The sequence below is a fragment of the Dipodomys merriami genome, unplaced genomic scaffold (genome assembly GCF_024711535.1).
Source record: "Dipodomys merriami isolate MVZ:Mamm:240054 unplaced genomic scaffold, mDipMer1.0.p SCAF_699, whole genome shotgun sequence".
Taxonomy (NCBI): Eukaryota; Metazoa; Chordata; class Mammalia; order Rodentia; family Heteromyidae; genus Dipodomys; species Dipodomys merriami.
In genome coordinates, this window is record NW_027206289.1 from 340,645 (window position 1) to 480,099 (window position 139,455).

Consider the following 139,455-nt stretch of genomic DNA (forward strand, 5'->3'; position numbering starts at 1 on the left):
TAAGAGATACCAAACTTGGAAACAAATCCCTCTGTACAGGGGGAAAGGCCACAGCAGTTTTCTGTTTCTCTCATATGAGGAATCACCAGTGCCCAGCTGTATGTCTCAATGTAGTAGTGCAAAGACCATCTTTCCCCAAAGCACTGGCTTTAGGACTGGGAGATAGAGTTTTTGCTTCTGTATAACCTTTCCACATACTTGTTTTTTTTTTGTTTTTGTTTTTTTTGTCGGTCGTGGGCCTTGAACTCTGGGCCTGAGCACTGTCCCTCAGCTCTTCAGCTCAAGGCTAGCACTCTACCGCTTGAGCTACAGAGCCACTTCCTGACTCTTTTTTTTCCCCCACATACTTGTTTAGAGCAACTCTAAAATGTTTTTGTTTTTTGCCAGTCCTGGGGCTTGAACTCAGGGCCTAGGCACTGTTCCTGAGCCTCTTCGTGCTCATGTCTAGTGCTCTACCACTTGAGCCACAGTGCTACTTCTGGCTTTTTGAGTAGTTTGCTTATTATTATTATTATTATTTTTAGATCTGGTCATGGGCCTGAACTCTGGGCCTGGGCGCTGTCCCTCAGCTCTTCAGCTCAAGGCTAGTGCTCTATACCACTTGAGCATAGCGCCACTTCCAGCTTTTTTTTTCTTTTTGCTTATGTGGTGCTGAGGAATGGAACCCAGGGCCTCATGCATGCAAGGCAAGCACTCTACCACTGAGCCACCTTCCCAGCCCCAGTTTGCTTATTTTTTAAAAAAATTTTTTGCTGGTCATGTGTCTTGAACTCTTTGCCTGGGCTCTGTTCCTCAGCTCTTCAGCTCAAGGCTAGCGCTCTACCACTTGAGCCACAGCGCCACTTCCATCTTTTTCTGTTTATATGGTGCTGAGGAATCGAATCCAGGGCCTCATGCATGTGAGGCAAGCACTCATCACTGAGCCACCTTCCCAGCCCTTGAGTAGTTTATTGTGGCTCAAGTGGTAGAACGCTAGCCTGGAGCTGAAGAACTAAGGGACAGCTCCCAGGCCCAGAGTTCAGGTCCCACGTGCAGCAAAAAAAAAAAAAAAAAAAAAAGAATCTCATGGACTTTTCTGCCCAGACTGGCTTTGAACAACCATCCTCAAATCTCAGCCTCACCGGGCACCAGTGGCTCAAGCCTGTAATCCTAGCTACTCAGGAGGCTGAGATCTGAGGATCACGGTTCAAAGCCAGCCCCAGCAGAGAAGTCCATGAGACTCTTATCTCCAATTAACCACTAGAAAACAGGAAGTGGTGCTGTGGCTTAAGTGGTAGAGCACTAGCCTTGAGCTGAAGAGCAGAACAGCACTCAGGCCCAGAATTCAGGCCCCCATGGCCCCATGGCCAATGGCTTACACCTGTAATCCTAGCTACACAAGAGGCTGAGGATCACAGTTCAAAGCCAGCGAGGGCAGGAAAGGCCTTGAGACTCTTATCTCCTATTAACCCCTAGAAAACAGGAAGTGAACTGTGGCTCAAAGTAGTAAAGTGCTAGCCTTGAGCAAAAGAGCTCAGGAACAGCATCCAGTCCCTGAATTCCAGTCTTATGACTGACACACACATACACATACAACAAAAGGATATTCATTCATGTTGGTCCAACAGAGAATTTTCTTCCCTAAACATACTGGAGAAATACTAACAATCTGGGGGCAAAGCTGGGTGTGGATACTTTGAGATTACTGCTTTCTCTTCAGTAAAAGGAGATCCAACTGGATTGATTGCGGTTCAGCCCTATCCAAGTTAATTGATTTCGCTTATCTCCCCTTCAGCCATGTTATTATAATTGATTGGGTTAAAATTTGATTGTGTTAGTGCTCTAGCCTTTTTACTTTAAGTGATTGTTTCTAGAGCTTTAGATATGCTGATAGAATTACGTTTTCCTGAAACTATATTAGATGATTTGCCACTTCTACAAATGGCTGATCTAAGCTATCTCATTTTGACTAGTTCCAATTTTTCCTGTGGTGCACAGTCTTTTAGGGGCATCTGCTAACGTACTGCTTTTGTTGTTGTTTTGTTTTGGGTCATGGGGCTTGAACTTGGAGCCTGCGCCCTGTGTTTGAGCTTTTCTGCTCAAGGCTAGTGCTCTACCACTTTGAGCCAAAGCATCACTTCCAGTTTTTCTGGTGGTAAATTGGAGATAAGAGTCTCATGGACGGGCTGGGAAGGTGGCTCAGTGGTAGAGCGCTTGCCTTGCATGCTCAAGGCCCTGGGTTCGATTCCTCAGCACCACATAAGCAAAAAAAGAAAAAAGCCGGAAGTGGCGCTCTGGCTCAAGTGGTAGAGCGCTAGCCTTGAGCTGAAGAGCTGAGGGACAGCGCCCAAGCCCAGAGTTCAGGCCCCACGACTGGACCAAAAAAAAAAAAAAAAAAAAAGAGTCTCATGGACTTTCCTGCCTGGGCTGGCTGTGAGCTGTGATCCTCAGAGATCAGCCTCCTGAATAGCTAGGTTTATAGGCATGAGCCACCAGCACCAGGCTGTTTTTGTTTTTTTGGTTTGTTTGTTTTTGTGCAAGAACTGAGGTTCAAACTCAGGGCCTCTTTTTTTCCCTCCCTCCTTCCTTCCTTCCTTCCTTCCTTCCTTCCTTCCTTCCTTCCTTTCTTTCCTCTTTTTTTTGTTGTTGGTCGTGGGGCTTGAACTCTGGGCCTGGGTGCTATCCCTGAGCTTTTCAGCTCAAGACAAACATTCGACCACTTGAGCCACAGCATCACTTCCACTTTTCTGGTGGTTTATTGGAGATAAGAGTCTCACAGACTTTCCTGCCCAGGCTGGCTTTGAATCTCAATCTTCAGATCTCAGTGTCCTGAGTAGCTAGGATTACAGTCATAAACCACCAACATCTGGCTTCAGGGCCTCTTCTTTCTGCCCTTTGTGTCCTTCTTCCCCGCCCCTCCCCCACCATCCCCTCACTCACTTGGCTCTTTTTGCTCAAGGCAGACTTGCTCACTTGAGCCACAGTTACACTTCTGGGTTGTTGGTGGTTTATTGGAGATGAGAGTTTCCCAGACTTTCCTGCTCAGACTGGCTTCAAACCTCCATCCTTTGATTTTAGACTCCTGAGTAGCTGGGATTACAAGGTATGAGCCTGTATCCAACCAAATGTGGAGAATGTTTTGTGTTCACTGTAAGCTAGAAGTGCAACAGTTTCCTAGCTAGTCTTTTTGTCATCTATATCTCTTTCAATCTTTTCTGCATAAACAGTTGTCAAATTAATCATCTTGCAGTGCAGGTGGCTCACGCCTGTAATCCTAGTTACTCAGTAAGCTGAGATCTGAAGATTGAGGTTCAAAGCCAACTCAGGCAGGAACATCCATAAGGTTCTTATCTCCAATTAACCACTAGAAAACTGGAAGTGGCGCTGTGGCTCAAGTGGTAGAACACATGCCTGAGCTGAAGAGTTCAAGAACAGCGCCCAGGCTCAGAGCTCAAGCCCCACAACCAACAAATAAATAAAATAAAATTAATCATCTTAAAATTGCTTCTATGTTGCTGGGCACTAGTAGCTCATGCCTGTAATCCTAACTACTCAGGAAGCTGACATCTAGTCTGAGGCCAGCCTAGGAGAAAAGTCCACTAGACTCCATCTCCAAAATAACCAGTAAAAAGTAGGGCTAGAGGGGTCTGGGAAGGTGGCTCAGTGGTAGAACACTTGCCTTGCATGCATGAGGCCCTGGGTTCGATTCCACAGCACCACATAAGCAGAAAAAAAAAGCCGGAAAGTGGCGCTGTGGCTCAAGTGGTAGAGTGCTAGCCTTGAGCTGAAGAGCTGAGGGACAGCGCCCAGGCCCAGAGTTCAGGCCCCACGACCAGACCCAAAAAGGAAAAATTTTAAAAAGTAGGCCTAGAGGTGTGACTCAAGTAGTAGAGCACTAGTCTAGCAAGTACAAGGCCCTGAGTTCAAACCCCAATACCAGGAGGAAAGAATAGTCCTAGCCAATTGAGAGAATGAAGCAGGCAAATTGAAAATTCAAGTCCAACCTGTTGAATTGAAACCCCTTTGTACAACTAGTTAAAGATAATAAACTTAAAAAAAAGATTAAAAGAATTAAAAGTTCAAGGTTAGAACCATATATCTAGAGGTATATGGTTATATATACACATGAAATAATGGAAATAACATTTTTAATTAAGATGAAATGCACATCACATATATCTTTTTTCTTTCTTTCTTTTCTTTTTTTTCAGTTGTGTGGCTTGAACTCGGCCTAGGTGCTGTCCCTGAGCTCTTCTGCTCAAGGCTAGCAGTCTACCACTGGAGCCACAGTGCCACTTCTGGTTTTCTGGTGGTTTATTAGAGATAAGAGTCAAGAGTCTCATGGACTTTTCTGCCCGGCTGACTTTGAACCACAATCCTCAGATCTCAGCCTCCTGAGTAGCTAGGATTATAGGCATGAGCCACCAGCACCCAGTAACACATAATATATATCTGTGTCAAATTGCTTCCATTTAACCTATAGGAGAAAATATTTACAATTTATGTATCTGATGGTCCAGCATTCACTGTACATAGTGTTTTACAACTGAACAACAAAACGACAAAACAACCTAAAAATGGATCAAGAACTTGAATAGACATTTCTTTCCCAAGAAAGTATGCAGATAGACAACAAGCACATGAAAAGACACTAAAATCATTAGTCATATGGGAAATGCAAATCAAAACCACAATGAGATGTCACTTCGTATCCATTAGGATAGTTGTAAAAAATACAAAAACAAAAACAAAAAACTCAGAAAATAGCAAATGTTGGTGAGCATGTAAAGAAGTCCAGAACCCTCATATATTGCTGTTAGGAACACAAAATGGTACAACTATTATGCAAAATGGCCAGGTCTTCTTTGGGAGTGCTGTAAATGTTCTGGAACTAGGCAGAGCTTGTGTTTGTACATTGTAAGTATACTGAGTATGTTGTACATTTCATCTCAATTAAAAATTTTTATTTCCATCATTTGGTATTCAATTTACAATAAATAATAGTAGAATATTTGACACTTTACACACATATTATCTCATTTAATTTCTTACTTTATCCCAAAAGACCCTCTTCTTTTAGCTTCTTTTTGTCTCCAAAGATTTTTTTTTCTGTCATGGTGCCTGAACTCTCCTGGGAGCTGTCCCTCAGCTCTTCAGCTCAAGGTTAGCACTCTATGAGCCACAGAACCACTTCTGGCTTTTTTCTGCTTATGTGGGGTCTGAGGAATCGAACCCAGGGCTTCATACATGCAAGGCAAGCACTCTGCCACTGAGCCACCTTTCCAGCCCCATTCCCTAAAGATTTCTTTATTGAGATTAAGTAACTACATATATTTCACAGTACAGTGGCATAGTTATACTTAGCTAAAGCCACCAACACATTTTAACCTTCACAATGATAATTATCATCATTCTAATCTACAAAGCTTATGAACTCTGTACACATTAGCAATAAAACTATTTCTTACAGAGTGGGTGATATGAATATTTCTTTCCTTTTGCTTAGTATCAGCTGTTCCCTCTTTCTCATTCCCTCCCTCCCATCACTGCCTTGAATAGTGTCCTTTTTATGTGTGTGTTGGGGGGGGGGTCATGGGGCTTGAACTCTGGGGCTGGGTGCTGTCCCTCAGCTCTTCAGCTCAAGGCTATTGCTCTACTACTTAAGCCACAGCACCACTTCCAGGTTTTTCCATTTATGTGATGTTGAGGAATCAAACCCAGGGCCTCATGCATGCTAGGCAAGCACTCTACTGCTGAGCTACCTTCCCAGCCCCCTGTCCCAGCTTCTTAAGTAGGTAAGTCTACAGAAGTTTAAGGCCATCCTGAGCTTTGTACTAAGATCTCATCTGCTAAAATACAAAATTACATCAAACAAACAAAAATTCTCAAAATATACTAAATATCTATTCAGTGGTTTTGATTTGTGCATGACACAGAATAAATGGAAATAAATGTTATTATTATCATTTAAGCTGCCAAGTCAAGGACAATCTCACTGCTTGATGCCAGACCCCCAGGGTTAAGTGTTTGGATAACTCTGCACTGAGAAAAATGGCCAAAGGGGCTGGGAAAGTGTCTCAGTGGTAGAGTGCTTGCCTTGCATGCATGAGGCCCTGGGTTCGATTCCTCAGCACCACATAAGCAAAAAGAAAAAAAGCTGGAAGTGGCGCTGTGGCTCAAGTGGTAGAGCGCTAGCCTTGAGCTGAAGAGCTAAGGGACAGCGCCCAGGCCTAGAGTTCAGGCCCCTTGACCGGACCCCCCCAAAAAACAAAAAAACAAAACGAAAAATGGCCAAGTCTTCATCTCTTCTGGATCTGAGGTTGTCACTTGGGACTTCACCAGAAAAATCATTACATCCCTTTTTAGCATATATTCTTACACGTATGATAATGTTTCATATTGTTTTATACTTTGATTCTTTTGTCTTTTTTTTTTCTCCATGTGCCAGTACCAGGGTTTGAACTCAGATCTCATGCTCTGCCTTAGTATTTTTTTATTTTTTTTTATTTTTGTCGGTCATGGGGCCTGAACTCAAGGCCTAGGCACTGGTCCTTAAGCTCTTTTGCTCAAGTCTACCTCTCTACCACGTTGAGCCACAGCACCACTTCTGGTTTCTCATGGTTGACTGGAAACAATTTCAAAGACTTTTCTTCCCTGGGCTGGATTTGAACTGCGGATCCTCAGATCTCAGCCTTCTGAGTAGCTAGCATTATAGGTGTGAGAGCCACCGGTGCCCGACTAGTTCGAACTTTCTCTGAGAGTTCCTAAAAATATCATTAGACATAGGGGGGAGATCCCATTGGAATTGGAAGGCATTAGGGTGTCCCTGATCTACAAGGTACCAGAGACCAGGGAACTGAGGTTATGCGGGGGGACAAACCCAAACTTCATTAAAACCCTTCCTCTCTCACTTTTTTTTTTTTTCATTTTGCAATGGCTTGTCCCTACTGGAAAACCGTAGACCCTACTCCCAGTACACTCAGAATATATCCATTCTGATCCTAACCATGGTCCCTCCTGTTCTGGCCTCTCTCCAAAACTCTGACATCCTATTTCACATTGAGCCCAAGAAAATCTGATTCCTAGATACGTTTTGATGTGTATCCATCCCTGGGCCCAGCAAGGCCTGGGTCTGCTCCTTGGGGAGGTTGTTTTTGAGACGGTTGTTTACTGATCCTGGAATTTTTTCTAGTTAAGTAACACTGCTGGGCCTGTGATTGGGGCCGACTTGCTCTCTAAGTTTGCCAACCTGTAGATATGAAGGAGAACCTAATGGGGGCGCAGGGCACGGGGACTGGGGTAGGACTCTGCGAGGAAAGGCCGGTGTGAAGAGCTAAGTCCCACAACGCCCCCTACAGGGAGTGAGGATTAAAGCCACTGAAGCCGGCCGACGACATCATGTGTCTTCAGCCCAACCAACTGAAAATTAACAATCGCTTCCTCCACTCCCCATGGAAACAACCCCGTCCCCTTGACCCTCCCGCCCCTTCAGGGGTGAGATTCTGCGCTTTTTATTGAATGTTCAAGCTGACAATCAAATATCTCCTCCTTCTGGCTGGATCGCTTGCTTCCGCTAAGCAAGTGAATACGCTGATTGGTTAACAGAACTTGTTCTTATCCAATGATCCTTACCCTGGGCTGGGCTTAATGAGAACTCAGAGCCAATCAGTGGTGGCGCTGCTTTTGCGACTCCACGTCGGCACCAGCTGCGGGACAAGATGGAGGCGCTGATTTTGGTAGGAGGCGGAGGGGCGGCGGAGCTGTTACAGTGCTCCGTGGGGTCAGAAGTTAGGGTGTAGACAACCGGGAGAGGGGAGGAAGGGGAGTTTGGGGTAATCTTAGGGAACTAAAGTTCCAATGGCCTATGGAATGAATGGTGTGGCCTAGTGCAGGACCTAAAGCCTCGGCTTAGGGAGAGTAGGAGCCCTGCTGGGGAGATGGAATAGTTCGTAGGAGAAAGTTGGGGAACGCGTGGCATCCTTAGTACCCATGCAGTTACAAGTGTGCTTGATGGAGGGGCCGTCCTTCAGATTCTCCCTGATTTTTAGCATTGCACATGTGGGTGATAATTTGACTTGAACTTCCCCAAATGTCCATACTGGCCTCAAATTGTGAAAAATAGAATTCTAGGTGTTTTGTCATTATTACAACACTTCCTGGTGGTTTCTGAGTGTCTCTATTGAGAAGCTCCAGCTACTTTCCGTCAAAAACTTCAGTTTCCTGTTCATCCCGATTATGTAGTTCTGTCATGATAAAGAATTAGCATTCCACCAAAGTTCTGGAATACCTGATAGAATGGCTTGTGGCATTTTTTTTCCAGACTCCCTATCTGTCCTGATTTTTCCCTCTCCTCATTTAGAGGTTAGGAGTTTTAGAGTGCTTATTTTTCCCTCCTGGCAGCTAAAGAAGTGTTTTAAATGGTCTGTATGATCCTTTTTGCTTATTAAAATGAAACACATATTACTCCTTCTTTGAACTGGACTAGAACTTTTTTTTTTCCTCTCAAAAGTGCATTGTTTAGCGTTTGGAGTGGTGTGTGTGTGTGTGTGTGTGTGTGTGTGTGTGTGTGTGTGTGTGTGTGTGTGTGTGTGTGTGTGTGTGTGTGTGTGTGTGTGTGTGTGTGTGTGTCTGCCAGCTGGCTTCCTTGAATGGAACTCTAAGCCTATTTTCTATTATATGCGTTCATCAAATCTAGATACTGATAAGCTTAAACTCTGAGTAGTTTTAAATACTTTCTGTTAACAAGTTTTCTTAACCAGGAAACAGGTTATAATAGGTTATAGGGAAATGGTTTCTAGATTGTTCATTCATTTATTTTAAGGGATTGAGTTTGAATTTGAAAGTTTGCCTCAAGCTTGCAAGCCAATATTGGTGTCACTTGAACCAGGTTCTTTATGTTTTAGTTGTTTTTAAGATAGGATCTTGCGGGGCTGGGAAGGTGGCTCAGTGGTAGAGCACTTGCCTTGCATGCATGAGGCCCTGGGTTTGATTCCTCAGCACCACATAAGCAAAAAGAAAAAAGCCGGAAGTGGCACTGTGGCTCAAGTGGTAGAGCGCTATCTTTGAGCTGAAGAGCTGAGGGACAGCGCCCAGGCCCAGAGTTCAGTCCCCACGACCGGACCCCCCCCCCAAAAAAAAAAAAAAAAAAAGATAGGAGCTTGCAATTTTTCCTTTGAGCCTGCCTAGACTGAGATTCTTCAGTCTATTCTCCCAGGGTAGCTACAATTACAGGCATACCACATCCAGCCTCCTTACATGTATTTTAAAGAGACCTTGCTTGAAAGAGCAAAGAAGATAATACTTGGGTACACCACCCCTCTCCTTTTTATTTGAGTCAAGATCTCACTATATAGCCTAGATTGGCCCCCGGCTCTTGATCCTCCTGAGTACTGGGATATAGGCCTTTGCCATGGCCAGCAAGCAACCCTTTTATCAATGGGTCTCTTGGACTGAGTCTGTTGCTCAGTAATAGAGCCCATGCCTTGCATGCTAAAGACCTTGAGTTGATCTCTGGCACTACAAAAATTAAGGAATGATGAGTCTGTGTGTAGAGGTAAGCTGTGGGAGTCGTGTGTCTCTCTATCACAGGCTTTTCCCTTAGTTCTCTAGCCCTGCTTCCTCAGTATAGTCTTAGTTCTGCTTTCTTCTTTGTTATTATTCCACTTTAATTTCTACCTAAGATACTGCACTAACAACCTTGCTAACTAGGTCAAGTACTCCCTTACTCTTTTTTTTTTTTTTTTTGGTTGGTTGTGGGGCTTGAACTCTGAACCTGGGTACTGTCCCTCAGCTTTTCAGCTCAAGGCTAGTGCTCTACCACTTGAACCACAGTGCCACTTTTGGTTTTCTTGTGGTTATTTGGAGATAAGTCTTACTGACTTTGCTGCCTGGGCTGGCTTTGAACTGCAATTCTCAGATCTCAGCCTCCTGAGTAGATAGGATTACAGGTGTGACCCACGGACACCTGGCAGTATTCCCTTACTATTATGTAAAAAAATCTGTTAGACCTGATCCCCGTGGCTCATGCCTGTAATCCTGGATATCCAGGAGACTGAGATCTGAGGATCAGGATTTAAAGCCATCTGGATAGGAAAGTTTATGAGACTCATATTCAATTAACCACTAAAAATCCAAATGTAGATCTATGGCTCAAGTGGTAGAGTGCTAGGCTTGAGCAAAAAAGTTCAGAGAGGGCTGGGAAGGTGGTTCAGTGGTAGAGTGCTTGCCTTGCATGCATGAGGCCCTGGGTTTGATTCCTCAGCACCACATAAGCAGAAAAAGCTGGAAGTGGTGATGTGGCTTAAGTGGTAGAGCTCAAACCTTGAGCTGAAGAGCTAAGGGACAGCGCCCAGACCCAGAGTTCAGGCCCCATGACCAAACAAAACAAAATAAAAAACTCAGTGACAGTGCCTAAGCTCTGAGTTCAAACCCTGGTACTGGCACCAAAATAAATCCATATTAGGACCAGGCATCAGTGGCTCAGGCCTATAATTGTAGTTACTCCAGAGGCTAAGATCTAAAGATTGAGATTCAAAGCTCACCCAGGCAGGCAGGTCCATGAGAATCATCTCTAATTAATACCAAAAAGCTGGAAATGGTAGTATGGCTCAAGTGGAACATCTGTAGAACGTCAGACTTGAGTAGAAAAAGCTAGGGGACAGCACCCAGTCTTTGAATTTAAGGCCTGTTTACGGCACAACTACACACATTAGTTGTTTCATTTTGTTCCATTGTGTTTTGGCTGTACTAGGGTTTGAACTCAAGAGTCTTACACGTGCTAGGCAGGAACTCATCACTTGAGCCATGCCTCCAGCTTCCTTTCATTCACACACACACACATTAGGGGAAACCAAGGTATAGCAGAAAAAAAAGTCTTGTTGAAAGTACAGTGGGGGCTGGGGAGGTGGCTCAGTGGTAGAGCGCTTGCCTTGCATGCCTGAGGCCCTGGGTTCGATTCCTTGGCACTGTTAGGTTTTTAAAAAGAGGTAGCCGAGTAAGAACTGCACCACGCACGTGGTATTCAGGTAAGGGGTAGGTTTATTCAGTAGGCCTGCTGGGACCAGGCAAGGTTGGCACTCTACGTGGCTGGCAAAAGAAAAGGGCGGTCTGGTCGAGGTTTAGGCCTTAAATAGGGTAGGGGGTGGGGAAGGGTGTGTCCAGGTAAAGGGAAGTGGGATCAGGTGGGAGAAAGGTGTGGCCACATCAGGTTAAGATGTGACCTCAACGGATGCGGATGTGACTTCTTCCAGGTGTCCCAGTTGCCTAGGTAACGCAGGTACTGGGCGAGGTCTGTTCGCCGTCCAGGAATGGACCTTACAAGCACCACATAAACAGAAAAAAAAAAAAGCCTGAAGTGGCACTGTGGCTCAAGTGGTAGAGTGCTAGCCTTGAGCTGAAGAGCTGAGGGACAACGCCCAGGCCCAGAGTTCAGGCCCCATCGGACTCCCCCCCAAAAAAAGAAAGAAAGAAAGGAGTACAGTGTCAAAACTAGGATTCAGCTGGGCACAGGTAGCTCACACTTGTAATCCTAACTACTCAGGAGGCTGAGATCTGGGATCATATTTCAAACACAGTCTGCCCAGGAAAGTCTATGAGACTCTTACCTCCAATTAACTACCAGAAAACTGCAAATGGAGCTGTGGCTCAAAGTGGTAGAGTGCTATCCTTGAGCAAAACAACTCAGTGACAGCACCTAGATCCTGAGTTCAAACTCCTGACCAACATAAAAAACAACAACAAAAAACTAGGCTTTGATTTTGAATTCTTTATTTTTGTAGACCAAGTGTCTATCTGTCTCTGTCTCTTTCTTTTTCTCTCTCTTTTCCTCTATCCTCCCTCCCTCTTCTACTTCTTTCCCCTTTCTTATTCCATAGAATCTCGCTGTTCAGGCTGGTCTTGAACTAGTTATGTAGCTCAGGCTGTCCTCATAGATTCTCACCCCCACCCACACCCCCTATGCACACACATACACTTCACCAAATTACTGTAGGTTCTCTCAGTACTTATGTGTTACATACCTTGAAGCAAAGTATCAAGAGGTATCTGTGCTTATAATGAGATCTCCAGAGTTTTTCTCTTATTAAACTAAACTAGTAGCTTCCTCTGCATCAGCTCTTGCCAACATTTTTTTCTCTTCACAGTTTTAATGAATTTTGGGCCCCCAATTAAAAATGATGTACCTTTTTCACCATTTCAGCCTTTGGTAGCTGAAGTTCTGTGACAGAATTAGTTCCCACTGCTCTAAAGTATTCTCATGGTATGTTACCAATCAGTTTCTGTGTATCCACTTTGGCATTAGTTTTGGACTATTCTTGTGAGAAGTGAGAAAATGGTTATTGAAATATTCTTCAATATTCAGTGGTTTAAATAGGAACGTTAGGTGAGAATTAAGAGATACTGTCGAAATCTCTACTTCTTAGTACTTTTAGCCTAGCCCACAAATTTCAGCTCTGTAGGATTCAGAATCTCCTTTCCTTACCATGCCTTTGTCTCTTATCCTTTCAACTGTCTGTTTAGTAGCATTTCCTGTTTCTTAGGTCTTCATCTTCATTATGAGAAGTAAAAGAATCCCTAGATGTCACTTTACATCTCTTCTAAGCTAAAGAGTCACCTGTACCCAGATAATATTTAGCAAGCTGCTCCTCAGTAGACTCCAAAAGTTCCCTTGAGCCTCCTCCTTTCATGTTTCTATGTGCTGGTTTGGCTGGGCCTCTAGGTAAACCTGATCAAAGCATATTCTTCCATCTTTACCTCTAGAAGGGCAACAGCTATATATGCTGAGGAGGGGAAGGGTATGATAGAGGGGGCCTAGAAGAAACATGGATCAAAATTTGCTCTGATAATGAGAATTTCTAAATAACAGTAGATTCCCTTCACTAAGGTATTTTACAGTGGGTCACATTTCTGTCTTGAATTAAGTAATCCAGCCTTAGCTTTCACGCAGATTTGTCTAATCTTCCTGAGGTCTCCTTGTATTCTCTAAGAAGAGACCCTTTCATCTCCTTCAGTTCCTCACTTACCTGCATCTTTGGACTCAGCTTTTCCTCTCCTGCTATTTCTGCTGTGTTTATTTTAGCTGTGGATGGAGAGGAATCTCTACAGATCACCCTTCTCCATTAATCTGTAGGATCTTAAAGATAATGATTTACCCTTGCCTGCCTTCTTTATTTTTTTTTTCCTCTTCAAAGCTGTTCTGTTCAGATTCTTAAAATCTTTGTACTTAGAATTCAGTTTTTCCTTGTCATGTTTAGATTCACCTTCAGAGTCCTTTTCTAGAGCTTTACAGACTAAACTTGTTAATCTATCCTTCCTTCTCTACCTTTCATAATACTCTATCCTAAAACAATGTCAAAACCCCAATGTCCATGCCTCATGCAAAAATCAGGCCATCCAAAGTGCACGAGGATGTGCAGATATATGGAGGAGGAAGCTACGCAGAATACATCAATGACTCTTAAAGGTTGCTATTGCTCCATGGCCTTTGCTCCCTGAATCATCTTAATGGGGCTTTTGTTAAATTCCTTTGGCACTAACAGTAGAGGTACTTGGCCTAAATGCCCCCTCCCCCTGCTTTGGGCAAAAGTATCAATTACATTAAGCCCCCAAAGCACTCCCATCTCGTTCCTGGCAGTCCCCTGTGCCCCTCTCCCAGCTGCGTCCTTGCTGGTGCCTGGCCCCTCCATTTCGTTAGAAGAAGCAATCTCCTCATCCTGCACAGTGGAGATATATTTCTCAGCTAGGGCGCAAACAGTGCCAGCACTGCCCCCGGTGAGGTCCCTGGCAGCCATAAAAATTTTTATTGTGATTATGTTGGTGTCGGGGTGTCCATCTGGGTTATTGCACACCTAGTTTAATTGATTGAAGTTTAATTTATTGACACTTCAAATTAAATGATCAGAATAAACTGTGCTGTTACTCTGGCCGGCTTGTTTTAATGGTTGATTGCTGGAAGCAGACCTTGGCTTGAACTAAAACCCCCAAAGAGCAATTGACGCTGCTTCTAACTCTCCCCATGTCTTGCCCTCCAAGAAGACCTCGTTATAGATTTCCGACGTATTTATATATATTTTTTCCCTCTCCTTCACAGTGGTGGGAAAGAGTCGGTCCCTGGCAAGGTATAAATTATATCAAAGGTCTAAGGGAGCTGTCACATGGTCAAAAAAGGAGGAGGAGGAGGAGGCCCCCATGTGAAGAAAAGCAACTCTGGAGAAACCAGGTCCTCCCTGGTAGGCAGAAGATGAATACAATTATCCAGATACTGGAGGGAGCCAACTGACATATTTAAGATCTTTCTCATCTTGGTCCTTGCTACTGTTTCTTTCTTTTTTTTTGTGAAAGCCCTGGGGCTTGAACACAGCCCTTGGTGCTCTCTCTCAAGGCTAACACTCCACCATTTGAGCCACAGCTCCATTTCTGGCCTCTTAATAGTTAATTGGAAATAAGAGGCTGGCTTTAAACTTCTATCCTCATATCTCAGTTTCCTGAGTAGCTAGTATTACAGGTGTGAACCACTGCCTCCTGTTTCTTACTTTACTGCAGTTTACGCCATGACTTGGTTAGGAGTCAGAATATGGACAGGAAAGCTAGAGGGAAGGGGAATTGGAGGAGGCAAATAAAATATGGAACATGAATCTAAACAACCAGTTCCTTCCCATCCAACTTTACCTAGAACAGGGAAGGAGAATACCTATAAGGCAGGGAAGGTTGAGGCTGAGTCTGTGCATATTTAGGAGATGGCCTGTACTCAAGAGCCTTCTCACAATTTGTCTCGCCTGTTCCTGGGCAGAATGGTTTTCTCCCACATCAGAGCTCTCCTGTCCTTAGATTCCCCAGCCTATGTCACCTCTGCTGAAGTTTGGGTACCTCAATGCCTTCAGGAAATCCTTCCTGTTGTATAACCTAATACTTGCTGTTGTATAACCTGTTATGCTGCAAACAAAATCCTGTCTCCTTATTTGCCCTTCTACCCTTTACAAAAAAAGTACATCGTCCTATCTATAGCCAACTGGTCTTTCTTTTTTTTTGGGGGGGGTCCGGTCGTGGGGCCTGAACTCTGGGCCTGAGCGCTGTCCCTCAGCTCTTCAGCTCAAGGCTAGCACTCTACCACTTGAGCCACAGTGCCACTTCCAGCTTTTTTCTTTTTGCTTATGTGGTGCTGAGGAATTGAACCCAGGGCCTCAGGCATGCAAGGCAAGCGCTCTACCACTGAACCAACTTCCCAGCCCCCAACTGGTCTTAATAGCTCTATTGAGCAATTTTTCTCCAATTCCCCTTTTCCCCTGTTTTTCTTTCTTTTTTTTGTGCTAGTACTGGGCCTTGAACTAAGGGCTTTAAACTCTTGCTTGGCCTTTTCTGTTCAAGCCTGGCACTCTACCCCTTGAGCCACACCTCCCTTTCTGGCTTTTTAGTGGTTAATGGGAGGTAAGAGTCACAGATTGTTCTGCCCAGGCTGGCTTTGAACAGCAGTCCTCACACCTCAGCCTCCTCAACTTGATAGAATTACGTGCTCTGTACTTTTAATGGGAAACTGAAAACAGGAGATCAACTCCACTACAAGCTCACTTGAAGGTGTAAATAGACTGGAAGACGAACACATAGGCTGTCTGTCAAGTGTTCTGGAGACTTCAGGAGCAGATGGGAAGGGAGTAGAGGGATAAATCATGATATAAATTATGACCAAAGATGCATTAGAAATAGGTCTAAACTGTCTGTGGTGCTTTTTTTTCCCCCTAATGAAACTGAGGTTTGAACTTAGGACCTTGAGTTTAGTAGGCTGGCATTCTACTACTTAAGCTGTGCTTCCAGTCCTGTTTTTCACTGATTTTTTTTTTTTTTGTCAGTCATGGGGCTTGAACTCAGGGCCTGGGGCCATATCCCTGAGCACTTTTGCTTAAGGCTAGGGCTCTACTAACTTTGAGCCACTTCCAGTTTTCTGGTGGTTAATTGGAGATAAGAGTCTCACAGACTTTCCTGCCCAGGCTGGCTTTGAACTCTGATCTTCAGATCCCTGCCTCCTTAATAGCTAGGATTACACGTGTGAGCCATCAGCTTCTGGTTTCACTGATGATTTTTGAGATTGGGATTTACTTCCTACATAGGCACGTGCTAAGCTTCAGTCACCTACTTTGGACTTACCATTGTCACTGGGATCACAGACTGGTGCCTGTGTCCACCTTCCATTGCGTAGTCATGGAGCCATGCAGACTTTTCTTTCCTGGCTGGCCTGGTACTGTGATCCTCCTAGTCTCAGATTCCCCAGTGGCTTGAGATGACAAGCATGTGTCACTGGTCCCTGGCCTGGGAGAGATTGAGGTAGGAGGATTGCTTGAATTTAAGAGTTTGAGGGCTCGGAAGGTGAATCAGTGGTAGAGCGCTTGCCTTGCATGCATGCGGCCCTGGATTTGATTCCTCAGCACCACATAAGCAGACAAAGCAGAAGTGGTGCTGTGGCTCAAGTGGTAGAGCGCTAGCCTTGAGCTGAAGATCTGAGGGACAGTGCCCAAGCCCAGAGTTCAAGCCCCATGACTGACCCCCCAAAAAAGAGTTTGAGACCAAATAGACAACATAAAGAGATCCTGTCCCAAAAAGAAAGTTTTAAGAAGTTTTAAGTTTATAGATGTGGTGGCTTATGCCTGTAATCCTAGCTACTGGAGATGGAGTGGATAGCAGTTTGAAAGCCAGCCCAGGCCAAAAAAGAAAAAGAAAAAAGTCCTTGAGATTCCATCTCCAACATAACCAGCAACAAGCTAGATTAGAGGTGAGGCTCAAGTGCCAACTGTGAGCAAGCAGAGCAAGCATGAGGCCCTGAGTTCGAACCTTGGTGCTGGCACACACACAACAAATTGTAAACTTTAGAGTCTTAATTTTAGATGTTCAGCAGGGTATAGCAGTGGATACCTGTAATCCTAGTACTCTGGTTGGAGCTGAGGCTGGGGGATCTAAAGCTGGAGGCTAGCCTAGGCTATACAATAAGATCCTGTCTCAGCAAAACACGCAAAAGAAAGGAATCTAGCCTCATTTGAGGTTTTCCTTTGCTAAGTTTTTGAAACTGGTGTGACAGGAGGTTCTAGTGCTGCTGAGGGGTGGGTAGGGGCTTGGGTATGGAATTCAATTTCTTTTCCCTGCAGTGTTGAATTGTTTCATCTCTGGAAATCTTTCACTTCAGTGAAAGTTGAAGAGGTTGAGACAGTGTGACTCCTGGACAAAAAAAAAAGTTCTCCCTCAGGCCGGGGGCCGGTGTCTTTCACCTGTAATCCTAGCTAATCAGGCTGTAATCAGGCTGAGCTCTGAGGATCACGGTTCAAAGGCAGCCAGAGCAGGAAAGTCCATTAACCACCAGAAGTCTAATTAACCACCAGAAAACCAGAAGTGGTGCTGTGGTTCAAGTGATAGAGCACTCTCCTTGAGCTGAAGAGCTCAGGGACATGGCCCAGGCCCTGAGTTCAAGCCTCACGACTGACCGCCCTCCCCCCCCCCCCCCCCCCCGCAAAAAAAAAAATCTCCCTCAGACAGGCTTTTTGCGAGCCTGGGTCATTCTTACCTTCCTGTTTTCCATTTTCCATTACCAAATTCAGCCATTGAAAGCTGGAGGGGTGTGGTATTGACCTTGACTCCCCCTGCTGGCTGTGTTGGTTTTCTGAGCTTTATCCATTAATTTATGGAGGCCACAAATACTTATTGAAGTCATTAACTGGGTGTGAATGGGGAAAAGAAAGGGTAATTTATAAAAGTATTCATCATTTCCTCATTCCCCCCCCCCATCCTCCACTTTATCTTATCATCCAATTCTAAATCTGAGTCTCTTAAGCTGGAAATCATAACAGTTTGTAAACATGTGTTAGCTAGGAACAAGGCCCATAGATTTTGTCTGCTGAGCAGAGAAATCTGCTATAACCTTAAGCAGTCTAGGTCAAGCTTCCCATTTCTCCCATGAGGAAGCTGTGTCTCATAGAAAGGGACAACTTGACTTAATGGCTGATCCAGAATATAATACAAGGGTTGTAGGAGTCCAGAGACATTTTCTCCCATGATGTCAGAACTGCTTTCCATATTTTGTATCTTCTTGGCGAGGAAGATTCTAGCTAGGTATCTTCTGCCATCAGTTCTTTGAAAATATGTATCCAGTAACTCTTTTTGGTTGTTGTTGCTAGTGCTCGTGCTTGAACTCAGGGCCTGGGCACTGTACCTGAACCTCTCTGTGCTCAAGGCTACCACTCTGTCACTTGAGCCACAGTGCCCTATCTGGCCTTTTCTGTATATGTGGTACTGAGGAATCAAACCCAGGGCTTGATGCATGCTAGGCAAGCATCTACCACTAAGCCACATTCCCAGCCCTCCAGTAACTTTATGATCACATTTGGTCTCATACAGCATGTGTTCAGTAATCATGACTAGATCTGATCTCATGTTAGCTAAGGTAATGTTTTGTGGTGCTGGAGATCTAACCCAGCACATTGTGCATGTTAATTAAGCACATAGTCTAGTACTGAAATACACCCCCTCCCCGAGTTCCTGAGCTATGCTTCTGGAATCTGCTTTATCCTTGTCAAAGGCAGGTAATTCATGTAAGCCTGTAGGTTTCTGGCTAGTTTGAAGCCATCAATGCCAGAGGAGTTAGTGTGTGTATGCGCCTGTCCTTGGGACTTGAACTCAGGGCCTGGGTGCTGTCCCTGACCTTTTTTGCCCAAGGCTAGTGGTGTATCACTTGCACCACAGCTCTATTTAATGTTTTTGTTTTGTTTGGGGGGGGGGATAGTTAATTGGAAATAAGAATCTCACAGACTTTCCTGCCCAGGCTGGCTTTGAACTATGATACTCAGATCTCAGCTTTCTGAGTAGCTAGAATTACAGGCGTGAGCCACTAGTACCCAGCTCCAGAACAGCTTTTAATTTAAAAAATAGCACAGAGTCAGGAAGCCAAATACTTGCTTAGCCACATGGAACTGAGAGAAGTATCTAGTAATTTCTCCTTCTAGGATTTGTTTTGAATAGGGTTTCACTTTGTAGCTCAAGTTGTCCTGGAACTTACTCCATAGCCAGGCTGGACAATCCTCAGTTCAGCCTTTCCATTGCTAGGTTTATAGGCATGTACCACACTACACAAGGCTGTCCTCCTAGTTTTTACTATCTTGGTTTTATAAGTAGTATTAAGAAAACATCTTATTACAGTTTTTAATTGGTCTAAACCTATTGCCAAGCCAAATTACCCCTTTTTGATGTGACCCTATGGATTTCTTTCTTTTTGTGTGTATGCCAGTCATAGGTACAACATTTTGGGCCTTGAACTCAGGGCCTGAGTACTGTCTTTTAGCTGACACTCTAACACTTGAGCCACAGCTCTGCTTCTGGTTTTTTTTTTTTTTTTTTGGGGGGGGGTTGTTATTGGAAATAAAAGTCTCACAGACTTTCCTACCCAGACTAACTTTGAACATTGATTCTCAGATCTTAGCCTCCTGAATAGCTAGGATCACCGGCACAAGCCACCAGCGCCCAGCTTTAGGATTTCTTTTTAAGTAGGGAATGAAAAAGTTTCTAAGAGTCTTAACTAGATTCTTACTTTTGCTCTTCATCTGCAGATAAAATCTTAACATTATAAAGTTTTTTTTTGTCCCCCTAAATGAATCACATAATTAGTCATAGTTCTAAAATATCCTGTCTACCTGATCTAAATACAGTTTCTCCAATCTTTTTTTTTTTTTTTTTTTTTTTGGTCAGTCGTGGGGCTTGAACTCTAGGCCTGGGCACTGTCCCTCAGCTCTTCAGCTCAAGGCTATGGCTCTACCACTTGAGCCACAGTGCCACTTCCAGGTTCTCTGAGTGGCTTTTTTTTTAAATTGGAGATAAGAGTCTCACAGCCTTTCCTGCCTGGGCTGGCTTTGACCCGTGATCTTCAAATTTCAGCCTCCTGTGTAGCTAGGATTACAGGTGTGAGCCACCATGCCTGGCTAGTTTCTCCAATCTTTTGGTGGCATATCAAGATCTTACTCCAAAGTATCATCATACTATATATGTAAATAGACTTAATTCTGTGGTGTTTTTCAACTTTCTACTGTTACTTGAAAAACACAAGGCAAGGGCTGGGAAGGTGGCTCAGTGGTAGAGTGCTTGCCTTGCATGCATGAGGCCTTGTGTTCGATTCCTCAGCACCACATAAGCAAAAAGAAAAAAGCCGGAAGTGGCGCTGTGGCTCAAGTGGTAGAGCATTAGCCTTGAGCTGAAGAGCTGAGGGACAGCACCCTGGCCCAGAGTTCAGGCCCCACAACCGGACCCCAAAAAAAAAAAAAAAAAAGAAAAACACAAGGCACATGATAATCTTTTTTTTTTTAAATTTTTCAGTGCTGGGAATGGAACCAAAGTCTTATATACGCTAGGCAACCACTCTATCATTGAGCCATATCCTCATCCCAAATAGCTGGGACCCAAAATACAGAACTGCTTTTTTCATATTTTTATGACTATAATACTGAGGAGCCTGCAAGTCATCTAGATGGCCCACAGGGGGCAGCACTAGGCACAACTCTCCCCTTCTAGCCCTGTATGTGCAAAGGGAGGGGGTTTTGGAGATGATGTTTTCAACAGGCTTCAGAAGCACCTGATTGAGATCAAATACCCATTTACAGCAGCCTAGTTGCTTGTTTGATGGTGTTTCAGCTATCTGAGCACAGCATTCTAGTTTTCTCCATAATAAAATGACAAGAAATCTATCCAAGCCACTCCTCCTCCCACAAACCAATCTGCCTCTCTCTATATATCATTTCCAGGCACCATTAGCATTTGAGGTGAAGTTCTGTTATACACTCAGGCTGTGGCTCTGTGAAAGTCAGTGCATTACAGAACTTTGTCTCAAAAGCTTTCTAGCAGCTACCCATTCTGGGAGTGGGAGGGGAGAATAGATCTTTAAAATCCTTTGAATATGGTCCTACACTTGTAGGGCGTTGTTTTTTTTTTAACAGCATTTAATATGTTACAAAGTCAAAGCCTAGTCTATTGTCCAGGAAGTTCATTTCTCAGTAGCTTGGAGTTATTTATAAAGTTGCCCTTTGCAAAACCTCGAAATTACATGATCAATAAGGGCTTCTGGGGCCTTTAAGCTGACTGGTTTTATGGTATGAGGGGAACGGCTGGTCCTCCCCACTCCTGGGAGGTAAAGGCCCCAGCTGAAGTGGAACCAGCTGCAGTCAGGAGGTGGCAGGAGATGGAAAGGAGAAGCTGCCGGCTCTTGCTGAGGCAGAATGGAGCAAGCAAGCCGCTTTTATACTCTTGCCTCAATTCTCAGCTTTTTAAAGTGTGGTTCTTCTTTTCTAAGTTTAAAATAGCCAGGCTTTTTTTTTTTTTTTTTTTTACAAAGCCTTCCTTTGTCTTCCAGCGTTCTAAATCCTCAAATCTGGTCTTTCTCCTTCCTGCCTTTGCCAGTCTTTTATCTTGCACAGGAAGACCCAGTGTTTCTGTTTTGGGAGTTTCTTTGATCATGTCTTCTAGGAAGGCAGTGCAAAGAGCCAGCAGCAGAACCCAGAGAGATGTTTCTTTTTCTGCCAGCCCGCTGTTTATGTACTCACCCCATGATTGGCCACAAGAACATTGTCTTGCTCTCTTAGTTGGCTGGTGGCCAGTAGGGCTTTTCTTGTTTGGGAGTGTGTGGGGATGCCTTTCATGCCTTCCGGGATGCCAGACTCTATGACTGCAAGAAGCAATCACCTATGCCAGACTAAGGTCCAGTTCCAGCTAGTGGGTAGCTCTCTTAAAATTGCTGTGACTGTGATAGACAAAGCCATGGATTTCCACAGGAAAAGTTGATGGAAACATGATTTCTTAAGTGAAGGACTGGTAGCACATGCCTATAATTCTAGCTACTCAGGAGGCTGTGATCTAAAGATAACAGTTTGAAGCCAGCTCTGGCAGGAAAGTCCATGAATTTTTTTTTTTTTTTTTTGGCCAGTCGTGGGGCTTGAACTCTGGGCCTGGGTGCTATCCCTAAGCTTCTGTTGCTCAAGACTAGTGCTCAACCACTTGAGCCACGACACTACTTCTGGCTTTTTCTAAGTAGTTTATTAGAGATAAGAGTCTCACAGGCACTTTTCTGCCGGGCTGGCTTTGAACTGTGATCCTCAGGTCTCAACTTCCTGAGTAACTTATATGTGTGAGCCACTGGTGCCTAGCTTAAGTCTGTGAGACTTTTTTTTTTCTTTTTTTTGGGTCAGTTGTGGGGATTGAACTCAGTGCCTGGGAGCTGTCCCTGAGCTGTGTCTGTGTGTGTGTGTTGGTCAGTCGGTCGGTCGTGGTATTTGAGCTCAGAGCCTGGACACTGTCCCTGAGGCTCTTTGTGCTCAAGACTAGCACTCAACAACTTGAGCCACAGCACCACTTCTGGTTTCAGTAGTTAATTGGAGATAACAGCCTCACAAAGATTTTTCTGCCTGGACTGGCTTTGAACGTCAATCCTCAGATCTTAGCTTCCTAAGTAGCTAGGATTGCAGGTTTGAGCCACCTGCACCCAGCTTGCACCGGGCCATCATCTATCTATTTTAGACTTGCCATCATAACTAGAATAATAGGTATACAGCCCCCATACCCAGCTTTGGCTGAGAGGAGTCTTAGGGACCTTTGTGCCAGGACTGGCCTTGAACTACCATCTTTCCAATCAGCCTCCCATTTCCTTCCTTCCTTCCTTCCTTCCTTCCTTCCTTCCTTCCTTCCTTCCTTCCTTCCTTCCTTCCTTCCTCCTTTCCTGCCTTCCTACCTCCCTGCTTACCTGCCTGCCTGCCTGCCTTTATTCTTTCCTTCCTTCCTTTCCAATACTGGGGTTTGATCTCAGGGCTTTGAACTTGCTTGGGTTGCTTGCTCAACTGAGGTTCTATCACTTGAGTCACACCTCCAGCTAGTTTTTTTGCTGGAGTGGAGATGGAATCTTGAGGACTTTCTGCCTGACCCAGCTTCAAATCAATGTCCTCCATATCTTAGCCTCCTGAGTAGCTAGGGATTATAGGTGTGAGCCAGTGGCACCTGGCTTGCTCCTATTCTTAATTTCCATTGCCTTTCTGCATGGAACCATGTATATCCTGAAGCCTGATGATCCAATTTATCTTTACAGAGGCTGCAGTTTCTTTTTTTTTTTTCTTTTTTTCTTTTTTTGGGGTCCGGTCGTGGGGCCTGAACTCTGGGCCTGGGCGCTGTCCATCAGCTCTTTTAGCTCAAGGCTAGCGCTCTACCACTTGAGCCACAGCACCACTTCCGGCTTTTTGCTTTTTGCTTATGTGGTGCTGGGAAATCGAACCCAGGGCCTCAGGCATGCAAGGCAAGCGCTCTACCACTGAGCCACCTTCCCAGCCCCAGAGGCTGCAGTTTCTGTGTCCTCAGCAATGATTCTTTCTTCCTTCCCTCTTGGGTCTTTGTTATACCCATTTGGTGAATGTTTGGCCCCTTTGAGGACTGGATTTTCTAAGCTAGACCAAAAAAGAGGAAACAAAGCAACTGCCTTGTCTCATAGCACAGGAGGTAGTATGGAAAGCACTGTTGATTGGGAAGTCAAGGAATGAGCAACAGCCAGCCCTTCTATACTTACACCACCGTCTGCCCTCCTTTTCTCTCCTATCCTAGTTAGCTGATACCCTAGTTGCAGGGTAGAGGAGAGAGAGCATCAGGCCACTGTAGCTTTTGTAGTCATATGTTTGCAGTTGAAGAAGAGAACTAAGGTGGAGGCTGTGCTTCCTTTATAAGAGCTAGTATCTTCAGTTCAGTTCTGTGTGTGTGTGTGTGTGTGTGTGTGTGTGTGTGTGCGCGTGTACGTGCGCGTGCGCGCGCATATGTGTGTACTTGCACGCACGTTAAGGATAAAACCACAGTCTTCTGCATGCTGAGCACGTGCTTTATCACTGAGCTACAAACCCAGCCCCTCAGTTTGATTCTTGGTAATAAAAGATAACTCCCTTTTTGCTTGCTGCCTCCAGGCCCCAGGATGTTTCTCAGTTTGGTTGTTTTTTGTTTGTTTGTTTGTTTTGGGGGGATTGTTTTTTCACTGCTTACTACACTCAAAATTCAGGTTGATTTTTGTTTTCTCAAGTTAAGTGGTATTGGCTAGGATATAGTAGAGAAATTGGATTTCACAGGAGAGTTTTTGAATGATATCTCTTTGGACTACCCTAAAAAATGAAGGTGTGTGTGTGTGTGTGTGTGTGTGTGTGTGTGTGTGTGTGTGTGTGTGTGTGTGTGTGTGTGTGTGTGTGTGTGTGTGTGTGTGTGTGTGTGTGTGTGTCCAGCCATGGGCACATCTGTAAATACTCCTGGTTAGTGGGTGGGTGGCTTAGGAAAGGCTTGCTTTATGCCTCTGCATTGCTGCTGCAATGGGACTGCAGAAACTTCCAAGTATACCAAGGCATTAAGCTCTATTTTCAAATGGCCTCGTGCGGTGCTTATTAATTACTGTGGTTACAGTAATACATACACCAGAGCGTGCGAGAATTGTGAGGGAGGGCAACGTGGAAAATGATTTTACTGTGATATTTGGGAATAACATCATGAACTACCTTGCTTAAGTGAGACACACTTTCTCTGGTGATACTTCAGAGTCCTTCAGTGGAATCTTCCTTCCTCAGTCCAGTTCACCCACTACTTGGTCACCTCAGTAGGAAATGTTAAAAATCTAGATGTATGGGGATATGGGACATAGAGAAGCACTTCTGTAATCCCTTGCAGACCCAGTGGGCCTAGGAAAAGGTATTTAGCTTGCCAGTGGTAGAGGTACCCTTCCAGACTGAAGTATGTCCATATCTCTTCAGGAACCTTCCCTGTACACCGTCAAAGCCATCCTGATTCTGGACAATGATGGAGATCGACTTTTTGCCAAGGTGAGATTCCATTTCAAGTTAGTTTAGAAGCAAGACAAAGATATTCTTGAATTTGAATCTTGGGATTGGCCCTGTTAACCTATATTGTATGTTTTTGTTTGTTTGTTTGTTTGTTATCCCCAGTCATGGGGCTTGAATTCTGGGCCTGGGCGCTGTCCCTCAGTTCTTCAGCTCAAGGCTAGCGTTCTACCACTTGAGCTACAGCACCACTTCTGGTTTTCTGGTGGTTTATTGGAGACAAGAGTCTCATGGACTTTCCTGCCTGGGCTGGCTTTGAACCATGATCCTCAGATTTCAGCCTCCTGAGTAGCTAGGATTACAGGTGTGAGCCACTGGCGCCGGGCTATATGTTTTGTTTTGTTTTGTTTTAATTTATTTTTGTTGTTGTTATTTGTTTGTGTGCTGGTGCTAAGGCTTGAACTCAGGGCCTGGGCACTGTCCTAGAGCTTTTGTGCTCAAGGCTACCACTTGTTCTACCACAGCTGCACTTCCAGGTTTTGTTTTGTTTTTTTCCTGCCAGCCCTGGGGCTTAAACTCTGGGCCTGGGTGCTGCCCCTGAGCTCCTTTTGCTCAAGGCTAGCACTTGAGCCATAGCATACTTCCTTCCAGCTCTTTCTGTGATTAATTGTAGTTAAGAGTCTCATGGACTTTCCTGTCTAGGCTGGCTTTGAACCACGATCCTCAGATCTCAGCCTCCTGAGTAGCTAAGATTATAGGTGTGAGCCACTGGTGTCCAGCTCACTTCCACTTTTTTGGTGGTTAATTGGAGATAAGTCGAATGGATTTTTCCTGCCAGGCTGGCTATAAACCAGGATTCTCAGATCTCAGCCTCCTTGGTAGCTAGAATTAATTACAGGTATGAGTCACTAGTGCCTGGCTTAATCTGTATTATTTGACAGTATAATTTTGAGAAGTCTTCTGTCTTGTTTCAGCTACTCCAGTAAAACCTAAACTTTCTTCTGTCCCTTAGTTGTGCTATTTCCCTACTTGCTGTCCTCAGACTTTGATCTTTGTTACTTTCTTCAAAGCAGGGCAAAGCTTGAGAACCTTGGCTCCTGAACAAAGCAGTATGTAGATGCTAGAAGTCTGCTGAGTCCTTCACTCTGTCCCTTTCTCTTGTCACTCTGCCTGAGTTTCTCCAGAGAATTCTCAAGCAGTGCTAGGGGCCCAGTCTGAGGTTTACAGACATTACCAGGCTTCTTACCCCCTCACTTCCCCAGTGTGGCATAGAAATACCACACTAAATCTATTGAAAGGGAGTAGAAAGGACACCCCTCTCCTCCCTCTATAGTTCCTTGGTCCCCCCCGCACCCCCCAGTAGAAATTTCTTCTGTCCCTGGTGTATTAACTCCGGGCAAGTATAGCATAAATCAGTCAGCAGGTAGAGATTAGTTTAGAATTCACCAGCTGTTCCTCCCTGTAATTGGATGTAACTATGCAGGACACCTTTTGAAACAGTTATCCAGTTACTAAATGCCAGACCTGTCATAGGTCTTCAGCTGACTGCGACGGATTAGCCCCTAAAGAGCAGAACGATTTAGCAGCCTACATCTCCATCCCCTTGCAAGGGAGCGCTTGGGAAGTGGGCTCAGCAGCGTGAGAGACTGCCCCCTGCTTCTTTCAGTTTGCAAAAAGGAAAGCTCAGGTCATAGAGACTCCGGGGCAGAATTTGCCTTGCTTTTGAAGAGACTGAGTGAATGAGGAACGGGTCTTCCCGCAGTGAGGGAAGGTCTGAGGAAGTGCTCTGTACTGCAAGTGTTTCTTGTTTTCCCTGGCACTGCCCTCACAAGGGGACATTCTTGGAGGAGACAGTCTGAGAGGAGCTTACCCAGAATGTAGACAGGAGCAGAGCCTCCTCCGATGGCTGAGGTCTCTGTGCTCAGATAGCCATAGAAATGAGAGGGTGGGAGCCAGGAACCAGTGGCTCACCTTTGGAATCCTTGTTATTCAGGAGGCTGAGAGCTAAGAATCACAGTTCAAAGTCAGCTTGGGCAGAAAACTCTGTGACACTTATCTCCAATTAACTACCAAAAAGCTGAAAGTGGAGCTGTGTCTCAAGTGGTAGAGTGCTAACCTTGAGTGAGAAAGCTGAGGGACATTCAAGCATTCAAGCCCTAGTACTAGCAGGAAGAAGGAGGTGGGATGGGGGAGGGAGAGAGAGAGAGAGAGAGAGGAAGGAAGGAAGGAAGGAAGGAAGGAAAAAAAGTAGAGTTGCTTATGATCCTTTAATTTTTTTTTTTTTAAATATTCAATGAGTCACTGCTCATTCCAGCCTCCTCAGCCCTTCCTTCTCCAGGTCAATATTTCTCCCTTGTCCCATGCCTTGAAAGAGAAATCCAAGATCAGGGCACAACAAAGCAACTAATCATTCTGGACTCCCAGCTCTAATGACACGACCCTGTCTCCTTTCTCTCTGACCAGTACTATGACGACACCTACCCTAGTGTCAAGGAGCAAAAGGCCTTTGAGAAGAACATCTTCAACAAGACCCATCGGACTGACAGTAGGTCATTTTACTTTCACTCCCACCCCACCCGCCTGTGCTGGGGGAAACCATAGAGGAAAGGGGGTGACTACAGAAAAAGACAAAATGACTCTGCCTCCTTCTTTTTTTCCTCCTCCCCTCATATAATAAACTCTTCAGAAATGTAATGGGGAGGTGAGTGTACCTCACGCGGGAATACCGTGCTGGAAGGTTGGCTGTTAGCTACCTGTCTAGTCCCTGGATTTATGAGCCTCACTTGACAAATTTAACTGCAGCTCTGCTTATTGTACCGCATCCATTAGGGCAGGTAAATGGAAGTCTGTAAAGGTGACCGCTCTGCATTTTTACCTCCCAAGGATCGACTAGTATCCTGTCTCAGTACAAGGAGGGAAATGTGTACCCGGTAGGAGTGGGGGGGAGGGAAAGGTAGAGGAAAAGATACATTGAAGATACCCCCCAACATACACCAACTTTGTACTTTGCTTTTCTGCTAAGACCCAAAATGACTAGGTCCTCGTTAGTCTTTGTAGGTTATCATAGCCTGGTAACTCCTTGTCTTTACGTCCTCTTTTTAGGCTACTCTCACCATTTCTACCTTCCCCCCAGGTGAAATCGCCCTCTTGGAAGGCCTGACAGTAGTCTATAAAAGCAGCATTGATCTCTATTTCTATGTGATTGGCAGCTCCTATGAAAATGAGGTGAGACTCCCCCCCACCCCCCCACTTTGCTCTCTCCGATCCTACTTCCTAAACCACAGGCAGGACATAGAGACTGGTTTTGGGTTTCAGAGATCCACAGCTACTGCCTTAAGAGAGGGTTTATAAAGTGGTGGGAGATCCCCACCAGCCTCACAAATGTGGCGCAGCAAATGAATTAGCCTAGAAAGGAGCTTTTTCTCAGGTCTATTTCTTATCTCTATAGAGGAGGCGTATATATTTTTAACACTTTTCCCTGCATAGTGGGGTTTTCTTTGTGTTAGTGGTGAGGCTTGAACTCAGGGCCTGGGCACTGTCCCTTCATTCTTTCCCTCAGGGCTGGTGCTCTACTACTTGAGCTACAGCTCCACTTCCAGCTTTTTGGTGGTTAATTGGAGATAAGAGTTTCAAAATCCAGGGGCTGGGAAGGTGGCTCAGTGGTAGAGCACTTGCCTTACATGCATGAGGCCCTGGGTTCGATTCCTCAGCACCACATAAGCAGAAAAGGCCAGAAGTGGCACTGTGGCTCAAGTGGTAGAGTGCTAGCCTTGAGCTGAAGAGCTCAGGGACAGTGCCCAGGCCCAGAGTTCTGACCCCATGACTGGCAAAAAAAAAAAAAAAAAAAAAGAGTTTCAAAATCCAGGCTGGTTTTGAACTATGATCCTCAGATTTCAGCCTTCTGAGTAGCTAGGATTTCAGACATAAGCCACTAGCACCTGCACAGTGTTTTTTTTCCCCTTCTTCTTGGTGCTTAAACTCTTATCATTTGAGCCATAGTGCCACTTCTGGCTTTTTCTGATAGTTTATTGGAGATAAGAGTCTCATGGACTTTTCTGCCTGGGCTGGCTTCAAACTACAATCCTCAGATCTCAGCCTCTTGAGTAGGTAGGATTACAGGTATGAGCCATCAGAGCCTGGCTGCAGTTTTTTTTTAATTTTATTTATTATTATTAATATTTTTTATGCCAGTCATGGGGCCTGAACTCTGGGCCTAGGTACTGTCCCTCAGCTCTTCAGCTCAAGGCTAGGGCTCTACCACTTGCACCACTTCTGGCTTTTTCTGCTTATGTGGTGCTGAGGAATCGAACCCAGGGCCTCATGTATGCAAGGTAAGCACTCTACCACTGAGCCACCTTCCCAACCTTTAAATTTTATTGTAAAGGTAATGCACAGAGAGTTATAGTTACATAAGTAAGGTAAGGAATACATTTTTGTTTTGTTTTGTTTTGCCAATCCTGGGGCTTGAACACAGGGCCTGGGCACTGTCCTGAGCCACTGTGCCACTTCCATCTTTTTCTGTTTATGTGGTACTGAGGAATCCAACCCAAGGCTTCATGAATGCTAGGCAAGTACTCTACCATTAAGCCATATTCCAAGCTTTTCTTTTCCCATTTTTTGAACTCTGGGGCTTGGGCACTGTCCCTCAGCTCTTCAGCTCAAGGCGAGTACTCTACCACTTAAGACACTTCTGGTTTTCTGGTGGTTAATTGGAGATGAGTCTCACGGATGTTCCTGCCTGCACTGGCTTTGAACCTTGATCCTCAGATCTCAGCCTCCTGAGTAGCTAGGATTACAGGCATGAGCCACCAGTGCCTGACCTGAAATACATTATTTGTTGTTGTTTGGTCTGTCGTGGAGCTTGAACTCTGGGCTTGGGTGCTGTCCCTCAGCTCTTCAGCTCAAGGCCAGTGCTCTACTGCTTGAGCCACAGTGCCACTTCCAGTTTTCTAGTGGTTTATTGGAGATAAGAGTCTCATGGACTTTCCTGCCTGGACTGGCTTTGAACCATGATCCTCAGATTTCAGCCTCCTGAGTAGCTAGGATTACAGGCATGAGCCACTGGCGCCCGGCTTCTAGTTTCCATTTCTTGTAGTTCATTTCTATAAGCATCATTTTATATGGTCATATGCACATAGTTCCTGATCCTCTCCCAAGAATATCCTCCTTTGTTCTCACTGTGCAGTGCTTAGAGTGCTGTTTAATAACTCAGGTCCAAGTGTAATTATTTGTCTTTTACTATCCATTGAATTAACTTGTAGGTTTATAGACATATTCTAGTAATTACTGATGAGGGAAACCATGCAGTCTATGTTTCTTTGATTCTTGCTTACTTTGCTTAATACAGTTTTTTCCAGGTCTTTCCATTTCCTAACAAATGGGGCAATATCATTCTTTCTGATGGGAGCATAGAATTCCATCATTTTTTCATTCCATTTTCTTGATCCATTGGTGCACTGAGGGACATCTAGGTTGATTCCATATGTTGGCTATGGTAAACAGTGCTGCAGTGAACATGGTTGTTCTGGTGGCTTTAGTGTTTCCTTGTTTGTGGTCAATGGATAGATGTCCAGGAATGGGATTGCTGGGTCTAGGGAAGCTCTATATTTAGTTTTTTGAGGGACCTCCATATTGCTTTCCAGAGTGGTTGAACAAGTTTACATTCCCACCAACAGTGTAGTAGTGTTCCCTTTTGGTCACATCACCACCATCTCTGTTACTGTTAATTTCTTGATAATGGCCATTCCAACTGGAGTGAGGTGGAATCTCAGAATTGTTTTGATTTGTATTTCTTTTATGGCCAGAGTTTATTGGCCATTCTTATTTCTTCTTCAGACAAGTCTCTCTTTAAGTCTTTAGCCCACTTATTGATGGAGTTGTTGTTTCTTTGAGGATTTGTCTTTTTGGGAGGGGTTAATTTTTTGAGCTCTAAGTATATTTTAGATATGAGGTCCTTGTCTGATGTATAGCTAGTGAAGATCATCTCCCAATCTGCGGGGTTTCTATGTATCTTGCTAGCTATGTCCTTTGCCATGCAGAAACTCTAGTTTATTGCATTCCCAGTTATCCAGCCTTTCTTTGGTTTGTTGTGTTTCTGGATCTTAGGAAGTTTCAAACTGTGCCAAGGAGCCCTAGTGTTTCCCCTGTCCCTTTTTATAATATTTTCTGGATATCTGCTCTTACCTTGAGGTCTTTGATCCATTTGGAATTGATTCTGGTGCAAGGTGACATAAGGATCTAACTTCAGTTTTCTACATGTGGATAGCTGGTTCTGCCAGCACCATTTGTTGACGAGGATGTCTTTCTTCCCACCTGTGTTTTTGGCTCCCTATTAAATATTAGCTGGCTATAGGTCTGTGGGTTCATTTCTGGGTCTTCATTTCTATTGCATTGGTCCTCAGGCCTGTTCTTCTGCCACTACCAAGCTGGTTTTGGTGTTTTGTTTTGTTTTGTTATGGTTTGTTTTTATAACTACAGCTTTGGAATAGAGTTTGAAGTTTGGTATTGATATTCTTCCAGCACTTTTCTTCCTGCTAAGGATTTTTTTTTATTTGGGATCTTCTATTATTCCATATGAATTTTTGGACTGCCTCTTCTATATTATTGAAGAATGGTGTTGGGATTTTGATGGATATCTCATTGAATTTGTAGATAGCTTTGGGCAGTATTGCCATTTTCATAATGTTAATCCTCCCAATCCAGGAGCATGAGAGGTTTTTCCACTTCCTTAAATGTGCTTTAATTTCTTTTTTTCATTTTTTTAAAAAAGTTTTCATCATAGAGGTCCTTTATATCTTTGGTTAATTCCTAAGTTTTTTGTTTTTTTTCTGAGGATATTACAAAGGAGTTGCTTTTCTGATTTCAGCCTCGCTCTTCTCATTGTTGGCGTATAGAAAAACTATATGAGAAGCCGGGCGCTGGTGGCTCACGCCTGTAATCCTAGCTACTCAGGAGGCTGAGATCTGAGGATCGCGGTTCAAAGCCAGCCCGGGCAGGAGAGACCGTGAGACTCCTATCTCCAATAAACCACCAGAAAACCGGAAGTGGCGCTGTAGCTCAAGTGGTAGAGCGCTCGCCTTGAGCTGAAGAGCTGAGGGACAGCGCTCAGGCCCAGAGTTCAAGCCCCACGACCGACAAAAAAAAAAAAGAAAAAAAAAGAAAAACTATATGAGGGCTGGGAAGGTGGCTCAGTGGTAGAGCGCTTGCCTTGCGTGCATGAGGCCCTGTGTTCGATTCCTCAGCACCACATAAGCAAAAAGAAAAAAGCTGGAAGTGGCGCTGTGGCTCAAGTGGTAGAGCGCTAGCCTTGAACTGAAGAGCTGAGGGACAGCGCCCAGGCCTAGAGTTAAGGCCCCACAACTGGACCCAAAAAAAAAGAAAAAGAAAAACTATATGATTTTTGTGGGTTAATTTTATACCCTGCTACTTTGCCAGAGTTTCAGATCAGCTCAAGTAACTTGGGAGAGGAGTCTATAGGGTTCATTAAATACACGATCATATCATCTGCAAAGAGGGAGAGTTTTACTCCTTTCCCTGTTTGGATCCCCTTTATGTTTGTCTCTTGTCTTACTGCTCTAGCTAGAAATTCCAGTACTGTATTGAGGGAGGAGTGGAGAGAGCGGACATCCTTGTCTCATTCCTCATTTTAGAGGAAATCTTTTTAACTTTTCACTATTAGGTATAATGCTGGTTGTAGGTTTGTTACATACAGCCTTTATTATACTGAGGAATGTTCCATGGATTCCTCATTTCTCCAGAGCTTTTATCATAAAGGGGTACTGGATCTTGTCAAATGCTTTTTCAACTGCAGTATTTTTTGTTTTTCTTTTTTCTTTTTTTTTTTTCTTTTTTGGGTCCGGTCGTGGAGCCTGAACTCTGGGCCTGGGCGCTGTCCCTCAGCTCTTCAGCTCAAGGCTAGCGCTCTACCACTTGAGCCACAGCGCCACTTCTGGCTTTTTGCTTTTTGCTTATGTGGTGCTGAGGAATCGAACCCAGGGCCTCATGCATGCAAGGCAAGTGCTCTACCACTGAGCCACCTTCCCAGCCCTCAACTGCAGTATTTTTTAAGGTGAATTTCTGAGGTGTGGTCAAGGTTGTGGGGAGATATTGGCTTCACTGATGAATTCAAGGCAATTAATGGGTCTTTTGGGTCATGTTGAAGCTGGAAGCTTTACCTCATCAAGTCAACAGCATGAATGGGACTACAAGTGTAGTCAAATGTACTTCCTGTATGCAGAAATAACAATTTGCCTTAGGTGAAAGCAACATCTCTGAGTGAGAATGGATTGGTAAAAATGAGTCCTTTGATAATATTCTGCCAAAGTAAAAGTTTGCCAGTCCTACCTCCTGCTGAGCACTCATTATTGCTTTGAGTACTTAGTAAAGTACATTATTGTGTGGACCTAGCAGCACTTCTGTGAGCTGTAGGCAGTAGTGCCTTTGTGTTACCAATAAGGAAACCAAACAGAAAGAACCATATGAAATTGCTTGTACTTGACCTTTGTCAAACTACAAAAGTGGCAGTTTCATGGGGTTCAGCCTAATAACTCCAAGTCACACATGGAAAAAATGGCTCAGCTGAGATTGAAGTCCAGATCCATCTGACTCAAAGTCCATGCCCAGCTTGGGTATAGCTTGGGTGGAGCCTGTACTTAGCATGCTTACGGTCCTAGGTTTCAATCCTCAGTACCACACGAAAGAAAAACCAAACAAAAGCCCATACCCTTTCCAGTAGTTCTGCTGCCTCTCAGACCTTATGTTGCTTGGTTAATGATTTCTCTTTCTACCTGATATTTGATAACAGATTTGGTAAAGACATGTAGAGGATCATGACAGCAAATGCTTTTTGACCTTCTGGCTAAAAGAGACCTCAAATTGGGGGCTCGTTCACTTTTTTTTTTTTCATGACTAGAGATTAGATCTTCACATGATCTCTTCTCTATAGGCAAACGCTATACCACTCGAACCACACTCTTAACTATTTTGTATCATAGTTTGTTTCTGAAATAGGGTCTCACTAAGTTTTTGCCTGGGCTGGCCTCAAACTCAAAATCTTCCTACCTCTACCTCCTAAGTAGCTGGGATTACGGATAAGCCGCACCATGTCTAGCCAGAATTCACCTCCATGAGAAACAACAGGAAGAGATGCTCTCTTCTGCCTTGTATTTTTGGTCCTTTGTAAAAACCTGTGTGTTTTGATGCTTACTGAATTGTATGCGTTTGTTTTTGTGTAGTTTTTTTCAAGGACTTGACCCTTCTCTTTTTGTCTTTTCTCTCTCCCAACAGCTGATGCTTATGGCTGTTCTGAATTGCCTATTTGACTCCCTGAGCCAGATGCTGAGGTGAGCAGCCATTCTCCATGTTTGTTTGGTCCAGGGATTTATAAGGGACTGGCAGAGGTTCCAGGGCATTGATTTAGTTAAGAAGTTGGACCCATGGGCTGGGAAGGTGGCTCAGTGGTAGAGCACTTGCCTTGCATGCATGAGGCCCTGGGTTCGATTCCTCAGCACCACATAAGCAAAAAGAAAAAAGCCGGAAGTGGCACTGTGGCTCAAGCGGTAGAGCACTAACCTTGAGCTGAAGAGCTGAGGGACAGTGCCCAAGCCCAGAATTCAGGCCCCACGACTGGACCAAAAAAAAAAAAACAAAAAAAGAAGTTGGACCCAGGTGCTGGTGGCTCACACTTATAATCCTAGCTATTCAGGAGTCTGAGATCTGAGAATCACAGTTTGAAACCAGCCCAGGCAGGAAAGTCCATGAGGTTCACCTCCCCATCACCCCCCCCACCAACCTGAGGCTTGAACTCTGAGTCTGGCTGCTGTCCCTTAGCTTCTTTTGCTCAAGGTGAGTGAGTGCTCTACCACTTGAGCCTCAGTGCCACTTTGGCTTTTTTAAGTGGTTTATTGGAGATTAGAGTTTCACAGGGCCTGGGAAGGTGGCTCCGTGGTAGAGCTTGCCTTTCATGCATGAGGCCCTGGGTTCGATTCCTCAGCACCACACAAACAGAAAAAGCCGGAAGTGGCACTGTGGCTCAAGTGATAGAGCCCTACCCTTGAGCTGAAGACCTGAGGAGCAGCACCCAAGCCTAGAGTTCAGGACCCAAGACTGACAGGAAAAAAAAAACAACAAAAAAAAGTTTCACGGGCTTTCCTGCCTGGGCTGGCTCCAAACCATGATCCTCATATCTTAGCCTTCTGTAGCTAGCATTATAGTCATGAACCATTAGCTCCCAGCTACCAAGAGACTCTTACCTCCAATTAAACATTAAAAAAAAAAAAAAGCTATAAATGGAGCTGTGGCTCAAATGGTAGGGCACTAGCCTTGAACACAAAAGCTCAGGAACAGGGCCCAGACCCTGAATTCAAACCCCAAGACTAGCAAAGAAAAAAAATTGGGCTTACTATTTCAGAGGACTTCACACTGAGAGGGAGGACTAGAAGGAGAACATGTCCCTCAAATTGAAAAACTCTACTCAGGAAGGAGATTTCCTAGGAGGAACAGTAGTCCACTGTGCCTCCTGTTGCCATCCCCAGCAACTTGTTAGAGTTTTAAGCACCCTCTCTCTAGGTGATTTCTAGCTTCATTCTTTGCATTAGAAGAAGGGAAAGGACAAACACAAGGACGTGGCCCAGATGAAATGTGTACCTTGAAGTTGGGCACTGGTGACTCACGCTTGTAGTCCTACCTACTCAGGAGTCTGAGATCTGAGAATCAGGGTTCAAAGCCAGCCCAGGCAGGAAAAGTCCGTGAGACTCTTATCTCCAATAAACCACCAGAAAAACAGAAGTGGCGGTGTGGTTCAAATGGCAGAGCTCTAGCCTTGAGCTGAAGAACTGAGGGACAGTGCCCAGGCCACAACCGCCAAAAAAAAGAAAAGAAATGAAATGAAATGTGACCTTGGTGTTGGAGGCACCACCTCTAATGTTCCTTTTCTGGCTGTTAAGCTTCCCTTCTATGGAAAAGGAAGATGTGCCATTTGCTTTTCTCCACTTTTTTCACTCCTCCCCAGCCCTCTATTCCCATGTATATAGGGCAAGAAAAGAGATATAAGATACTTTTCCTGAAAACACCCAGGGCTTTGAACTTCATCCCCCCACAGCAGCTTCCAAGTGAACCTAGTTCAGACAACTATCCGGAGCAGAGGAGCAGAACAGCAGGCACGCTCAGCCCCACAAAACCAGCAGGGTAAAGGCTCAGGTTTCTTCAGGAAGGGGGATGATTTATTTCTTAGCCAGGTGAATGAGTAGGCTTAATTTCAGGTAATCTAATGAAAGAGTCAAACTAATGAATGTGACAGGCCACATGCACCTACCACCTGTGGCTGGAAGATGGGGACCCTGACTGTTTCTAGCCCCCTTGTTGGGCTTCTTTTCCGGGCCCGAGCAAAACTGGTGGGGAAAGAGGAGGGGGAGAAGGGGTAGCAGGGACTTAGGATGGTCAGCATCTGAGTGCAGACAGAGTTTACATGTAACCCTTTCCTACATCCTACAACCATCAGATGGAATTTTAGTTCTGTTTATTCCACCCACAAATGTCTGAGTTTGTGAACAATGTCATGAAGCATCAGAGGTAGGAAAGAAACAATAGCTCTGGATAATCAAATCTGTGAATAGTCAGAAATTGACTGTGTTTGAATCTCTTAACTGACCTTCCTTTCTTTTTTTGTATTGGGGATCGAACTTGGGCATGCTAGGCAAGCACTTTAACCACTGACCTCTTTTCCTGGCATTTCTAATCCTTACTCAGCAAACAAGAATGGGAAAAGGTTTAGAGTAGATTAGCTAAAAACTTCTCCACATTAGTCATGGTGGAGACATTTATTGCCTAATTTAGAGTCCCCTATCTAGACAATGTCCTAGGATTCTTTTCACACAGAGGCTGATTTTTCTCATCTTTTTGGGGCTCAGGAAAAATGTAGAAAAGCGAGCTCTGCTGGAGAACATGGAGGGGCTCTTCTTGGCTGTGGATGAAATCGTAGATGGAGGGTGAGTTCGCCACCCTGGATCTGGAGTGGGGAGGTAGAGTTGCTGCCTGTGACCTAAGCAAAGTGGGCATGAGTGGTCAGAGAGCCTGTCCCCACAGTAAGTTGATCTCCAAGACAGAGTGAACAGTGATCTCTTCATTGTCTTTGTAGGGTAATCCTAGAGAATGATCCTCAGCAAGTGGTACACAGAGTGGCTCTAAGGGTAAGTGCAAATGCACCTTCCTGCATCCCCTGTCTAAATCCTCAAGTGTCCTCCAGAGCTAGACCTGCTGATATGTCTTGGCTTTTTTACTCAAGGCTGGTACTGTACTACTTGATTCACTTCCATCTTTTTCCCAGACTTTGCTGTCTGGGCTGGCTTCAAACCACAACCCTTGGATCAAAGACAACTAAGTAGCTAGAATTACAGGTGTGAGCCACCAGTGCCTGGCTTTTCTATCTTTTAAAATGTTATGTAATCCATCAGGAAATACTTACTTGCCAGTACCTCAATATTCCTGTGCTAGTGATAACCAGAAAGGAGCCTTTGAATTAATTCCAGAAGGCTCAGAGTCTGCTAGAAGATCATGGTGAATGCAGAAAGAGGGCCACCTGCAAATTGTGGGGTGCAGAGATGTCTGAGCAAAGCAGATCTCCCCATTTACAGAATGTCCTGGCTCTGACCTCCACAGAGTAAAGGCTTACAGTGCCTAGTAATGGGAAATCTTCTCCCTTAACTGCCGTGGGCTGCATTTGCATAGTTTAATCTTCTCCTCTAACATATGTCTCTATGTGGCAAGAGAGAGGATCCCCCCCCACTGCTAGCTTCCCCCCCCACTTGTCCCCTTCTCAGGCTGCTGTTGCAGCAGTTTATTTCTTCAAATTAACATTCTGTCATTACCCATCAGGCCTTGCAGGATCCATTAAACTACCCCTGGCTCCCCCTCATCCTTTCCCCAGTGATATTGATATTCAGGGAAGGTCTTCTCTGACTAGGGAATCATGTCCCCCACCCCCAAATTGAGGGAGTTGAGGATCAGATAATCTGCTGCTTACTGGGAATGGAATAAATCTTTTAAGAAGTCCTCCTGTCTTAAAATGGAGGATGAATGAAATGACCCTTTTGTGTGTTCTCAGTCCCTCTGGCTGAGTAAAACTGTGGCTGAGTCCCTTTTAGGGACTGAGAAGTTTGCTTCAGTTTAAAGGGCCAACCCTTTCTTCCCTACTTCTAGGCTGCAGTTTAAGTGCTTGCAATCTGTTCTACAGGGTGAAGATGTCCCTCTTACGGAGCAGACTGTGTCTCAGGTATGACTTTCTCCCTTCTTCCTCTCCAGAAGGGCAGGGTCACTACGGAGACTACCCGAACCCACCAATTCTGAAAGAGGCCACAGATGGAATTGTCCTCCTTGGTTCCCTCTTAGTGCAGGGAAGTGAAACTCAAATAGCCTGGTGCCTTAGCTCCCTACTCCTCTCTCAGCTTCCTGTGAGCCATGGCTGTCAGCTTTCCTCTATACCCTTCAAACCCTCCCTGCCTGATGTCTCTCCTTCCATGATTTATTCCCCAGCAGAGGCTTGCCTTAAGCAGATGGTCTGTGTGCATGTGAGCACTCTCTCTCTCTCTTTCTCTTATTATTCAAATGAGGACTAAGCTGGAAGTGCATATTCTAGCATATGCAGGTTTTGCAGATCCATCCTGCTGCCTTGACTGCAGATAGACTGTCTACCTGATGTGGAGAGCCAAGGAGGGGTTCTGGTTTTAAATGGCTTAGAATCCTCACCAAGAAGAGCATCTGGATGTATAATTCCTTCTCTTGAACATATATCCAGTAACCCCCAGTTTTTTTGTTTTTGTTTTTTTCTTTCCTCTCAGGCATACCTCTTCTCTCTTCATTCCCCCAGTGGATTTGAATTTGGGGGGAATTTTCCAAACTGACAATCCTCTAGGGCTTTAGAGAGCTTCTTCCTATTCTACTACCTATGGGGATTTTCTATTCCCTGTTCTTCTAAGGAGAGGGAAGGCAAGTGAAGGGAAGGAGAGCCCCCTCTCCCACTCCTCCCCTTAGTTCCCACCTTACTCCTTGAAAGCCTCCCTTAGTGCTGCCCTTGTTTCTGCAGGTGCTACAGTCAGCAAAAGAACAGATCAAGTGGTCCCTCCTTCGGTGAAGACACCACATGCCTGGCTTATCACCCCTACCAGAAATCTGCATGTCTGCTGTGACTTCTCATCCAGTCCCCAACTGCTGCTCTCAGGATCATCTCAGGGGGGCACAAGGGATCCTTAAACCTTCATCCTGTCTGGGGTTGCCCTTCCTAACACCTTCCCATTCCTCCTCCTCCTTTCCTCTGGAAGTGAAATTCCTAGCCCATTTGGATGCAGGGCAAAGGAAGCACCCTTTTCCTGCTCAGACAGCGATTCTGCTCCATGCTCTCCTACCCCCACATTCTCCCTTCAGCTTCTCTGCCCTTTGCTATGGCTGCACTGCAGATCAAAGCAGGGAAAGAATGTGCTGAGTGTTTCCTCCCTTTAGTCCATATGTCCAACCAGGGCTGGAGGATTCTTTGGGGGGGGGGAGGGGCAGGGGCGGTGCGGGCAGGGGTGCATCCAGTCTCAGCCTTGGCTCACTTCCTGGCCTCTGTGTCTTCTCCCATTTCTTCTAGCTGCCCTGTCTTCTGCTGTGGAAAAGAGTCTGGGAACAGCTTATAGGCAGAGGACAAAATGGTGGAAACTAAGACATTATTGGATAGGGCTTACAAACTGCAGTGACCTGGGAGAGGTCATTTTAGATGTGCCCAGGACTTAGTACCTTTCCTTGGCCTCTACTACTGGCAGCTCCTGGCCTGACTTGTCCTCTCTGTGCCCTGGAGCAATGACAGCTCCTGGAACTAAAATACATTCTAGTTTGGGGAAGAGTTTCTGCTCAGAACCAGGGACGGAAGGGAAGGGAAGGAAAGGCCAGGTCTAGGTGACTTGGGCCTTGTAGCTCTCGTCCCCTCACCTCTCCCATTGCCACATTTGCTCCTCTGCCTTGGTCCATCATCTGCCACTTAGCCCTGTGCTCTTTCCCCCCACCCCACGGAAAAGCTGAGAGTTTGAGCTCTTTCCCTCAGGTGGCTTAGGCAGTACCTTTGCTTGGGGACCCCCATTTCCCCAGGAAGGTGGAAGTACAACCACTCCCCTTGACCCTGAACTCCTTCCCTACTAAAATGTCCTAGAAAAGCCTTCCTGAGACTTCTGCCCCACCCACTAACTGCCCGTTCTCCAACTCTGAAGTGGAGCAGACAACTGAGCATATCAAGGGGGCATCTGGTGCAGGAGACTTACCCCTTCCTATACTGCTCCATGCAAAGAAGAATAAAACGGACTTTTCTTTTCCAAACTGCCTTTGTGTAATTTTTTTTTCTGTTCCCCTTCCTCTTTTTGGCAGCTATTCCTATTCCTCCACCCACCCACCCCCTCTTATAATATGTCTTCCCCCTCCTACCTCAGAGACTCGCCAGCAACCCCCTCCCCCATCCCTAATTTACGGAACTGTTTGCCTCCTTGGCATCTCTCCGTCCCCTCGCCTGGAAATTGGCGCCAGGGGTGGGGTGGGGATGGTATTTTCTCAGTGGGAGTCTCAGGGAACTGAGTTCTCCTCACCACCACCCCCAAAGCCAGCTGCCTGCTCCCGCCTCAGCCATTAGTAACCCAGAGACGCGCACCTGCGTGGGGGCTCTCCTCCAGCCCCTGCTCCCTTCCTGAACCTCCCACTCCTGCTCTGAAACGGCGCTGAGCGGGTTATTTATCGGAGCCAGCTCTGCTCCAGAAGGTCAGGACGGTGGTGTAAATAACCTCTTCTCGCCATTTCCCCGTCCCTCCAGAGCCGGCTCCCTTCCCCCTCCTCCACCTTTATTCGCACAAATGAATGTAGCTGGCTGGCGCAGAGCCTGGCCCTGCATCTTAATGGGGCGGTGAGCTCACAAGATGGATTTAGCTAGGGGTTTTTATGGTTGCTGCGGCGACAGGAGAATGCTTTGGTTTTCTTTCCCCCTTCCTCTGCAGGATTTTAGGGGGGGTGGGGTGGGGAGTCCTCCTCTCCAAGGCGATTTGAAGGGTCTCTGCAGTCACCTCTACTGCTCATGAAATGGGTCTGTAATTCCAGGACTATGCATGTGAGATGGAATTAGTACATACAAAAAGATGAAGGGAAGAAAGTACAGAAATGGGTGAGCCCTCTCCAACAGCAGGGTGTGAAGGCTAGAGGTGGCTAGCCAGTCTTGTGTGATCCTCTGTGGAAACCTAAAAAATTAGGCCCAGAAATTGTCTAGGCCCTGGATCCTTTACAGCAGATAGAAGAGATAGAGCTTGCCTTGCCTAAAGCCTCAAGTTGAAAGCTGTAGTACAGGGGTGGATCAAGGCCTAGGATGCCTTGTTTTTGCCTGAACTGCAGCAATACAACACCAGCCTCAGCATCTCAACCAGCATCTCATCACCTAGCATCTGGCGTCGCATTCATCACCTGTCATGGCACTGGGGATGGCGGGCTGTTGTTGGTGTGGGTGGGGGAGCGGTGTTGGGGGCTGGTGTGGAGAGTGGGCTTCTAGTTCTCAAATGTGGAATTCTCTGAGCTTCAGTTTCTTTCTACATTGTTTCCCACTAGGACTGGGACATAGGTGTTCTAGGCCTACCCAGTCCCCTCTCCCTCCCTGGTCACTTTCTGTCTGCTTGTGGGCCTCTGTCTTTCTGTTTGTGAGCATTTCCCTCTCCCCCAAGGGACCCTAAGGGGTCGCTCCTCCCCCTCTCTCCCTTCCTCTTTGGCTGGGAAAGTGACTGCAGCCTGAACAGTGCCAGACACCTGCCTGCCAGATGTGGCAGTTCTCTACATGGCCCCCCCTCCATAAAAAAAGTCTCTCTTTCCCTATCCTACTGAGCTGAGGCAGAGGTACCCCCCCCGCCCCCGTGTGATTTACTACCTCAGCCTCTCCTCCTCAAGAGCCCCCCTCAGGGTCCTTGCTCTCCCTCCCTGTGGTGCCCATACCCATCTATTCCCACTCTGTCCCCCAGCCACCTTCCTAGCAAAATGTTGCCCTACTCCCGCAACAGGGTGCTGAGCTAGGCAAGCGGAGCTAGCCTCTGCTTCTTCCCAGACTAGAGGAGGAACATGGTGATTGGCCTTGACTGCACCCTTGGGAGAGCTCAGCAGCAAGGCTGAGGACGGTGACATGGAGAGCTGATGTCATTCTCAACACGGGGGAGAGGGAGGCAGTGGCCGTGAGGAGGCTGAGGGGGTGACAACTAGCACTCACACCAGGACTGCCGGCAGTGGAGAGAGAGCCCTCTGAGAAGTTTCTGGGTAGAACAAACAGTGCAGGATTGTAGCAGTGTGGTGAACATGACCCTCCAGGTTCTCTAGAGCTTGTCTCTGAGACTGTCTCATGTAGATGCCCCTCTGTTCCTTCCACACACTCACTTCCAGGGAACCCTAGCCCTTGGATGCGCTCTATCTATCTATCTATCTATCTATCTATCTATCTATCTATCTATCTCTTGTGTGTGTGCCAATCCTGGGACTTGAACTTAGGGCCTGGGCACTATCCCTGAGCTGTTTTTTGCTCAAGGCTAGTGCTCTACCAATTTGAACCACAGCCCCGCTTCTGGTTCTTGGGTAGTTCGAGATAAAGAGTCTCATGGATTTTCCTGTTCAGACTGGCTTCAAACTGTGATCCTCAAATCTCAGCCTCCTGAGTAGCTAGGATTACACAGCACCAGATCTGGCTTTGTTCATTTTAATGTTTGCCTTTCTGTGTCTCTTCTCTCTACCTCTCTCCTCCTTTGTTTCCTCTCTGTCTTAGTTGAACTTTTCTCCGGCCACGCCTTCCTCCATCAAAGCAAAGACCACTGTGATGTTCAAACTACGCATCCAAACTAGGGTCCACCCGATGTGTCTTTTTCTCTTTCCCCTCTGCTTGCTATCTGACACCCTGTCCCTTAGGCCAGAACAGGGTTCACGGTGGAACTCAAATGGTGGTGGAGGGGAAGGAAAATTGCTGGATTAGAGTAGCAGAGACAGGACAGATGGCCAAACTAAGGAAGTAGGAAAGGGGAAAGAGGACATCAGAAGAAGGAAAGAGAAACAAGAGAGAAAAAAATGACTAAGAGGCTGAGAGAGTTAGCAGAAAGAATAACACACTGGGAAGGTGAGAAAAACAAAGAAGGGGAAGGCTGGGAGCAGAGAGAAAGAAATGGAGAGGTGCAGACAGGGAAGTCACATCAAGAGAAAACTGCTCAGGAGGGAGGGGCCAGGCCAGGGGCAGGCTGGCTCTCCTGGGCTCCTTCATGCTGACAGGTCATAAATCTGTGTGTGTGTGTGTGTGTGTGTGTGTGTGTGTGTGTGTGTGTGTGCGTGCGCGCACGCGTGCGTGCGTGTGCACACACATGGCATATGGTAGTGATCTGATGTGGGGAAAGGAATTTCTATGCAGTTACTCTTATTTTCTTGTAGCAGCCTCTTGCCTTGAGGCACCTCATTCTATCCTCCCCTCCCCCCCTGCAAACACATCCCAGAATTCCTGGTACTCCAGAGACCCATTCTGAAGGTCCTTCCCACATCTCAGAGATCCTGGCTTTCTCACTTGGAATGCAAGCCTGCTGGAATGTCCAGGATCCATAGAATAATCAAGAGGCCCCCTACCCCTCCCCGCCCACCCCCATGCCTGCCCACCAGCTGGTCCTGTTCATCTTCTTTTCCCACTCTCCTTGTAAGTCCCCCTCCTCTACTCTGATTCCTCCCCCCAGCCTCTGACCCCCAGGCTGCCAGGGGCCTGGGTCAGCAGAGAGACAAAGACAGGATTTATCACCAGTATAGAGAAACAGCCAGAGACCAGGGCTTAGGGCAATGGCTGACCTCCCAGTGGTGGGAGGGAGCACTGGGCCAGAGGCTGGAAGGCTGACTCCTCATAACCCCCAACTTCTTCTCCATTCCTGCTCTCTCCTTTATATCTACACAGCACAGGACAGAGAAGACAACCCTCAGTAGGAAAATCTGAGCGAAGGGGAGAGATGAAATTGGCTTATGAATACCTAGGAGTGGTTAGAAGACAGAGGCAACTAGGCACCAATTATTTCCAAGAATAGGAAGGAATTCAGGTAGAACACAGCAGCAGCAGCAGCAGCAGCAGATGAGAAACAGAAGTCTGTCCTACATGGAGAGGGATTTACAAGGCAGACTCTGATCCTCAATAGAGTGAGAATCCTAGCTCCTGAGGAGGCTGGGATCTGAGGATCAAAGTTCAAAGCCAGCCTGGAGAGAAAAGTCCAGGAGGCCCTTATCTCCAATTAGCCAGCAAAAAGCCAGAAGTGGAGCGTAGCTCAAGTGGCAGAATGCCAGCCTTCAGCAGAAAAAGCCATGCAAGAGCACAAGGAGTTCCTGAGTTCAAGGCTTAGTGCTGGGGGGTGGGGAGTTGGGAGGGGTGGAGGAGGGAGGGGGTACCTTCTCATCTGAAAGTGAAGAAAAATCCTTTGCAAGGTGCCAGTGGCCCATACCTGGAATCTTAGCCACTCAGAAGGCTGAGAGCTGAGGATCAAAGCCAATCCCTGGCAGAAAAGTTGGGGAGACTCATCTCAATTAACCCCTAAAAGGTGAAGGAGTGGCTCAAGTGGTAGATCACTAGTTTTGAGAAAACGACAACAACCAGGGACAGTACCCAGGCCCTGAGTTCAAGCCTCAGGACTGACACCAAAAAAAAAGAGAGAAATCCTTGGCCAAGGGTTATTAGCTCTAGCCCCTTTCAGAAAGCCTTTATCTTGGAGATCCTCAGCTCCCTTCTGAAAGGGAGCAGCCAGACCCTGTCTTACAGTAGTACATTATTGGACTAAAATCTCTAGGCAGCAGACTGTGTGTGTGTGTGTGTGTGTGTGTGTGTGTGTGTGTGTGTGTGTGTGTGTGTGTGTGTGTGTGTGTGTGTGTGTGTGTGTGTGTACATGGGCGCAAAGGAAGGGAATGATACAATTTAGGAGTTTCTGAGAAGACAGTATATATCTTTAGTGGATGAACCCTGCAGCTCCTTAGCTGACATAGCTAGAGGTTCTGTAGAATCTAAGACATCTAACTCTGAGGGTCTCAATTTTCCCAGTTCCTAGCATCCAACATTCTGCTTCTTACAATCCCACCAACCCATTCCTGCTCAGGGTCTAGTAAGGGAAAACTTGTGAACTCCTCTCAAATTCTAGGCAAAGTCAGATGCCTCTGATTCATACCTGTAATCCTAGCTACTCAGGAAGCTCAAATCTTAGGATCACAGTTCAAAGCTCCTATTTCCAATTAACAACAAAAACAAAATGAAATGAGAGCTGGAAATGCAGCTGTTTCAAGTAGTAGAGCTACTAGCCTTTGAGCAAAAAGTTCAGGGATAGAACCCAAGCCCAGATGGGGTTGGGAAGGTGGCTTGGTAGTAGAGTGCTTTGCTTAGTATGCATAAGCCCTGGGTTTGATTCCTCAGTACCATTTACACAGAAAAAGCCAGAAGTGGCACTGTGGCTCAAATTGTAGAGTGCTAACTTGAGCAAAAGAAGATCAGGGACAGTGCCCAGGCCCTGAGTTCAAGTCCCAGGACTGGCAAAAAGAAAGAAAGAAAGAGAGAAAGAGAGAAAGAGAGAAAGAAAGAAAGAAAGAAAGAAAGAAAGAAAGAAAGAAAGAAAGAAAGAAAGAAAGAAAGAAAGGAAAGAAAGAAAGAAAGAAAGAAAGAAAGAAAGAAAGAAAGAAAGAAAGAAAGAAAGAAAGGGAGAGAAAAGAACCCAGGCCCAGAGTTCAAGCCCAGGCCCTGAGTGTAAGCCCCAGGACCAGCACACAAACAACAGAAAAGACTTCTGTGCAAGCTGGAATCACAAAGTTGGAAGCTTTACTGGGAAAGGATCCTGGAAGGTTGAGAGAAAACAAAAGAATTGCAGCTAGAGAAGGAGGGAACTGGGTTCAGAAGAAACAGGAAAAGGGAGAAGGGAGTCTCTCTTTTTTCCTTACTCCCCCTTCCCCCAATTGAGGAGGCAGATTTACAGCCTTGCTTTGGGGAGGGGGGGGGACTGTGCATAAGGAAGACAGATCTGCAGTTCTGCCCTCTGAGTGTCTGGGTACTTAGCTTTAACTTCCCCATTAGCATCAATCCCCATCTTTCTGCCCATCCGTCTTCTGACATCAGCTCCTTCCCCTCTCTGTAGCCCAGGCTTTCTGACCCTAAGTGGCTCTTAAAGGGCCAGTCTAGACCCTTTCTCCCTCCCTCCTCCCAGTCCAGGCAGCAGGCTGTGTGTTCACATGAGCACTGTAGTCATCCTCACTAAGGCCAAAGCATATGAAGGCATGGTGGGAACAAGGTGACTCTCTGTTCTCTTTAGACTTTGTTTATTCCCCTTTCCCCTCCTCTTTTTTTTTCTTTTCTTTTTGTCGGTGGTGGGGCCTGAACTCTGGGCCCCAGCATTGTCCCTGAGCTCTTCAGCTCAAGGCTAGTGCCACAGTACCACTTCCAGCTTTTTTCTGCTTATATGGTGCTGAGAAGTCGAACCCAGGGCCTCATACATGCAATGCAAGCACTCTGCCACTGAGCCACCTTCCCAGCCCCTCCCCTCCTTTTCTTCTCTTCTCTTTTTTGTTGTTTGTGGCAGGTCTCCCAAGCCTCAGCCTTCCTGCCTTAGCTTCCAAGCCCTGAGATTACAATGTGTGCCACCATGCCTGCCCTGACCACCCCCATCTTTGTGTCTACCCAAGTTGTAAGCAAGCTCACTACTTGGGCCAGGGGATCACAGACTCATGGCTTTGGGAGCTACAGCTTGGTGAAGTCATAGATTCTATAGGCAGATATTTCTTCCCTCCTTCCTATCCTTGGAGCCTCAGGGCGAAGAGGTGTCAAGAAGTAAAGTATCAAATATACTGGGGAGAGTGTGTTTTTCCTTACTTATTCTTTGTGCCAGTACTGGTGCTTGAACTCTGGGCCCAGGCACTGACCCTGAGCTTCTTTATTGTTGAAGGCTAGTGCTCTACCACTTTGAACCCCAGTGCCACTTCTGGTTTTCTGGGGGTTAATTGGAAATGAGAGTTACAGGCTTTCCTACCTGGGCTGGCTTTGAACCATGATCCTCAGATCTTAGCCTCCTGAGTAACTAGGATCACAGGTGTAAACCACTGGTGCCCAGCTGTTCCTTAGCTTTTTTTGTTCAAGGTTGGTGCTCTACCACTTGAGTCACAACTCCAATTCCAGCTCTTTGGTAGTTTACTGGAGTTAAGAGTCAATGGAGGGGCTGGGAAGGTGGCTCAGTGGTAGAGCGCTTGCCTTGTATGCATGAGGCCCTGGGTTTTATTCATCAGCATCACATAAGCAGAAAAAGCTGGAAGTGGTACTGTGGTAGAGCGCTATCCTTGAGCTGAAGAGCTGAGGGACAGCTCCCAGGCCCAGGGTTCAGGCCCCATGGCCAACCAAAAAAAAAAAAAAAAGTGTCAATGGACTTTCCCCCCTGGTTTTGAACCAAAAGCAATAATCAGATCTCAACCTCTCGAGTAGCTATATATTTTCAAACCCTTTCTCTGCCTACTCTGCTGTTCTACCCCTCAAGGCTCCAACTTTTTGGTCATGGGGCCTGGGCGCTGTCCCCAGCTCTTTAGCTCAAGGCTAGCACTCTACCACTTGAGCCACAGCGCCACTTCTGGCTTTTTCTGCTTATGTGGTGCTGAGGAATCAAACCCAGGGCCTCATGTTTGCAAGGCAAGCACTGTACCACTGAGCCACCTTCCCAGCCCTGCTTTTAATTCTCTACCAGCACAGGGTTGGACAGGTTTGGGCCTGCAGCTCCTAGGAGATGCCCCCAGGCCCACATTCAACTGAGCTGAGGCACGTACTACGGAAGCAGGCTTCTCCCCATTTTCTGCAGAAAAGCTGTAACTGCACCCAAGTGGTTCTAAAGAATGCTGGAATGCTTGGAAAGTTCCTTCCCTATCTGCCTCCAATCCTTTCTGCTGCAAAGCTCTGTGTGTCTCAGAGGGGCTCTCTACCACCGTCAAAGTCCCTTCTTGATATCTGAAACCCATTCCCCATGTCCCCCAGTGCTCCTTCTCTGGCTCAGGATGAGAAGGAATGGGGGGAGGGGGGGTTGAGAAAGTGGCCATGTTAAAAATAGGAGCCCCCAGTGGCACCCCTAGTGGCCCCTTATTTATCACCTCTGAACCTCACTCTCAAAGAAGCATAAATATTCTTAATTCCTGAAGGCTTAGTCCTGAACTCATAAATCTAACTGGGGAGGTGAGCCAGGGGGAGGAGGAGGCCTGTGAAGTGGGGAGACCACATCCCCTAGGGGGAGGTATGCCCCACTTGGGCCCAGCAGGAGCTGACGTGTCTTGTATCTTTTCATATTTCCTCTGGGGATTTTTCTCATCGCGGGGGGGGGGGGGGGGGGGAGGAAGACACCAACACAGAGCAAAAGGAAATGGAAAAACCAAAGTGGACCTGACTGTGGTCTTTCTTATTGGCTCTCCATCTTTCTCCCTCCCCCATGTCTTTGCTTGCACCTTCCAGTTGTCCTTCCCTGCTTCTCCCTCCCTCTCTCCTTCCTTCCCTCCCTCCCTCTTCTTTAGTCATTCCTTCCATAGCCACTGTTGGGAAAGGACCTTTCTGTCCCATTCATTTGGAAAGAAAACTCCCTCTGAGGGCTCAGATGCCCCCTGCGTTTGTTTGACTATTCGCCCTTCCACACAAGTACTTTCTGTCAGTGTGTCCTTCCTGGCTCCTCAGACTAATTTCTTTCCTCTGAGTTTTCCCCCTCCACCATCTCGCCTCACCTTCCTTCCTTTCTGAAACCTCTGTCCCCTCAGTGTCCCTTTTGCTCCCCAGTTCCCATTCTCTCCCTCTGGGGTCTCCTCTCCACGTCTCCCCCCCCCCCATCTGCCCCCCTCACATCCAACCCTGGGCCACAGTTCCCACCCCACCCCCACCCCCAGGCCTACAGCCCGCTCCCAGCGGACAGCGGAGGAGGGAGGAGGGGGCCCGCGGAACAGGTAGCGGGAGCGCGGCTGGAATGGTGGGGAACGCGGGGTGGGGAGGGAAGGGGCGGACGGCGGCGAGGGGAGGGGCAGCCTCGCTCCCATCTGAGTCCCCCCCCCCCCTCAACGCAGCCACTAAGCCATAAATCAGGGCCGAGGCGGATCGGCCAATGGGAGAGTGACTCGTAAATCGGCCTGTCAAGCTCAGCCAATGAGAACGGGCGTTAAATCAAGTCCTGTCAGCGCTTGGCCAATGAAAGGCCCTGGGCTGACCATAAATCTGCCTGTGAGAGACAGCGAAAGAGAGAGAGAGTGTGAGCGAGCAAGAGCCCGCGTGGGCGGGGGAGTGGAGGGAGGAGGCGCCGCGGGGGCCGGAGTGGGCAGGGAGGGAGGGGGAGAGGCACGGGAGGGGGGGGGGAGAGCGAGAGGCCTGAGAGAAAAACCCGCGATAACTGAGATGCGGGGGACGGAGATGTCCTACGGGAGAGACGGACAGATGGAGAGAGACAAAGGCCGGCGGGAGAGATAGTGTCAGAGAGCGCGCGGCCGAGCGCGGGCTCGCGCGGGACACGGACGGGCTCGCGGGCACGCGCACCCGAGCGGCCTGGCGCACGGACACGCGCGGTGCGCGCGCACCGCGAGCGATTGAAGGCCGGGGGGCGGGGGAGGGAAGCTCACTGTCTTCTCACTCCCAGCCCTTTATTGTAATGAAGGCGAGGTGCTGGGTGGGTGGGTGGGTGGGTGGGGAGAAGGTGAGGAAGGGCCGCCTCAATACTGGCTTCCTTGGTGTTCCCTGAGTCCTTTTCTTCCTAAAATCGTCCCTTGAGACATTTTCCCACCAGTGAGTAATAACTGGGAAGTCCTTCCTGAGCGGTCTAACTTCAGTCCTCATTTGAGGAAGCCTTCAAGGAACATGAAAAGTGAGCCCTTTTACAAGCTTCAGAGCCTTAGAAGGGGGGACCTTAGGGATCAACCAGTCACTTGATCCTAGTTGGAGCTAGGCAGGCCTGCCCAAAGTGGGTAGTCAGCCTGGTGTGCTGGCGATCACATCAGTTAGACTTTGCCTTCTGAGAATCAGGGTCCCACCCATTTACTAGCCCTTCGACCTGGGACGCATGAACTGGTGTATCAGTTTTCTCACTTGTGAAGAGATGATAGCAGACCCTTCGTGGGAATTTTGTGAGCGTTACCTGGAATAATCTAGTTGCAGACTTTGGAACCTGACTAGGCTTGTGGGAAGAGTGAGCCCTACCCTCTTCCCCTTGGCTTTGTACCTGTCACGAAACCTGAGCCCAAGAGTGGTCTTCAAAGAGCTGTTCCTTATTTATTGATTGATTTTGGTCTGTCATGGGGCTTGAATTCCGGGCCTAGGTGCTGTCCCTCAGCTCTTCAGCTCAGGGCAAGTGCGCTACCACTTGAGCCACAGTGTCACTTCCAATTTTCTGGTGGTTTATTGGACATAAGAGTCTCATAGACATTCCTGCCCTATCTGGCTTTGAACCATGACTCTCAGAACTCAGCCTCCTGAACAGCTAGGATTACAGGGGGTGAGCCACTGGTGCTTGGTGAGCTGCTCCTTTATCTGGAGTGAATTTTCAGAGTCTTGTGCCAGTACCGGGTCTTGAACTCAGAATCTCGAGCTCTTGTGTAGCTTTTTTTTTTTTTCTCAAGGCTCTACCCCTTGAGTTACACTTCCACTTCCAGTTTTTTTGCTGACTGATTGGAGACAAAGATCCTCGGATCTCAGTCTCCTGAGCAGCTAGGATTATGGGCACTGGGCCATCTGAGCCCAGTTCAGGTTATGGTTTCTGTCATAGGAGTCCACCTGGTTTAAGAGGCAGGATTCTTGGGGCCCAGAAACATGCTATATATGAGGGTATCCATCTATCCATTCTCTGTGCATATTTGATTCTCTCCAGACTCTTCTCCATTCACAGTCCAGATGTTGGGGGGTTAGGAAGGGCAAGCAGCCTCAAAGCTTTCACATTCCACCCCAACCCCACTCACCAGACAATCACTACTTCATGAAAATAGAGATCTGTGCTTCACTTTTTCCCCCTAAGCTTTGGGGATGAGGGACAGTGTAGATCCCTCAGTTTCCACCCAGCTGGTCAGGACCTCTGGTCCTGCAGGCCCTTCCTGTCCATCTGGGAAGTCAGAAAGGAAACACAGGGAACTAGCGCCACCTGGTGGCCACAAGTGATTTCGGGCTGTGGGAGTACATGCCAGATTTTATAGTCATGCTGGAGGGAAAGAACTGTGGTTTCCCCCTAGCCAGGCCCCTGATCTTTCTCAATGAGTGTCTCTGTTCTGCTTTCAGAAGCCAGGGTAACAAGAGCTTCTGGGAGAGGCGGGCAGCAAGGGGCCTGGGGAACGGGGGACATAGCCCCAAAGAGCAGACCCTGCCAGGGCAGTCGAGATCCCTGTGTGCCTTGGCCTCAACTACACCAGAGCAGAGTCGTCCTTAACTAGACCTTTTGTGCAGGGCATAGGAGTGGGGAAGGGGCTGGGTTCACAGGAAGGCTGTCAAGATGAATCACCAGGCAGATGCTGGTGGCTCACACCTATAATCCTAGCTGCTCAGGAGGCTGAGGTCTGAGGATTGTGGTTCACAGCCAGTCTGGACAGGAAAGTCTGTGAAACTTATTCCCACTAAACTACCAAAGAAACCAGAAGTGAAACAGTGGCTTGTGTTAAAGCACTAAGCCCTGAGCAAAAGAAGCTCAGGGATAGCACCCAGGCCCTGAGCTCAAACCCCAGAACTAGTACAAAATAAATAAATAAAAATTGTTGGGGTGGGGGGAAGCGGGGATAGCGCCCAGTTCTGGGAAGTGAAACATAAAGGCAGGTAAATCTTTTGAAACAGTCTCACATTTCTCTTATTTCTCTCTATTAAAAAAATTTTTTTTGGTGGTACTGGGGTTTGAGCCCAGAGCTTTGCACTTGCTAGGAAAGTGCTCTACTATGAGAGTCACACTCCTTTTTTGCTTTTGTTATTTTTCAGATAGGATCTCTCAGTTTTTTCCCAGACTATGCTAGACTGCAATGCTCAGTATGTAGACTTATGCTCCAAACGTAGCTCGGATGACAGGTACCCACTATCATGCCCAGTTTATTGGTTAAGATGTTTAATGTTTCCTCCCAATCTCAGCCTCCTGTGTCTCTGGGATTACAGTACTAATCATCCGGGCCTGGGTACCTCATGTCTTATAACATGGAAACCTCAAGTAAAGGCTATGTCCTTGTTCAGCTGTTGTCTACCTCTGCTCTCTCCCTTCAGATGAGCAGCTATTAGGCTCTATCTCCAACCTTGATCTTTTTTCTTCTTCCATAGACACCATGTGTAAATATTAAAACCATTTATTTATTTATTTGTTACCTCATCCTAGGATTTGAACTCTGGCCCTGGTGTTGTCCCTGAGCTTCTTTTTGCTCAAGGCTAGCACTCTACCACTTGAGCCAGTATGCCACTTCCAGCTTTTTCTGAGTAATTTATTGGAGATAAGAGTCTTGTGGACTTTTCTGCCTGGGCTGGCTTCAACTGTGCCTGGTTTTATTTTATTTATGTATTTATTTATGTATTTATTTTTGGGTCGGTCGTGGGGCTTAAACTCTGGGCCTGGGCACTATCCCTCAGCTCTTCAGCTCAAGGTGAACACTCTACCGCTTGAGCCACAGTGCCACTTCCCATTTTCTAGTAGTTTATTGGAGATAAGAGTCTCACGGACTTTCCTGCGGCTGGCTTTGAATCATGATCCTCAGATCTCAGCCTCCTGAGTAGGATTACAGATGTGAGCCACTGGTGCCCAGCCTGGCTTTATTTTATTTTAAATAAGATGGTCTCACTGTATAGCCCATGCTGATTTAAAAATCAAAACCCTCCTGTCTTGAATACTAGGATAACAAGTATGCACTACCACACCAAGCTGTACTTTATTTATTAATGATTAATAAGACTTTTGTGGGGGCTGGGAAAGTGGTTCAGTGGTAGAGTGCTTGCCTTGCATGCATGAGGTGCTGGGTTCAATTCCTCAGCACCACATAAGCAGAAAAAGCTGGAAGTGGTGCTATGGCTCAAGTGGTAGAGCGCTAGCCTTGAGCTGAAGAGCTGAAGGACAGCGCCCAGGCCCAGAGTTCAGGCCTCATAATGGACAAAAAAAAAAAAGACTTATTGGATGCTGGTGGCTTGTGTCTGTAATCTTAGCTACTCAGGATCTCAGTTGAAAGTCAGCCCAAGCAAAAAATTGTGAGAGACCCTTATTTCCACTTGACCAGAAAAAATCTGGAAGTGGAGATATGGGTCATATGGTAGAGCACCAGCCTTGAGTAAAAAAAGCTAGAGGAGAGTGCTGAGTTCAAGCTTCAGTACTGGCACACACACACACACACACACACACACACACACACACACACACACACACACACACACACACACACACACATTAGTAGGGCTCCTTGGGCATTCTGGGGCTGAAACACTGGTGGAGGAAAGGGGTAGTTTGGTGGGCATTCCACAGGTCTTACTTTCATCTGTTTGTCTAACAGCTGCCCGCTTCAGTTTTGGAAGAGATGGTGATCTTTGGTTCTGGTAAATGGGCTTGGAGTTCTAACGGAGCCTACGGAAGCTCTGGGGCCCTCGTTTTAATATGGAGCCGTATGCTCGGCGGAACTGGTAGTTCATGGCTGCATAAAGAACTGGATTGATACAACTGTTGAGCCAGGTGAGGTTGGCAGCAAGCATGTGGACCACCCGGGGGGCCCGGATCATGGCATCCAGGAGGTTGAGCAGCAGGAAGGGGATGTAGCTCAGGACAAAGCAGAGGAACACCGCGAAACACATCTGAGTCACTCTCCCAAACTCTGCTGAAGAGTCCTGAGCTCTTCGGGCTCCTTTAGTTGGCTGGGCCCTGGCAGATGCTTCTTGGGGGCTTTTCTCTGTCATCTGCTTGGCTACTTCGCTGTGGCCCTGGTGCCCTGGCTCTGACGAGTCCCCTTCCAGGGTCTGGGTGGTAGCAGCACTGACTGGTTCAGATGAAATTCCTTCCCCAGGTCCCCTAGATGCCAGCCCGCTGTCCAGCTCCTGGAAACGCCCAGGGATAGCCTCATCCGTCCCAGCCACGTGGTTGGAGCGGATGCTGGCACGCTGCAGCTTGTACTTGTCCAGAGCCCGGGCTGCTCGTCTTACCTGACGATGAATGAGGCCATAAAAGATGCCCACGCTGCTGAGCCCAAGCACAAAGTAGACACCCAGGAGAATAGTGGTATATGGCCGGCCTTGAGTGCGGTGAAAGCTGCAGGTGCAGACGGAGGGTACCAAGATATAAACAGACCAGAGCGGGGCAAAGCTGGTCACCCCCACCACCCAGGTGCTCACCAAGGCCAGCACTACCCGCCTTGCACTGAACACTCGAGGAAAGAGCTTAGGGTGGGCAATGAGGAGGTAGCGTCCCAGGGCAATGAGGCAGAGAGTGAGGATGGAGACAGAGTTGGAAACGAAAAGGAGGAGTCCGAACACCCTGCAGAAGGTGGCACCCGTGCGCCAGTGCAGGTGGAGGTAGGTGTCCACGGAGAAGGGCTGGAGCAAGGTGCAGTACAGCAGGTCGGCCAGGGTGAGGTTGGCGATGAGCAGGTTGAAGCGGGTGCGCAGCTTGGGCTGGATGGCTAAGGCCAGCAAGGTGAGCACATTTCCCACCGTGCCCGTCACAGTCACCACTACCCCCCAGCTAACAGCCACGTAACGATAGCCCAGCACAGACTCGTGGTAGCAGGAGAAGTTGGCATCCGGGGTTGTCAACATGATGGAGGCTGAAGACACAGGGAATAGAAGAAGAAAAGGGAATCAAAACCTGGCCTTCCACATTGGGGCTGCTAGTCATGCACCCGTGGCTCACGCCTGCCATCGTGGTTCCTCAAGAGGCTGAGATCTGAGGATCGTGGTTTGAAGACAACCCAGTCAGGAAAGGCTGTGAAACTCTTTTTTTTTTTTTTTTTTGGTCGGTCGTGGGGCTTGAACTCTGGGCCTGGGCGCTGTCCCTCAGCTCTCTAGCTCAAGGCGAGCGCTCTACCACTTGAGCTACCGCGCCACTTCCGGTTTTCTGGTGGTTTATTGGAGATAGGAGTCTCACGGTCTCTCCTGCCGGGGCTGGCTTTGAACCGCGATCCTCAGATCTCAGCCTCTTGAGTAGCTAGGATTACAGGCATGAGCCACCAGCGCCCGGCGGCTGTGAAACTCTTAACCACCAGAAAACTAGAAATGGAGCTGTGGCTCAAAGTGGTAGGGCACTAACCTTGAGCAAAAGAATTCAGGGACATTGCCCAGGCTCTGAGTTCAAGCCCCACAAAAGCAAAAAAAAACAACAACAACAACAAACCAGTCTTTCATTGTTATTGTTGTTGTCGGTCATGAGGCTTGAACTCAGGGTCTGGGCACTGTCCCTAAGCTCTTTTGATCAAGGCTAGCACCTCTACCTCTCTGAGCCACAGCACTACTTCTGGTGTTTAATGGGAGATAAGAATCTGGGTTTCCTGCCTGGGTTGTCTTCAAACCATGATCCTCAGATCTCAGCCTCTTGAGTAACCAAGATTACAGGTGTGAACCACCACTTCTGGCTTATATGAGACTCTTATCTCCACTAACTTACCAAAAAAAAAAGCCAGAAGTGGAGCTGTGGCTTAAATAGTAGAGTGCTAACCTTGAGTACAGAATCTCAGGCTCAGTGCCTGATTATATCACCAAGTCCATTGCTGAAGTTCAACTAAGTGAGGCTCTAGAGCAGGTCAGGAATGGTACCCTGCTTTTGTAGGGAGAGCTTATTGGGAGAGGTCTTAGGACAGGAAGCAATGTCTTCATGGAGACAGCCCAACCACTCCAGTGGCTTTCAAAATCCCCCTAGACCAGCAGTAGCATCTTAGGAACTTGCTAGATAGATACATCCTTAGGCTCACTCACTCAAAACTGGGTGGGACCCATATATACATTTTCAAATAAGCCCCCTTCACTCACCCCAGAAGTACTCACCTGAGCCTTCCAAGTCTTCTGTTTTCTCTCTAATGGAGGAAGCCCAACTTGCCTAAAGAGACCTTCCTAGTTAGTGGACATACAGGGGTCAAACAGGAAGTAGAATGTCTCCTTTTCTGCTAGACTAAAAGAACAAGAAACTCCCCAGTTACTTAATCTCAGCCACTTCCTTCCTTACCTTCTGTTGGAACTACTCATTTTGCTTTTGCTACTAAAATCTGGGCTTCTGGGAGGGGGGAGAGGGAGGGGTCAGTGTGAGATAAAGAGGGATGGGGTAATAATGATTAAATACAAATGTACTTATTATTGCCTTACCTATGTAACTATAACTCCCCAGCTCATCACCTTGTCAATAAAAAACAAAATAGCATAAAAATTTACATGATAACTAAACAAAGTTTGAAAATATAATAAACTTTAAAATCAAAAAATTTAAAAATCTGGGCTGGGAAGGTGGCTCAGTGGTAGAGCGCTTGCCTTGCATGCATGAGGCCCTGGGTTCGATTCCTCAGCACTACATAAGCAAAAAGAAAAAAGCCAGAAGTGGCACTGTGGCTCAAGTGGTAGAGCGCTAGCCTTGAGCTGAAGAGCCGAGAGACAGCGCCCAGGCCCAGAGTTTGGGCCCCACGACTGGACCCCCCCCCCCAAAAAAATTAAAATCTGAGCTTCTATGTTGATTTTGTTGTTGTTGTTGGTCATGGGACTTGAGCCCAAGGTCTGAGCACTGTCCCTGAGCTCTTTTGCTCTTCTGGTGGTTAATTAATGATAGGAGTCTTATGGACTTTCCTGCCCAGGCTGGCTTTGAACCACGATCCTCAGATCTCAGCCTCCTGAGTAGCGATGATTACAGGTGTGAACCACTGGCACCCGGCTTGCATTTACTTTGTTGAAGTTTCTCTGCAATTTACTTCAGAATTGTCTTACTCTTCCCCTCTCCTTCTAGAAACTCAGACTCTTCTTTGCTTGGCCAGGCACCGCTGAAAGTAGTTTGGATATATATATATATATATATATAAACTCTAGGTACCTTAAGGGCTTTGTGTGTATTTTGTGGGGAGTATTGCCTTTCTTCTCTTCAGGGTTTGGAGATGGTTTGATTTAGAGAGTACACCCTGGCATATCTGGGAAATGGAGTTGCATTAAAAAAAAAAAAGGTATGAAATGAGTCATTCAGGATTCCAGCTTCAATCCCCTTAGAGGAACAGGCTCCCTGATCATTCATTCATTCATACAATTCATTCATTCTTCCATTCACTCCACAAATCTGTACTGGGTGCCAGCTAGCACCAGCATCTGAGCTAGACACTGGAACACTGGAAGGTTTGACACAAAGCCTTATGCATAGTATGGCCGGGGACACAAATAGATAAACATACAAAAGCTTAATGGTGCCTTAAACAGGGGTTATAAAAATTCAGCCTATAGGCTAAATCTGACTGGTAGTGTATGCGTGTGTGTGTGCTGGCATTAATATTGGAACTTGATCTCAGGGCCTGGCATTCTCCTCTAGCTTTTTTAGCTCAAGGCTGGCATACTATCACTTGAACAATACCCTTACTTCCCACTTTTTATTGGTTAATTGGCAGAGTCTCATGGATTTTCCTCCCCAGGCTGGCTTCGAACCACAATCAGATCTCAGCTTCCTGAGTAGCTTGGATTAAAGTCATGAATCACTGGCTCCCTGCTTTTTCTCCCCCTAGAAACAGGATCTCGCTATGTAAAGGTTGGTCTTGAACCTGCACCTCAATTTTCTCAGTGCAGGGTTTCAGGCATATACTACCATGTTTAAATTGAATTCAGCTAAAACAAGCAAGTTTGAGGTGCCTGGGATATGTCTTTGTTTCTCAGTTCCAATCCCTTTCATTCTTTCTACATATAATCCAGAGCTTTACCAATGGGACCAACCACTCTTGCCCCTTATCCTTTGGAGTCATGGGGCTTGAACTCTGGGCTCTACCACTGGAGCCACAGTACCACTTCTGGTTCTTATTGGCGGTAAGAATCTCATGGACTATCTTGTTTGGGCTAGCTTTGAAGCTCGACCAGGGTCCAGGCCCCGAGATCTCAGTCACCTGAGTAGGATTACAGGCCTGAGCCACCAGCTTTAGTCTCTGCTTTTTTTTTTTTTTTTTTTTAAAGCTAGATTACCTCTACCCCTAAAAGAAAAAAACCAAAAAACTCTTTGTTGGGTTCCAGTTCTGAACTCACAGTCAACCCCTACCCCCAACTTCCCAGTTGACAAATCAAGGGGCCCCTATTCCCATCTCCTTCCTCTTTTGAAGTCAGTGTCTCACCTTTCCTGTTCCTGTCTTTCGCTAGACTGGAAAGTGGGCAAGGACAAGTGAGAAGACACATCACATAGCGGGTGGAGTTTTGCTTTGACTTTCCTCCCACCCAGCAGGGCTAGACCCAGGGGTGGGGGGTGGGAGTCATGGGTTCCTGGCTAGACTTGTGACTATATAGTTGAACTAGTTTCTGGGATTACGGAGGCTTTCACCAGATGACAGGCAGCTAAGTGCTCTTGTTTCAGACCAATTGGAGAGACCAAATAGTGCCACATTTCTGCAAGTGGCACATTCCCAGGGCTTTAGTCTTGCATGTATGGAGATCTCAACAAACCTAAAGACCCAGGCTTGACTGAATACTGGTGGCTCACACCTGTAATCCTTTTTTCTTTTTGTGCCAGTCCTAGGACTTGAACTCAGGGTCTAGACACTATCCCTGAGCTTCTTTTACTCAAGGCTAGTGCTTTACCACTTGAGCCACAGCTCCATTTCTGGCAAGAATGTGTGCGTGTGTATCTCCTGAGTCTCCTGAGCTGGGTGCTAGTGGCTATTGCCTGTAATTCTAGCTACTCAGGAGGCTGAGATCTGAGGGTCACAGTTAGAAGCCAGCCCAGGCAGAAAAGTCTGTGAAACCCTTATCTCCAATAAACTACTCAGAAAAAGCTGGAAGTGGTGCTGTGAGCACAGAGAGGCTCAGGGACAGGGTCCAGGCCCCGAGTTCAAGCCCCAGGACCAGCAAAAAGAAAAGAAAAAAAATCTGGACGTTCCTTCCCAGACTGGCTGTAATCCTTCCTAGTCAGAAGGCTGTGGTCTGAGGATCACAGTTTAAAGCCAGCTGGGGGAGAAAAGTCTGTAAGACTCTTACGTCCAATTAACCAGCAAAAAGCTAGAAGTAGAGCAGTGGCTTAAGTGGTTGAATGCTAGCCTTGAGTAAAAAGCTAAGCGACAGTGCCCCAGCCCTGAGTTCAAGCCTCAGGACTGGTACAAAGTGACAACAAAGCAACAAACTTCACCTTTTTGTAGATGAAAAACAAGTTCAGAGGGCAGGGACTGACCCAAAGTCACTATCCCAGGGCAAGCATAGTCCAGAGTTCAGATTCTCAGATCCTGTCAGTCTTCATGTCTGTCTGTCTGTTTTGGGTTCCTACCAGAGGCACAAAAGCCCAGATGCTTTCTTTTGTCTGGGTTTACATCCATCTCTCCAGAACTGCAAAAAACACATCGAAGTGGCTTGGCCTAGGGGAGACGCCTTTTCTGTGTCGATGGCGCCTCCTGGTGGACTTGTGGTGAGTTCTCAACAACTGCAGCAGGAACCCCAGACCTGGCCCAGCCAAGCTTACCAGAGCTAGGCGCGATTGAGGGAGGGATGGGGAACCCTCCCACCCCCCCCCCAACCCAGATACATCTCTCCAGATTAAATTGATTTGCTTCCCCTAAAACAGCGAGCAAAGACAGAGACTGAGTCTGTGCGGGAGCGGAGGGCAGAACGAATCCAGACTTTATTGTCAGAGGAGGCAGACGGGGAGGGCTGGAGTGGGGGTCCGAGGTTGCTACATTGTCAAGCAGAAAGAGTTGATGCGGAGGGGGAGGCCAGTGGGGCCCGCCCCCTCCCGGGGGTGGACGGGTGGTCGGCTAGAAGGGCTGACAGTACGGAAATCACAGGAGGGGTGGGGGTGTCAGGCCCCCGCCCGAGTTGTGCAGTGGGGGTGTCACGGGGAGGGACGGGGGGGGGGGAGGCTCCTGCAGGAAGGGGCGGGGACGAGGCTATTGCTTTTTGCTCACAGTTTTGCGGAAGGCGAGGCGGGCACGGGCTTGGACTGGACACCCCTTGCCCTCCTCGGTACCCCTTGGGCGATGGGTGCTGGTGAGAAGAATGGAACCCAGGCTGGGGAGGAAGGAGGCGGGGGAAGGGTCTCCGGGGCATCTCCTTGGTCCCACCCAAGTGCTGTGCCCCGCAATTGGCCCCGGCCAGGCCGGGGGAGGGGGCTGGGGCGCGGGGCGGGCACAGTGAGGTCACAGGCGGTAACACCAAAGTGCTAATGAGGGACCCGGGACCCCGCCTGCCACCCTCCCCCTGCGGAGGGTGGGTGGGTGGGGGGCTCACGGAAGCGCTTCAGTTTGGGGTATGGGGGGGGGGCCGGAGTCCCAGAGTCCACTTATTGCCAAGAAAATCAATTTCCTCCTCCACACCCCATCCTGGGGACCTCCCCCTCCCCCCGACCATGGCTTGTGAACCCCGTTTTGTGCTAGGTTTGGGGGGAGGGGTGAGGGCTAGATGGACATGGCTTTTGGGAGGGGGGGTGTCTCCAAAGGGGGCTCGGGGGTGAGACGGCCCCTCCATTTCTAGGGGAGAGGGAAGGGCAGGGGGCGGGGTTCCCTGAGATCTGGGGTGTTCCCCCCTTTCTGAAGCCCCCCTCCCCCGCTACCCCTCCCCTTTCCTGGAACCCCCGTACCTTCGGGGTGGGGGGGGGAAAGGAGAGATCGTTCAGGGAGCGCCGGGAAGAGGGGCGGGCTGGGGCCCCCCTGGAGGTCTGGGGTCCCGGCTTGGAGGTGTGTGTGTGTGGGGGGACCGAACGGGAGGGGGTTCCGGGTTGAGGTCAGTATGGGGAAAAGAGGATGGGTCCGTGCGCAGTTCGGATGGGCCCCGGGGCCGGGTGGAGCAGGGGGTGGGTGATGGGCGGTCCCTGCAGAAGAGGTGCGGCCGGAGCGGGGCGCAGAGACAGCGGGGAGCCGGCCGCGGCTGCCATCACCGCAGCCACCGCCAGGGGGCTGGGCAGCAGGCCCCCGGCCAGGGACTTGGGCAGCTCCTTGGAGAACGTCAGCGTGCCCTGCACGAGGAGAGGAGGGGGGCGAGGTCAGACAGGCAGGCCCCCCACGAGGAAGGGCAGGCCACCCCCGCCCATCCCGGACAGCCCCACACCCACCCACCCGCCCTGGCCCTCCCTTGGCCCCCGCTGCCCACAGCCCAGGCCTCACCGCCAGCTCCCCGGCGCCCCTCGGCTTCTTGTGCCGGCTCAGTAGTGGGTTGGGTTTCCCGGCCACGCCATCTCGGTGTCGCCGGCTGGAGATGTGCTGCAGGGCGCGAGTGGGGGGAATGGGAATAGAGCGACCACAAGGAAGGGGCAAAGCCACAGCTCAGATGACAGCAAGGCGCTCCAGGCCTTGGCCACCACCCCTTCTTTGGCACAGGGTCAGAGCTGGCAGAAGAGACCTCCGCCCAAGCTCCCGGGGTTCCTGGGAAGGGCTGCAGACCCACCTGTTTCAGTTGGACCTCCGAGTTGACCTTGACGTTGCAGATCTCACAGTGGAAGGTTCGGTCTTGGGCAGGAGCTTCGGGCTCCCCGGGGGTGGGAGGCCCGAGGCGAGGATATGCTTTAATGGGCCCCAGGCCACTGCGGGCCTCCAGAATTGTCTTGTGCTTAGTACCTGAAGGCCACAGAGGACAGGTGGTAAGGGACAAAGGGAAAATTTCTCCAGGCTGACCGAAGCCTCAAATGCCCACATTCTCAATTACAATACCAGAGAGGGTGGAGGCAGGCACAGGATTTTCTCCAAGCCTCTTGAGTCCCTCTCAAACACAAGGTGAGTCAGGGGAGAGCCACCATGCCTGGAAATCCTAGCTTCTCAGGAGGCTGAGATCTGAAGATCATAGTTCAAAGCGGGCCCAGGCAGACTCCTCTCCAGTTAACCAACAAAAAGTTGGAAGTTAGCCAGGCGCCGGTAGCTCACGCCTGTAATCCTAGCTACTGAGGAGGCTGAGATCTGAGGATCGCAGTTCAAAGCCAGCCCGGGCAAGGAAAGTCCGTGAGACTCTTATCTCCAAAAAACCACCAGAAAACCAGAAGTGGCACTGTGGCTCAAGCGGTAGAGTGCTCGCCTTGAGCTGAAGAGCTGAGGGACAGCACCCAAGCCCAGAGTTCAGGCCCCACGACCGGACCCCAAAAAAAAAAAAAAAGTTGGAAGTGGAGGAGTGGCTCAAGTAACTAGTACAATGTCAGCCCAGAACAAAACAAAACAAAATCTCAAGTGAGAGTGCAAGGCCCTGAGTTCAAACCCCGGTACATGCAAAAATAAGTAAGGTAAAGGGGAAAAGCTAAGAGAGTAATCTTAACTACTCAGGAGGCTGAGATCTGAGGATCATGGTTCAAAGCAAACACAGGCTGTTTTTTGGTCAGTTGTGGGGCTTGAACTCTGGACCTTGGCACTGTCCCTCAGCTCTTCAGCTCAAGGCTAGCTCTCTACCAGTTGAGCCACAGCACCACTTCCAGTTTTCTGGTGGTTAATTGGAGATAAGAGACTCATGGACTTTCCTGCCTAGGCTAGCTTTGAACTGTGATCCTCAGATCTCAGCCATCTGCATAGCTAGGATTACAGGCATGAGCCACTGGCACCTGGCAGCTCAGGCATTCTTATTCCACAAATTACCAAAAAGCCAGAAGTAGAGCTGTGGCTCAAGGAAGCAGAGCACCAGCCTTGAGTGAAAAAGTACGACAGTGCCCAGGTCCAGTTCAAGCCCCAGTACTGGCATATACATACGTACATATATACATACATACATGCATACATACATTCATACAAACATACATATATAAGGTGAGGAGGTCGCTGGGAAAGGAGATAGACTGGGAAGTTTTAGAGGGCTCAGGGGAGCTAGGATGTAGACTTCAGAGTGGGCTGAGGACAGGAAATGTGGATGGGGCAGGGGAGGCCATACCTTTGTTATGCGCCTCAAGCTGGGACAGGGAGTTCACAGCCACCTTGCACAGTGCACAGTAGAGCAGTCGCTTGGCTTTCTCCTCCTCCTCCTTGCTACCTCCAGGCAGGGCAGCGGGGGCTGGAGTCCCCCCTTCTCCTTTGGTTATACCCCGGCCACTCTCTGGAACACTGGGAGGCGATGGGGACCCAGGCTGTTTCTCTGGGGATCCTGGGACAGGACCCAATCCATTCTCCATGGAAACTGTTATGGGGAGAAACATGGGGTGGGTGGGTGGGATCATACTAATGGCTCTTGGAGAAGCTTCTTCATGTGGAGACCCACCCCCACTTCCTGGAGGGCAAAGGCCCAGAAATCCCCACCCTGTGACAACATTCATGCTTTCATGCCCTGGGTCAGGGCCAGATGTGGTCTAGCTGCCACAGGCTGAGAGCATGAGGCTCCAGTGTCTGGCTCATTCTCCATAAGCTGAGAATGGTCAAGTGGTCTGGCCCCATCAGTGGACTTGGAGGGTAAAACTGGCCACCTACTGAGTCGGCCTACTGAGTCAGGGGTAGAACATGGAACAAGGATTCAAACACCCTCCTCCCCGCGCCCCTGCCTATGTATCACCAATGGCCTGCCAGCCAGCTGGGGCTTCTTGTCAGTACCAGACCCTTCCCAGAGTCCTCAAGCTCCAGGAAAGCTTACCAAGGAGCTGTAGAAAGGGGTAGAACCAGGATGAGGGAAGGTTAGGAGAGACAGATGCAGGCAGAGCAAAGGGAAACAGAAACAGCAGAATCGGAGAGGGAAGAAATAGGGATGCAGGCTATTCTATAATTCATGGGCACAATTAAAGATGCACAGTCCCCAGGCCTCTGCAACTGGGTTCTGGCCTCTGTACAGGGGAAACTCTAGCGCTCCCATTCTCGCTCCAGCAACTGATCCAGTTTCCGGGTCATGGGGTGGGGAGGGGCCTGTGATGGGCTGTGGGGATGGGGAGCTGGTAGAAGGGGGCATTCCTAATCCTTGTAGGTATCCATTTGTTTGTCCAGCCTATGATTCTTCTCTTTCATTCTCTTACTCAGTTCTGACATTCTCCATCAATCTATATAGCACATCTCTGGACAGGACTTCACAGTTTATGAAAGCAGGGTTATGGATACAGTTATCCCACCCTGTATCTTCAGAGACAGAGTAGGAAGTAAATGAGGTAATATAATAAGGAACCTAAAACCTAGAACAGAGCTTAAGAAATGTTAAGCGGGCTGGGATGTAGCTCAGTGGCAAAGCACTTGCCTAGCAAGTGCAACATCCTGGGTTTGATCCCCAGTACTAAAAAAGACAAAAACAAAACAAGCAAAAAAACCTACCATTTAGCCGGGCGTCGGTGGCTCATGCCTGTAACCCTAGCTACTCAGGAGGCTGAGATCTGAGGATCCCAATTCAAAGCCAGCCTGGGCAGGAAACTCTGTGAGACTCTTACCTCCAATAAACCACTCAGAAAACCGGAAGTGGCACTGTGGCTTACCTTGAACTGAATTGCTGAGGGACAGTGCCCAGGCCCAGAGTTCAAGTCCCATGACCGACCCCCCCCAAAAAAAAATGTTAAGCAAGCACTGCTACTGCCACTACCATTGCCAACCTATATCAATTTCTTTCCTTCCTTTCTTTTCTTTTTTTGGTGCTGGTTCTGGGGCTTGACCTCAGGGCCTGGGCCTTGTCCCTGAGCTTCTTTTGATCAAAGCTAGTGGTCTACCACTTTGAACGACATCTCCACTTCTGACTTTCTGGTGGTTAATTGGTGATAAAGAGTCTCATGAAGTTACCTACCCGAGCTGGCTTTGAACTTCAGTCCTCAGATCTCAGCTTCCTGAGGAGGTAGGATTATAGGCGTGAGCCACTTGTGTCCGGCTTATTCATTTAAGATGATCAGGGTAGGAAACAGCCAGAACATAATTAAAACTCAGGCCTGCAGCCACTATCTGCAATTCTGAGGGTGGCTCCCTGTGTGTGTGGGAGGGTTTGGGAGGTGTCCATGGGAGCTTGAGATTCCAAGCAGGCAGGCTTCCTTTCTCTCTCTCTCTCCTCTCTCTTTCTCTCTGTTTTTTTGGTGCTGATATTTGGGCTTGAACTCAGGGCCCTGTGCTCCTATTTGGCTGTTTTTGTACAAGGCTGGCATTCTATCACTTGAACCATGCCTCCAATTCTGGCATTTTGCTGGTTTGAGGTAAGAGTCTCACAGACTTGCTTGCCTGAGTTGGCTCTGAACCTTGATCCTCAGGCCTTAGCCTCTTGTGTAGCTAGGATGCTAAGTCACTAGTACTCAGCTTTTCATTGCCCGGCCAGGATCCGATGAAATAGGGATGAGGAGGATGTCAGATCTTTCTCTCTCTCTCTGGAATTGGCCAGGATTGACATCGATGTGGCAATCTCGGGATGGGGGTGGCTTGTATCTTCTTGTCCCCATATTCCCTCTTCCCAATTTCTTGGAAGTACGGTTAAGGATGGTGGCCATCAGCCATGAGGGTAAAAGAATTTCAGAGCTGTTTTTCTTTCTTTCTTTCTTTCTTTCTTTTTTTAAAGCTGGAAAAAGACCGTGAAGATCTTAAAGTCTCATTCTCTTGTTTGCCAGAAAAGTAAACTCTGGCCCAGAGAGGCCCAAAGTTCTACTGAAGACATCCAGGGAGTTGCCTGGTTTTTTTTTGTTTTTTTTTTGTTTTTTTTTCTTTTTACCCAGACTTCCCTGGGGAGCCCTAGCTGGGCTCACATATCCTGATTCTCTCTCCCTAAGACGAAAGGGGCTCTTCCTGGACTGGATGGTTCCCTTTTTCTTGGGGAGTTTTGCCAGGTGGCCTCACCCTAGCCCCTCTGAGTCACTGGGCGTTGGGGAGAACACAGTGGGGATTCTGTTGAGAGAAGCTGAGGCAGGGCTGGGTGGGGGTGACAGGATGGAAATTTCTCCTCACTGTGTCTGTCCTGCTCCAGCATTCACCTTAGATGAGGAAGAAGGGGGGGGGGATGGGGACTGAGGGAGGAGGAGAGAAGCAGGGGAGAGAACATGAAGACAGTAGAATTTGTGTGTGTGTGTGGGGGGGAGAAGGATTTAGACACACCTGGACGGGGGGTTACCCCATCTCCACTTGGAGGGGTATTCCCTGGTGGAGCTGGGTCTCCAGGTTCCCGGACACCAGGCTCCCTGCCTCGGGTCTTGGCGGCCTCGATGCCTTTGACTCTTCGGGCATGGCGATTACCCTTGTAGTGCGCCTCAGCCTGGCTCTTGAGGGATGGAGGAAGAAAAGGGAATCTGAGATTGCCTTTTATCCGCCTGGCCTCCCCCACAGAGCTCCTTTAGGTCCCAGGGTAGTCTCAGCAGACTACAGAGAGAATCTTTGCCTACACCCTGGGAATATAAAGCCCCCTGCTGATAAATCTGGTTACTCCTGGAGCTTCCAGCTTCATTCAGTCTTTGGGAATCTAGATTTTCCACCTGGCTCAGACTGCATCCTAACCAGGGTCTGACTTTGGGCTCAGGACTCTTACCTAGTCCCAAGGTGGAGGGCATGTGGACCCTAACCCTATGAGAGAATGCTAAACTGACAGAGGCCTTAACAATGAAGCCTGCTGGTCCCTTTAGACCCTGAGGCCCATGTGCCAGAATCCCTCAATCCTCAAGATCTTACCTTGGTTGTTTTCACTATCAGTCCTAGGAGCTCTGATGCCTGGGCTCTGTCCTGACTACTCTCCACCCCTCCAGGGTCTAATTTTCCCTGAAGTCTCTGCAGACACCCTGGAGGACCCTGGCCTCAAGCCCAGCTCTAGAGACAGGAGACAGCAGCAGAGACAGCTGTCAAAACAGAGCCACTTCATGGGGAGGGAGAGGAAGAGCCTATCAAGGGGAAGGCTAGCTGCTATTGGATCCCCACCCCTCCAATCTTATTCCTTCCACCAATGAGTGGAGACAGGGTTGATAGAATGCCTGGGGTCTAAGCTAAGCAAGAGGCCTCATGCTGGGCTTGATTCTGACTCCACCTACCTACTGCCAGCCCCTGTCCTCCACTCCCATTTGCACCCTTGCTAAGAAGGGACAATGCTGGAGGTACAAGGTCACCTAAACAGGGGTGGAAATGGAAGGTATGGATAGACAGCAAAGGAAGATGGACAGCCTAGGAGGGATAGAACAGTAGTGTGCAGTGTGTGTGTGTGTGTGTGTGTGTGTGTGTGTGTGTGTGTGTGTGAGTGTGTGCTGGGTAGTCAAACAAAATATGCTTTTCCCCTACTCAGCATAGTGAAGATCTGCTGTTTTTCTCCAAAAGCTCTCGAGAGCCTACACCCCATAAATTCTCCTTGAATCTAAACAAAAGACCCAGTGGAGCCTGAAAGGGAGGAGATCTGAGTGGCAGGATACATACCTGGGTTTGGATGGCTTTGGGGCATGGGGAAAGCATGAAGGGGCCTGGGGGCTGGTCTTTGTATGTGACTTGGAGGTAGGAGGGTAGAAATGAAGTAGAGTGACAAATGAAGCCAGGAAATGGGAGGGAATCAGATGGGTCTGGGCTTCAGCAGAGGCCAAAGAAGACACAGGATCTGTGGGGGAGCCAATGACCTGCACCTAAGGAGAGCAGAGGCCACCTTCTCACCTCCCCAGACATCTGTGCTCCCAGTGTCCCTGAGCCAGTGGTGCCTCAGTTTCCAAAAGGAGAGATCAGCCTTGGAGGATTAATCTATTTCATGTCAAAAATACACCACAACAGTGTGTCCCTCTTAAGTGCCGCCCATCAGCCCTTGCCCTTGCCCTTCCTGTAGTATCCTGGTTCCCCACTTTCCCCTTAACCCCCTCTTAGTTCCTGCCCTTCACCCACAGCTCTCAGTCTCTGCCCCTCCTCAAGGCCCCTGTCTCCCCAACCCTGTGGCTGAGTGGCTGGGCTTCTTACCTGAGAATTGAAGCGGATTTGACAGACATTACAGGAGATGACTGGCCGCTTGGTCTTGAGCAAGGGCCCCCCGAAAGTGTGGGAAAGCACAGCCTTCTGCACAGGGTCCATCTGTGGAGGTAAGCTGGGGTGAGCCAGGAACCCCAGCACAAGCTCAGGTCTGTCACCTGGCCCCTCCCCGACCCTTCATCAGCTAGGTGAAACCAAGAGCCCAGAGCCTCACTGGCCAGATGCTCTCCAGCCCAGTCCCCTTCAACAGCCCTGGAAGGAACCAGCTGGAGCCACTGATCCAACATGCTCCCATTTCACAGAAAGTAGAATTCCCAGTGGTTTGTCCGAGGTTCACAGGATGAATTAGCAGCAGAGCCCGAAATCAAACCTAGACTCCTGGCTTGGTCCATCCTGCCATGATGGTCCAACTCTGATCCCCCTTAACCTATTTGCCAAGAGTCCCACTGACAGAAGTCCTAAAGTATTGTAGTTCCTAGGGCCTTCATCTAAAGCCTGTAAACCTTACTGGCCCCACTCTGGGGTAGGCCTGTCTGCCAAGCCTTGCCTCTGCTTCCAGGAGACAGATATTCCTAGCTCCCTAGCCCTGAGCCCCACTTGACCTAGTCTGCTTCTCTCTGGACCTCTTGAAGGTAGCAGCTTCTAGAGGGAATCAAGTAACTTAAGAGAGTAAGTGGCTCTAGGGAATAATGGAGAAGGAGAAGGGGCAATCTGGACAGCTAGGGTGGCTTCAGACAGCCCAGAGATCTTCTGAACTCTCCCTCTGATCAACGGGACTTTGAGGGTAGGGCTGAGAGGCTGGGCTGGATTAGGAGACATCTCTGCCTCCACCCTGGGTCAGCAGATGTCTTGGCTGTCTCCTGCCAAGAGTTCACAAGAGGAGGGGAGAGGACAGCCTTTCTTTGAGGCCTTCAGCAATCAGGGAATAAACCAGGGGCCCAGAGGCATGAAAACAGCCTCCCTGAACAGTCTTCCCCCCTTTGGGCCCCTATAGGTGGTGGCCCAGAAGGGGCATGACTGGAATGCAGCTGAGGCCCTGAAGGACTGGATGGTGGCTGGAACCTTCAGAAGAATTAGGGCGGAAACCTTATCTTCCAGCTGGAGGAAATTAAGGAAGACATAGTTGCTGGGGACTTGGGGGTCCTTAGCTCCCCAGCTGAGCCCACCTTACACCAGGTTCCAGGGTTCCCAGGAGACATGGCAAGAGACAGAACATGGAGCAGAGTCTGGAAAAACCCACCTGTCTTGACTGTCCTTCCCTCACCCAGGAGTCTTACCACCTGGTCTGGGGTTTATATCAGGAAAGAGGCATCAGCAACCCCTGTGAACTGGGCACTGGCCTCACCTGCTTTGCCATGATCAGGTTCATTCAGGTAACTGGTCTGACAAGTGTCTCCCTCCTGGCCTATGCCTGGCTAGAATCAGCCCCTCTCACGGGAAACCCCTCCCACCCTCCCTCCCCTTGTCACATCCAAGGAAAAGCCCAACAGGAGAGGAATGGGTGTGCCTATGTGTGTCAGGCAGGCTGTGATCAATCTGTGCATGGGTGGAGTGTGAATGAGTGTCATGTACTGTGTGTACAATCATTTATGTATCAACATTTCTGTGTCGGGGGCTTTGCTGACACTAGGAATGGTCAGGTTGTGTAATCTTCAGCTGTGTGTTTGTCTGTGTGGATCTGATGTGTTTGGCAGAAAGAAAGACAGACCAGGTTGGAGACAGGCTTTAATCAGAGGGGGGAGACAGATTGCTTTTCTCAAGCTCCCCAAACCCAAGGCTTCAGTCTTTCCTATTCAGAGACCCTCCCCCAAATCTACCCTAGGGTTCTCCTAGCCCCTGCACTTCCTCATATGCTGGGTGGGGAATGGGAATTCAGCCCAGACAGAAACCCAATCTGGGCCAGGAAACCTAAGTCGCATGAAAACAGTAGGGAGAGAGGAGTAGGATGGAGAGGAGAGAGAGAGAAGCCTCCCGGTCTGTCCAGGCTCACCCCAGCTCCCCAGGCTGCTCCCCAGAAGGGCTGAGGAACCAGGACCTTGAAGATGAGCTACAGACGGACCATTCTAACCTCCACCCCTGGGAATGGTCCAGAATGAGAACTTTAACTTGCACAGCCTTCTTTCCAGGTTAAAGTCCTGAAACACCAAGTAGTGGTGAGGTGTGGGGAGGGGGAGAGGGCAGCCACAGAACCAGGTGGACCCTCCCCACGTTCTCTAGGAACTGAGGAGACCAGGGGCTGAAGGTGAGGGTTCCTGGGCCCAATCCTGGTGCAGGTGGAATGTGAGCCACTGGAGTGCTGCTCCAGGCCAAGGTCAGGAGGCCCTGGTGACCTAGATGAGGCCTCCCTGGGGAGGGGGGTGGAGGCCAGCATCTCTTAGAGCCCATCTTATTCCAAAGCCCCTTTTGTGGGATGGTGGCCCAGACATTGTCTGTCCAAGGCCCCTCCTGCCTGCCCTCCAACAGGAGACTCGAAGGGGAATGACTCCCTGAAGCTGGGACAAAATGAATCAGGAAGGGCAAGGGGGTGGCAGATCAGGAACAGGGGTGGGTGTGGGTGGGCGTGTGGGGTATGACTGTATTTCCTTCCACTGCCTCCTATCTGATGGAACCCCCTGCCCCATGTGGGGCCACCCCACTTACCCACCCTCAATATCAGGCAATGAGGGAAGGGAAAAAAAAAAAAAAAGAGTGGAATCGTGGGGCTGGGAAAAGACCTGAGAACAGGCAGCACTGACACAGGAAGGAGCAGGTGGAAGGAGTGGGGGTGGGGTCAGGCCTGGAGAGGAGGAATCTGGACAGTGTGGTCATGTTGAGGGTGGGAGGGTGGGTGGAGAAGACCTGGGAGCGCCCCCCCTCCGCCCTCGTCCCCCAAGGACCTGGGACGTAGAGGTTGGGGTCTCCAGGAAGGCGGCAGAAGTGGGGTGGGGGAGGGGGAAGAGAGGGGATCTCGAGGTTGGAGGGCCGCGCCGTGGAGGGGGGATGGGCCCCGCAGGGGCAGGGCGGGCGGGGACGGAGGGGGGGGGGCGCTGCGGCAGAGCCGGGGGGAGGGAGGGGGAAGGCGGGGGAGGGACCGGGTGGCTTACCCTGCGGGACCCTGGGGGCCGCGGCTCCATACACCCGGGCGTGCAGGGTTGGGGAGCTGAGCCGGGCCGGGGCCGGGGCCGGGGCCGGGGCCGGGGCCGGGCCGGGGACGCGGAGCTCGTTGCCCGGGCGGCTCGGGGCTGTGAGGCCGGGCCGGCCCCGGAGAAGGGGAGGCGGTGCCGGCTGAGCTCGGAGCCCCGCCCCGGAGGCGGGGCCGAGGCTGGGGGGGCGGGGACAGGGAGCTGGAGCGGACGAGGGGGCGAGGGCGAAGAAGAGACCTAAGGATGGATGTCGGTGTCCAGACACTGCTTTCCCTGTCTTGGGAAGTTGTGTGTGTGTGTGTGTGGGGGCACTGGCCTGATGACCCACGCTCCCCAAACTGGGGTTCCATCTTGGGTTCATTGTCCCCACCAACTCCCACCATTTGTCCTTCCTCCTGCCCTGCTGACCCAACCCCAGAAGAGGGTCCCCCCACCTACCCACCCAACACCCCCCAGCCTTCCCAGCCCCTGTGCTGCGCTACCTACTGCCTTTTGCAAAACCCTTTCCCTCCTAAGGAATTTGAGAAACTGAGTCCGGGTGTCCTGGAATCTCAGCGATTCGTCTGGATGGCGGGGATGGGGAGGGGGTGGGGGATCACTGAACAGAAGCGATCTCAGATTTGGGGGGCATCATCTCTAACCTCTTCCGACACCTCCCCCCTCCCCTGCCCTCTCACCCGCCACCTGCCAGAGCATCCACTTTTCCCAGGCTAAGCTTTCGTGCACTTGCTGCCCCCTGGCGGTGGAGTTAGGAGAAGCTGGGGGTGGGGGGGGATGAAGAGGGCACAGCACCCCCTCCCCTTCCCTTCCCCCCCATCACATTTTCTCTGGACAGGTCCTGGGCTTCCTCTCTCATCTCTAGGTCTCATCCCCTCTCATCCGAGGGCAGTCAGAGAGATGAATGAGTCAGGCTGGCTTTGAGGGACAGTGAGAGACTTCCAAGGGCAAAAGGAAGCAGTAGAGTGAGAGGGAGGTGAAATGAGGGAAGACAGTAATGAGACAAGGATCCAAAATGGAGGGGTGGGCAGAAACTGTCCCCGCATAAGAGAGGCAGTGACTCTGCCGTTCCTAACGCCACCACCACCAACCATCACCTAAGGTTGATAGAGCCCTCGGATTGCGCCAGCCCTGTGCCGAGCATATTATGGTATGGATTATCGAATTTAACCATCATAGCCACTATTTGAAGAAAGTACAATTATTATCTGCATGTTACAGATGAAGGAACTGAGGTTGAGAGAGGTTAAATAATTTGCCCAAGGTCATAAGCTAGTAAGTGGCTGAACTGGGATTTGAATTTAAACCCAGGCAGCTTGACTCCAAAGCCATGTACTTAACTGCTGCACAGGACTTCCAAAGGCCTGTCTGCAGCTTTTCTGCAGAACTCACTCCCTGCAGAATTTGACACTATTGATGCAGCCCGCCACACTCTCTCCCTTGGCTTCTCCAACTCTACAGGAACCTATTTTCCTCCCCACCCCCTCCAGTGGCTCCTCCATTTCCTTTGCTGGAGTCTCCTCCTGTTCCCACTGCCCAATTCTGCTTATTTCCCAAGGCTCAGGCCTTGACTATCCTACTTTGTTTTTTTTTTTCTGCTTAAATAAAAATAATAGCAGAAATGCAGCCATGATTGCAGTTCACACTGATTGAGCACTTTGTACTGGGCATTACGATTATGTAAGAAGATTCACACAACCTTGTGAGTTGGTTCTATTACTATCTCCCCAATTAGTGTTTTTTTTTAATTTTCTTTTTTGTTTTTTGACAAGGTTTTTCCACATAGACCAGGCCGCCTGAAACTCACAATACTTTTGTCCCAGATTTGCTAGGATTATAGGTATTATGCTACCATGCCTGGCTATCTCCTTTTACAGCCGGTAAATTGAAGGTTTTGGATGGTTAAAAGACTTGCCTAAATGCACACAACCAGTATTTTGTTGTTGTTGTTGTTGTTGTTGTTGTTGTTGTTAGTGGTAGTGGTGGTGGTGGTGGTGGTGGTGTGTATGTATGTGCCTGTACTGGGGCTTGAACTCAGGGCCTGGGCACTGTCCCTTAGTTGTTTTTTTTGTTGTTGTTGGTGGTGGTGGTCGTGGGCCTGAACTCTGGGCCTGAACACTGTCCCTCAGCTCTTCAGCTCAAGGCTAGTGCCCTACTATTTGAGCCACACTATCACTTCTGGTTTTTTTCTGCGTATGTGGTGCTGAGAAATTGAACCCAGGGCCTCATGCATGCAAGGCAAGCACTCTACCACTGAGCCACCTTCCTAGCCCTGTCCCTTAGCTTTTAAGCTCAAGGCTGGTGCTCTACCACTTGAGCCACAGCTCCACTTTAAGCTTTATGGCTGCTATTTGTAGATAAGAATCTTGGGCTGGCTTTGAATCTCAATCTGCTGATGTCAGCTTCTAGAGTAGCTAAAATTTATAGTATGAGCCATGGGCACCTAGCTTCAAATGTTCTTTTCTAGGTTTTATGTAGGTGATGTTCTTCAGCCTGGGGCATCTTCTAAGGCTTTTTTTGGTCAGCTGTAGGGCCTGAACTCTGGGCCTGGGTGCTGTCCTTCAGCTCTTCAGCTCAAGGCTAACACTTTACCACTTGAGCCACAGCACCACTTCTGGCCTTTTCTGTTTATGTGGTGTTAAGGAATCAAACCCAGGGCCTCATGCATGCAAGGCAAGCACTCTATCACTAAGCCACCTTCCCAGCCCCTCTAAGGCCACTTTTTAAACCTTCTAAGAAGCCTGTCGCCAGTGTCTCATGCCTATAATCCTAGCTACTCAAGGGCTGGAATCTGAGGATCATGGTTCAAATCTAGCCTGGACAGGAAAGTCCATGGGACTCTTACCTCCAATTAAACACCAAAAAAGTCTCAAGTGGGAAAGTGTTAGTCTTGAGCAAAAAAGCTCAGGGACAGTGTCCAGGCCCTGAGTTCAAGTCCAACATGGGGATGGGGGGGGGGACTAATAATAATTGCAAGTACATATCTGCAATCCCAGCACTTTGGAGGCGGAATTGGGAGATTCTTGAGTTTGAGGCCAACCTGGGCTGCATATCAAGACCCTGACTAGCCAGGCACTGGTAGCTCACGTCTGTAATCCTAGCTACTAAGGAGGCTGAGATCTGAGGATCATGGTTCAAAGCCAGTCCAGGCAGGAAAGTCCATGAGAGTCTTACCTCCAATAATCCACCAGAAATGGTGCTATGGCTCAAGTGGTAGAGAGCTAGCCTTGAGCTGAAGAGCTCAGGGATAGCTCCCAGGCATGGTGTTTCATACCTGTAATTCTAACTATTTAGGAGAATGAGATTAGTTTGAGGTCAGTTTGGAAAAAAAAAATCCTGTGAGCCTGACATCTCAACCAATAAAAAGCTGAGTATAGTAGAGTGCATCTGTCATTCCAGATATACAAGAGCAGGGAATAGGAGGATTGCAGACTGGATCTGCCTGGGCATAAATCTGAGATCCTACTCAAAATATAACTAAAAGTAAAAAGAGCTGAGGGCACGGTACAAGTAGTAGAGTGCTTGCTTATCAAGCTCAAGGCCTTGAGTTCAAACACTAGTACCACCAAGAAAAAAAAAACGCCCCCCCAAACATAAATACTAGAGGCTGCATCTCCAATTGACCGAAAAGTCATGAAGGCATGATTCAAGTGGTAGAGTGCCAGCCATGAATAAGCAAGCCTAGTGAATATAAAAACCTTGAGTTCAAGTCCTGGTATCAGCAAAAAAACAAACAAGCATAGTTAGGTGCTAGTGGCTCATGCTGGTAATACTAGCTACTCAGGAGACTGAGATCTGAGGATTCAGATACAAAGCTAGCCTGAGCAGAAAAGCCTATGAGACTCTTATTTATAATTAACCAGCAAGAGAGAGAGAGAGAGAGAGAGAGAGAGAGAGAGAGAGAGAGAGAGAGAGAGAGAGAGAGAGAGAGAGAGAGAGAGAAAAGGAGGGAGAGAGAGAGGGAAGGAGGGAGAGAAAAGGAAAGAAGGAAGGAAGGAAGGAAGAGAGGGAAGAAGGAAGGAAGGGAGGAAGGAAGGAAGGAAAGAAGGAAGGAAGGAAGGAAAGAAGGAAAGAAGGAAGGAAGGAAGGAAGGAAGGAAGGAAGGAAGGAAGGAAAAAAAAAGGGAAATGGAGATGCAGTTCAGGTGGTAGAAAACTAGCCTTGAGCAAAAAAGCTCAATGAGAGCACGGGGCTGTGGGCTTAAGCCTCAGTACCACCAATAAATAAATAAGCAAATAACCCAAACCCATCCACCCCTCCCCCGCCAAAAAAAACCCCAAACAAACTAAAATCAGCTAGACACTGTGTCTATAATCTTAGCTACTGAGGAGGTTGAGATCAGGAGGACTGAGGTCTGAGGCCAGCCAAAGCACAAAGTTCTTGAGACTCAATCAATAAAGCACAGGGTGCAGTAGTATGTATCTGTCTCCCCCCATAAATAGTACTGTAGTATAGGCTGGCCTGGGCAAGAGCAACACCCTATCTGAAAAATAATAAAAGCAAAAAATGGCTGGCATTACAGCTCAAGTGTTAGTATACCTACCTAGCCGGTAGGAAGGCCATGTTTTCAAACCCCAGTGTCGCAAAATCCCACTAATAGATGGGCACAGTAGATCAAACCTGTCATTCTAGCTAGCTGGAAGGCAGATTAGGTGATCACATGTTGAGCCCAGCCCAGGCATAAAAGTTTGTGAGACCCCCATCTCAACCAATGGCTGGACACCGTGCTATGTACCCTGTCATCTCAGTAACAAAGGGAAGTACAAATAGGAGGACTGAAGCTTAGGCTGGCTTAGGCATAAAGCGAGACCTTATCCATAAAATTAACCAATGCAGGGGCTGGGAAGGTGGCTCAGTGGTAGAGTGCTTGCCTTGCATGCATGAGGCCCTGGGTTTGATTCCTCAGCACCATATAAGCAAAAAGAAAAAAACCAGAAGTGGAGCTGTGGCTCAAGTGGTAGAGCGTTAGCCTTGAGCTGAAGAGCTGAGGGTCAGCGTCCAGGCCCAGAGTTCAGGCCCCACAACCGGACCCCCCCCCCCAAAAAAAATTAACCAATGCAGAAAGAGGCTGATGGAGGGGGCTCAAGTGGTAGTGTTGCCTACTTGGCAAGTGTGAGCGGGACCCTGAGCTCAAACCCTAATACTGCCAAATAACTAAATAAATAAAAACATCGGGATTGGAGGTGTAGCTCTGTTGTAGAGTGCCTAACAAGTGAGAGGTCTTAAGTTTAAATCCCAGTATCATCAAAAATAAAATGTTACAGCCTAGTGCCAGGGGCTCAGACCTGTAATTCTAGCTACTCAGGAGGCTAAGACCTGCTGAGAAAGAGTTCAAAACCAGTCCTGGCAGGAAAGTCTGTGAGACTCTTATCGCCAATAAACCACTAGAAAACCGGAAGTGGTGCTGTGGCTCAAGCAGTAGAGTGCTAGCCTTGAGCTGAAGAGCGCAGGGACAGCACCCAGGCCCAGAGTTCAAGCCCCATGACTGACAAAAAGAAAAAAAAAAAAAAAGAAAGAAAAAAGAAAGAAGGAAAGAGAGAAAAAAAAGAAATGCTACTAATAATTTTTCAAAATTCAAGTGATTTGTCACCTTTACTCTCTCCATCTAGGTTGGTTAATTCTTTTTTTTTTTCCTGCTTAACTCTGCAGTCCCTGGGGCTTCCCCACACCCTGCAAGTCTTCTTTGCAGGGGATACCCCCTTGGGTTCCCATGCAAGTTATCAACTTCTAACACGGCATTTCTTCACTAGAACTGTGAAATGGCTAGTATTCCTACCATACTGTGAGCTCCTTAAGGGCAAAACCTGTGTTCCATGTCCCTAATGTCAGCCACAGTGCCTAGCAATCGGTAGGGTCTCCAAAAAACCTTTTGGTTGTGAAACTGAATCTTCGTTAGTGTTTCTGTGACAATGTTTATAACCTTCCTTCTGTTTTGCTGTCTATCTTTCTCCTCGGAATAAAAGTCCTTTAAAGAGCTGGGCACAAGCGGCTCACGCCTGTAATCCTAGCTACTCAGGAGGCTGAGATCTGAGGATTGCAGTTCAAAGCCAGCCTGGACAGAAGAGTCCCCAGATTCTTATTTCCAATAAGCCACTCAAAAAAGCCAGAAGTGAAGCTGGGAAGGTGGCTCAGTGGTAGAGTGCTCACCTAGTATGCATGAAGCCCTAGGTTCGATTCCCCAGTACCACACACACAGAAAAAGCTGGAAGTGGCACTGTGGCTCAGTGGTAGAGTGCTAAGCCTTGAGCAAAAAAGCTTCAGGGACAGTGCCCAGGACTGGTACACACCCACAAAAAAGCTGGAAGTTTGGGCTGGGAAGGTGGCTCAGTGGTAGAGTGCTTGCCTTGCATGCCTGAGGCCCTGGGTTCGATTCCTCAGCACCACATAAGCAAAAAGAAAAAAGCCGGAAGTGGCGCTGTGGCTCAAGTGGTAGAGCGCTAGCCTTGAGCTGAAGACCTGAGGGACAGTGCCCAGACCCAGAGTTCAGGCCCCACGACTGGACCCCCCCCCAAAAAAAAAGCTGGAAGTGGTGCTATGGCTCAAGTGGTAGAGCGCTAGCCTTAAGCACAAAGATGCTCATGGAAAGCACCCAAGCCCTGAGGTCAAGCCCCAGGAACAGTAAAAAAAAAAAAAAAAAAAAAAAAGGTCCTTTCAGACAGGTCTGTCTCATCTTGACTCTCCTGTCCTGACTCCATGTGTCTGAAGCTGAAGCAGTGCTTTTCTTGTTGTCAGCACCCAGTGTTTTCATTTGTAAATTGAAAGTGATACTAGGCACGGAATGGCCCATACATAAGGTCAAGACATGAACCAGGCACTGGTGGCCAGGCTTGTAATCCTAGCTACTCAGGAGGCTGAGATCTAAGGATCACAGTTTGAAGTCAGCTGAGGCAGATTAGTCTAACTAAACACTAAGAAAATCAGAAGTGGAGCTGTGGCTCAAAGGCTAGTGTACTAGCCTTGAGCACCAAAGCTCATTGAAAGCACCTAGGCAAAGAGTTCAAGCCCCAGGACAGGTGGGCGCGCACGCACGCACACACACACACACACACACACACACCCCAAGGTCAAGACATGACCTTGGTGAACTTTTAAGTGCAATTTTAGTTTGGGGTCTTTGGGAGGAATTTGGGGGGGGGAGCAGATATGCTATAAAGAGAACTGTAGGAAAAAAGGGAGAGAGAGAACTATAAATCAGACACTGGTAGCTTACGCCTGGTGTCTCCTACTCAAGAGGCTGGATCTGAGGATTTCAGTTTGAAGTCAGCCCAGCAGGAAAAGTCCATGAGACTCTTATCTCTAATGAACCACAAAAAAGCCGGAAGTGGAGCTGTGGCTCAAGTGGCAGAGCTCCAGCCAATGAGTTCCAATCATGTGTTAGGCACGTAACTGTGTCAGTCTGATGAAGTACCCTGTTGAGTCTGGGTTTTTGTCATCCCATTTGTCAAACAGACATTATAGTGTCCACTGGCTGGGCTCTTGAGAAGCTGCATGAGTGGCCTGGGGCCTGCTTCACTCTACGTGTGTGTGGCCAAATATAGTTTGATGCTGGATTCTGTGAAATGAATAAAAGTGATTTCCCCCAAACCTTTCGTCTGCACGCTTTACCTTGGCCTCAGAATCCAAGGACATGTATCCCACTGTACGCCTCTCCGCTGGTCCTAAAGTGACCCCAGTGTCCTCAGCTCCAACAGCTTCCTCCTCCAACCCCTGCCTCCCATCAGCGGCAACTTCCTCCCAGTCACAGAGGCCTGAACTGAGAGTCATCCCTGGCTCGCCCCTGCTCTCTCCCACCCCTGACAGCAGTCACCATGGACTATCAATATTTCCCTGGAAATACCTCACTCCTCCTCCTGTCCCTTCCTTCACGTGGCTACTGTCCCTGACACAGTCTGCCTTCCCTCAGGCCTGTTGCGGGGACCGTCTCCTCTAGCCTTTGCTCCCTTCAACATTCTTACTAAGTCACTTCTTGCTCAAAAGAACAGGCAATGGAACCAAGACCTGGTGGCTCATGCCTGAAATCCTTAAGACTCAGGAGGCTGAGATCTGAGGATCTCAGTTTGAAGTCAGCTAGGCAGGAAAGCCTGTGAGGCTCTTATCTCCAATGAACCACCAAAAAAAGCCAGAAGTAGAGCTGTGGCTCAAGTAGTAGAGTGCTTGTCTTAAACAAAAAAAGGTAAGGGACAGTGCTCAGGCCCTGAGTTGAAGCCCTAGGACCGGCACAAAACAAACAAAAAAACAACCTCATCCACCCCCCCAAAACAACAACCAAACAACAAAAATAAAAACAGCCATGCTTGCCTTTCTGCTAATCCCTGCAGCCACTACCACCGATTTAGATCTCAGTGCTTCTGTGGATGGAGGACTGAATGTGACCATTTGCACCAAATGCTGAACACAATGTCTGGCCCATAGCAAGCTCCTAGTCAATCTTCACTATTATTACTGTTGCTAATGGTAGACAAAGAGCCCACAATCCTTGCCTTTGACTCCAAGTGGGGAGGATGAGGTTATAAGGAGAGAGTTAAGCACAGGAGGACGAGAAGGGGCCCACCCAGCAGGGTGGGGTATGGGGTACTCACGGTGCTGTAGTTTCCAAAGAGGCCCAGGGTCGGGGCTGGCTCCAGTGGGAAGGGCAGGATCTGTTTGAGGTCCAGTGGAGGCTGCATGATGGGGGGCTGCCGTAGCAGAGGGAGGGGCCCTGCCCGGCTCAGGCTGCCTGGAAGGGAGAAAAAAACATTGTGGGACAGTCGGAAGATGGACGTTTGGATGCACTGCCCCTATCTGGCAGTCCCATGTCCTTGCTGGGGCACCCTTCACCCAAAAGTGTGATCCCCCGCTGGGAGGTGGGGGCTATATACATGTATGAGTGACACACATTTCCCCTGCTGGGTCAGGTCTGCTGGGGACCTGGGGGAGGGCACAACCCAACCCAGTGTTCCCTTGGGGTGGCTTTCATTTCCCCTTCTCCAGCACCCTTCCCCCAAGACCTTTAGGCCCTTACTTGATAGACTCAGGAAAAGCCTCTGCCTTCAGGCTCAGGGGGCACTCGGAGCCCCAAGGCCCGTCTGTCCACCCCCTTCTACTCTGATCTTGCTTTTCCCCCAGGGATCTAAAGGTTTAGTGTCTGTCCCAGGAAAGACAGGACCAAGTGGACAATTCATCCCACTGCCCAGAGATGGACATTGAGGCCTAGATTTGGAAGGGGGCCTCCTAGCCCCTTCAGATTCCCTCCAATTAAGGTTTGGATCCCATCATAATTCTTTCATTAAGGGTCGCGTTGGTTCCAGGCTCTTCTCCAGACCTCTAGGGTCTTCTCCTGGCCCCTTCTGTCTCACTCGAATGCTGGCCTCCAGCTCTGCAGGAGGAGGAAGCTGCCCAGGCCTCTGGGAGAGGAACGCCTAGGTTTGACCCCAAGGGGAAATGAAAGTCCAGGCCTCCCCTGAAATGTCTCCTCCCACTAGAGTGGTGAGAGGGACCCCAACAGGTTCCAAAGGGGCAGCTTCGGGGCTTCAGGAAGCAAGCTTCCTTCTGCAACCCACTATCTACCAGCTGTGGAGTTCTGTCTGCCCTCTGCTCCTCCAGAAACAGAGGCTCCCAGGAACAAAAGCAAACCCAGGAGGCTACAGGCCTTGTTCTGTCCTCTCTTGACCTTCTAAGAGCAAGGGGTCCCCAGGATCCTTTCCTGTTCCCTCCATAGGGACTGCCCTTTGCATACCTTCAGTTTCTGGTGCCTGCTGCCCCCAGGCAGTGGCCTGGCCCTGGCCCCCCAGGGGCCTGGGCCTGACAGCCGTCCCCTTCCCTCAGTTCTGCCCTCTGCCCCCTCCTTTGCCATCCCCCTCCCCCAGCCCAGTCAGTAGGATCAGCCAATCAGAGACCTGGAAAAGTGGGGCAGAGGGGAGGGCGGGGGAGCAGGGATTAGGGGAATCTGAGGCGAGAGGGAGGGGGTGGGGAGGGCTCAGGCACAGCTGGGGGCAGGGAGCTGGTCCAGAAAGGTCTGGAGGGGGTCTGTCTCTTCCATCCCATGCCAGGACTAGACGGCCAGAAAGCTTGAGGCAGAGGGAGTCAGGCTGCTGGGAGCTTGGACTTCCAGATTCTAAGGACTACTTGAAAAGGGTTAGGATGCTCGGCTTTGGCCTTGAGCTGCTGGGGGTCTGTGTACCTTATGTTTTATTTCTTCCTCCGATACCTTCAGTGTTGGGGTGGGGTAGAGAGAGCAAACAGACCGACAGAAGTGAGCAGAAACAGATGGGAAAGAGAGATAGACACAGGAGTAAAGTGGCTGGGAGAAGGGTCAAAGATACGAGAGAGAAAAGAATAGAGGACAACAGAGAGATGGAAAGGTGAACTGAGGTATAAAAACAGGGAAACATTGCTGAACACAGAGCTGGACCAGAGCATAGCGAGAAGGCAGAACACAGGGAGGGGGTGGGGGGAGAGAGACAGAGAGATATGAACAGAGTGACAGACCATTTAACCATCTCCCCTCCCTGGCCTGTGCGGCCCCCGCCCCCCCAGCTTCTTCCCAGTGCACCACCCCTCCTTACTTGCCGGCACACTCGGCCAGGGCAGCCCTAACGAGCCTCAGGAATGGTGCGAGAAACCTGAGTGTGCCCAGTGTCCCCAGCTTCCTGCACCCACCCCCAGCAGCTGGTTTGGGGCTGGCACTTGCCCTGTGCAGAGCCCTGGGTACTGCAGCTTGGCTTTCCTTGACTAGTTCCGTGGCTCCCAATCTGAAACCTATCTTAGAGGAAATGAGATTTTTTTGTTTTTATTTTTTTTCCAGAAAAAGAAAAAAAAAAGCATTAAAAAAAATTAAAAAGCCACTATACTGAAGTGTCAGGTAATAAATTGGGAGTCTTCTCACATTTAATCTCTGAGGTGCTGAGTTTTTATAACGCAGTTGACATGATTTCTGTCATTTGGCATATAAAAAAAATTGGGACTCAGAGAAGTTAGAAAAACCCAGCTGATGTCACAGAGCCTGTAAGTATCAGGGCTGAGCTTCTTGTGTGTGTGTGTGTCCCAGTACTTGGGCATTAGGTATGGTCCTTGAGTTTTATCTGCTCAAAGCTGAAACTCTACCACTTGGGACACAGTTTCACTTCCAGCTTTTTGGTGGTCAACTGGAGATGAAGAGTTTCTCAAATTCTTCTGCTTGGGCTAGCTTTGAACCTGGATCCTCCGATTGCAGCCTCCTGAGTAGCTAGGGCTAGGGCTGGGATTTCAATCAAGATCTTTGTAGCAAATTCTTCCTTCACTACATCCCTCCCAAAGGGCTCTGAGTTAACTCTAAAGCAGAGTTCTGAGCAAAGGCTTCCATCTTGTTTACGGAACGGACCGGGAGATGAACGCTGTAGGGTGGAACCAGGTAGCAGCCATTTAGGTCCCTGAGGCTATCCGGGAGTTCAGCTTTCCACTGATAAGAGTCTTGGGGTACAGGAGAAAGGAAATGAGAGGCCTGAGGTGAGAGGAAGCAGGGAAGGCACCCAGTAGTTCCTTATCTCCTTTCCAAATTCTTGTTAGCTCCACTCTGCAATCTGAAGTAGAAGAGGCAGATGGCAGCTTAAGGGTTGGTTGGACAAAAAAATGGGGCTCTTGAGGGCTAGGGGTGTAGCTCAATGGTAGAACGCTCACTGAACATTTGTGAGGCCCTAGGTTTAGTCATTGGTACTGCAAATAAACCAAAGCACCAAACAAAAAACCCAAGATGTCTTTGTTTCATATAACCAAGCCCTAGGCTCCTTTCTTCCCTTTTTCTGAGAATAACAGTAGTTACCACTTTTTGAGGTTTTAGGCTACTCCAGAAACTTCATTTTTTTACTTATTATTTTTTATTTGTTTGTAAAGGGGAGGGGTATCTTATTCTGTAGCCCAGGCTGTCCTTGAACTCATGATCCTCTCTCAAAGTGCTGGGATTATAGACATGTGCCACTGTGCTCAGCTTTGCCAGGCACTTTATAATTTCCTGGTGGAGGGCTGCATGGAGCACGAGCAGGGTGAGTAGCTGGTTTCACTGGCTCTCCTGGTCTCATTTCTCATCTGTCAAATGAGAACAGCAGTACCTGCCTCGCAGAGTTGATGCGAGGATTGAACGGATCCATGTAAAGTGCTGGCATATCACAATGAGAGCTCAATAAATGTTTGTTGAATAAATGAATTCTTATCTGATAGATGATGACAGTTGGCTCATAGAGCAAGAGTTATAGGATCAAGGTCAAACAGCGAGTGGAGGATTTGAACATGGCTGGTTCCAGAAACAGGTTTTTATTTTTCTTTTCTTTTTTCTTTCTTGTGTGGCCAGCATGAGAGTTTGAACCCAGGGCCTCAGCTTGCTTGCTTGGATAGTACACTATCACTTGAGCCATGCTTCTAGCATGGCTTTTTTTTTTCTGGTTAATTGGAGATGGGCTTTTCTCTTTAGGATAGCCTTGAACTATAATCCTCCAGATCTCAGCCTTCTGAGGAGCTAGGATTAAGGTGTGAGCCCGTGGGCACCTGTCTCAGAAGTGGGGCTTTTAAGTACTATACTTGTCTGCATAGACTGGAGTGGGGTGGGGAAAGGAAAATAGGGTGGAGAAACAGGTAAGAAATCTAGAGCTTTCATCATTCTGGTGTGGTGAGGCCTGAAGATAGGTTTGGAGGAAGAGGAGGAGAACAAATTGGAGTATGTGTGTGCAAGTGTGCTTGTATGTGCGTGTGTGGCACCCATGTTAGTCAGGGCAGGGAGGAGTTGAGGCCTGGCTGGGGCAGGCTCTTCCAGAGAAAGCCCAATTAGAGTAATTACCTTCAGCAGATAGAACCCCACCCAGCTCCATGGGGAACTGCCACATGCTTTATTGAAGACAGTATCCAATGCATTTTAGAGGGTGAGCTCACAGGCCCTTGGTTGGATGCCTCTCTGCCCATTCCCATCCCTTCTAAGCACTGTGATTCTTCCCAGGTTTCCCTGAGCCACACGGGGCTCCCTTCCTCCCACAGAAGGCCAGTCTTTCCCTTCCCTTCCCTGGAAGATCTGGTCAGGTCCAGAGTAGCCCCTTGGCTCTTAGGTGGAAATAAGACTCTGTCAGTAAAACATGGGAAAGAATGGGAGTGTGTGCTCTGAGTTGGCCAGGGGAGTGTCAGCGTCTGGGTAGGTACAGGAACCAGACAAGGTGCAGGGTAGGGAGGTGAGTTGGTGTTGGACTGAAGACTGAGCCAGGGTGAGATTAAGATCAGAGACAGGAATGGGAGTTAAAGTTGCCAGTGCTTAGGGCCTAATGTGGTAAGAGGCACAGGACGATCAAGCCCCAGGTTAAAATAGTAAAACTCTGGTGGTTTATTGGAGATAGGAGTCTCACAGTCTTTCCTGCCCGGGCTGGCTTTGAACCGTGATCCTCAGATCTCAGCCTCCTGAGTAGCTAGGATTACAGGCGTGAGCCACCGGAAGTGGCGCTGTAGCTCAAGTGGTAGAGTGCTCACCTTGAGCTGAAGAGCTGAAGGACAACGCCCAGGCCCAGAGTTCAAAGCCCCATGACCGACAAAAAAAAAAAAGTAAAACTCTGAGGCCAAGGGAGAAACAGATCTCATCTTGAATCATCATTTAAAAAAAAAAAAAATCCTTCAAGCATGTTGTTTGCTCCCACTCCAGATATGTCAAAAGGTGAAGAAAGCCTTGAACCCTTGGGTCTTAGCCTCCTGACCACGTCCAGTGTGTCTGTCCCCTTTTGCCTCAATTCCCCCATCTGGGCAGGAGGCAGACTGAGGGCTGGAAAAGCTTTGAAGTCAAAGATGAAAGAGACAAGGGATGATTATGAACCACCACTGAAAGCACCCTTCCCTAATAACCCCAGGGTAGATGTGGGTGGGGGCAGGGCCTAGGGGGAGAAGGTGGCTGGGAAGCAGGAAGCAAGCTTCCCAGATGTCTTGCCCACCTGACTAGACAGGGGTCCCCCCATCCCCCACTTCCCACTACATCAGGGACTCAGTTGGAAAAAAAAAATGGTACGAAAGGCTGAGCACAGCCTGGGGCCCTGACTCTAGAATCTTGAACAGGCTGGGCAGGGAGAGTTATAGAGCTTAATAGATAAATGGAAAATTGCTAGCACTGATAGCTCACACTTACAACTCCAGCTACTCAGGAGGCTGAGATGTTATGATCAAGGTTCAAAGTCAGCCCAGGAAGAAAAGTGTAAGATTCTGATCACCAGTTAGTCACCAGAAAGTAGGAAATAGGGCTATGGCTCAAATGGTAGAGCACTAGCCTTGAGTGGAAAAAACTAAGGAACAAAGAGCCCAAATCCTGAATTCAAGTCCCAGAACGGGCACAAAAAATATAATGTAAATTAAACGAGGGGAAAAATGTGAAGGTATGTGAGGTTGGCACAAGGAGGGAATGCATCACTGTGGCCTCCGGGGATGGGCTGTGGGAAACGATTGGTCCCCAATTTCAGAGAATTTGGACCCAGGCGTTCTTCCTGTGGCTGGGATCTTGGTGGGGTTCAAGCTAGTCTCCAACATTCTCCTCTTTGGGGGTCTCCTGACCAGGGCAAGTCCTGCTCACTGTAGCCTGCTGTGGGTAAGTGTGTAGGAATGACCTAGGCTTGAGGAGAAAGAACCTGTGTGCTGGAGGCCTAAGTCCAGTCTGTGTTGGGGCATTGTGTGTGTATGGAGTGGGGAAGGAAGCCCTCTAACGTAAGGGTGGTATTCACAGAAGGGCACAGAGTATCTTCCTCTGCTAGAGACACTCCTGGAAAGGAGGCAGGCAACCAACCAGTCATTCATGCCTTAGTTCTCTCATTCATTTAATAGCTACAATGTCGTGCCAGGTGGAGGGGACCCAGACATAAAGTGGCAAGGGACGGAGGCCACACAGGAGAAGATGGAGGTGGAGGAAGGAGGGCAGTAAGGGAGAAAGATGCTGTGGAGGTCAACCAGGTAGACAATCAGTTGAAAGGAGAAAGGAAAGGCAGACAGCTGGCAAAGGGCCTCAGGACAAGAGAAGGTAGGAGTCAGTTGAGCCCTCTGGCACCAGCATGGGCCCAAGCTGTCCCCAGTGAGGAGTAGGGGGCAAGGAGACCACAGGTGTCTAGGCCTGGTAGTAGGGGGGGATTCTCCGCCCCCCCCCAAACAGAGCCTAGGAACTGACCTCAGCCAGGGCAGAGGGTAGCGGTCAGAGCGGGCTCGTGTACTTTGGTGGAGGCAGGGAGGAGGGTAAGGGCCTAGAGGAGAGTCCAGAGCCCAGCTAGGCCCTCTCCTCCCCCATCCCTGGGGCTCCCTTCCCGATGTAGGTCATGAGGATGGGGTGGCTGTGGCAGACAGGCTGTCACAGCCCAGCGGGACTTCCCCTCCCCCATGCTCGCCCCTCCCTCTCCTGAAGCCCCCACCCCCGCCCGACCCAAGGCCAGGGTGGAGGGGAAGAAGGAAAGGCCCAGGCAGCCAGGGCCGGGAGAAAAAGAGAGGGGCAGGTCCCGGCGTGTTGGGGCAGGATGGCTGCGGATCCAGGCTCTCCGCCGCAGGAGCCGAGGATGGACAGTTTTCCCCTCCTCGCTTCTCCTCCTCCCCCCACCCCCAGCCCCCCCCCAAGTTCCCCCCTCCCCTTCCCTCGAAGCTGCCCCCACCACCCTCGTCCCCACCCCCGCCCCCCACTTCCTCCTTTCCCCCCTTATCCTGGGCCCAGGAGGATGTCGGAGTGTCAAGGCAGAGAAGGGGGAGGGGGGGAGTCGCTGGAGCAGGGGTGGGGGTGGTAGTGGGGTACAGGTCAGAACCTTCCCCCAAGTCCTCCCGGCCGGGGCAGCCCCTTCCCCCAGTTTCTCGTAGCCTGTCATATAATATTCATGAGCCTCATGAATACGCAATGTCCTCATGATGGGGCGGGGGTCGCACCCCGCCTCCCCCCCCCCCGCAGCTCCGCCACCCCCCGGATTCCCGGGGGGAGGGGCGGAGGAAGGGGCCGAGGGGACCCCAGGTGTGGGGACGATGGAGGGGGAGGGGAGCCGGTGGCTGACCGGCGGCTGCAGTCGCCGCGGTGCCGGGAGGGATTTTTTTTTTGGGGGGGAGGAGGTGTGGAGGGTGGGGGGGACCAGGAAGGTGACCCACAGAGCAGGGCCCGGGCTCTTGGGGGGCACAGATCGCAGAGGCCACTCACCGAGGATCATGCTGGGGACCCAGGCGCCCGGGATTCCGCGTCGCTCTGTCCCGGGGGCCGCTCTGGCCGGGCTGGGGGTGCGGGGGGGTGGAGCCGGGGGCGGAGCGGCGGGCGCCGGGGCGGGCCGGGGGCGGGGCCCGGAGCAGGTGAAGGCCCGAGCCCGAGGAGTGGGGGATTCGGGCCCTCCGGGGTCCTGGCCGCTCCCACCCTCGGGATTGTTACCCCCCCCTCCCCGGACCTCTGCAGTCCGGGCTGGGGAGACGGGAGGGAAGGACACGGCATCCAGAAAACGGCGCGGGGTGATGGAGAAGGCTGGAAAACCGAGATGCCAGGGACTCCCGGGAGGGGCCGAGTCTGAGGGCTGCAAGTCGCCTATGCTTATGCACTCTGGGGAGAGATGAAGCCTGGGGGTAGGACAGGGTGGGACAAGTGGGGAGGGTCCCTTTCTGAGAGGCTGGCTGGGATGGGGGGGGCTGAGGGCAGAGGAGGTGCAGAAGAGAATGTCTGGGCTCCTAGTTTGTTTTTCTGGCTTTGGAGCAGGACTCCTGGGGAGGGAGGGGGGCTGTCTCCTGTCTCAGAGGTGAAATGGAGGGTAGAAGATGGGACTCCAGATTGACCTCTGGCCCTTAGGGCAGCTCTGAGTGAAGAGACTAGAAATCAATGGTTCTGAAGAGGTGGAAATAAAAGCTTGTAACAGATCATTAGGGCATTTGAAAGATGACAGACCCAGGAGGCAGGAGGCACAGAGAAGCTCTGGATTTGGGTTGAGGTGTGTGTGTGTGCATCTTACCCAGGGACTACATTCTGAGCTTTCCCCACCAAGGAGAGGTTGGATTGAACAGCACTGGTGAGGTGGAGGAAAGGCTAGGAAGCAAAGCTGGGAAGAAGGGCAGGGAGGGTACTCAGGACACCTGGATGTGTTCTAAGGTCTAACAAAGACCAACAGGGTGTCTGGGCTGGAGGTTGGCCACGGAGGCCTCAGCACGAGGCTGAAGTCTGCAAGTCTGAGAGGCGTCTGGGGAAGAAGCTGCTACAGCTTGGGCCTGTCAGTACCTGCCTCAAGAGGGGAGGGTGGCAGGCAGATTTCCCAGAATGCCAAGCCACCAGCTTGAGGCCAACCCCAGCCAGAGGGAAAAAGGGGTGTGACCCAGCAATTGGAACTGTTTGGGGCTTGGGGAAGGTGGAGTCAGGGAGGAAGAAGTCTGGGAAGGGTAGTGTGACTGACTAGAATTCTGGAACAGTTTTCAAGGAGGAAAGAAGACTGGTATCTGTGGGTTCTGGAGGGAAGTTGGGGTGACGTGGCCAAGTTAAGTTGCAGGAAGTTCGGGTTCCTATTTCTGGGCCGGAGTAATCTCAATCTTCAACCTCTATTGAGCTGGTTTGAAGAAAAGTTCTGTTCTTGCACCTGCCAAGATATATCTCTCTAGTTCAAGGGCAAGAGAATGCTGTGTTGCCAATGCCTTGATTTTGTTATGACCCAGAGATCTTCAGGGACTTTGACCTTGCTGCTCATATTTGGCCTTGAGGGAGGATGTAGGGCCTCTTAGCCCATCAGATGAGGAGGTTGTCTTGTTCTAAATCTGACCTGCCACCATCCAAATGGACTCATGACAGGAAGCCTCCTTCTCCTTAGCCCTTCTCTACTCCTGTTCTCTTTCCTGTGGACTCTCAGACAAGACTGTGGGCCAGCATGGCTGACTTCTCTTTGCCCTAAGAGCCTGTCCACTCTCCCACACTGGCCCCAGGGGCTCCGAGTTAGGGAGGCCTCAGAAGAGGGGTTGCTTAGTATACTGTGGGGAGGCAGCTGGTTGGAGGGCGGGGTGACCTTGCAGGGAGCTGGGGGGGGGCAGTGTGTGGGGTGAATTCATTATTGATGAGCCCTGCACCCCGGGCTACTAATGAGCCTAGGCCGGCTGTTCTAATTGATGTCAAGAAACTTGAGACCCCCAGATCATCTTCCTGCCTGCCAGCTGCCTCTTCTAGCCCCTTCCCTCCTCCCCCTCCAGCTGCTCTGTTTCCTTCTTTTCCTCTTCTTTTCCATCCCCACCAACAGACAAGGACAGGGCTCAGGCTTCCTACCTCCCCACCCCATCCCTACCCCAGGTTTCTCTGGATCATTCTAGTCTCAAGATGGGAGGCACTGGGTACCAGTGGCTCACGCCTGTAATCCTGGCTACTCAGGAGGCTGAGATCTGAGGATCATGGTTCAAAGCCAGCCCTGGCAGGAAAGTTCATGAGACTCTTATCTCTAATTAACCACCAAAAAACTGGAAGTGGCGCTTTGGCTTAAGTGGTAGAGTACTCACCTTGAGCTGAAGAGCGCTGGCAGGGACAGCGCCCAGGCCCAGAGTTCAAGCCCCACAACTGACAGAAAAGATGGGAGGCATACTTGTTCTGCAAGGTTGGAAGATTTGGGAAAGGAAACTCAGCCAGGGCTCAGAATTACAGCTGAGGGACAGAAGCTGGTACTAGATTACATATATGAAAATCTCTGAGTCCAAGGAATTCCTTCCTTGTGTTGTGTTCAAGGGGGGAGATCCTGTCACTGTCTCAAAAGCACAAGAAGCTGCACATCAATACATCCAGCCCAACACTCCTGGCTCATTTTCCTCCCTACAACATTGGAGCAAATTCCTGATCTGACCCTAGAAGTTTGGTTGTTATACCTTCATTCCTCCTAAGAGGGGAGACTTCAAAATAGCCAAACAAAACAAAAAACATGCCAGGCACTGGTAGCTCACGCCTGTAATCATAGCTATTCAGGGGGCTGAGATCTAAGGACCACAGTTCAAAGCCAGCCAGAGTAGGAAAGTATATGAAATTCTGATTTCCAATTAGCCATCAGAAAATTGGAAGTGGGGCTGTGGCTCAAAGTGATGGAGCACTAGCCCTGAGCACAAAAGTTTAGAGATAGCACCCAGGCCCTGAGTTCAAGACCCACAAATGATGAAAAAAAAATACGCTCCCCCCCCCAAAAAAAAAAACACTAAGTCAAATAAAAACAAGAGACTTCCTTCCTTGAGGATTTTGGGTGCCAGACCATGACTACCATCCATGGAATTGGTTTCATTAAGACTGTTCCTCTGCTTAGTCCCTCTTCCTTTATGGCTTCTAGAAAGTCATTCTGGAGGTATAGAATCCTAAATTCCAGACTGGAGTGTGGTCCAAATGGTCTAGCTGGAGGAATAGTTTGACATGATGTAGCCACTTCTTGGCAGGAGCCTGAGTCCACAAGAATAGCCCTGCTGATGGGGGAAGACAGAGGTGGGCTTCATACCCTCCTTCTCTAAATTTCCATAATTTGTGGCTATCCTGCCCTCTGGTGGCGAAATTTCCATATAGCCTGACATGTACACATTCTTCTTCCTTTCTGCCTCTCTGGATAGGCCTTGAGTAGAAAAGAGGACTGTGGGGGCCTCTCTCATGATGAATGGCTTTATTTTCCAAGATCTGGGGCCTGTGACTGATCCAAAGCCCATGTTGATTAAGAACCAGATCTATCATTGTCAGATAAGGCTGAATTTGACTTTGCTCTGCCACACAGTGTGACCTTGGGCAGGCATATTATATAATCTCTGGGCCTCAGTTTCTCCTTGTGAAGATAGTCAAGAGTGGCTCACGCCTGTAATCCTAGCTACTCAGGAGGCTGAGATCTGAGGATCGCGGTTCAAAGCTAGCCCGGGCAGGAGAGACCGTGAGACTCCTATCTCCAATAAACCACCAGAAAACCGGAAGTGGCGCTGTAGCTCAAGTGGTAGAGCGCTTGCCTTGAGCTGAAGAGCTGAGGGACAGCGCCCAGGCCCAGAGTTCAAGCCCCACGACCGACAAAAAAAAAAAAAAAAAAAAAAGAGTACCTAATTCATGGGATTGAGAGAAATCAAATCAAATGGAATCAAATATATATATATATATATATATATATATATATATATATATATATATATATATATACTATCCAGCTGGGCGCCGGTGGCTCAGCCCGGGCAGGAAAGTCAGTGAGACTCTTATCTCCAATAAACCACTAGGAAGCCGGAAGTGGTGCTGTAGCTCAAGCAGTAGAACACTCCCCTTGAGCTGAAGAGCGCAGGGACAGCGCCCAACCAGCCCAAAACAAACAAACAAACAAACAAAAAAAACAAATAAACTATCCAACACCTCTCCTTGCACCATGTACAATGGCAATGATGACATTATGAAAACCTAACTAGATTTCTTCCAATTTAGTTCCATGGCTTTTTCTCCCTTTATTTAGTTTGGTTTAAGAGAAGGCCAGGTGAATCTCTGCATCTTCCCTCACCTTCAACTTTGTATGCTTCCATTATCCTTAAACCTTTCTTCCCTAGGGGTGTCAAGGACCAGATCTGGTGGGGGGCTGATGAAGGAAAAAGGTGAGCCCTTCCCTCTCCCTTTCCATTCTTAGTCAGTTAACAGAGGTTCCTGGGGAGTCATTCTCCTGGCTCCCCATAGAGAAAAGCCATGAGGCAGACATCTCTTTCTGGCCAAGCCATCTGGTTTCAGGATGAGTTTGGAAGGAGTGGGGTGGGATGATACAGGTTCTCTGGTCAGTAGGGACATTGGGTCAGGTTTATTGCACTTGCAACAGAGTTTAAATAAGTCCAGGGTGTCTGGAGCCCAGGGGAGGGGAAGGGAGGGTTGGGCAAGGAGTGGGGGAGGGGCAGCATCAGTGCAGCTGGTGGACAGAATCTAAGTCTTGCAGGCCTGAGGCTCCCCTTTCTCCAGAGACTGAGGGGGGCCTGAGTCTGGCCAGGCTGAGGTTCCAGATCTGTTGCCATCATGGCCTCTTCAGGGTCCTAGGCAATTCCTGACTATTCGTAAGTCAGGGATAAATAGGGCCTCTAGGCCCAGGTCTGGAGCAGACCCAAATACAGTCCTGGATCTGCCCAGATTAGGTTATCAACATCTGAGGCTGGGCTTTAGATCAACTCCAGATCCCAGACTGGATCCAGCTCCATGTGAGTTCTGACTCCTCTAGAGCTGGGTCTGGGCCAGCACTGACCCTTGACCTTCATTTGGGATCTGTCCTGAGGCGGTCCATCCATGGTTAGTGTTCCTTGTTAGTCCCCCAGGGTGGGGGCTGTTGGAGCTGCCAGGCCAGGTCTCACTCCTCAAGTCCCAGATTCTTAGCTGGAGGGGGGGGGGTTCCTTTGGATCTCTGGTGAGGAGTGATGACCCATCTTTGCAGGCTGGAGCTGGACAGGAAGTCCTGGTGGCACGGCTGGCCCGAAGAACCACAAATAGATTCCCTAGCTATGATTCCAAGTTGTTTTCAGGAAACTCTGAAATGCAAAGGCTGCAGAAAGGCTGAGGCTTCTGTCCCTGGATCTGAGTTCCCCCATCTGTGGGAGAGCATGTGTAAACGAGGGTCCTTCACAGTGCACAGGGGGAGGGTCAGCCCCAGTTTCTCTCCTGGCCCCTGGCTCTGGCCCTTCAAGTATGTCTCTAGGCCAGGGAGAGGTCCCTGGCCCTCAGCACCTTCAGGAAGTGCCCAATCCCCTCTCTGTGAACAGATGGAGAGCAGGGGACCGGCTCTTCAGGATTGGGAGTCTGGGATCAGGAGGACTCAGGCATCAGAGGTGGCTGGAGGCTTGAGCTGAGCTTTTTCCATGGCTGTGCCGTATGGGAGGGAACGCTTGAAGAAGCCAAGCTGATGAAACAGAAAGAAGGGAGCAGTTAAGTACCAGCACGACTCTGATTCCAAGAGAAAATTAGGATTCCTCGGTCTTCCTAATCAGAATTCAGACTACAAGACTTCCCCACGATGTCCAGTGGGTACAGGAGAGTGATAATCAAAGGTGATTTAGGGACCTTTTATCCTTGAATCAGTATCTTAAAAAATGATCCCAGTTAGCTGGGGCCCTGGTGGCTTGTGCCTATAATTCTAGCTAGTCAAGAGGCTGAGATCTGAGGACAGAGTTTGAAACCTGCCCAGGCAGGAAAGCCTGTGAGACTCCTATCCCCAATTAACCACCAAAAAGCTGGAAGTGGAGGTGTAGCTCAAGTGGTAGAGAGCCAGCCCTGAATGAAAAATGAAAAAGCTCAAGGACAAAGCCCAGACTGAGTTTAAACACCAGGACTGGCGCACGCGCGCGCGCACACACACACACACACACACACACACACAAGCCAGACTGAGTTTAAACACCAGGACTGGCGCACGCACGCGCACACACACACACACACACACACACACACACACAAGCCCAGACTGAGTTTAAACACCAGGATTGGCGCACGCACGCACGCACGCACACACACACACACACACACACACACACACACACGCCAGACTGAGTTTAAACACCAGGACTGGCGCACGCACGCACACACGCACGCGTGCGCGCGTGCGCACACACACACACACACAAGCCCAGACTGAGTTTAAACACCAGGACTGGCGCACGCACGCACGCACACACACACACACACACACACACACACACACACACACACACACACACACACACACACACACACACACACACACACACACAGTCCCCCAGTTAACTAGGAAGGGCAAAGAAGTCCCATGGAGTCAAACCTTCAACTCAAATATGGAGTCTGTCTGCCTAGCAGTGGCTGCTTCTTAAAGATTCCATACCACTCTTAGGAGATGATTGACTAGAGATGGCTGCCATGGACTTTTAGAGGAAGTGACAGGAGAAATAGCCTTGTATTTGCCATCTGTGGGCTACAGTGGTTTTGCCAAATGGACAAGAAGACTCTTTCTAAGCTAGGAGTTGTAGATGGAAGAAAGGGTCCTCGGGAAGGGTCAGGCCTGGACTCAGGTAGGCAGGATGGAGGTGAGAACATACTCCCGCAAAACAGCTGGAGGTAGATACTTGGGATTACGCTGGGTTGAGGGCAAAACCTGCAGGCAGGGGGGGCCAAGTGTAGGGCAGGATGTGGCTAACCTTATAAAGAATGTAGATGAGCAGACCAAGAAGCAGAAGTCCAAAAAGGATGGCTAGGATGATAATCCACAGCGGGACGCCATTGCTGCCCTCTGCTTTGCTCCACTGCACGGCCGTGGCCACCTGGGGGGAGCAAGCCCAGTGAAGTCGCTGAGAACCCACAGATTTTCCTCGCTCATACTTGGCCTCCGTTACTTGAAGGCATCAGCGCTTTGAGTGTGCAACAATATTGTCTCTCACTTTTGGGCCTTCCTGTTATTTCCTTTCCTCAGTATCTTCCTTTCATGAGTGGCTAGCCTGGTTAGTTCCCTCAGCCTACACATCACATCTTCCAGGAAGCCATCCCTGATCCCGTAAGACAGGTGTTTCTACAACTCACTAGCTTGGCCACTCACACAGTAGATGACACGGTCATTCCTTACATGGTCATTCCCAGTCCTAGTTCCAGGGCTCTGAGCCTGGCTTCTGTGAACTAGACCTTTGGTCCTCTGGCCTCACCTGAAGTCTCTTTTGAGGCAGCTGCTGAGGCAGGATCCGGTAGGGCATTTTCATGGCTTCGTACACAGCCTCGCACTGAAGGCTAAGTGGCTGGTGTTCCCGCTGTGGGTGGGAAAGAGGGGTCAGGGGTCAGGGCAGCCTTTTTTGGGATCTAGAAGACAAAGAGCTTCCCCATGGTCTAGGGCTCAGGCTGTGATCTTTCCTTATATTGGACTCACTCTCTCTTGATGTTTCTTTTGTCTTTATTTTGTGCCACCTGGGTCTTGAATTTAGAACCTGGGCTCTATCCTTGAACGTTTTTGCTCAAGGCTGGTGCTCTACTACTTGAGCCATAGCTCTATTTTTGGATTTTTTTCACAGGGGGGGAGAGACAAGGGAGTAGAGGGAGTTGTGATTTGATTAATTGGAAATAATAGTTTCAAGGACTTTCCTGCCTGAGCTGGCTTTGAACTGTGATCCTTAGACCTCAGCCTCCTGAGTAGCTAGGATTACAGGTGTGAGCCACCAGCGCCCAGCTGAACTGTTTCTTATCTCATATATGTAAAACTGAGAAATTGAAACTAAATAATGTATAATTGAAACTAAATAATTGAAACTAAATAATGTATAATCAGATGACATGTTCAATAAAATAAAATTTCTTTTTGAATCATTCATATGGGTCAACACCCAGATCCAAGCTTGGACCATAATGTATGCTTGATTAAATGGCTCTTTACTATTCCTGCATCTGCTTACTTGGTCTCTCTTCTGGCTCTTCATTCTCTGAATTGGCCAGGAGGAAGAGGTTACCCCTACTATGGCCACAAGGTGGCGCTAAGGACAGACTTTCTGATCTAGATCTGGGGACAAGGGAATTGCAGTGTCCTGTCCATTGGCCAAAGGAAAGCTGCTTAGGACAGTAGAGAAAAGGCTGGTCTGGTCTGGGCAGGCTCAGGGATCCGGGTCAGGGTCAGGGCTGAGGCGAGGCTCCCTCACCTGCAGAATGGTCTTGGCCCAGATTCGGAAATGTAGCTGCAGAGTTCGGCTTTCTTGTCGGTGTAATGGCCCAAGTTCACAGCGTAGCCTTAAACACTCAGCTTCTGGGCATTTCTGGAAAGAAAAGGCTTGAACTTGGAATTCTGCCCCCTTTTTGTGGGGGGGAATAGTTCTGAGAGCCCAAGTAGGTACTCCACGTGTAGGTCCTGACCCAATTCTCAGAACGACTTACCAGGACCTTTGCCCCAGAGGTGGCGACGCTGCGGCTTGGGGCTTCTCGTTTCTGCAGGTGTGAGGGGCCCTCGGGGTCCAGCTGGAAGAGGATGAGACCCTTGGATACCTTTCCCAACTCATTACAGCATCGAAAATAGCCCACAGCTGTTTAACCTCTGCCTCTGTGTGTGTGTGCGCACACGTGTGTGCGGGGGGGGGGGGGAGTGTGTAGGTACTGGGGGCTTGAACTCAGGGTCTGGGCACTGACCCTTAGCTTTTTTGCTCCAGGCTGGTGTTCTACCACTTGTGCCAATGGCTCTATTTCCAGCTTTTTTGAGAGCTAACTGGAGATGAGTCTCATGGACTTGCCTGCCTGTGAAAATGGCTGGCTTTGAACCACAATCTTCAGAGCGGTTAGGATTACAGGTGTGAGCTGCAAGCATCCAGCTATTTATCTGCCTTTGTATCAGTCCACTCCACTGACCACTTCCCATGTGTAAGGCACCAAGGGAGCTCAGCACTGAAATCTGGAAACAGATGGAACTCTGGTTTTCATGAAGACATGAGCCTTTTTCTTTGCCTTGGCTGTTCTCTTTGTATGAATGTCCTTCTGTAGCTTATAGGTAGCTTCATCCTTGTCTTTTAGGCCTCAGAATTTTCCTTCCTTCCTTCCTTCCTTTTTCTATTAGAACTTAGGGCCTGGGCACTATCCACTGAGCTTTTTTTTTTTTTTTTTGTCAGTCATGGGGCTTGAACTCTGGCTTGGGCACTGTCCCTGTGCTCTTCAGCTCAGGGTGAGCGCTCTACTACTAGAGCCACAGCGTCACTTCCGGTTTTCTAGTGGTTTATTGGAGATAAGAGCCTCACGGACTTTCCTGCCCAGGCTGGCTTTGAACCATGATCCTCAGATCTCAGCCTCCTGAGTAGCTAGGCATGAGCCACTGGCTGGGCTTGTCCATTGAGCTTTTGCCCTTAAGGCTAGCGCTCTACCACTTTGAGTACAACTTCCAGTTTTCTGGTGGTTCATTAGAGATAAGGAGTTTCATGGACTTTTCCTGCCTGGGCTGGCTTTGAACAACAATCCTCAGATCTCAGCCTCTTGAGTAGCTAGGATTACAAATATGAGTCACTAGCACCTGGAGATTATGTGTGTGTGTGTGTGTGTGTGCGCGCGCGCGCGTGTGCGCACACACACATGCGTATTTGGTGCCAGTTGTGGGGCTTGAATTCAGGACTTGGTTGCTGTCCCTGGACTTTTGCGCTACTCTGTCACTTGAGCCACAGCACCACTTCTGGCTTTTTGAGTAGTTGATTGGAGGTAAGAGTCTCACAATCTTTTTTTTTGCCCAGGTTAGCTTCAAACCATGATCCTCAGATCTCAGCCTTCTGAGTAGGTAGGATTATAGATATGAGACATTGTCATCCAGCTCTGGTGTCAGTTCTTGGGTGTGAGCCAGGGTCTGGAACTCTGGCTCTGTTTTTCCACTCATAGCTGTTCTTCTACTACTTGAGCCACATCTCACTTCTGGCTTTTTTTTCCTGGCTAATTGGAAATTAGTCTCTTGGGTTTGTCTGCTCCTGTAGGCTTCAAACCTTGACCTTTAGATCTCAGCCTCCTGGGTAACTAGAATTATAAGTATGAGCCAGCAGGACCAAAACTCTCTACATCCCACCTCCCACCCCCAATGGAATTTGATCTCAGGGCTAGATACTTAGCAGGCAGGCACTTTACCACTTGAGCCATGACTCTAGCCCCAGGCCTCAGTTTAACTACTGTTTCTTCATGAGGATTTTCCTGATTACATAACTGAAGGTCTCCGGTCTCCCCAACAGCGTATCAGTTCTGTGTTTTCATAACTTTTCAATACCTGTAATTTTTCTCTTTTTAGTTTTTGTTGTCTATCAGCCTCCACTAGAACAAAAACTCCAGGATGGGGGACTTGATCGGTTTTGTTTGGTGTGGGTTTCTTTTCCTGTGTCTAATGGTGTCCCAACATTCATTACACCAAATGCTGCTTTTGTGTAACTCCAAAACAAAGGCACGGGCCCGAAGGACAGATCTGGATAAAGCTTCCAGGAGGAAGTGGTTCAGATCAAAGCCCTGGATGAACACCAGGAAATAGGGAAGGTTGCTTCAGGCAGAAAGAAATGCAATGGACAAAGTTGCTTTTCCCTCCCAGGCCTCTGAAACCTCTGAACCTTCTGACTCTTCCCCTCTCACCCACTTCTCCCAGGCCCTCAGGTCTGGTCCTCTGAGCATATCAAAGCCCTCACCTCCAGGCCCTGTGGGTTGATGAGGTGGCTGGCTGTACAGTTGCTGAGTCCCGTCACCCTGGTAACATAGAGGAGCTGCTGGCCTTCCAGAGCATGGGGACAGCTGAGCTCCAACACACCCTGGCTGATGGAGCTGGGGCCCAGGTTGATGAGCTGAGGAGAAGAAGGTGGAGTGCTGATCCACTGAGATTCTGGGCACCCCACCCCACCATACCCTGGCCACATGGCTTCCCCTTTTTCCAACCCACTCAGCTGGCCTGTCCCTCATCGGGCTGTCTCTCTTGGACATTTTCTTCGGGTCACTCACCCAGCTCTCCTCTTCTCCATCCTCCCTCTGATCCCGTTAGCTCCTCCTTTTCTGTCACTCATTCCCACTAGCTCCTCCTTCTCTTTCTGTCACTCATTCCGGCCCCTCCCCTCTGCTTCCGCCTTACCTCATAGACGTGGTGGACAGCAGGGCCCACATCCTCTTCCTTCTGAGGCTGGTCTCGAGGATGCCAGTCGGTGACCGGGAAGAGCACAGCCTCAGGCTTGGAGACACTGAGGAGGAGAGTGGTTGAGAGAGGGGCAGAAGAAACCCCCTATCCTGGAAAGAGCCCCCCCCCCCATTCTACTGGGCACTGACCCGTTAAGAGAGACCTGGGCTTGAGCTTCCACAGAGAGCAGGAAGGAAACCATATTGCTTTGCGAATTGTTGAGATTCTTACTGTGGGATGGAGGAAGACTGAGGTGGCATCCGGAGCTCTCCACACTTGTTATCGGGCTTGGCCACCTGCCCCACCCACCTGCCCCGCCCTCCCTTCTGCCCCCAGCCCAGCCCTCCCCTCACTCTACCTGAGGATCTGGAAGTCAAACTGAATGGTTTTCTTTGTGTCCCGGAGATGAGGGACAGTGAACCGAAGTCCACCCCAGAGCTACAGGTCAGAAAGGGGCTGTTAGACTGGGCATGTGCCTTGCTTCAATTCCAGCCCTCTCTCCTATGCTGTGGCCAACTCTGGACTCCCGGGACTCTGTGCCGGGGTCCTCTCTCCCTCCAGATTTCTCCTCCTCATCTTTTTTTTGTTCTGGTCCTAGGGCTGGGGCCTGACCTCAGGGCCTAGAAGCTGTCCCTGAGCTTCTTTCACACAAGGCTAGTGCTCTACCACTCGAGCCACAGCTCTAGTTCTGGTTTATTTTTGGTAGCTTTTTGGTAGTGGAGATAAGAGTCTCAAAAACTTTCCTGCCTGGGCTGGCTTTTTTTTTTTTTTTTTGCCAGTCCTAGGGCTTGAACTCAGGGCCTGGGTCATGTCCCTGAGCTTCTTTTGCTCACGGTTAGCACTCTACCATTTGAATCACAGTGCCACTTCTGGCTTTTTCTGTTTCTGCCATTACTGTACTGAAGAATCGAACACAGGACTTCATGCATGCTAGGCAAGCACTCTACGGCTAAGCCACATGCCCAGCCTCCTGGGCTGGCTTTGACTAGTGATCCTCAGATCTCAGCCTCTCGAGGAGCTAGGAGCCACAAATGCTCATTTTCAGCCCCCTCCTCTTCCACCCGAGACTTACGCTGGCCCCTGCCTTCATGGGGTTGCCCAGGTCGCACACCAGCAGACGGCTCTGGTTCACGGCGGAGTAGTCACAGCTGAGGCTGGAGAAGTTCTGGAGGTGTGTGGGCAAAGGTCAGGCTTGGGTGTCCCCTCTGGAGAGATATCCCCTCAACCCCACTGTGGAGAGAGTCCCCTCTCTCTCACCCCTGGGTGTCTGATGAGTCCTGAGTACTCAGCCTCTGGAGGGGCCGTGACCCGAAGCTCAGCCTCGTAAGCACCGCCCTCGCCCATGTTCTGGGCGTGGAAAGTCAGGTTCACTGCGTTCTTGTCACCCAGATACACAGGTTTCTGTTCCCTGGAGGGGACACACAGGATAAGGATGCTGGGGAACGAATGGTCCAAGGAGGACAATGGGGAATATGAATAGTACAGAAGAGACAGCACTGAGTTCCAACTCTGTCTGGGCACGAGCCTAGCTGCTTTATGCAGACTATTGTATTTGATCCTTCTATCAAGACAGAGAAAGAAATGTGGCCAGGCGATGGTGGCTCACATCTATAATCCTAGCCACTCAGGAGCGGAGATCTGGGGATCTTGGTTCAAAGCCAGCCTGGGCAGGAAAGTCCATGAGACACTTATCTCCAATAAACTACTCAGAAAGAGCTGGAAGTGGCACTGTGGCTCAAGTGGCAGAGTGCTAGCCTTGAGCACAAAGAAGCTCAGGGACAATGCTCAGGCCCTGAGTTCAAGCCTTGGCACCAGCCCAAAGAAAAGAAATGTCCTTACTCCTAATGTAGAAAGACACAGAAGTCAGAGAAATTTCAGAGACTTCCCAAGGTCACACAACTAGTACGTCCCGACTAATATCTGGGTGCCAGGGGTACCCTGAAGCTCCCAGCTCACGGCTAGCACCACTTACCCATATACCTGCAGCTGCAGGTCAGGCACACAAATGTTGTCTTCTCCGCAGTCCAGCAAAATCTGAGCCTGGGGAGCAGGGCAATCTTGAGAGGGGAGTTTCCACCACGCCTGGGCTGCAGGCCCTTCCTTCCTTTCCACAGCCCTGCCCCCAGGTGTCCAGGGCTCAGTCCTCCCAGGGCTCCTCTTTCTACCCCATCCTCACCTTGTCTTCTATCCGATTCTTACTCTGGTAATGCAGAACTGGCTGGAGGCCATGGCTGTCCAGGGGAGCTTGGGGGTCCAAGGAGAAGTTGAGGGCGATGTGAATCGGGGAGAGCTTGTCTCGGAATTCTGACTCATTCTAGAAATCAGGGGAGAAACTTCATAAGGCCAGGGCACTCTGGGGGGACTCGGTGGCCCCTCTCTTTCAGTTTTGCATCTCCTTTTTGCAATTCTTTTTTTTTTTTTTTTTATTGCAGTCGTGGGGCCTGAACTCTGGGCCTGGGCGCTGTCCCTCAGCTCTTCAGCTCAAGGCCAGCACTCTACCACTTGAGCCACAGTGCCACTTCTGTTTTTTTTTTCTTTTTGCTTATGTGGTGCTGAGGAATTGAACCCAGGGCCTCATGCATGCAAGGCAAACGCTCTACCACTGAGCCACCTTCCCAGCCCTCCTTTTTGCAATTCTTAACAACCTCATTTCTTCAGAAGCCCTGGCAGCCTGGCTCCCAGTCCTCGTGACCGAAGAGCCTCCTTTCCTCGGCCTCACAGGACCAGAGAGCCTTCCGATCTCATTCCCTTCAGGAAAAGTCTTAGTTCTGTGTGGGCCACCTGCCCTGGCCAGTCCATCCCTGTCCTCAGGGCCATACCCTGAGGTAGATCTTCATCTCTCTGCAGTCCTCCCGAGCCCCATTCTGGATGAGCAAGGTCTGAGTTAAGGTTGCCTGTCTGGAGGCCATAAACAGTGCCCGCCGTATCCCTTTTTGCTTCTGCCAGTCCAGTTGGAGTTCTACCGTGAAGCCTGTAGTCAGAGACACACATAGAAGGCAGGATAATTGGCCTCTCCTTCCTACTCTATTCAAGGAGAGAGAAGGTATCCCCATCCACAACCCCTCCCTGCTGTCCCAGGGCCTGAGAGATCCAGGTTGTTTCCCTTACCAATGGAGTTGGGGACGTGTTTTCCAGAAGCATTGAGACAGAAGCTGAGATTGATGCTGGAGAAAGACCAACAAATGCAGTTGGACCAGTACCCTGTCTTTTACCTTCTTCCCAGATAGACCTCCATCTAGGACACCCCCATCCATCCCTCTCTAAAAGCAGACATAGATGGGCCCCTGCTCCCAGGCCCTGATCTCTACAAGTCTTCTGGCTCTGCTCACCAGGATACAGGGTTCCCCTCCAGGCTGCAGCTGCGCTCTTCTGGGTTGAACATGGCAGGGAAAATGGTGAGGGAAGCGCTGGCAGACACAATGGGGCGGCCCCTGGCAAACATGGATGTGGGATAAATAGAATTAGGACTCTGAGAGGCTGGGCACAGGGGTCTGATGTTGCAGACCCAGAATGACAGTTTCCTCTACATTCATTTTCCCAATCTTAGCTCTAAGGAGAAACTCCCATTTCTCCCAGGCTGTCTCAGTACCCGCTTTGAGTTCATACCTGTATACTACAGCCTTGTCCACTCCAAAGGACCCCACAATCAGATCTGCAGAAGGCAAGAAACCACCCCTTACAGCAAGCCCAAATCAAGATGTACCCTTCCTAACCTCCCCAACCCACCTTTGAGTTTCATTGCTCAAGGAGGCTGAAGTGAAGGGACTACGCCATCTGGTGGCAACGTCCTAGAATTGCACCCAGTAGCTTAGGATGGGTAATTCTATTTCTTTCCTTTTTTTTTTCTAAGTGCTCAAAATTTTAGTTCTTCCAAAATACCGTGAAAATTAACCCAAAACAGACACATATGTACAGGTGCATATGTACACAATTTTACTTTTGAATAAGAAACTATAAAAATAGCTGGGTGCCAGTGACTTATGCTTGCAAATCCTGGCTACTCAGGAGGCTGGTATTCTGAGGATCCTCAAAGCGAGCCTGGGCACAAAACATCTATGAGACCCTAACCTCCAACTAATCACCAAAAATCTGAAGTGGAGCTATGGTTCATGTGGTAGAGTGCTAGCCTTGGGAAAACAAAACAAAACAAAAAAAGTTCAGGGACAGTGCCCAGGCCTGGAGTTTAAGCCCCAGGACTGGCATGTGTGTGTATGATGGTAATGACTGAAGGTGTGGCTCAAGTGGTAGAGCATCTGCCTAGAAAGAATGAGTAGGAGAGAGGCTCTGAGTTAAAATCCCAGTACTATAAAACTGGTTTCCACAAAGGAAAATAATAGTAATTTTAAATGGCTGGTTATAGTTGGTTCTCTAGGCTTATTTATTGACATATTTTACAGTGTGAGACCAGGGCATTCCAAAGGGAAGGGGCCTAGGGCCCAACTCACCAGGATATCCGTTGCCATCCAAGTCTCTACCTCCTCGAAGGGCAAAGCCAAAGAAGTCTGGGGTGTGGCCGGCTGCCCACAGGGGCTGAAGAACTTGGGAAGGCTTTGAGCCCAGCCCTCTTGGGCCCCCAGAAAATATGAACACTACTCCTTGCTGGGTCTCCCCACCAAAGGGAGCCCCGATGGCTACATCTGCAAGATATACAACACACATCGGTCAGGAAGCCGGGAATTGGGGTGGGTGGTGGGGAGGCGTGGGGATCTAAATCTCTTCCACTAGACCCCAGGACTTGGAACTCCTGTATTCTTATCTCTTCAAATCTCCAGCATCCTTCTTGGAAAAGCAGGGGAGCCTGTGTATCTTAACAGATAGAACTCACTCCGAAATCCCTCCTAATTTGCCCCCCACCCTCACCCTTCCCCATCACCCTCAGCTTCCAGAGCTCACATTGCTTACCATTATAGCCGTCCTGGTCCAGGTCCCCCAGGGGGGTCAAGGAGCTGCCAAATCGACCAAACTCATCGTGACCAGTGAGGGTGAGGGTGGGTGCAGGCTGAATGCCAGCTGGGTGCTGCAGGTAGATGTAGACCCTGCCCACCTCCTGGTGGCGCCCGTCAGGTGTGCGCTCCATGAGCAAAGGAGCCCCCACCAGCAGGTCATCCAGTCTGGGGAGGGGGCGGGGAGAAGGGCAGACCCAAGCATTCTCATATTCTGTCTTGTTACTCTCCACAGGCATCCTGCCCCCCCCCCCCACCGCCCCCGTGGTCCCTCCCACACCGATCAGAAGACCCAAGGCCTCCGATTTAGCTCCCAGCAATCTCTTTGTCCCTAAGCAAGGGGAAGGCAAGCATGAGTGAGAATCCAGAGCCAAAGGCTCTGGAGAAACACTGCTGGCATCTTGTCCCAAGCTCCCTCTTCTTTCTTGGATCTGGAAAGGCCATCATGGTGGCTCCTTTCCCACTACTCACCCGTCCCCGTTGATGTCAGTGGCAGCCACGGCATAGCCAAAGTAGGAGGCCATCTGGGAGGCGGGGGAAAGGGGAAGAGGGACCAACACTGTCTCAGAACAAGGCAGAGTCAACAGTTAGGATCAAGAGGGAGCTGTAAGGCAGTTCAGAGGCTGTAAGGAGGCTGGGAAGTGTGCCATCATCGCGTCAGGGCTGGGACTTAGTTGGCAGAGAGCCAAGCTGGGGTGTGTGTTGTGTGTGTGTGTGTGTGTGTGTGTGGTGGAGGTCCTTACCTGTTCCCCTGAGAAGTTGTAGAGTGATCGGATGTCTGAGCCATTAAGGATGGTGACCTGGGGATGAGGAGAGAAGCCTATTGGTCCAAGTGTTGCAAGGGTGAAGGATAAGGGGGACACCTGGAGGTGGGGACACCTGGAGGTGGGAATACCTCCCTCAGAGACAAACTCCCAACTCCCTCCTGAGTTCCGTCCTCCCATTCCCCTCTCTCCTGGTTCCACCAGCTGCCTGCTTATCCACTTTCCTCCAAATTACTTATCTACTACACAGATTTCACAATGTCTGTTTGTCTCCCATCTCTGCACTACCAGAATGGAAGATCAGTTGGGGTAGAAGCTCGGTTTTGTCCTTTGGAACATAAATGGAGCTTAGTAACTAGTAGCCACTCAATAATTATGACTGAATGCACACTGGTAGATGTGTGTGTGTGTGTGTGTGTGTGTGTGTGTGTGTGTGTGTGTGTGTGTGTGTGTGTGTGTGTGTGTGTGTGTGTGTGTGTGTGTGTGTGTGTATGCCAGTACTGGGGCACTCACTTGTGTTTCTTTTGCTCAAGGCTGGCATTCTACCACTTGAGTCACACACTTACTTCTGGCTTTTTATGGTTAATTGGAGATAAGTATCTCAAGGCTGGCTGCAAATCTCAATCCTTCTGAGGAGCCTCTCAAGGTGCTAGGATTACTGGAGTGAACCACCAAGGCCCAGCCACATGCAGGAGTCTTAAACTCAAAACCTAAGTCATGGCTGGGAAGGTGGCTTAGTGATAGAGTGCTTGCCTAGCATGTAAAAAGCCCTGGGTTTGATTCCTCAGTACCACATAAACAGAAAAAGCTGGAAGTTGAAGTGGTAGAGTGCTAGCCTTGAGCAAAAGAAGCTCAGGGCCAGGTGCTGGTGGCTCACACCTGTAATTCTAGCTGCTCAGGAGGCTGAGCTCTGAGGATTGTAGTTCAAAGCCAGCCTGGGCAGGAAAGTCCATGAGACTCTCATCTCCAATAAACCACTCAGAAAACTGAAAGTGCACTGTGGTTCAAGTGGTAGAGCACTAGCCTTGAGCTGAAGAGTGCAGGGACAGCACTCAGGCTCAGAGTTCCAGCCCCAGGATTGGCAAAACAAAACAAAAACTCAAAAAACAAAAAACACCAAAGTCATCCCTCATCCTCCAGTCCCCTCTGAGCCACAAACACTTCTGTCTTCTCTACGTTCTCCCTTTAGCCGCCTTTCTAAGGCCCTTGGACCCTGGCTCCTTCCCACAGTAATTGCTGTAACTGACTCTGCTGCAAGTCCCTCAAGAACTGCCCAGAACTGCTTTGGGCTCCCCTGTCTGGCCTGCGCCCCACCCCTACCCTTACCCCAGGCGCTGGCCCATGAATAAGACTGACTAATTGCCTTTGAGTGTATCTGGGATGGTAACCTCTGGCCTGACACTTCTATGATTCCCTGGAGTCACCGCCCAGTCTCTGCCCATCTATGTTACTGTCCTTCTTCTCAATCCCAATCAGCCTGAGAGATTTTCCTCCATTCTGTCCCTGTCCAGGGCACCCTCTCACTTCATCTCTGCGCAGAGAAAAGCCTTCCCTGACCCCAGCTTCCGCCCCCCCCCAAAAAAAAAAACAGTTCTGCCATCCCTTTGGTCATTTTTCAAAACTTGTCATAGGGTACACAGAACGCTCACTTTGAAGTAACCTAGCTCTGGCTTTAAATCTTACTGGGTAATCTTTTTTGTTTTGTTTATGCCAGTCCTAGGGTTTGAACTCAGGGCCTGGGCATTGTCCAAAAGCTATTTTGCTTAAGGATAACCACTTGAGCCACAGCTCTACTTTCAGCTTTTTGGTGTTTAATGGGACATAAGAGCCTCACAGACTTTCCTGCCTGGGCTGGCTTCAAACGGTGATCCTCAGCTCTCAGCCTCCTGAGCAGTTAGGATGACGGGTGTGAGCCACCGGCGCCCAGTTTACTGGCTGATCTTAAACAAACGGGCCAGTTTGTCTCAGGTGCAAATGTGAAATGACAATATCTCTCTTCCATGGACTCAGAGATAGACAGATGATGCCTGGGGTGCAGTGTCTTATCTCACATACTTGGTTACCTTACTTCCCGAGATAAAGGGAAAATGTCTTCATCTCACCTATTCCCTTGCCTTCATAAGTATTCATTAAAGGGCCATGTACAGCACTGTTATCTGTACACGCCCTTGTCATAGCCTAATTATAACAGCTGCCTGTTGTACTCAGCTGAACAATTCACCAAGTACTTTCAGATGGACTATCTTATTTCACCCTTTCCAGTCCCTCTGGTGAGGTCAGAACTATTATTATCCCATTATATAGAGGAGAATACAGCATAGAGAGGTTAAGCAGGAGACAGGGTAGGAAGAAATAACAGTAACGTATCCAGCAAAAGCACCAGAACTTGAACCCAGGTCTGACTCCAGAGTCTGTATCTCATCTAGATTGTGAGGTGCCCCCCCTCACCAGCCACAAATGGCTCTTTGTGTAGCCCAGAAGGAGAGAGGGGAGGCAGGAGGGGAGGTTGGGCTGGATCTTACGTAGCCATAGGTAAGGTTCCCTTTGGGTACACCAGCAACGAAGTCTGCAGGGAGAAGAGACACAGTCATGAGATCAGGCTGAGCCAGGCAAAGCAGCAGAAGCCGGGAGTGTTTGCGTGCTGCTTGTGGTCCCCAGGTCCTGGATCTCTACCCCTCCCTCCCCTGGTCCAAATGTGGACACTCACCTTCTGTGTCGTCACCACTGAATTCACCCACAGCCACAGCATAGCCTGGGGAGACAGAGGGAGTGGATATTGGCATTCCTGCCTCAGAGAGTCTCTTCCTTGCTCTGCCCTGCCCCCAATCCATCCCCTTCGTACGCATTCTGCACAGGACAAGTATGGCAACAGGGCCAGGTGCTGGTGGCTCACGCCTGTAATCCTAGCTGCTAGAAAGCTGAGATCTGAGGATCGAGGTTCAAAGTCAGCCCAACCAGAAATGTCTGTGAAACTCATACCTCCAATCAGCCACACACACACACACACACACACAAAAACCCCTCAGAAATGGAGCTATGCAGAGTGTCAGCCTTGAGTGATAAAGCTACAAGTTCGCTAGCGCCCAGGCCCCGGGTTCAAGCCCCAGTACGAGATGCAAGCAAGGTTGTGAGTAGGGACCCTTGATTTCTCCCACCGCCCCTCCCCCCACGCCCCATGTGCCACTCACCCAGGTAGCTGTCATCGTACACAGAACTGGCCTGGCGGGTCTGCAGCTGCCCCTGAACCAGGTTGATGAGGTACTCGGGGTAATAAGACTCAGCGATCTGCTCCTGAGTGGCGGACAGGATCTGGCCTGGGGAGGGGGCGCAGAGGGGATGGGTGGGGGGGCTCTGGGGACTGGCTGGGGAGGGTTTCAGAAGCACTGCTCAGGGAAAGGAAGCGTGTGGAGGGCGATGAGCCTGGCAGAAGGCCGAGGAGAACTGGGAGGGGAGGGACGAAGATGGCAGAAGCAGAAAGGACTGGTGAGTTCAGGCCGGGAGTGGTGGAGGGAGGTTGGTGTCAGGGACTCCCAGAAGGATGGAAGAAGGACTTACCTTGCCAGAAATAGCTGCCCGGTCCACCCAGAACCACACGGCCCGTCTGCAGGGTGGGGGTAGAAGGTGAGTCCCTCCATATTTCATCCTGGACCCCATGTGTCTAGGCCCCCTGCCCTCTTCCCCGCTTCGCCCTCTCACCTTGGTGAACTCGGCACTGAAGCCGCCTTGGCAGTAACCCTGCCCTGCCACCCAGCTGAAATCTGTGTGGGAGAGGATGGTGAGCGGGAGGAGAGGCGGGGGGGGGGGGGGGGGGGGAGGGAGGAGGGGGGGGATGAGAGCCCTCCCTCCCATCATGGTACTTACCTGAGCGGCAAGGCGAGTACTCAAGGACTCGGGTGAAGTTGTCTGTGGAGAGGTAGCAGGTGCCCACGGGGTCTCTCAGCGGCTCCTTCTCTGTGCGCCAACTGTACAGTGGAGCACATGCCTGGGAGGCCCAGGAGGAGGGGGCTTCAGGCTTCCTCCCACAAGAGCCCTGCAGGCCTGCCTCCATCCCCAAGCCCCTGAATCACTAAATCCTTCTAGGACCCTCACCAAGATGGAGGAGCCATGGGCTCGAACTGTGGCTCCAAACCACTGCAAGGACTTATACTCCAAAGGCTCCTCTTCTTCCGTGCTGGACAGCGAGGACTCCAGGACCCGGGAGCCTTAGGGAGGTAAGAAGGAGGGGGTGGTGGGGGTGTCACATTGGGCAGCCTGGAGGTGTCCAGCACTTCCAGGTCCTGAACCTTTGTGATTTAGACAAGGAGAGGATCTTCAGTTGAGACTCATTACACACACACACACACACACACACACACACACACACACACACATACACACACACACGCACGCACGCACGCACGCACACACACGCACACAAGCATATTGTCTCTCCCTGGCTTCCTCTGCTGCCTCACCCAAGGGGACAAAAATAGTTGCAGTAGGCAGGCGCATGGGGGAACAGAGGTTGCTTCCCAAGAGGGCTATTTCTGTTTACCTGGGCCTGCGACTCCAAACTCTTCCTTTCTTCTTCCTTTGCTTTCCCTCCCTCCCTTCATTTTTGGTAGTACTGAGCTTTGGGCTTGCTAAACAGGTGTTCTACCACTTGAACCATGACTCAACCTTCCCCCTACCATTTCTCCTTTCCTCTTCTTTCCTTCTTTGTTTAAATTTCAGGTTTTTTTTTTTTCATTAGTATACATTATTACACAAGGGATACAATGCATCCCAATCAAACTCCCTCTCCTTTACCCTTCTCCCTACTTCTTAAAATTCCAACTGATTTCCTTCTATTTTCCTCCTCCCCCTCCTCATCCTTCTCCTCCTTCCTCTCTCTCTCTCTCTTCTGTCTGTCTGTCTGTCTCTCTCGGTCTGTTGTAGGACTTGAACTCAGGGCCTAGGCGCTATCCCTGAGCATTTTTGCTCAAAGCTAGAGCTCTATCACTTTGAGCCACAGCTCCACTTTCAGTCTTGGGGGTGTTAATTGGAGATAAGAGTATTGCTGACTTTCCTGCCTTGGCTGGCTTTGAACCATGATCCTCAGATCTCAACCTTCTGAGTAGCTAGCATTATGGGCAGGAACTATGGGCTGTTTTGATGATTCTTATCTCCATAACCTCCATCTTTTGATGCCTTCCTCTTCCTGTCTCCTCACCCTAGTCTTATCTCTGGAGACAGACTGCACCAGTCCATCTCCTGTCTCATCATTTATTAGCGATGAAGAGACCTTAGACAAGTGACTAAATCTTCGCTTCCTCACTTGTAAGAGGGGGAATAATAATATCTCCTCCAGCTGTTGGAAGGATTAAAGGCGCTGATGTCTGTGAGGAGCTCACCACAGGGCTCAGGCGCACAGCAAGTGCTCAGAGTGTGAGCTGTCACTCTCCATCTGGGAACTGTGTTCCCAGAGGGCAGCAGCGAATCAGCTTTCAGTCTTGAAGCGCAGGATGCGGCACAGAGCCTGGGGTGAAGTCACTTAGTCAGTGCCTTGTTAAAGGAACCGATTCTTCTCTGAGACTCTCCCTGCTTTTGTCTATGTTACAGCCCTGGCCTCCCTGCGTTGTGGGTGATTCAGTGGAAATGAGAGCCACATGTTTCTGAATCACGCCCGCCCTCTTTGGGCTGGGCCTCAGAGTGAGTGCCATGAGGAACCTACGGCTCTGAGAACTGCTGCTGGAAGGGAACGTGGCGGTTGTGCATGCGTGTCTGTGCGCATGCGTGTGTATATGTGTGTGTGCGTGTGCATGCGTGTGTTAGAGGGCTTGGGCAGCCACACTTGTGGCTCTGGGTCCTACCCTCCCCCCCACTACTGTCACACCCACCCTCAGGCCCTCCCTGAATCCCACCAGCCTACCTTTACTGTCAAATTCTATGGGGGTGCACTGTGCAGGCCTGGTGCCCCAGGGACAGGCATAGACAGCACCCCCCTGCAGCACTCCTGGCTGGCTGGTGTTAGACTTGGGGGCCCCCACCAGCACGCTTACCCTGTGGAAGAGAGAAAAGAGAGGTTAACTTACTTACTGGGGGGGAGAGGGACTTCCTAGCTCTTGGTCAGGACCCAGGCCTCTAGGCCAGGACTGTGTGTGTGTGTGTGTGTGTGTGTGTGTGTGTAGGGGGGTAGGTGCCCCATGGGTTGTATTTATATCTCAAAAGATGCCGCAGATGCCAGAGGCACAGGCTGGAGTCAGGCATGTGCTGCTGTCACTAACCCAACCCCTTTCCTCCTCCCGCCACGCTCTCCTCTCCAACAACTCCCGTGAACAGACAGAAGGAAGCAGAGCCAATTCCTGGAGTGCTGGAGGGCTCTGGCCTCAGTTTCTCACCATCTCTGTGGATACCTGTTTTGGTTAGATGCACAGCCCAGCTTGGAATATTGCTCAGTGGTAGAGTATCAACATGTGCAAGGCCCTGGCTAGATTCCCCAGAACCAGAAATAAAAGAACACATACACTCCCACACACTCACACTCAAATGCGATGTGTGGCCTCCTCTGATTGGACAATTTAGATACACTGCCCCTCTGTAGCTTCTGGGTTCTTGTACCTACCCTGTACCCTTACCTCCCAAGCCAAAACCCTTTTCCCTGGGCTGAGACCCAGGCATCCAAGGGCCTACTGCTGAGCCCTTGGGGCGTGTAGGAGGAAAATGTGAGTCTTGGAAATCAGGCAGCTGTAGTGCAGAAAGGAGCTGCAAACAGTGAACACAGCCTGTTTCCCTGGGCCTGCCCGACCTTGGGGCTCCAAAGTGAACCTCACCTACTTGGTTTTGTTATAAGGCTTTGAACCCCTTCAATCCCGGCTCTAGAAGACCCAATTCAAATCTTACTCTTCTGCTTCTTCATCCTGAACAAATGGATCAGTTAGTTCTCCCCAGAGAAGTTTGCCTCTGATGGGATCCCATGTCCTGGGTAGTCATAGCTGAGGCCGCCTTCCTGCCTTCAATGTAGCCTCTACCATCCTTGTGTTCCTTGCTTCCAAGGCCTCTACACAGCCTTCAAGCTTTGGCTTTTTCCTTCAGGCTCTCCTGTGAGGACTCCATCTGGCAGCCTGGGCAATTTGCCCTGGCCATTGGACTAGTGTCCCTGCCAGCCTTGGCCTCTGTTCTCTTGTGTCTGCCTCTGGCATTGCTTCTTAATTTGTCCCTCGCTGTCCTCACGACCGCTTACTCTCTTGGTTCAGGTTTACGGGTTCTCTACTCAGATCTTAGGTTTTTCTACCTCTGTTAGTTTCTGTCCCCTTCCAGCTTGCAACCTGCCCACTCCACTATCCCTTTCCTGGCCCAAAGGAAACTTCCTCAGTCTTTTCTCTTGCTCCCTAGGAAAGAAGCACAAGTGGGAGATGCTAGTAGCTGGCACGGCAGCTAAGAGTGTCTTCCAAGAGGACTAGGTGTAAGGCCTGGTACTGGTGGGCTCACGTCTGTAATATTAGCAACTCAGGTGGCTGAAATGTGAGGATTGTGGTTCAAAGCCAGCCTGGGCAGGAAAGTCCTTGCCTATGAGACTCTTTATCTCTGATCAGCCACTAATAAAAAGCCAGAACTGTGGCTCAGAGTGGTAGAGGGTAGAAGAACTTGAGCGAAAGAATTCAGGGACAGTGCCCAAGCCCCATGACCAACACACACACACACACAAAGGACCAAGTATATGAATGGGGACGCCTGGGATCTAGAGGGATGGGGAGGGGGATGGGAATCAGAGAGGACAGCCCCAAGGGCACTAAAGTGTGGTGTGTGGGCCAAAAGGTAGGAAATGGAGAAGGCTGAGAGGCAAAAAGGGAGGGTGCAGAAAGAGTTCCAGGAGTTCAGGGAGGGGGTGAGTGGAGAGGGGAGGGACTAGCTTCTGTTTCCCTGGGGACAGGAAATGTTTACAGCCTGTGGCTTCCTTTGGGTTTCCAACCTCTCACTTCTCCATTTGTCCTCACTCCCGCTGGGCCCCACCCCTTTCACTCATTCTGTTGGGGGTGGGAGCCAGTAAGAGATAAGAGCGGGCCACTCCAAACAGACTCCAAACTGACTTGAAACTGAGTGGGGACTGGCTCCACAGGGAGGCTAGAAACCTTGGGGTGTGGTTGCCCCAGGGCTGGGAGATGAGGGGTGCATCCAAGAACTACCTGCAGGCTCTAAAAATGCAGAAAGGGCCTTCAACCTCTACCGGGTGATGAGAACCCTGGTTCTGGCTCTAGCCCTAGGTCATTAGGACACAGTCCCATCCTTTCTTTCTCAAAGTCCCCTGGAGCACGGAGGTGAGACCCCGTGCCCTGTTCACACTTGTCATTTCTCAACATCCTCGGCTCTTTCGGAGAGCTGAGCCCAGAACCCCAGAGATGGCCTGGAGCAGAAAAGTGTTTAGCAGGATTGGGAGGTGACAGACAAGCCTCACAAAGTTTATGAAGGCCACAAACACAAGGGACAAGAGACACGTGGGACATATCTATTCCTGCTCCAAGAGAAGATTTAGGATAGCCCCATGCAGGCACAGGGCACAGATCCAGACCCTTCCACTACCCCCACCCCAACTTCACAAGGCTTATCCTGGGTATTCAGTCGCCCACCCATGCCTGTAGTCCCAATCAATCCAACACATCGGCACACCGCCCTCAGACCAAGTGAGATATTTGTGCATTTATTCTCCTAGTTCTGGCCGCCTAAATCCTGAGTCCTCCTAAGGGTTCAAGAAGGTAACAATGGAGGAGTTCTTGAGCTGTTTTCAGTACTTTAGAAAGCCTAAAGTATTTACTTGATAAGGCAGCCAGGGCTAATTAAAATGTCCCGTGCTTTTGCTTTAGGTTGGAAGGAAATCAACTCCTGTAGGGAACCTGGTTATCTCCTGCTGGTCAGAAGCTCTTAACTGGCAACTGGATAGTTTTGGTTCATCAAAAATGGGAAGGTAATTAATTACTCCATACTGAATGTGGTTTGGCAGACCAACTCTTCTGAAATAGAACCCAAGGAAGATATAATTGCCATAACTTATTGTTTTGAAGTCTCAGAGCTCTGCAATTCTAGAATTAGTCCCTGCCAACATGGACTACTACTATAGCTAAGAGATAAACTGCTGAGGCTGGGTGCCCATGGGTTACCTCTGTAGTCTAGCTATTCAGGAGGCCGATAGCTGAGGATTCCTGTTTGCAGCCAGCCCAGGCAGGAAACTTTGGGAGGCTCTATCTTCAATTAGTCACCAAAAAGCTAAAAATGGAGCCATGGCTCAAGTGGTAGATCATTAGCTGTGGAAAAAAACAACAACAACAAAACTAAACTAAAAGCAAGCTCAGGAACAGCACCCAGGCCCTGAGTTCAAATTCCAAGACTAGTATAAAAAAGGGAGAGAGAGAGAGAGAGAGAGAGAGAGAGAGAGAGAGAGAGAGAGAGAGAGAGAGAGAGAGAGAGCGAGAGAGCATCCACTGGATTTACAACTGATAGAGATACCTCTGAGAGGACACAGGCAGTGCGGATCACATGCCAGCTTAGCCCCACATTATCCTCCCGCCGTCCCTAAACTAGTCCTAAACTGTCTTCATTTGACAGGTGGGAAAACTAACTCTGTAAGAAGCTATTTAAAAACACGTCCAGGGTCACCCAAAATCTTTTCCCAAATAAAAGTCAGAAGCCAGGATTCCTGGATTCTAGACCAGCCCGCTGGTCTACTCACAGCCAATTGATCCTCCCCTCTCCCCTCAGCCAGGCAGGCTTTTGATTAACCACGTCTCCCGTTCAATACTCTGTTACTGTTTGACTCCTTTGGCCCCACAAAGTCGGGGTGGATAGCAGCAAGTGGACCAGGGCCCAGTCCTGCAGGTCCCACAGTGGTTTCTGCTTCTGGAACTCCCAGAACACGAACAAGGGAAGGAAAAGCTGCCTTCCTCCAGTTGTTGGTTGAGTGCTCAGGGAGGCCCAGCGATGAGACTGGCCCACCTTCCAAGCTTTCAAGTGTTCTGGGCCAAGTCACTTTCCCTCTTCAAGCCTTAAATTCTCTCCCTATAAAGTGATGGGTTGCACTTGAATGGTCCCTGAACTAACTTCTACTCTAAAATTTCCACGCTTGCACAGTTCAACACTAGGGGTTTTGTAACTATGGAGAAATCCACAGGAAAGTGCTAAAGGAATGTGAGGGACCATGATCACAAGCCCCATTATGGGCAGGATGAAAAATCCAATAAGTAATGGGGAATGGCTCAAAGAATGAGGTGGTGGCTGGGGAGGAAATAGCTAAAACCAGTATACAACCAACTGCATAAAACTCTTACGTCTCTCTTGTCCTAATTAGCCTCTGGAGACAGGTACCTTATATACATATATTAGTATCATCTCATTCAGTCTTTAGAGTACGTTAGGTGTTCATGGGAAGGCCAGGCTTCAGTAACTGTTTCCAGGTCCCAGTTCTTCTTTTTTTTTGCCAGTCACAAGGCTTGAACTCGGCCTGAGCATTTTTACTAAAATCTCTACCACTTTAAGCCACAGCACCACATCTGGTTTTCTAGTGGTTAACACAGAGGTAAGAGTTTCATGGACTTTCCTGCCCAGGGTGGCTTTGAATTGAGATCCTCAGATCTCAGGCTCCTGAGTAGCTAGGATTACAGGTGTCAGCCACCAGCAGCACCTGTCTCAGGTCACAGTTCTTTGGCTGGTAAGTGGTAAGGACTGGTGTCTTGCATTACCTGGCTTCAAGCTTCACTCCATCCTGCCGTGGAATCTCTATGGTGCTTCCCCTGTGTTCTCCAGGAGAAATGAAGGGGAGACAGGTACCCAGAGGCCCTCCCTCTCAGGTTGTGCTATTTCACTCTAAGGGAAGAATGAAAGGCACAGCTGGGCTGGGAGGGAGGTCCTGGGGGAAGAAGAATGTTGGGAGTGACACTCCTCCAGCCTTCTGCTGTAAGACAAGCGGAGAGGGAGGAATTTGAGCAGGACACCTGGGTTCTCTTGGGAGGGAAGGAAGATGAGTAGAGAGGAGGGAAGGGGAGTAAGAACACTGGGTTCTGTATTAGAAGTGAGCTTTAGGGGATCAAGCCAGGGGCCAGACGCCTAGGGAACCAAGAGTGTGTGAAAGTCCAGATGTTTTGGGGTATCCAAATTGGGAAATGATAGTGTTGTGTGGAGTGTGTGTGTGTGTGTGTGTGTGTGTGTGTGTGTGTGTGTGTGTGTAGAGGGGTGAGGGGGGAAGGTTAAAAGACAGACAACTGCTAGGAAGAGGAGAAGACCCCCCAACCCCCTCTTCTCTACTCCATTAGGGTTGTGGTAAGAAGTTTGAGGGGGCCTGGGGGAGGCCAGGCCTGGCAGAGGCTCCAGGCCAGGGTGATGCAATGGGGTTTGGGCAAGAGGCCAGGGGGGTGGGGTGGGGGTTGGGTGGGGACCTTGAAAAGCACAGACCCAACAGCTGGGGCCTAACCATCTTTCTTTTTTCTTTTCTCTAAGTCCCCCAGACAAAGGAGAGATCTGCCCCCTCCTCTCTACAACTAAATTAGATAAATTAACTCGTTTCCCCTGCTCCCAAATCAGAGATCAGGTAAGTGTTATCAGGTGTAAAATCCTGTTCCTGACAGAGGTCCCATCAAACCCAAAGACTGTGGGAGTGGGGTGCTGGTGGTGGGAAGCACAGGGGTGAAGGAGAAAAGACTACTACAGTCATTGTGAAGGCTCAGGACTCTGCTATCTGCCCTTCACCCCCCCACCCCAGAGTAGGGGCAAGTTACTTTTCTGCTCACCCACCCCCACCTTTAAACCAGCATCCTTGTTCCAGTGTGGCTTCGATTCTAACTCCAATCTCCCCCAAGTTTGTGGGCACCCCACTTTTATAGACATTCAGGGTTTAGGTGACCCAGAATCTTCCTTTGAGTCTTTCAGGGTCCTGGGGGACCTTGATTCTGACATTCTTGGGTTCACGGAGGTTGTATCTCCCGCTTAGTTTCCGACCCCAGCCCCAGAAGTGACGAGCTGGGTCTCAGTTCAGCGGCAGCCGACAAGCTACAGGAAATCAGCTTTTCTCTTCCTCCCCAGAGTTAGAGGAAGAGGGAAACCGCCCACCACCCCCTTCTCGCCCGCGCGCGCACACACACACACCCCTCCCGACACATCCGTGTACCCGCCCTCGGCTGAGCCCGACCCCCACCCCAACCCCAGAGCCCCCAGTCCCAAAGACCTGGGGTTCTCCACAAATTTTTGGACCCCCCCCTTCCGCCCGCCTTGTCCAAATGTATTGGAGGTGGAAGGCGGAGCAGGAGACTGAGGAGAAAGAGGAGGGGGCCGTCCTCCCCCTCCTTCCCAGGTCTTTTCCCGGCTGGGCTCGAGGGGGGAGGGGAGGATGAGGCTGGCCCCCATTTAACCTTCCTACCCCTTCAGTCTGTCTTCTCTCTCTTAACTACACGCACAGTCCACCCAGCCCGGATCCGTTTCCTCTCCGCACAATGGGCCCCCTGGATCCTGAGGCTCCCCAGTGGAACCCTCCTCACTAAACCCCTTCCCGGTCTCCACACCTCCCTCTGCGCCCCTCCAACTCCCCTCAGATCCCCTCCACCTGGGACCTCTCCAGATCTCAGCCGGAGACCCCCTCAGCTCTGTATTCATGCCCTCTCCCTCTCGGTTGGCCCTGAGACTCCTGCCCAGACTTCTGCAGCTTTTAGCTTCGTGTCCCCCCACCCCCGATCGGCTGAGACTGCAGGCCCCCGCCGCGCCGGGCCACCCCCCCTCGACCCCCAACTCTCGCATGGGCACCCCCCCCTCCAAACTCCAGCTCTAGTTCTTCCAAACTCCGCCCTGGTCCCTTCCAGACCCCAGGCGCGCGCCCCCCTTTCCTTCCTTAAGTCTTCTCCAGGCGGTCTCCCAACACGCACACGCACAACACACACGCACACACAGCCATCCCGCCGCCAACCCTCGCCACTCACCCGTCTGTGCCCGGCCGGTAAAACTCCACCGAGAAGCCGAAGAAGGAGCCCGGGGGCCCGGAGAGCACCGCAGGGGCCTCGGCCTCCAAGTTGAAGCCCCCGACCCTAGATAGGGGCGGCGGCAGCAGCAGCAACAGCAGCAGAGGCAGCAGCGGGGGCAGCGGGGGTCGGCGCCTGCTCCCCCAGCGCAGCTGCCCGGCGTGGAGAGGGGACCGAGGCGCCCTGCTCCCCATAGCGCCCGCTCTTCCCTGTCCTGGGGCCACCGACCCGGAGCCGCTTCCTAAACCTCCCAGAGGCGAATGACTCAACGCGGGGAGGAGTTTGCCAAACTCCCGGCTGAGCCCTCCCCCCGCCCGCCGAGAGGGCTGGCGGGGGGGCATTCCTGGGTCCCCGGAACGCCGATCGCGGGCGCCCCCCCGACCTCGAAAAGGTCCCGCACCTCTCCAACCCCCTTCTCCTCCTCTCCCACCTCTCCAGCCCCAGCCCCAGCTGGAGGCCGGTTGTCTGGCCTGGGTCAGACTGGGCGGGCTGGGGTTCTTCCAACCCTCCTCCCCTCCTTCCTCCTCCTCCTCCCTTCCAGATGTAAAACGTAAACGCTCGGAAAAGGAGTCGGAAAAAAGGGAGCGGAGAATTTCCTAATGAGGAAAGGAATCACCTCTGGAGGGTGGCGGGAGGGCTGGGGGGAGGCTGTATATTGTGTGTGGGGTCTCCTCTATTTCTTCAGGGAGGAGGACTCCTCCGGCCCCTGGCCAATTGGGATTTCCCCCCTTTTGCCTTCCGGGGCCACTGGGTGCCTGGATTTGGGCCAGCCGGATTTGTTTGAGACTCCTGCCCGTGCAATCGAGGTACAAGAGTACACATTCTCTCAATCAGCCTGATAAGAAAAGGATCTCCACGGGTTCCTTCTTCCTCTACCCGGCTTTAAGCAGAAAGAATGGAAAACCCAGGAGTTTGGGGTGTGGGTGTCACTCACCAGGAGGATGCTGGCCCGATTCTCTCTAGCTTCTTGGCTGTATGACATGGAGACTTGGGTCTAAGCCCGTTTCTGGGTTCTCAAAGTGGACCAGGAGGCCGGCACTGAGTGAATGGCTCCTCAGGACCTTGATCAAGTTGACCTACGAGCCTGGAGAATTATGAGGAGTGGGTGGTGGTGGTGGTGGGGTCTCTACAGGGCCCTAACTTTCAGCTTCTGTTAGATCTGGGAGCTGGAACCCAGAACTCCTATTTTCTCTCATACCCCTGGTGGAAGTAGAAGAAGGGACTGTAAATGAAGGCAGTGACCCCCTGCTGCCCCTTCCTCCAAGCTGTGGGCTTAGAGTGATGAGATCACCTTTCAGGATTCTAGTCTTTATCTTTGTCTGGGGGAGGGGACCTAAATTCTCTCCTAACCCCTTTGCCTTTCCAGTTCCTTTCCTGCTTTTTTCCTCCAGGGCTCCTCCCTTTCCAGAATAATACCCCTTCCCAAGCAAACCCTGCCCTTCTCTTCCTGTCCTATACCCTAGTCAACCCTGGGGTGGGGTGGGAGTGTGTGTGTGTGGGTCAATGTTATTCTCCCTGCCACAGTCTTCCCCTCATGGTTACTCTACTTCCTGTCCTGGCACCCAGCAAGAAGTTCAAAAACCCCCTTTGGAGCCAGCTGCAGGCCGTAGGGAGAGGCCAGCTGAGCAGACTTGAGGGATGAGGCTGGCCATGTCCCAAGCTCACATCTGCAGGTCCTGACCCCTCAGGCGAGAAACCTAAGGAATCTTTGGGTCAGCCTCTGAAGCACAAAAGTGCCTAAAGGTAACCTCTAGTGGAAACCAGCCTCAGGGCTGGGAACTCCCTTTGAGTGGAAGATAGAGGCTTGATGGCCAGGGAGTCCGGCAAAGCCCACATGTGAGAATCAAGCTTTCTCCTTTCTTTCAGTCAGGCTCTCTTTAGATTTTTATTTTTCCCAGGATTTGGGAGCTTGGGATGGAGTTTGATTGGGATGCAGGGAGGGAGGTGTGTGACTCAGCACCTCCCAGGAGTTTTGGTGGGGGGGACAGGGGACAGAGTGTCCTGCCCCAGGCCTCCTCCCCACTCCTCACACCCCCCAGCCTTGGCCAACTCAAACAGCCCCCCCCCCCCCCGCCCCACTCCTGTCCATTCCCAGCTCCTGTTTACCCGGGAGCCCCTTAGTCATTCTCTGGCTAGTTTTTCTCCTCAATATCCCTCCCCTCTTGGCTCTTTCTGCCCTTATAAGTCCTCTCCCAATAACCTCAACACCTCCTGTCTTCCCTCTTGTCTTTTCCTGTGCTGGGGTTGGGCCTAAACTTGGGGTTCCTTCCTTGTTGGAGGTAGTTCAACATAGCCCTCCCTAGAAAGGCCAGCTAAGAGAGGGTCCCTACAAACCATCTAATTCTCTTCAGAAGAGAAAAAGAATCAGAAAATGGCTAGCCAGCCAGTTTGGACTAAAGATGGGTGTGGGTGTGGGTGTGTGTGGGTGTGTGTGATCTTGGGGCTTGAACGCAAGGCCTGGGCACTGTCTGTGAGATTCTTTTGCTCAAGGCTAGCACTCTACCAGTTGAGCTACAGCACCACTTCAGGATTTTTGAATAGTTTATTGGAGGTAAGAGTTTCATGGACTTTCCTGCCTGGGCTGGCTTCAAACTGTGATCCTCAGGTCTCAGCAGCCTGAGTACCTAGGATCACAGATGTGAACCATCAGTGCCCAGCTGTTGCGCTAAGGATTTTTGACTCCAAACCCAATGCTCTCTTTCCCCTTAGGCCAAAACTCAGTCTCCTCTCAGGGTTGTTCTCTCTCTCACCCCCCACCCCCCTAAATCTCTGTTTTGTGTTTTCCTCAGCTTATAACTGGCCCAGCCTATGTTCTTCCAAGTGTCCCTGGTTTCTCTCTTGGATCTGACCTCTTTGGCCCTCTCTGACTGTTCATAGCTCAAGGGGAATGATTTGCTAGGATGATTATTATTAATGATGGTACTCTACATGGCAGAGGGGGCATAGGTCAAGGCCAGGATACTCACCAACCAGTCTTCTGCTGTTACCACTTTGCCTGCCCTAAAAGTCTGTAATTTTACAATCAGAAGAGGGAATTTTTGAAGAGTTCATGTACATTTTTTTAAAAATTGGTAATGGGCCTTGAACTCTGGGCCTGGGTGCTGTCCCTAAGCTCTTTAGCTCAAGGCTAGCTCTCTGCCACTTAAGCCACAGCACCACTTCTGGTTTCTGGTGGTTAATTGGGATAAGAGTTTTACAGATAGAAGTGGCGCTGTGGCTCAAGTGGTAGAGCGGCTTGCCTTGAGTTGAAGAGCTGAGGGACAGTGCCCAGGCCCAGAGTTCAGGCCCTGGGAACAATACACACACATACAAACATACTTATACACACAGGAAGAAAGAAAGAAAGAAAGAAAGAAAAAAAGAAAGAAAGAAAGAAAGAAAGGAAGGAAGGAAGGAAGGAAAGAAGGAAGGAAGGAAAGAAAGGAAGAAAGAAAGAAGAAAGAGGGGCTGGGAAGGTGGCTCAGTGGTAGAGTGCTTGCCTCACATGCATGAGGCCCTGGGTTTGATTCCTCAGCACCACATAAGCAGAAAAAAAGCCAGACATGGCTCTGTGGTTCAAGTGGTAGAGCGCTACTAGCTTTGAAGCTGAAAAGCTGAGGACTGCGCCCAGGCCCAGAGTTCAAGCCCCATGACTGACCAAAAAAAAAAAAAAAAAAGAGTCTCATGCCTTTCCTGCCTGGACTGGCTTTGAACCTCGATCCTCGGATCTCAGCCTCCTGAGTGTCTAGAATTAGCTGCTGTGAGCCACCAACACCTGGCTACATACACAGTTTTTAAAATGCAGAGTCAGCTGGGTGTCAGTACCTGTAATCAGCTACTAAGTAAGGATCATGGTTCAAAGCTAACCTGGGCAGAAAAGTTCAAGATCTCCAATAAGTTACTCAGAAAAAGCTGAAAGTGGTGCAGGTTATAGAGTGCTTGCCTTGAACAAAAGAATTTAAGGGACAGCACCCAGGTCCTGAATTCGAGCCCCAGGACTGGCAAATAAAAAAAGCTTTTTTGGCCTATGCTATAGACAGGCTCTGGGCCTGGCCTTAATTTTTTTTTTTCCTTTTAGGCCTGACCTTTAACCTTCATCTCCCATTTAATCTTCCCAGCTCTCCACACAGCAAAATGACTATCCTCATTTTATTACCAGGAAACTGAGGTTTAGAGAAATAGCTGATAATGTCAACAGAAAGACTCAGCAGAGGGGGAAGCCAAGCCTGGTCCCAGTGGATTCTAAAGAAGTGTCTCTTCCCATTTTTAGCCTTCTAACTGGGCTGGATTTCTACACCCAGTAAGTAGGAATCTTAATCTAGATCTGTTGTCTTTAGGGGTAGGGAGAGGGGAAGATTGTATATACAATCCACTAATCCTCTGAAAATGGGTGGAAGGATTCTGTGCACGTCTGCCATTTCTCTGGAGTGAGACTCTGGCTTCTTTCAGATTCTTAAATGCCTCAGAACTGAGAGCACTGAGCCTGGAGGCTCTGATCTCAAGAAATGGGCTTAGTTAGGCCTTATTGGGCCTATAAAAAGTCTAGGTGTGTAGAGGTGGTTAGGCCGAGGTCTCCATGAAATAAAATCTGCCAACTAAACCAGGTGTGGTGGTGCATGCCTGTAATCTTAGCATTCAGTGGCTGAAGAGGAGGATCATGAGGTTGAGCCCAACCAGGGCTGGTTGGGCTCCTCCATAGCTACACTGTTTTAAACAAACAAAAACAACGAGGTTAACTCAAACATAAATGGATCACAGGTATGAGGAGACAGGTATTGATCCATTGAACCCCTGAAGCCTGGAAAGATCCCAGACTACAGATTACCCAGCCAAGTCTTCTGGCCAGAGCAGCAGCCCATTTACTTTATTTGGGGGCATGTACAAATTTAATGTTCTCCATGTCCAACAGAGCAAAAAAGACTGGGAAGAATTGAGTGAGAAATGGTAGGGTAGCTTGTTGGTTTGTGACTTCTAGATTTAGCTGTGGGCTCAATTCTTTCAGCCCTGGGATAGAATTAAGAGAATTATGAGTTGGGTCTCCTAGAGGGAAAGAAGGGAAGGAGCTCATTTATTTTTTTGTTATTTATTTATTTATTTATTTTGTCAGTCATGGGGCCTGAACGCTGTCTCTCAGCTCTTCAGCTCAAGGCAAGCTCTCTGCCACTTGAGTCACAATGTTACTTCCAGTTTTCTGGTGGTTAATTGGAAATAAGAGTCTCACAGACTTTCCTGCCCTAGCTGGCTTTGAACCACCGTGATCCTCAGATCTTAGCCTCCTGAGTAGCTAGGATTACAGGTATGAGCCATTAGTGCCACGTGAAGGAGCCCATTTATGAAGACTATAGAGCTTCAAGGTATGGGAGAGCTGCAGAAGTAGGAGCCCAGGTGTAGGGGGAGCCTGTTGAGATTGAGGTGTTGCTCTGTGTGTGTGTGTGTGTGTGTGTGTGTGTGTGTGTGTGTGTGTGTGTGTGTGTGTGTGTGTGTGTGTGTGTGTGTGTGTGTGTGTGTGTGTGATTGTCTGACAGGAAAGTTGGAAAGTACAGGAGAAGGTCCTCTGAACCTGAGCTCTGTCACTGTCCTGACTCAAGTCTCCATCATTTGTGAATCACCATCTATCATCATTCCTATCTCTGTCTGCCCTGTGAGAAACCCCTCCTCATGTCTCATACTTAAAATAAACCCAGATTCCCCTTCCCTTCCTGCCCCTACTTTGCTCAGGGCATTAGAAGTGGATGTTTGCTAGGCTGAAGACTGAAGTCCTGGGAGATAAGATGCTCAAGTTTTCTTGGAGATCTAGGACTCTGAACCATGTCTTTGCAGGCATCACACTAGGATTTTTTTCCAGGTTAGGCAAGGCTGGAGAAGGCCAGAGATGAGAGGACATCAAGGAAGAAGCAGACCAATGGGAAGAAATTTCTCCAGTCCTGCTAGTATCTTCCCTTTCTAACTTTTTTCAGTTTTCTCCATTTTCCCAGCTCCCCCCCTTCCCCCTTGGTACTGTTATCATTTGAGCCACAGCTTCACTGCCAACTTTTTGGTGGTTAGTTGGAGATAAAAGTCCCAAAGACTTTCCTGCCTGGGCTAGCTTTGAACTGTAATATTCAGATCTCAGTCTCCTGAGTAGCTAGGATTACAGGTGTGAGCCACCAGTGCTGGGCCTTTGTCTAGCATTTTTGGAGGTAGTAGAATACTACTGCAAAATATAACAATTCCAGATAGGAAATTACAGGAAAAATAAGATCCTCAAGGGTATCCTAATCATTGGCCTCATTTTATTTACTTGCTTGCCCCACCCCCATTACTTTTCTTCCTTGTTCCTGGGTTGGCTTTCCCTCCTTATCTCTAGAGAGGAAAAGAGGTGTCTGTAGCATCTCAGCTGAAGGGCATGGAAACTAGAGGAGACCCATGGGGTGGGAGCTGTGGATGGGAGTGTCAGCTTCCTGGGATGGCCTTCCCAGATGTAAGCACATCTGGAGCCCATCAGGGAGGGACCTGGAGCACCAGGATTCCTTATTCACATCCGACTAGGGATATGAAGTTCTGTGGAGGAGACAGGCGTTCCCTCCTACTCCCCGAAGTCTGCCTGCCATTTCTAGCTTTCTCTTGGGAAGGATTACCACTCCAGACAGGAAGTTAGGACATTGGAGGAGGCCAGGGAGGAGGACAAGAGGACCAAGGATCATACCCCAAACCCAGACATGCTGTTTTACTTGCTTCAGCTCTTTCTGACTCTACAGAGAAGACAGTGTCTCTGATCAGATAGGAATCATCAGGAAATGTGTGTGTTGGAGGGTGAGTATAGAATGCCCTCTGTCTTTAATACAATGATCTAGAATTGGAGATGGGATTCAGCTTGACCGCCCCCCCCCCCCCGGGCTTTTCATGAGATCCATGGACCTCTGGCTCTCCTTACCTCTCCATCCCGCCCCCCCCCCCCCCCCGCCTCCTTCAGTGGCAGCAAATTCCTCCCAGTCCATCATCACCTCACAATGAACACATCTGTGTTCCAAGGATCATGTACAAGGCTAAGGAAAGATCCATCTCTGTCCTTCTCTTCAGAAAGGATTAACCTGTTGCAGTGCTGAACTAGGAGGCAAATGGGGTTTGCAGTGACCCCTGCAAGGGTGTCGGGTGTCCTTAGTAATATTTCTTTTTTTAAATTTTATTTTATTGTAAAGATGTTGTAGAGAGGGGTTACAGTTACATGAGTAAGGCAATGCATTTTGTGTTGAGCATTGTTACCCCTTCCCTTGTTGTTCTCCCACTATCCTTTCCCTCCCTCAACTAGCAGTGTTTCTTTTCCTTTTTTTTCTTTGTTTGTTGTTGTTGATTGTGGGGCTTGAACTCAGGGCCCAGGCACTATCCCTGAGCTTTTCTACTCAAGGCTACCATTTTAAGCCAAGGCTCCACTTCTGATTTTCTGGTGGTTAATTGGAGATAAGAGTCTCAGAGGGCTGGGAAGGTGGCTCAGTGATAGAGCGCTTGCTTTGCATGTCCGAGGCCCTGGGTTCGATTCCTCAGCACCACATAAGCAAAAAGAAAAAAGCTGGAAGTGGCGCTGTAGCTCAAGTGGTAGAGCGCTAGCCTTGAGCTGAAGAGCTGAGGGACAGCACCCAGGCCGAGTTCAGGCCCCACGACTGGAACAAAAAAAAAAAAAAAAAAGAGTCTCAGAGACATTCTTGCCTGGGCTGGCTTCCAGTTGGGATCCTCAGATCTCAGTCTCCTGAGTAGCTAGGATTATAGGCATGAGCCACTGGTGCCTGGCATCTAGCAGTATTTCTTGTTTGTTTGTTTGTTTGTTTTTGGGTCCGGTCGTGAGGCCTGAACTCTGGGCCTGGGCACTGTCCCTCAGCTCTTCAGCTCAAGGCTAGCGCTCTACCACTTGAGTCACAGCCCCACTTCCGGTTTTTTTCTTTTTTGCTTATGTGGTGCTGAGGAATGGAACCCAGGGCCTCAAGCATGCAAGGCAAGCGCTCTACCACTGAGCCACCTTCCCAGCCCATCTAGCAGTATTTCTTAAGGGTAAAATAGACAACAGACTAACCTTCATAAATCTAGTAATGTGGAACACTCCTGGGAACAGAGTCTCCCCTCCCCCCTTCTTCCAGAGCAATAGCTAGAGGAAGAATCCAGTCTTAGAATATTCTTAGCCAGGGGCTGGTAGCTCATACTTGTAATCCTAGCTACTCAGGAGACTGAGATCTGAGGATCACGGTTCAAAGCCAACTCAGACAGGAATGTCCGAGACCCTTATCTACAGTCAACCACTAGAAAAACTGGAAATGGTCCTGTAACTCAAGTAGTAGAGCACTTGCCTTGAGCTGAAGAGCTCAGGGATAGTGCCCAGGCCTAGAGTTCAAGACCTACAACTAACAAAAAAAAAAAAAAAAAAAAGAAAGAAAGAAAGAAAAGGAAAAATAAGGATTATTTCTTTTTAATTTTTAAAAATATTTTTAAAGTTTTTTGTTGTTGTTGTTGTTATTGTTGTTGGTTGTGGGGCCTGAACTCTGGGCCTGGGCACTGTCCTTCAGCTCTTTAGCTCAAAGCGAGTGCTCTACCACTTGAACCATAGTGCCACTTCCAGCTTTTTCTGCTTATGTGGTGCTAAGGAATGGAACCCAGGGCCTCATACATGCAAGGCAAGCACTCTATACTGAGCAACCTTCCCAGCCCCTTTAAAGTTATTTTTTTTTGTGTTATACTAGAGCTTGAATTCAGGGCCTAGGTACTGTCCCTTAGCTTTTTTTTTTGCTCAAGGTTAGCATGCTACTACTTGAACTACTTGTTACACTCTTGCTTTGTGGTGGTTAATTGGAGACAAGAGGCTCATAGACTTTCCTGCCCAGGCTGGCTTCAAATCATGATTCTCAGATCTCAGCCTCCTGAGTAACTAGGATTACAAGGCATGAGCCACGAGTGCCTGACACTAAAGATTATCTTTCTAAAGAAAAATGTAAAGGTAAAAAAATTCACTAATAACATTGTATGTTTTCGTCATGTAAGATATTTTAAAACAAAACATACCCTGGGCAATGGTTAAATGCAACTAATTAACAAATGCATTAAATTGCATAGTATTGTTGTTGTGGTAAAATCACACAAGGGCTACTTCTGCTACATTTTTCAAGATACAATATATCATGGTTAACTACAGTCCCCTTGCTGTAAATAGATCTCTGGATATTTCATCTACTCACTATAACTAGGCATATGTTGACCTACATCTCTGATTCTCTACTCTCTTCTAGTAGTTCCATCCTCTATGACACCATGCTATTCTCCCCTTCCCCTTCTCTTTCTCTTCCTCCTCTTCCTTTGCAATGGTATTGAGGCTTGAACTCAGAGCCATGTGCTCTATCTTGGCTTTTCAACTCACAGCGGCTACTCTACTGATTGAGCCATACCTCTACTTCTGGCTCCTTAGTGGTTAACTAGAGATAAGAGTTTCATGGATTTGGCTGCCCAAGCTGGTTTTGAACCAGGATTCTCAGATCTCAGTCTCCTGAGTAGCTAGGATTAGAAACATGAGCTAACACCACCGGATGATTCTTTACTTCTATCAGAATAACTTCTTTTAGATTTCACATATAAGTGAGATGATATGTTGTCATTTCACTTAGGATAATGTCATCCAGGCTCATTCATGTTTTGAATGTTGGTATTTCCTCCTCCTCCTCCTCCTCCTCCTCCTCCTTCATCATGATCATCTTTCTTCTTCTTTTTATTTTTGTTGGTCATGGGGCTTGAACTGTGGGCTTGGGAGCTGTCCCTGTGCTCTTCAGCTCAAGGTAAACACTCTACCACTTGAGCCATAGTGCCACTTCTGGTTTTCTGGTAGTTTTGTTGGAGATAAGAGACACAAGGACTTCCCTGCCTGGGCTGGCTTTGAACCGAGATCCTCAGATCTCAGCCTCCTAAGTAGCTAGGATTATAGGTGAGAACCACCGGCACCTAGCTTTTCTTCTTCTTCTTTTTATGACTACATTGTATTGCATTAGGAATATATAGCACATTGTATCTTTTTTCCATCGATAAAGACTTATGTAGATTCTATTTCTTGGCTAGCTATTGTGAATTGTGCTACTGTAAACATGGGAGTTCAGCTGTCTCTTCAACACACTGATTTTAGTTCCTTTGTGTCTTCATTTCTGATGCCAGGGAATGAGCCCAGGGCTTCTCGCATACTAGTCAAGTGATTCTACTGTAGTTGAAGCTATAAATATGCATCATGGCACCCAGAAGAAGACTCTTTTGTAGAATTGGGGATGAACTTAAGGCTTTGTGCATTCTAGGCAAATGCTCTACTACTGAGCTGTATCTTCAGTCCCAGGTGATTCTTTTTCCTCCTCCTCCTCCTCCTCCTCCTCCTCCTCCTCCTCCTCCTCCTCCTCCTCCTCCTCCTCCTCCTCCTCCTCCTCCTCCTCCTCCTCCTCCTCCTCCTCCTCCTCCTCCTCCTTCTTCTTTATTGTCGGTTGTGGGGCTTGAACTCTGGGCTTGGGCACTGTCCCTGAGCTCTTCAGCTCAAGGCTAGTGCTCTACCACGGGTGCCACAGTGCCACTTCTGGTCTTCTGAGTGGTTTTTTTTTGGAGATAAGAATCTTATGGACTTTCCTGTCTGGGCTGGCTTTGAACTGTGATCCTCAGATCTCAGCTTCCTGAGTAGCTAGGATTACAGGCGTGAGCCACTAGAACCTGGCTCTCAGGTGATTCTTATACCTTGGACTCCAAGGGTGTGACTTACAATAATAATAGGAAGATAGCCTGGGAATGTGGCTTAGTGGTAGAGTGCTTGCCTAGCATACATGAAGCCCTGAAGTCGATTCCTCAGTACCATATACTCAGAAAAACCCAGAATTGGCCCTATGGCTCAAGTGGTAAAGTGAACAAAAGAAGCTCAAGGACAGTGCCCAGGCCCTGAGTTCAAGCCCCAGGACTGGCAAAAAAAAAAAAAAAAAAAAAAATGAAGATAGTGTGGGTGACACACTATCTTCATTTCTTCAAAAAGAAATGTTCTCATTACCTGACTTCTGAAATTGTAATCCCTCTGTACATCATCTTCCCAATTACAATAAATTTTTTTAAAAAGCAAGGCAGTGTTGTATACAGTTTATGACTTTATAATCTACAGTGGTTTACTTCGGGCCTGATGTAGCAAAATCTATTGGGTTTCCTCTTTTACCTGTAGCAAAGCCTACATGTGCTAAGTCCTTAGACTTTTTTCTTTCTTTCTTTTTTTTTTAGACTTTTTTCTTTTGGCAAGAGTTTATTTTAGTGTAACAGGATAAAGTGGGTACAAAGAGGGGAAAAAGAGAAACAGTTCCTGCTCTCAGTGCAGGAAATGGGAGTTAAAGATTCCTACAAGCCTTAACTCTTGATTTGCTTTCAAAGCTCAAGGGAAGCCAAGATCTTGTGTGTGTGTGTGTGTGTGTGTGTGTGTGTGTGTGTGTGTGTGTGTGTGTGTGTGTGTGGTGTATGTGTGTGTGTGTGTGTGTGTGCTTTATTCTGTATTCTGTTTATTCTGCTGTCCATAAAGCTTGCCCACTCCCAGCATACTCATGGCCTCATAGCCTCCACCTTGTATCTCTGGATCTCTATTGGTTGATCCTTTCCAACATTGGTCTAGAAGCTTAGAGGTTGAGTATTAAGAGGCCTCTTTGGCCCATTTCTGCCCAACATTTGACCAGAAGGTTCCACATGCCAGAACTCTGGGGCTCAAGGCCAGGGCCTTGGTCTCTAAGATACAGGAGGGCTGTGGGAAGAGATTAATCTGGGAAGAAGAGAAACTGGGGGAGTTGGGTGAAGAGCTAGTGGCCAAGGAAGGGAAAACTGGAAGGAGGCTGCACTCTTCTACTTTTGGACTTCCTTCAGGACATGGCCATCTACCCAGGCTACCATGGCTGGCTATACCCCCACAGCTGGCTGGGAGATCTCAACCCTCCTTCCTCCAAGGGAATTGCTTACAGATGTGCTAGGAAGGCAGGGGTTGTAGCAACTGAGAAAAGGAAGGGTAGACCAGGGGGTACAGGGAAGGAAAACCATAGGCAGGAGAAGAAAGTTCATGGAAGAGAGATAGGAAGTTATCTTCAGGTGGGGAAACCTGTAAAGATGGGGAAGAAATCAGAGAGGAAGAAACACCTGGAGAGACAAAGAGGAAATGAAAGAGGTTCTCATGGTAGACACTGGGAGGTTGATAGAAGAGGATCTTGAGGTCAAGGCCAGCTTGGGATATCTAGAAAAAAAAAAAGAGGAGGAAGAGGAAGGGGAGAGGGTCTCTTTTTTTTCACACCAATAATCCTGCTCACTGAACTCTCTCTCTCTCTCTCTCTCTCTCTCTCTCTTTCTCTCTTATTGGTCGATCATGGGGCCTGAACTCTGGGCCTGGGCACTGTCCATTAGCTTTTCAGCTCAAGGCTAGTGCTCTACCACTTGAGCCACAGCGCCACTTCCAGCTTTTTCTACTTATGTGGTATTAAGGAATCAAATCCAGGGTCTCATGAATGCAAGGCAAGCACTCTACCACTGAGCCACCTTCCCAGCCCTCTTGAAGCAAGTATCTGATACGTTATTTCTCAGCTCAGACCTTCCATGACTCCACTTTCTGAACCAGGAACAATATAAGCCTGTTCTAAAATGACTGAGAACTGTGTAAAAGATGGACAAGAGGATGTTAATAGATCATTGATCACTTACTATCTATAGGGTGTTGCAGGTCATAATAGAGGAATAAAGACTGAGGAGAAGGTAGGGCTGGGCTAGGTTGGAGATGTAAGAAAGAGCAAAGGGATTCAGAGAAAAGCAGAGTGAACAAGAGGTTTCTTTTACTTGCTACTTTTTTTTTTTGTCGGTTGTGGGGCTTGAACTCTGGGCTTGGGCACTGTCCCTGAGCTCTTCAGCTCAAGGCTAGTGCTCTACCACGGGTGCCACAGTGCCACTTCTGGTCTTCTGAGTGGTTTTTTTTTGGAGATAAGAATCTTATGGACTTTCCTGTCTGGGCTGGCTTTGAACCTCGATCCTCAGATCTCAGCCTCCCGAGTAGCTAGGATTACAGGTGTGAGCCACCGGCGCCTGGCTTTACTTGCTAATTTCTTCTGTCTTGTTTGTTCAGTTATCTGTCTTTGGGGGGGGGGCAAGGAAATGGAGGGACAAAGGGTAAACAGATGCAGCAGTGGTTCCTACTAGACACTAGGTTGAAAATGAACTATACAACTTGTGGGTAGGGACAGGAGGAAAAAACTGGGAGAAAACAAAGGAAGGGGTGACATTGTCCAAAAAGAAATGTACTCTTGGGCTGAGAATGTAGCTTAGTGGTTGACTGCTTGCCTAGTATGCATGAAGCCCTGAGTTCGATTCCTCAGTACCACATAAACAGAAAAACCTGAAAGTGACACTGTGGCTCAAGTGGTAGAGTGCTAACCTTGAAGGAAAGAAGTTCAGGGATAGTGCCCAGGCCCTGAGCTCAAGCCTCAGGACTGGCCAAAAAAAAAAAAAAAAAAAAAAAAAAGTACTATTTATCTGACTTATGTAACTGTAACCCCTCTGTACATCACCTTTACAATAACAACTAAAAAAAGAAAAGGCAGAATGATTAGAGAGGAAGAGACAGGAATGGCCATTAGTGGGAAGAAAAAAGGATCATCCTGAAAGGCGGTGGGAGAGATGGAAAAAAGAAAGGGGAAGGGAAGAAAAGGTGGGCAGATGTAAGAGGAGGTAGGATGGTTATGGAGTATAGCCTGTGGGAACTAGACAAACTTTGGAAGCCTGGATGGGAGGGCGGAAGGGCAGGGGGAATGCTAATTCTTTCCTTCACTGGCCAATGGAAGGCAACTTAGATCAGGCAGACCAGAACTGATGTTCAAATCCCTCTACTTTCCCTTTAGGACCTGGTTTTCTATATCTTTTGTAATGTTTACTAAAATATACTTTGTTTAAAAAATTTGCCAGGCGCCGGTGGCTCACGCCTGTAATCCTAGCTACTCATGAGGCTGAGATCTGAGGATCGCGGTTCAAAGCCAGCCCGGGCAGGAGAGACCGTGAGACTCCTATCTCCAATAAACCACCAGAAAACCGGAAGTGGCGCTGTAGCTCCAGTGGTAGAGCGCTCACCTTGAGCTGAAGAGCTGAGGGACAGCGCCCAGGCCCAGAGTTCAAGCCCCATGACCGACAAAACAAACAAAAAAAATTATTATTAAGGTGTTGTACTAAGTAACTTTTAGACTCTTGAGTTGACTTCATTGGTTCATGGGTCCCCTGCTCTTCCCACCCCTGCCTCTTTGGGGCAGATTTATGAAGCCACACCCCTCCCTCCCTCATCCCATGTGGGGTGGGGGGTGGGGGGAGAATCTTCCTGGTCTCTAGGTTTGTTCCCCTGCAGTTAGGGACAGTGTGAATCAGGCTAGGCTGCTAAAGCATCCTGCTCTGGTCTACTCTGCTAAGTGCCCCTCCCCCTCCATCCAGAGCAAGGCTGTGATGTTTACGTCAGAAGTCCCTTTGGCCCCTTTCCTGCTCCTAAATCCCAGGGGTGGTATTCGGGGGTGGGAGGAGGGATAAGGTCTGAGGTGGAAAGTCTGACGCTCAGTCCAGGCCCCCAGCCTCACTCAGACTGAGCTCATCTCTCCAAGTAACCACAGCTGGACATTTTCCATGTGATCACCTCGGGGGTGGGATGGGGGTGAGGCGAGCTTCCAGAAACGCAGACAGCTGATGGAGTTTTACAACATGCAGGCAGAGGCCTGGAGCATCTAGGTGTTTCCTCTCCACCTTTTGCTGTGTTGGGCAGGGGACAGTCCCTGGAGAGAAAGGAGGGATGGAGAAACAGGCCTGGAGAAGAACCAGCGCTGGGAGAGCGTGAGGCCCAAATTGGCCAAGTTTCTTCATCTCTCCACATGATTGGTCACTATTTGTGCTGGCCACGCTGGCAAAAGATCCTGTGATGTGAATGTGTATGGGAGGCAAGCTCCTCTGTGTGTATACATGGCTCTGTGTGTATATGTGTGTATGTGTGTGTGTGAGAGAGAGAGAGAGAGAGAGAGAGAGAGAGAGAGAGAGAGAGAGAGAGAGAGAGAGAGAGAGAGAGAGAGAGAGATCTGAACTCTTGAACATGTTTCTGTTGGTGTGTATGCTTCGCAGGGGTATCTGTGTCCTGAGTGGTCAACAGGCCAAGATGGTGGGAGAGAGGGTTGGGGGAAGAGACAGAGACAGAAACAGAGATAGAGACACAGATAGACTGAGAGACAGAGACAAAGAGAGACAGATAGAATGTGTGTGTGTGTGTGTGTGAGAGAGAGAGAGAGAGAGAGAGAGAGAGACTCTGTATGTGTGAGAGAGATCTGAACTCTTCTTTTGGTATGTGTGCTGGTCCTGAGGCTTGAACTCAAAAGTTGACACTCTACCATTTTGAGCCACAGAGCCACTTCTGTGTTGCTAGTCATTAACTGGAGATACGAGTCTCATGGATTTTCCTGCCCAGACTGTCTTTGAACCATGATCATCCTCAGATCTCAGTCTCCTGAGTAGCTGAGATTACAAGTGTGAGCCACTGGTACCAACCTGAGATCTGAACTCTGAAACATGCTTGTGTTGGTATATATGCTTGGCTGGGGTGTTCATGTCCTGGGTAGTCACAGGCCAAAATTGAGGTGTGTATATAAGTGTATATGGCTGTGTGTATGAGAGAGAGAGAGAGAAAGAGAGAGAGAGATGAATTTGTGTCTGTTTACTTAGCTGGGGTATGTGTATATTAGATGGTCAGCAGGACAAATTTTGGGGTGTGTGTGTACACACGCGCACGCACACACATGCCCCCTCTGCTCTTCCTAGAACAGTAGGAAGTGAGAAGCAAGTTTGTTTGGGATGAGGGCTACCACCTTTCTCCCCTTTCTCCCTTCCACCTTACTTCTTACCTAAACCACAGCCTTCTTTCAGCCCTTTATACCTAGAGGGCTGGATGGAGTGACCTCTGATGCAGAGGAATGGGTCACTTTGGTGGAGGAGATGGGGCAGGGGCAATAGGGTCTCCAGGGCTGGCTGAGGGGCTGGTTGAGGCAAGGTGATCATCTGGTGGTGGGAGCAGGGGCTACTGGGAGAGGAGCTCCAGCCCCAGCTCTGAAGGCAGCTGAGCTGGAAGCTCTAGAAAGCTGTAGGTGTGGCTCCCAGCATCCCCACTTCTCTCTCTTAGGGCCCTGACTAGCTGGAGGAGGTCAGGGAGGCAGGGAGGGGGATAAGCAGGAAGCTCTTGGCTGTTTGTTCCCTCTCTTTCCTGATTCCTTTGTGGCCCAGACTGGTTTCCTTCCTTGGCTAAGCACCTTGGCTCCTGGCTCATTTCCGCTGTTATGCCCCTAGTGTGGCTTTCAGCTTTGCCCAGTGAAGTTTTTCCAAGCTGGCTCTTCTGGGCAAAGGGACCCACTAGATGGATGGGAGGGATAGGGGCTGAGGAATGCCAGTGAGATGCTAGGGTACGCTTCTGTCAACCCGTTCAAAGTCAGTAGCCCTGGCTTGCATGAATTGGAGGAGGAGTTCTTTTGCCAGGGGATGAGAAGCAGGGACCCAGGTGTGTGGTGACCTGCCTGTTGCTCCTCCTAAGGCCCGGAACATAGAGAGAGGGACTAGGGAGATGACCCACCTCCACCTCTCTCTTTATTGTGTGGGTATTGAGGCCTGAACTTGGTCTTGCATTCTCCCTTGGCTTTTTCACGCTAGGCTAGTTAGTGCCCTAGCACTCGAACGTCTGGCATTTATTTATTTATATTTATTTTTGTTAGTTACTTGGAGAGTCATGGACTTTTCTGCTTGGGCTGGCTTTGAATGGTGATCCTCAGATCCCAGCTTCTTGAGCAGCTGGGATTACAGGCGTGAGCCACCAGTTCCCAGCTCTAAGCCTCCCTTCTTTTGTGTCCCTACTTGGCTGTCCTTGCCTCAGTCTGCCCCTGCCCCACCTCCCACCTCCATAGACTGCCCTACAAGTCAAGGAATGTAAGTTTCCTCTCTCACTTTCTCATTGATTAGTCATGGGCACCCCGATCCCTGTGGGAACCGTTACTCACCCTTGCACGCCCCACGCCCCCCCCCCCCCCAGGCAGTTTCCCCAGAACTGGCTGGATTCCTACAGGAGCAGCTCCCAGCCAGCCGTTGGCTGTCGGGGGAGGTAGTGAGGGTAGTGGGCAGTGTCCTAAAGAAGGCGTTTGATCTGAGGCTCCAGAAGCAGGAAGCTTTCCTTCCCTCAACACAGACCTATACCCAGACAGCTTTAACTCCTGCTTCTAGCTACTTTAATGGCCTTGGGGGTTTGATCAGCAGGATGGGGGGTGGAACAGCAGGGCTTCATCTGGAGAAGGATCCAAAACAATTGTGTACCTTCCGATCACTGGTGCTGGCTTCAGGTCTAGGACTAGGGGCTTGGCCCAGTGCCTGGGTCTGGCCTCTGTCTCTCAGAATCAGACAGGGGCCTTTCCCAATAAGGAGCCTCCCAACTCTGGGTCCACTTCTCTGCTGCCCCCACTCCCTCCCCTCCAACAACTCCTCTGCCCTAAAATGGCCACATTTTTCCCTGTCTTCCTCCTTGCTTCCCCCATACCCAGGTTTGGGGCCCAGGGAGAGAGAAAGGGGCTGGGTGTGAAGGGGCCAAGTGTGAAGCTTAAGAGAAGGGTAATGAGGTCCTGAGCAGATGCAAGATAGGGGCCACCTGGGCTGGGATTGTAAGGGCTGGGGGATGGGGATGCAAGCTTTCTGGAGCCTGTACTTTATGGTACCAAGTACGTCTTCAAAGAGCTTTACATGGATGATATAATTTTATCCCAGTCCCTGTCTGTGAGGCATACTCCTGAGCTATCCCATGAGATGAAGAAGGTTAATTAACTTGCCTAAGTGAGTGAAAATCTGAGATTCCAACTCAAGCAACCTGGCTATACTTTAGGAGACACCGGCCCACTCATTTTGTCTTTGGAGTGTTTGTGACCACTGGCAGAGGCCTATAGAGAGAGAGTCTGCATGGCTTATAGGGTAGTGGTGCCCACAGAACCCACCAGTTAAGTGTGCCCCACTTGGCTATGACTCAGACCCCCATCCTTTGGATGTTTGGGTAGATTCAGATTAAAAATTCCTCCAGAAGCCGGGTGCTGATAGCTCACGCCTGTAATCCTAGCTACTCAGGAGGTTGAGATCTGAGGATCACTGTTCAAAGCCAGCCTGGGCAAGAAAGACTGTGATACTCCAATAAACCACCAGAAAACCAGAAGTGGCACTGTGGCTCAAGCATAGAGTGCTTGCCTTGAGCTGAGGAGCTGAGGGACAGCACCCAGGCCCAGAGTTCAAGCCCCAAAACCAACCAAAACAAAAAACAAAACAAAAAATCCTCCCCCAAAGAGCCATGGAGCATCCTTCCTTCCTTCCTTTCTTCCTTCCTTCCTTCCTTCCTTCCTTCCTTCCTTCCTTCCTTCCTTCCTTCTCCCCCTTCTTTCCAAATTAATTTAAAAAATAAAGCCAGGTAATAAAGCCAGATGCCAGTGGCTTTCCAAACTTAGCAGTAAAACACCAGAAGTGGAAGTGTGGCTCAAGTGGTAGAGCATCATCCTTGAGCAAATAAAGCTAAGCAAGGCTTCAAGGCCCTAAGTTCAAGGCCCTGGCTCTGACACTAACACATACCTGCACCCACACCCACATCTACATATAGAGCAGTGTGTGGTGGTATGTACCTGTAATCCTAGTTTTCTGGAGACAGAGATAGAAGACGCTTGAGGCCAGCATGGCCTGCTTAGCAAAATTCTGGCCTAAAAAAAAAAAAAAAAGAAAAGAACAAGCCCATCGCCCGTGGCTCACACCTGTAATCCTATCTACTTCAGGAGGCTATCTGAGGATTGCAGTTCAAAACCAGCCCAGGCAGGAAAGTCCTTGAGACTCCTATCTCCAATTAACCAAGAGAAAACCGGAAGTGGCACTGTGGTTCAAGTGGCAGAGCGCTAGCCTGGAGCTGAAGAGCTGAGGAACAGCACCCAGGCTGAGTTCACCGTGACCTACAAAAGGAAAAACAAAAAAGAAAAACAACAACAAACAAAACTAACAAATCCAATGACCAACCAAACCAACAAATTGTACTGTTGATATGCAAATGATACACAGATTAGCACAGAAGCCAAATCAGCATGATTAGGGTAGGGGGTGAAAAGAGAGGAATGGAAGAAGGAACAGGAGAGGACAAAGCTGGGAGCAGGAGAAGGGACTAAGTTGTGTGTGAAGGGTTTTCCTGGAGCCCCTCTCTGGTCTTTGCTTTTGTTCCAGGCAGTTAAAAACAGTGATCCCTGAGAGAGAGAAAAGAAGACGGGGATGAGAATTCTCCTAGCCCTGAAAGCAGATGCGGACCCAACTGGAACAAATCCAAGTACTTGTCTTAGAAGTTCCCACGTAGGCAAGACTGCTCTTCTTTGGCTGTCAAGTTTGTCTTGCTGTTTAAGGAAGGAATCTAAGGATTAGATGATCCTCAAGGTTCCATCTTACTCACTCCAACACGTTCAGATTCTTTTTTTTTTTTTTTTTTTTTTTTGGGTCCGGTCGTAGGGCCTGAACTCTGGGCCTGGGCGCTGTCCCTCAGCTCTTCAGCTCAAGGCTAGCGCTCTACCACTTGAGCCACAGCGCCACTTTCGACTTTTTTCTTTTTGCTTATGTGGTGCTGAGGAATCGAACCCAGGGCCTCAGGCATGCAAGGCAAGCGCTCTACCACTGAGCCATCTTCCCAGCCCACGTTCAGATTCTTATATAAAAACTCAGGGGAAAACCAGGCTTGGGGCTGGAGTCCTTGTGTGGGGGCCAGGAATAAATAAATATCTGGTAACCAGGATGAGCTCAGGGCTCTGGAGGAAAAGGCTCTGGAGGGTGGTAGGAGGGAAGCCTGGCCAGGCAAGACCAGACTTCAGGGAAGTGAATGGAGGAGAGATCATTCATTCATTCATCAACCAGAGATGAAAGTCTAAGACTCTGTGTCATTTTCAGGATGCTGTAATGAGACCATGAACTCTCAGTTATCAGGAAGGGCAAATTTTCAGGTCCGTTTACAATTTGGGGGATTTTTAGGGGAAAAAAAAATGAGCCAATTTTAGTTATCAAATACCAGTTAGGAAACTAAGCATTTACATGCATTTCCTCATTTAACCTCAAAATCATCTTATGAGGCAGCTTTTATATCTTTCAATTTCACTTATTTTAGACTTCCTTTTGTAGTTAAGATCACAAGCATGTATCATCACACCCAGCTTCTGTTGAGAGAGTCTTTTTTTTTTTTGTCGGTCGTGGGGCTTGAACTCTGGGCTTGGGTGCTGTCCCTGTGCTCTTCAGCTTAAGGCTAGTGCTCTACCGCTTGAGCCACAGTGCCACTTTCTGTTGAGAGAGTCTTGAGGCTTGAACTCAGGGCCTGGGTGCTATCCCTGAGCCTCTTTGTGCTCAAGGCTAGGGCTCAATCAGTTGAGCTCCAGTGCCACTTCCAGCTTTTTCTGAGTAGTTTATCAGAGATAAGAGTCTCATGGGGGGCTGGGAAAGTGGCTCAGTGGTAGAGCACTTGCCTTGTATGCATGAGGCCCTGGGTTCGCTTCCTCAGCCCCACATAAGCCAAAAGAAAAAAAATCTGGAAGTGGCACTGTGGCTCAAGTGGTAGAGCGCTAGCCTTGAGCTGAATAGCTGAGGGACAGAGCCCAGGCCCAGAGTTCAGGCCCTACGACCAGACCCCTACCCCCCCCCCCAAAAAAAAAAAAAAAGAGTCAAAGAGTCTCATGGATTTTTCTGGCCTGAGCTGGCTTTGAACTGGGATCCTCAGACCTCAGCCTCCTGAGTAGCTAGTTTACAGGTGTGAGCCACCAGCCTCTGGCTTCTTATGGACTTTTCTGCATAGGCTGGCCAGGAAGATCTCAGCTTCCATGAAGCTAGGATGACAAATGGGGCCACTATACCCGGCTATAGGTTGAGAGAGAATCTCACAAACTTTTCTTATATCATGATCCTCCCATTCACTTAGCCTTCTAAATAATTAGGATTATAGGCACTCAGTTTGGTGAGGGATTTTTTCTTTTAAATGCCAATCTTGGGCTTGAACTCAAGTAATGGGTGCTGTCTCTGAGTCTTTTTTCTTCAAAGCTAGTGCTTTAACACTTGTGCCACAACCCTACTTCCAGCTTTTGTTTTTTGGTTATGGGGTTTGAACTCTGGGCCTGGGCACTGTCCCTGAGCTCTTCAGCTCAAGGCGAGTACTCTACCACTTGAGCCACAGGGCCACTTCTGGTTTGCTGGTGGTTAATTGGAGATAAGAGTCTCATGGGCTTTCCTGCCCGGACTGGCTTTGAACTGTGATCCTCAGATCTCAGCCTCCTGAGTAGCTAGGATTACAGGTGTGAGCCACTGGCACCCTGCTACTTGCAGCTTTTTGCTGGTTAATTGGGGAGGAGAGTCTCACAGATTTTCCTGCCTGGCTTCAGATCTCAGCTTCTTGAATTGCTAATATTACTGGCATGAGCTACCAGTGTCACCTGATGAAGAATCTTTTAAAGCAGGAAAAGGTGAATATCCAGCAGGACTTTCTAACTGGTAAAGGTAGAAGCCTCTGGAAGGACTTGGGGTGGAGTAGATCTTTTCTGGGGTATGGTTGAATTGATAAAGTAGCAAGTACAGGCCCCTGAGCCCAACTCCAGCATTGTCAAATATATACATATACACAGATATATGTATATCTATTTTTTAATTTTTTTTCTGGCCCATGGTTTCCAGGTTGGGGTAAATTGGGGTATATTTTTCAGCCCTTGACAAATGGCTAAAGACATATCTATATCACATGCTATCGATTAGGAGTGAGAAAAGGTCAACTCTGGTATGATTGAGAATATTTTGAGAAATGTAAGGTCTCACTATATAGTCTAAGCTTGCTTTGAACTCTCAATCCTCCTGTTTCAGCCTCCCAAGGGCTGTGATTATAGGCCTTTCCCACTAAAACCTACCTTCTAAGAAATCTTCAGAGATAGATTTAAATGTGCCAAGAGAGATGCCGGCATGGCTCACGTGGTTGAGCACCTGCCCAGCAAATATAAAGCCCCTGAGCTCAAACACCAATATACCCCCAGGCAGAGTCACCAGAAATTTGTTTTTGCAAAGAGATCTTGAAGAGACCAGAAGCCAAATTCTGAGCAAGTAGCGCCTCTTTGTTTTTACCCAAACTCTTGGTCCAATAGCAGAAGAGAAGGAAATCAGACATAGAAAGGGACTTCCCTATTGTTTGGCGCTGATAGGAGGCTCTGCCCCTGGTGGAATACATTCTTTATGTCTGTAGTGGGCAGGAAGTGGAGGCAGAAGTTGGTGCTGATGGGCTCAAAGTGAGGATGAGGTGGTTGGGCTGTGATGACCTCTCCCAAGCTCAAAGAGTCTGAGGTTTGGAGGGAGAAAGGGATATTTGCCAAAAGGGCACTTGGAGGAAGGTCAGTGTTTTTGGGCTCCTGCCAGGGTGAAGTCAGAGACATAAATCACACCTCCCAATTGCCCGTTTCCGCTCTGAGCTGGGTTTCCAGCCAG

The 139,455-nt window shown here is 49.2% G+C and overlaps 4 protein-coding genes across 7 annotated transcripts; 1 reads left to right on the top strand and 3 right to left on the bottom strand.

Annotated features, from left to right (window-relative positions):
* Positions 1-7,667: 7,667 nt before the first annotated feature.
* Positions 7,668-40,115, top strand: Copz1 (COPI coat complex subunit zeta 1). The gene is made up of 9 exons (XM_070006150.1): positions 7,668-7,715; positions 24,750-24,818; positions 27,240-27,321; positions 27,910-28,001; positions 34,062-34,117; positions 36,683-36,760; positions 36,910-36,961; positions 38,005-38,043; positions 38,854-40,115. The coding sequence occupies exons 1-9, from the start codon at positions 7,698-7,700 to the stop codon at positions 38,899-38,901; spliced, it is 534 nt and encodes a 177-aa protein (XP_069862251.1). The 5' UTR covers positions 7,668-7,697; the 3' UTR covers positions 38,902-40,115.
* Positions 40,116-52,815: 12,700 nt separating this feature from the next.
* On the bottom strand, positions 52,816-54,531 carry Gpr84 (G protein-coupled receptor 84). The gene has a single exon (XM_070006159.1). It carries the CDS (start codon positions 54,529-54,531, stop codon positions 53,341-53,343), a length of 1,191 nt encoding a protein of 396 aa, XP_069862260.1. The 3' UTR covers positions 52,816-53,340.
* Positions 54,532-59,504: 4,973 nt separating this feature from the next.
* Znf385a (zinc finger protein 385A) lies at positions 59,505-86,984 on the bottom strand. 4 transcript variants are annotated; one of them, XM_070006151.1, is made up of 8 exons: positions 86,916-86,984; positions 79,372-79,508; positions 67,665-67,775; positions 65,847-66,009; positions 62,752-62,994; positions 61,294-61,463; positions 61,014-61,109; positions 59,505-60,865 (listed from the first exon to the last, which is right to left on the bottom strand). In XM_070006151.1, the coding sequence occupies exons 1-8, from the start codon at positions 86,923-86,925 to the stop codon at positions 60,635-60,637; spliced, it is 1,161 nt and encodes a 386-aa protein (XP_069862252.1). In that variant the 5' UTR covers positions 86,926-86,984; the 3' UTR covers positions 59,505-60,634. The 4 variants fall into 4 exon arrangements, with proteins under 4 accessions (XP_069862252.1, XP_069862254.1, XP_069862253.1 ...); XM_070006153.1 differs by having other exon boundaries at positions 79,372-79,504; positions 86,916-86,933; XM_070006152.1 differs by lacking the exon at positions 86,916-86,984 and adding an exon at positions 80,508-80,590.
* Positions 86,985-91,485: 4,501 nt separating this feature from the next.
* On the bottom strand, positions 91,486-117,189 carry Itga5 (integrin subunit alpha 5). Its single transcript, XM_070006156.1, has 30 exons — positions 116,905-117,189; positions 109,884-110,014; positions 108,083-108,195; positions 107,855-107,975; positions 107,690-107,751; positions 107,549-107,594; positions 107,182-107,307; positions 106,701-106,745; positions 106,516-106,559; positions 103,973-104,029; positions 103,701-103,753; positions 103,189-103,397; positions 102,732-102,923; positions 101,893-101,938; positions 101,616-101,717; positions 101,395-101,450; positions 101,106-101,257; positions 100,463-100,600; positions 100,259-100,326; positions 99,544-99,694; positions 99,359-99,451; positions 98,645-98,724; positions 98,436-98,516; positions 98,245-98,350; positions 97,811-97,963; positions 95,556-95,636; positions 95,324-95,437; positions 94,346-94,447; positions 93,848-93,970; positions 91,486-92,580 (listed from the first exon to the last, which is right to left on the bottom strand). The coding sequence occupies exons 1-30, from the start codon at positions 117,135-117,137 to the stop codon at positions 92,497-92,499; spliced, it is 3,162 nt and encodes a 1,053-aa protein (XP_069862257.1). The 5' UTR covers positions 117,138-117,189; the 3' UTR covers positions 91,486-92,496.
* Between the last annotated feature and the right edge of the window lie 22,266 nt (positions 117,190-139,455).

What these genes read in the sequence shown, in the direction of transcription:
- Znf385a (XM_070006151.1), bottom strand. An exon ending in CGGAGGTCCAACTGAAACAG is followed by an intron (nt 61,110 to 61,293) that starts GTGGGTCTGCAG and finishes CGCGCCCTGCAG; the next exon opens with CACATCTCCAGCCGGCGACA. An exon ending in GGGGCGCCGGGGAGCTGGCG is followed by an intron (nt 60,866 to 61,013) that starts GTGAGGCCTGGG and finishes CTCCTCGTGCAG; the next exon opens with GGCACGCTGACGTTCTCCAA.
- Copz1 (XM_070006150.1), top strand. An exon ending in CAAGACCCATCGGACTGACA is followed by an intron (nt 27,322 to 27,909) that starts GTAGGTCATTTT and finishes CCTTCCCCCCAG; the next exon opens with GTGAAATCGCCCTCTTGGAA. An exon ending in TCCCTGAGCCAGATGCTGAG is followed by an intron (nt 34,118 to 36,682) that starts GTGAGCAGCCAT and finishes TTTGGGGCTCAG; the next exon opens with GAAAAATGTAGAAAAGCGAG.
- Gpr84 (XM_070006159.1), bottom strand. Translation starts at nt 54,531, where the DNA reads ATGTTGACAACCCCGGATGCCAACTTCTCCTGCTACCACGAGTCTGTG.
- Itga5 (XM_070006156.1), bottom strand. Translation starts at nt 117,137, where the DNA reads ATGGGGAGCAGGGCGCCTCGGTCCCCTCTCCACGCCGGGCAGCTGCGC. An exon ending in GGGCAGCTATTTCTGGCAAG is followed by an intron (nt 107,308 to 107,548) that starts GTAAGTCCTTCT and finishes CCCCCTCCCCAG; the next exon opens with GCCAGATCCTGTCCGCCACT. An exon ending in GTACGATGACAGCTACCTGG is followed by an intron (nt 106,746 to 107,181) that starts GTGAGTGGCACA and finishes CTGTCTCCCCAG; the next exon opens with GCTATGCTGTGGCTGTGGGT.